The 144,179-nt window shown below is 45.0% G+C and overlaps 2 protein-coding genes across 2 annotated transcripts; both read left to right on the top strand.

Moving 5' to 3' along the window:
- Nucleotides 1–1,071: 1,071 nt before the first annotated feature.
- On the top strand, nt 1,072–25,825 carry LSG1 (large 60S subunit nuclear export GTPase 1). Its single transcript, XM_082839501.1, has 14 exons — nt 1,072–1,204; nt 2,877–3,003; nt 6,962–7,082; nt 7,262–7,348; nt 7,880–7,966; nt 12,933–12,993; nt 14,153–14,329; nt 17,628–18,023; nt 18,448–18,549; nt 18,699–18,842; nt 19,515–19,638; nt 22,026–22,105; nt 23,676–23,849; nt 25,358–25,825. Exons 1-14 carry the CDS (start codon nt 1,106–1,108, stop codon nt 25,538–25,540), a joined length of 1,962 nt encoding a protein of 653 aa, XP_082695627.1. The 5' UTR covers nt 1,072–1,105; the 3' UTR covers nt 25,541–25,825.
- A 12,100-nt stretch (nt 25,826–37,925) lies between these two features.
- Nucleotides 37,926–72,529, top strand: TMEM44 (transmembrane protein 44; the record flags this gene model as incomplete). Its single annotated transcript, XM_082839092.1, has 11 exons — nt 37,926–38,062; nt 40,925–41,051; nt 42,765–42,858; nt 43,957–44,123; nt 44,336–44,422; nt 49,069–49,239; nt 52,114–52,254; nt 53,846–53,950; nt 59,363–59,521; nt 69,564–69,596; nt 72,419–72,529. The coding sequence occupies 11 exons, from the start codon at nt 37,926–37,928 to the stop codon at nt 72,527–72,529; spliced, it is 1,332 nt and encodes a 443-aa protein (XP_082695218.1).
- Between the last annotated feature and the right edge of the window lie 71,650 nt (nt 72,530–144,179).

Raw genomic sequence — 144,179 nt, forward strand, 5'->3', positions numbered from 1 at the left:
AAGTACAGAGTGCCGGCCCCCCCCCAGACCTTATCAATCAGAATCTGCACGTTAACAAGATTCCCAGGGGGTTCACATGCACATCAAAGTTTGAGAACTGGATTCTGAAATACACACTAACAACCGTCATTCTCCCCTTGCCCCAGGAACGAATAAAATAGTGAGGAGACCTGGGTTTGATGCCTGACTCCGAATATAGTTCATCTCTGACTTGGGCAAGCTGCTTCCTCTCCGGAGCATCACAACATTGAGGTGTTTCTCCTGATTAAGGAGAATGGAGCTTAAACGCCCAACACCCACACAACTCTGACCCGACTTTTCTAACGATAAAGTGAGAAACAAAATCCAGGCCGAAAAGAGTGGAGCGGGGTCACTGTTTTTCACTTCATTTTAATTTATAGGAAAATTTAAATACAATTCTAGGTGGAACTTTTAAACTTTTTAAAAAAATTATTTGAAAACAAAAGCATTTAAGTCAGATCCATTTGGCTTTCCTTGCAACCTTGCCAAGCTCTTTCCATTCCCAACTACCATCAAGACTGGGACTCTTCTCACCAATTCACAGCTCCGGAAGAACAAGTATACAAAAAGCTGTTTAGTTGCCGGGCGTGACAGCAGCGAGGCCACACCTTAGAACACCGGCCGAAAACTAGCGCCAGGAACCAACGCCACCTAGCGCTGCAGGAACACCCTTCACCCGGGTCTCCGCCTCCTTCTGACGAAAGTAGCCGGGAGGCGGGGCTAGTATCTCTAATATGAACGGCCACGTTTTCCACGTCTCCTAGTTCTACACCGGACGCTAAAGACCGACGCACAAGTTTGGAAGGTACCATTCTTTTAATTTAATCAACTTATCAAAATTTGAGATATTCATAGGAAATATATTGAAAATTAAGTCCTCAGACCACTTTACATTTATTTCCCATCATAGTGGCAAATATGAGATATATAAGTGGTGATTTGAAACAATTATTGTGTTTCCCTTCAACTTCGGGCCTTAACTACTTGGGCTAGCTCATACGTCACTTCCGGAGATCTATCACCTAACTATCCAGAACACAGGAGCGGCTACGGCAAGGAAGATTCGTGTGCAGACGGGGCAGATATGGGTCGGAGGAGAGCGCCGGAGGCTGGGACCCTCGGTCGGGCTCTTATCCGCCAGCAAGTTCAGCGGAGCCGTAGCCATCGTCACACCGACTCCTGGGTAAGACCTTGTCATCTTTCCCAGTCTGTCTAGTTATGAGAGTCTGAAAGCTGCGAAGCTTGGGGTAAGAGGTCACAGGGAAATTTTCCAGAGGAAACGATGCCAAAATAGGGTTTCTAAGGATGAGTACAGTCGTCCCCCGTTAACCGCGGGGATCGGTTTGGGACCCCCCAACTCCCCGCGGATACCACAATGCGCAAATGTTCAAGTCCCTTAGAGCCTACCAGGCAGATAAACAGGCCCTCCTTCTAGCAAGGCACAGGGCCCAGAGGTGGAGGCTAATGTGGTGATGAGGTTGCAGTGAGATCTTGAATGCCAGGATAAAAGTTTGGTCTTTGCCCTGTAAGCCATGGAAGCGTTTGGAAGTTTCTGCACAGGAAAGACATAAAAACGACTTTTCGTATTCATTTGTTCAAAGAATTGACCCTCCAAGAGCCGCTGGTTGGTTCCAGAAGTACAAAATAACTCAGATTCCTGCTTCACCCTTTTTATTCCCTAGTGGTTTCACTCAAAGATGAACAACTCATCGCCAAAGTTTGGCGGGCCTAATAGTTCCCTGGGCCTGGGAACGATCATAATTTTTAGGATCCTTGAAAAGCGGATGAAGTAGTTTGACTTGTGTTTGTCATTTTGACATTCATTCCCTCATGTATTTGAGAACTCACGAAGTTCTCTGTAAGAATCTGTGCAAAGTCAAAGGTGTCTCTAATTATCCACGTGCACTTCACACCATCTAACTTCCATCTGTGTAATCTGCAGAGTAAACAGCATACAGAGCTCATCAATATTCATCAGGTCAGAGTTACTCTGGACATTAGATTACCAGTAATTTTAACTGATTTTGAAGCAACCTGTTTTTAATGTACCCATTAGGAAGTAGTGGGAAGATTCGATTATGAATTCTAAAGAACTGGATTCTAATCCTTATGCTGATTTTTGCTGATTCTGTGGCCTTGGGCAAGCCACCTAGCCTTTTGACCTTTAATTTTTTCATTTACTTGCACCTGTACAGAGTGTAGAGCTTAGGACGGTGTTTATCTTATCAAACTGTGGGTTGTGTCTGGAAATCAGTTCAGTAACTCTCAACTAGCCAGGTTTTTCACCCTACAGAATAGAATTCAAGAAAATACCAGTCTGTGTGGCATGTAATAAAGTAACTTTGTTTCAGGATTCTTTTGTTTCCGTTTTACTATACTGAATGGTACACAGTTGTATCACTAAGTTTCTCACAGCATTTGGGTCACTATGTGAAATGTATTTCTTACTGTGGGTCTCTGTCAAAAAAATTTGACTAACAGTGGCTGCCAGGACCAGAGTATATGGTATATGGGTTCAGGTTCTTACCTCTACCACATATTAGCTTGCCACTATAGGCAAGTTGTTTTATCTAATTTAATCCTGTTTCCTCATCAGTAAAACAGAGACACAATAAAATTTATCTTAAAAGATTTTGAAAATAAAATGAGAAAATAAATGGAGAGTAACTATCCATCTGTAAGATGGATGAGAAAGTGAGGTAGGAAAGTGCTCATTTAAATGTTAACTGTTGTTAATATTGACTCTAAAGGGGCTGATACCACTCTCAAGACCATAGAATAGTTACTTGGGAGTTAGTTTGGATGTTAAGAACAGAAGAGAGCAGCTGTATTACCACCTTGTGTTTTATTCATAGTTGCACACAAGTGAACTCAATGATGGCTATGATTGGGGTCGTCTTAATCTTCAGTCCGTGACTGAACAGAGCTCCCTGGATGACTTCCTTGCCACTGCAGAACTTGCAGGAACAGAGTTTGTAGCTGGTAAGTTGTTGCTGAGTGCCTACAGCACATTTGTGTCTTTGCTGACTATATACAAATAAGTCTGCTCGGAAATGTTTTGCCAATCCTGCCAGACTCATAAAGGGGCTGTCTTTAATCCAAAGGCAGATATCCCAGAAGCAGTGTGGGAAGGCCGAGATGAACTCAACTGGGGGGTTCAGAATGTGCCACAGGTTTCAAATTCAGCTCTAAAAAACACTTCAGGTTATCCTTCATCATATCAAATTCAAGAACCTCAGTCTCTCATAAGGAAAGAGACCAGTCAACATGACAGTGGACAATACCAGCATTTTCCAGAAAATGTTTTCTGATACCATTGTTAGAAGCAAAATCCTGGGCCTGCTGCTGTAACGTAGGCAATTTGAATTGTATTTTAAAGCACTTGTTAACACGTTATAGTGAATTTTTCCATGCATGTAATTTGTTTTAGTCACTGCTTTCCCTTTTTTTGTTTTTGTTTTTTCTAAGCACTTAGAAAACTACCTGGCACAGAGACAGCATTATAAACTACCATTTCTATTGCTCTTCTCTTATTATAAGTGTTATGTTGTTGTTTAGCAAATTCATTCATTTGTTCAAAATGCTTTTCTTGAGCCCCAGCTACTCTCAGGTATTGTACTGGCTCCTGAAAGTATGGTGTTGACTAAGACAAATTTTGTTTCTGCAGAATTTTGTCTAAGGTGCTATAAAAGAATTCTGTAGCAGAGAATAGGGTCATAAAAGATGGAGTTCGTGTTCATTTCTATCTGAAGGAATACTAGGGCCAGTCAGGGCAAGCTTTACCCTGGGGCTGAGTCTTAAAAGATGAGTAGATGTTAGCAGGACAGGTGAGATGACAGGACATTATACACAGGCAGGCAGAGCACTTCAAGCTAAGATCTGAGCAGAGTCTACTTTGTTCAGAAAACGGACTGAGTGAACTGATGAGGATGATTATAATTTTTGTGACTTTCTGTTTGATTAAAAACAAAATCCCCCCCAAAAAAATAAACAAAACAAAACAAAAATAATAATGTGCAAATAAAATAAAATAATGTGCAAAAAGAAAAAAGAAAATGGTTAGGAGCTTCGCCCTGTTGGTGCTTAAAGTACATGGGGACAGGATGTGATGCACAAACACTAGGGAGGAGGGCCAGGGCCAGGAGAGAATAAGGGCTTGAAAGGAGTCTTTAGAGGGATGTAAGCAAGTAGGAAACATTTTTTGAAAGATCACTGATGGATTTTGAGGAAGAAAGAGTAGTTAGGAAACTATTGCTTTAGTACAGCAAAAGAATCAGGCTAGAACTGAAATAGTAGTAGTAGAAGAATGGAGAAAAGAATAGGAACAAGATTTTTAGTGAGCTAGAATAAACCAGACTTTATGGAGGGGGTGGAGTAAGTGAAGAGTGAGGAGTGTCTTTTTGCATTTTAATGAGGACCCCTAAATAGCTTCAGGATGGGGGTTGGTCTTGTGAGCAATGTAAGGATAATTAGAAGGTTGGAATTTTTAGCCCCACTGGGGAGAGGAGAGGAGCTGGAGATTAATCACTAATGACCAATGACTTGAGCAGTCATACCTACATAATGAAGTTTCCATAAGCCTTTCAAAAATCGGTAAGAATTCCTCATTGAAATTAATTTCATGCCTTTTTCCCTTTTCCTTAATAATGTAGAAGTGATAGAATTTTATCTCAACTCTCTATGGCCTTCAGACAGCACTTGTCTCCTGGACACACAGGGACAGGGATTTAACCTGGAGGCTACAAGTTTCAGCTGTGAGCCCCTCAGATTGCAGGCAAAATTGTACGTGTGTGTGTGTGTACATAGTGCGTTTTGAATCAAATTAGGTCCATGGTTTTTAAGCCGGTTCTCACATGGATCCCTGACCTTGCAAAGGAGAGCAAAACAATGAGAAATGCTAAGTGTTCACTGGGAACTCTTTACCTTTAAAAGATGGCACTGGCCGTACTCACTTCTTATGTTCAGCAAGTAAGAGGAAGATGTGATATTGTGATATAATAAGAAATACATTTATATTTGGTCTTCATCTCTGGTTCCTTGATACAAGAGCTTCTAAAACCCTTGTAATTTCTTGAGTGGTAGGGGTGAGAGGAGTGTCTTTTGTTGTTCATAATAAGCCCCTTGCAACCTTACTAGAGTTTATGCTAATGAGGTGACCGGTGGGCCCCTAGGTAACTTCTTTGTGGGGGTTGATTGCCACAGAAACCAACCCTGGGATTTGAGGGTTGGGACTTTCAGAAACTCCTCCCTCAACCACTGGGGAGCGGAGTCGTCCTGGAGATTGAGTTAATCACCAGTGGCCAATGATTTAATCTATGGGGCCTCCATAAAAATACATTCAGAGATTTGGCATCTGAAGTGGGGAAGTCACTTGATAATTAGTGTCAGAATAGAATTGAATTGTAGGACACCCAGTTGGTGTCTGGAGAGTTGGAGAACTGGTTGTTGGTGTGGGAAAACCCACACATTCGGTGTCAGAAGTTTTGGTAGTAAAAACAGTTCAGAGACGGGTGGCTGCATTATTGTGTGATTACCTCCAGCAGAACTCAGCATCGTTACTGAAATGAGAACGAGAATGGATAGTTGGCTCGGTGCAGTGGGCTAAGGAATTTGATGTTGGTCGGAGAGTGGTGGAGTGGATGGACCATATGGTTTTAGCCAAATAGGGAAAGAAGTGAAGCTACAAGCTGGGTGGTACACTGGGAGAAGAGGAAAGAATCAAGGGGCTGGAGACGTTTACAGAGGTTGGCCCAAGCAAAGTGGGAACACTGGGTGGGAGATCACCATTGGAAGGAGGAATTAATGTGAAAGAATTATCCAGTATGGGGCTAAAGGGATGTGTATTCTGACTGTTGGTTGAGGATGACATGAATGAGAATGGTGACTGAATTGGCTGTACTCTAGGTCAGGGGTCCCCAACCTAGGTACCAGTCCACGGCCTGTTAGGAACCGGGCCGCACAGCAGGAGGTGAATGGTGGGCCAGCGAGCTAAGCTTCATCTGCCGCTCCCCATGGCTCGCATTACCCATTACCGCCTGAAGCATCCCACCCCACCCCCACCCCCACCCCCCGCCAGTCCGTGGAAGAATCGTCTTCCATGAAACTGGTCCCTGGTGCCAGAAAGGCTGGGGACTGCTGCTCTAGGTGACTGGACCGTGCAGTATTGGTGGTCCAATGAGGGTAGCAGATTGCGGTCTTTGCTTAAAGGTTAAGAGGCACATTGCTGAAGATGTCCTGTTATCCTTGGATAGGACCTCCCCTTGGCATTTTGGTAAGAAGCTTAGCTGGCTTCTCAGGTGCTTATCTCAGTGGAGTCACCTGCCCAGGAGACCAGGTGGCCATGTGTGGTACAGTAGAGGGGCCTGGAGCAACTTGAGGGGGATAGAGCCCTAGAGCAGAGGTCTCTGGTTCATACACAGACTGGGTGTTTTTTTATTCCTTTGAATTCTTATATAGCTTAATTGTGGATGTTCATAAATATTTCATATAAATTATAGCTGTGTAGTAATTTACCAGTTCTAACTGGAGTGAGTCTCCTTGCTGAATCTTTGCTTCCCCCCTCACTCCCATTGGCTTACAATTATTCTCCACTTGTAAAATGAGGAGATTGGTTGTAATGAATGTTTACAATCCCTTCCCACTCTTATTGCTTCTGTTTCCATGAAATGCATTTAGCATGTGGAGTTTTATAAAATCAGTACTTGAAAAAGTGGTTGACCTTTTGAAAGTTTTAGTAAAGATCTGTTCTTGTATTCTTTTTTGTGGGGTGGCTAGAAAACTTCCTTTAGAAATTATAATTAATTCAAGGCTAGGGGAATCTATCTAAATCGAGAAAGCTTAAATTCTGTTTTAGGTTCTCCTATTTTTAGTTTTCTAAGTAATGACCAACATTCACTCTCTATACTTCCTCTTAAATAACAGTACTTTTGTTTTCCTACAGAGAAGCTTAATATTAAATTTGTGCCTCCTGAGGCTAGAACTGGACTACTGTCTTTTGAGGAGAACCAGAGAATTAAGAAACTCCATGAAGAAAACAAACAGTTCTTGTGTATCCCAAGGAGGTGAGTTGAATAAAGATATAGGACATTAAAAGGCGTAACAAGGCAACTAAATATAAAATTTTTTATTTGGTGTTCACGTTTTTCTGCTTTCTTTTCTCAGCTGCTATTATTAAATCCTAATCTCCTATATTATTTTGGTAACTCATGTAGAATTTTTTTTTCCTTTATGATTGTTGCAGACCAAAGTGGGACCAAAACACTAGTGCAGAAGAACTCAAACAGGCAGAGAAAGATAACTTTCTAGAATGGAGACGTCAACTTGTCCGGTGAGTGTTAGTCTACAGGAAGATTTGCCTTGAAATTCTGAGTTAGGTATTTTAGTGTGCTTGCATTGCTATTTGCATTTTGAAGGCTTTGTTCTTTTAAAAGGGAAATGGTAGATTTCATCTTATAAGTGCAAATTGGTGTGTGTGCAAACCGCATTGCTTTGTGCACGTGTGTCCTTGCACAAAGATGGTGAGTTGATTGCTCCATTCCTGGCGTTTTCTCCTTTTCATACCCTTCTCTAGCCATTAGTAACCCTGGAGTTGATCACTGCTCTCTGGAGCATTCTTCCAAGAAGAGGTGTCTGGGGGAAATGTCACTTTGTTTGTTAAATAAACTTTCAGGGCTTAAAAAGCTTAAGTATAAAATTTGCATTTGATTTGCATATTGACTCAGCAGAAAGTGTATAAAAATCATTTGACAGTTAATAGTTGTGTACTTATTTTTTTAATGCAGTGAATTTGGGTGTTTATACTACTTGAGCCCTACTATTGTAATCTGGCAGAGGTATAAACTTCTCATTCTAAAATCAGGTTGGAAGAGGAACAGAACCTGATACTGACTCCATTTGAAAGAAATTTGGATTTTTGGCGCCAGCTCTGGAGGGTGATTGAAAGAAGGTAGGTTACCGTTTTCTATTTGTGTAAGGAGTATGTGGTGGTGGCGGTATATTAGATTGGGAAGTTATATACGTTTGTAGCCCAGGGAGGGGCTGAGGGGACAGGATCAAATTAGGCACAGGGCTACTGAGAATTATTATAAAAACTGAAAGTAGGATACTATATTTCTTTTTAAATATAAGGGGTTTTTGTTATTAGATAAACACATTGATAAACTTGCAAGAGTGGTGACTATTTTCTGTAAGATGAGTTCTGAAGCACCTGTAGTTATTTCAGCAAATGTATATGAGTTCCTACCGGTAATACGGAAAATATGGCTGGGAAAGGGGTGTCTGCTTGCAAAGAGCAAATATGTTATGGGGGAGGCCAAGCAAAGGGCCAAGCACCAGGGGCACACAGATGGATGAAACGCGATCGCTGCACTAAGGTATTAGTAAAATACAAACTGGGGTGTGATTCCTGTTGTATTAAAGAGAGGGTAGCGGGCTGAGCCAGAGCAGAGGAAGGAGCAGTTAGTAGTATTGGGGGAAATTAAGGAGTGATTTGTTTTAATTGGGCTTTGAAAAGAAGAGAATGCCTTTGATAAGTTGAGACTGGGAGATTTTTAAAGTCTTTTCCATATCCTGATAGCTAAAAGGTTTTTATTTTTGTCAAAGAGTGGATGAATTATTTATAAGGATTCCATAAATAAACCTTTTTTCTTAACATCTTTATTGGAGTATAATTGCTTTACAGTGGTGTGTTAGTTTCTGCCTTATAACAAAGTGAATCAGTTATACATATACACATATCCCCATATCTTCTCCCTCTTGCTTCTCCCTCCCACCCTCCCTATCCCACCCCTCTAGGTGGTCACAAGGCACCGAGCTGATCTCCCTGTGCTATGCGGCTGCTTCCCACTAGCTATCTCTTTTACATTTGGTAGCGTATATATGTCCATGCCACTCTCTCACTTCGTCCCAGCTTACCCTTCCCCCTCCCTGTGTCCTCAAGTCCATTCTCTAGTAGGTCTGCATCTTTATTCCCATCCTGCCCCTAGGTTCTTCATGACCTTTTTTTTTTTTTTTTTTTAGATTCCATGTATATGTATTAGCATATGGTATTTGTTTTTCTCTTTCTGAATTCACTCTGTATGACAGACTCTAGGTCCATCCACCTCACTACAAATAACTCAATTTCGTTTCTTTTTATGGCTGAGTAATATTCCATTGTATATATATGCCACATCTTCTTTATCCATTCGTCTGTTGATGGACACTTAGGTAGCTTCCATGTCCTGGCTATTGTAAATAGAGCTGCAATGAACATTGTGGTACATGACTCTTTTTGAATTATGGTTTTCTCAGGGTATATGCCCAGTAGTGGGATTGCTGGGTCATATGGTAGTTCTATTTTTAGTTTTTTAAGGAACCTCCATACTGTTCTCCATAGTATCTGTATCAATTTACATTCTCACCAACAGTGCAAGAGGGTTCCCTTTTCTCCACACCCTCTCCAGCATTTATTGTTTGTAGATGTTTTGATGATGGCCATTCTGACCGGTGTGAGATGATATCTCATTGTAGTTTTGATTTGCATTTCTCTTAATGATTAATGATGTTGAGCATTCTTTCATGTGTTTGTTGGCAATCTGTATATCTTCTTTGGAGAAATGTCTTTTTAGGTCTTCTGCCCATTTTTGGATTGGGTTGTTTGTTTTTTTGATATTGAGCTGCATGAGCAGCTTGTAAATTTTGGAGATCATAAATGAACCTTATATTTGAAATGATGCTTTTAACAAGGAGCCCTTAGGATGTGGGTTTGTTTGTTTAGTCCATAGAATATACCCAATAAGAACATTAGGAAACAGGGTGCTTTAACTGGGATTCTCAGGAAAGAATATTAGCACATTTAGCACCGTTACTAAGAAAAAGGACTTGGATTAAATTTGTAGAAGTTATTTACATTTCTTTTTAGAGTGATGAAAATGATCTGGAATTAGATAGTGGTGATGGTTGCACCACTTTGTGAATATACGAAAAACCACTGAGCTGTACATTTTTTAAAAGATGGAACTTATGATATGTGAATTATCAATTATCGCTCTCTCTCTTTTTTTTAAGTCACTTATATACTCCCCCCCCCCCTTCTTGCTCCCTCAGGGCCAGAGAGGGCTGTTGGCCTGGGATGTGAGGAGGCCAGAGTAGCAAGGCAGATCTCTAAGCCTGAAGAAGGGGGAAGCTTGCTCCTGATCGCGGGCTCCATGCAGGCTTGAATGGGGCTTGGGAAGACCCAGTATGGTTCTCCCAGGGAACAGAGTGAGCTAATTTCTCCATCAGGGCCTCATTAGCATTTGGGATGTATACTGCTGAAAATGTCTGTTTTCTTATTTCCAAAGATAAATGGTAACAATGTGAAATATTGAAACCTCACCCTTGAGGGAATGCCCCATTTTGCACGCTTATAGTTTACTATTTAATTCTAGATTTTCTCCTACTTCCTTTATTGTCTGTCTTCCCTCTGCATTCTTTTTTTTTTTCCTACTTATTCTGGTTTCTGACTTTTATGTAAGAGGCCTTCCTCCAATGTCAAGTGATGTTTGTTGTCTGTTCATATTTAAGAACAAAGCATTACAAAGCTGATTGACAGGACTTTTGTTTGGGTGGAGTTTGCCCACTGGTGAACTTCACTGTACAGTAACTGAGCAGGGATCAATTTTATTTTACAGTATCTATGGGTGTTTTCCCTAGGATCGGTCAGTTTCTGAAAGAGGAGGACTATCTCCTGCCAGGAGCGGGGCTAAAGGTGGTGGTGTAATACAAGAGAGCTGGGCATTTCCATCATTTAGGGTGTAGACTTACGTTTAATCCTCCTTTCTTCAGTATAGCACCTCTTTCCCACCTTCTCCTGTGCTTGAGGTCCCAGTTCAGGAGCCTCTCAGGTTCATTTTCTCCACAGGGGCTGTGGGGTGACGTGTGGCTGCCTGGCTGAATGGAACAGGGGCGTGGACCTAATTGCTCCCTGCTGAGAATGATTTCAGTCCTATACCTCACTCTTGCCATGAGAGCTAGACGTGATGCTTCTAATCCTGAGCTTTCTCGGAGCTCTGGGGCATGAACAGGCTCACTTCTCATCGGGCTGACATTTCTTAGTTGCTGTTCTTTCTTTCTCTTTGTTCTGATGAGTTCCAGTCTTTGCTTTCATGTTTTGCAGGCTTTGAGAGGGAACAGAGGTAGCCATATGTGTTCTTCCAGGTTCAGCAACAGCAAGGCCCTTCCCTTGCTTTTCATGCCCCTAAATAAGCAATTTGTTTCCCCAGAGTGAGCCTGTACTATTGAAACTTCTAGCTTCTATTGCATTACAGCATTACTTGCTCTTTTTCTTTTTTGTGATATTTCTCTGTGTTTTTACAAGAGAGAACATGTTCCTGACTCAGGGAATATAGTTTATATCACACAGAAGTGGATCTGAGTCACATAGAAACATCAATAAAGTGACTACTGCTGTGTCTTTTAATAGGAAATATTTATTGATATGTTCTGTACAGCAGATGTCTCCTGTTTGGTAACAGGCTAGCTAAGCCATCTGCCTCTTTAATTTCAAGAGTAGTTATCAGAAAAGATTTGATGTATAATATGTCATTGAAATGGCGGAAACTGCCGAGGCACGGAGGGCAGAACGCCGTATTCCAGGAAGACAAGGCGCTTCCATTGTGTTGCATCAGCCTTCCCAGTACATAGCTGGCACTTTTCTAGGCATCCTAATTCAGCACACGAAGCAAGCTGCCTTAAACTTTTCTTCTTTTCTTACTGGTGGTGTCTAAGCTGGTTATTCTTTCTACCTGTTTGGTAGGTAGACATAATGTGTGTGGGCCTTGTAATTTTAGTTCATTAGGCTTTGTCCATTTTTTGCAGTCATTTTTGCATTTACTGTTAAATCCTCACAGTTGGAAAGTGGTAGATATTACCTTAAAGAAGGAAATACTAGGACCCACTTAACTAGAGAACTTAAAAGCAATTTGTCATAAATTAGCAGGTCTGTGAGTTTCTTTGACTCACAAGATCATGCTGGAAATTTAACTCTTCTGAAGGAAAATGCACTTTGTCAGAAGCTCTGCCCTAAATGGTAACCTTGATTTAATACATTTCCTTCAGTTGCATAGGAGTTACCCGAGGAAAAGCTGACCAGATACGGATTTGTTTCCCTCCAGTGGCAGTCACAGCTGGCCCTTAAAGCAGCTTTCCTAGCCACAGGGTCTGAAGGGAGGGAGGATTCTGCCGGAGAAGTGCAGTATTTATTCTTACAGTGCTCAGCTGCTGTCGTCCCCACTACATTTGTGAGGGATTCGAGGGGCTTGCTGTCAGCCGCGGAAAGTTTTCATATTGCTACATCATCTTACATGTGATGGAAGGCGTTGGACTCATCATTCCTGCTTCATTATGGCAACTTAAGTCGATATTTTGCTGTTTTGTATTTTTGCCATTTAAACACATTCTTGGAACTGGTGGGTGATGATTTGCTACATGTACACATGTCAGCCCTAGGTTTAAATAAGATATAGGCTTTGATGGTGGCAGCTGTGAGCAGGTGATATATTAGGGGGTTTTGAGGCCTTACTTAACACAAGTGTAAACTAGGCACTGAATATACAGTAGACCTCACCTTGGATTGAAGTCTTCGGAATACTCTTTGATCTCTCCAGGAGAGTTTACTAGAAGATACAGGTAAAAGTTTTAACAATGAAACATCATCAGAGACTACAAGCTCTGGTCCAGAGTGCTTGCGTTCTCATTCCAGCTCCCTCACTTAGTAGCTGGTGACCTTGAACAAGCCACTTAGCTGTTCTAAACTTCAGTCTCTTCGTATATAAACTGGGGATAATTGCACCTTAAAAAGTTAAATATATCAGTGCTTAATATGTCGAAAGTGTTTGCTACTATTTCCTTTCACTTCACAGTGATTGGTGTATCTCACATTTGTTTTTCAGTGATATCGTGGTCCAGATAGTAGATGCTCGAAATCCACTCCTATTTAGGTGTGAGGATTTGGTAAGTAAAATGTGACATGATTCGAACTTTAAGTCCTTGGGCAGCAGTGGGAGGACAGCATCACCGATAGCAGTGAGCCTAGGCAGGCCTTTGCACCCTCCTCTAGCTTTGTTTAATCTGGCCTCCTGCTCCTCCCAAGGTCAGGAGTTTGCATTTTGGGACTGTTTAGATAGGTGTTTTCTTCAAACAGTTGTTTCCATCTGCAGGAAGGCACAAACACTTGAACTTCCTACTTTTAGTTTCGAAGCCACTTTGTTAATAGGCATTTGCCAGTGTTTCTCATTTTTTAAGAGACTCTAGTTGAAATAGCATTTTGCTTACTTTAGCATATGCCTAGTCCCTTCACTTACCCATCCCACTAAGCTTTCTCTTCTCACACTGTACTTATTACCTCCTGTGGTATTTTACAAATAAACTAAGTTTCATTTGGGGTAATTTCTTTTCACAGGGGGTAATCATTAAGGTGTGAGGATCACAAGAAATAATGTGATACAGGCTTTCAATTAATAAGACACTGAACACACATGAAGTATTCCTATTTTTGTTTGAGGACCAGAGTAGGAATAGTACTGATTATTTTAAAAGCCACTGGTGAATAACAGTCTTAATGGGGAAACTCTTATTAATTCAGCTTTCATACTTCTGGTCTGTTTCCTAATGGAGAGCTATGCTTGGGAATTAATTTAATCACTGGGTCTTGTTTTCCTTTTAGCCTTCAAAAATATTTTTTTATATTAATAGGTAAGATTATTATTAGCTATCGTCACTTGGCTTGAAGATAGTCCCTGCTGGCCGACAAATCTAGTTATACAGTTCTTTAACTTTGCTTAAAAGAAAGAATTCAAGATTATTAAAGAGAGGAACTATATAATTTAAAGAAATAAGAACCTGTTTTACTTAAACTGGGCAGGAAAGCATTTGTTTTACCCCTTCCAGTTTCTAATGTGAAGAGTATTTTTTCTAAGTATAGATGACCTAACTTCTTTTCAGAGCCTGCTGAAAGGATCCATAGAATGTATCACGATTAAAAATCTTTAAATTAGGAATGATTTAAAACTGGGGGCGGTAAAAACTTCTAGTCATAGCTGGGGATCTTCAGTATAATTAGCCTAATTTTCCCCCTTTTGGAGAAATACCTAAATATCTTTATCTTGCATAGGAATGTTATGTGAAAACAGTTGATGACAACAAGGAGAATGTTATTCTGATAAATAAGGCTGACTTGATGACTGCCGAGCAGCGGAGTGCCTGGGCCGAGTTCTTCGAAAAGGAAAATGTGAAGGTCATTTTCTGGTCGGCTTTGTCTGAAGCCATTCAACTGATTGATGACTCTAAGGTAACCTGGGGGACTTTTTCAGGTTGGGTTTCAAGGAGGAGGATTTTGGCTTCTGTTAAGTGTGCTCTGTTTTTGTTTGTTTGTTTGTTTATTGTTGATGTGTGGGGTTTTATTTGTTTCTTTTTTCCCTAAGTGCTGAGATAGTCGGGTGATCTGTAGAAAAGTAAGCCACAAGGTTGCTTTCTCTGGTTTTTAAATAGTCTGCTATCCCAGGGGTCTATGATGCACACTGATAGTAGCTATAACTTTTAATTTTTAAAAATTTTAGGCAGAAAATTGTATAGGAAGTTTCATACTGCCCTTGTATGTAATTGCTTTTAAGAGAAGTCGGAACAAAAATCAGATACAACTGAATGTAGTAACTTCTCTGGACTTGATTAGACTCTCTTTTGACTTTGTTTTGAAAACAAAGAAATGAAGTAGTCCTAAATTAAGATATACCATGTTATTTTCTGTATCTTTTAATCCACTTTTTACAGAAACAGTTTAAGAGTTATTTTCTAGTAAAAATTAATGGTAACCAACTATGAAAAGAAATTAGTAATAGAATCTTAGAGCTGGAAGAGACTTAAAGTCATATCTTTTCCTATCCACCTCCTTTCCTCTCGCCTCTATTTATCAACTACTTGCTGACTGGTTAGGGTGCTATGAATACAACACCCTCCCTTGGTGAGCTCACAAGTTAGTGAGCTCTAGCTCTGTGAAGGAGTTCTTCCCTTCACCTCCCTGGCAGTCACATGCTGTCTCTGTGACTCCTTTAAATGGCAGACACCAGGTGTCTCATTCCTTTTTATCTCCAAGGTTAGAAAGTTGTTTAGTCCAGTGAAGCTAAGTCAGCTTCCCTACCTTTGATCTGAGGCCTCTTCCTCTCTCCCCGTGTTCCCTCTTCTGCAGAAGAGACGTTGTCTGCTTTCCTGCTCCTTATATTGACATGACCTCCAGAGCACTCCGCACCCTGAGCGCCTGTCTGCCTGTGTCAGACGCCTAAAATGGGTGGCAGCTGGTTGAGTACAGTATTCCAGGTGTGGTTTGCCCAGGACATGTACTCTTGTTTCTTGTGATCAGGATACTCCCAGTAATTCAGAGTTTTTGTTAATTCACCCCCTTTCAAAGGAGCTTATGCTCTTGGCTCATTGAACCTGTGAACAGTCACATCCCTCACATGTTTAAAAGACAAGACTTACTAAGCAGATCTCATCCAGTCTTTACACGCGGGAAAAGGTTTTCATTTTGGTTTTAGCTCAGCTTAGGATCATGCTGTTCCTCTTAAATATTAGTGATTTGGGAACAAGGTAGAATTCATTTTGCAAGTGTCATTTGCTTTTCTCTTCTTCCAGCTTTGAGTCATCTGCAGCTTTTGTATTGGCCCTTCTATATATTCTTTCTGGTCATTGATAACGCTGTTGAGTAGACCGGAGCCAAGGATAGAGCTCTGTGAACTTTTGTGGACTTAATAAGCGCTCAGTACCAAGCATTTTAGTGTGATGCATACAGATGTATTTGAAAGGCTATAACAATAGTTATTCTGTTATTACTGTTAATAAAAACTAGCCCATAGAAAACTTATTCTTAGCCAGGCACTGCTATTCTGAGTACTTTATGTGTTTCATTTCATCTTTTGCATCTGTGGTATTCCCTGACCTATCAACCAAGGAGTAGATTGCAAAGGGAAGTGGGATTTGTTTGCACCATCTGTTCTCAGGGAACCGTTGTTGCCTCCCATTACTGTCAGGGGAGGAATTGTTTGGAGGAATTTCCTAACTTGAGGAATTGCTTCCCTGTCAGACTCTGGATTAACAGTGCATAATTTATGGAAGATATTCTTTCTTCCTTTTTAAAAGTTGAACCCTATTTATTCCTTCCAGGTCTTCTGAAATCTGTTATTCATGATTTTCCAAGTCAAGTAGCCAGCTACCATTGTGATACATCTAATCACATCTGTCATTTGAGTGTCAAACATGAACTTACTAAAAATAGATACTCACTGTTTTCTCACCTATCTGAAGTTTGGTTCTTTCTCTATGGTTGCTTAACCTTCCTTATTTTAAAAAAATAGGACTTTTTTTGAATTGAGTACTTTGGTTTTCTCTTGGCCATCTCTTAAATTGCACTGTGTTCCCCCAAAAGACTGACTTTTCCCTTCTTTCTTTCTATTTTTGATGTAACTACTGCAAAGTCCTTTTGTTGCCTTTATCATTTTTCCCGAACCAAAACTGCTCCTAGCCTTAGTTTTCCTAATACACATTCATGCTCAGTTTACATTCTTGTGTCTGCAGAAGAGCACACAGTGTCTTCTTTACATTTATTGCTCATTTATCATAGAAATTGCTTCCAATTCCATATTTCTTTTTGAGTTGCCAGGACTGACAATGAAATCATACCTTTTTTCCCTGACGTTTTTTTTAATATCTCTTTCCTAAAATGTAGGATGCCTGTTTAACTGAGTTCATCATGCCCTCTCCTGCGGTGGCTACTCATTGTAATGCTAGACTATTTGGAAATGATAGGTTTCCATCACTTCTGAATCTGAATCAGTTCTCCCTTGTTGATACTGCTTGGTAATACTATAAATCTGCCATATTTCTGCTTTGCTATCCATAGGAATTCAGAAGGATCAACACACCCGTGAATCGTAAATGACTTTTACCTTTCTCTTTCCAGAGGAAATCGTTGGTTGGTGAATAATTTCCATGCGCAGCGTTGAGTTTTGTTGCTCTCATACCTCACACACAGGGACCTATGCTCCATGGTGCTATGATTTATTAAAGGCAGTTATAAAAGAATAGCAGTTTCCTTAACTATGCAAACCACTGTCTTTGAAAATGCAAATATACAGTGAAGCTCAGATTACAAATTATACCCTTCTTGCTTTGTGCAGAGAAGAGAATGTTAAATGTTTTATCGTTCATGAGAAATGCTTTGTTTTATTCTACAGACCATTGCAAAAAAAAGTGTACTGCCAAGGAGTTCAGCTTGATACAGGTTTTTCTAAACCCTTGCTTTCTTTTAATAGGTAAAAGAGTTATCTACTAGAAAAGTAATACATGTTATTTGTACAGAGTTCAAATCATACAAAACTGTGTAAAGTGAAGGTCTACCACTCCAGAGGACACCGCTGTTGATAGTTTGGTTATATCCTCATGCTATCTTCTCCCCCTATTCACCTTTCTCTTTCTCCTTCGTAACTTTCCTTGTCCTGTGTTCATCTTAGGTAACCAACTCTGAATGTTGTTCACCAGAGTGAAGAGTGCAGTTGTTACACACTTCTGAACTTTTGTGGTTTCTGTTATTTCATCAGGAAGAAGTAAATGGAGACAGTGCAGAAGTCATCACAGCTGAGTTTGAAAACTCCAGTTGTGACGAAGCTGAAACTCTACACAAAGAGACTGAACATCTTTCAGTTAATGAAGTTGCCAGGAGTGATGAAGATGACAGTGAGTATGAGGACTGCTGGCAGGAGGAGGAGGACTGGCAGACGTGTTCGGAAGAGGGCAGTGGCCCCGACGAGCAGGCCTGCGGCCAGGATTGGAAGGAGCGCTGTACTGTGCGTTCTGAGGCGCAAGGAAGGAAGACCCCCCAGCAGAGGCAGATACACAATTTTAGCCACCTGGTATCAAAGCAGGAATTACTGGAGATCTTTAAACAGCTACACTCTGGAAAGAAGGTGAAGAATGGACAACTTACTGTTGGACTGGTAAGATGAAATATATCATAAAATTGTTCCGTGAGGGTCTGTATTCCCCATCCTTTGGTAGCTACACTGGAACTCTAGAGATCAGGCCCTGGCGTCATAGGGAACATTGATGCCCTCTTGTTGCCCACGGGCGTCCTGGGAGCAGACTGGGTGACAGGCAAAGCCCAACTCAAAGAATGAACTTTCTCAAGGCTTATATTGGTTACACCACTGTTCATGTTAATTATCTTCTACAGTCTCCCAGTTCATCCCTACCTGTCACGTCACTTACAAGAGATACTAGAATGAGAGCTTTCAGGGTTGTCTTCAGACTTCCAGTCCAATGTTCTTAGCTTTAGATAGGCTTTTTACATAGGGTAGGCTTTCGGCATCCTGTGATCCTTGCCAACTTATACTGTAAACATTCCTTCTGACACCCTTCTAGGTGGGCTACCCAAATGTTGGTAAGAGTTCAACAATCAACACCATCATGGGCAACAAGAAGGTGTCTGTGTCTGCCACGCCCGGTCACACCAAGCATTTTCAGGTATTTCTACAGCATCGGCCTCTGTATTTCCTTCTCCGCCAGTTCCTCCCTCTGGGTGTTTTCTGAAGTTCTTTGCCACTCGTGTGCTGCTGCTCTCCTTTGCCTTCCTGTGCTGTATGCCCAGCATAAACCTCTTACGTGTCTTTCAGACTCTCTATGTGGAACCTGGCCTCTGCTTATGTGACTGCCCAGGCCTGGTGATGCCGTCCTTTGTCTCTACCAAAGCTGAGATGATTTGCAGTGGAATCCTCCCGATTGACCAGATGAGAGATCACCTCCCACCTATATCACTAATATCCTCTATGCTGTGCCAAAATTTTGGTTGTTATGTGTATATTAGGGCTTAAGAAAAATCTGGGCAATAGACAGGGGAGGAAAAAATAATCACTCCTTACATAGTTGTAAGGATTAGAAACAAAGACTCGGTGCTTTATGTCTGAATTAGGGTCATCTCACAAATCTATAGTGTATTTACATAAAAATGTGTCATCTTTGAGGTCTGTTTTCAGAGATAATATTTTTAAAGGATACATTTGGAAGTGATCATTGTGCATAAGGCTTTGTTTAAAAGAGGGGAGAGGGGATTCCCTGGTGGCGCAGTGGTTGAGAGTCCGCCTGCCGACGCAGGGGACACGGGTTCGTGCCCCGGTCCGGGAAGATCCCACATGCCGCTGAGCGGCTGGGCCCGTTAGCCATGGCCACTGAGCCTGCACGTCCGGAGCCTGTGCTCCGCAACGGGAGAGGCCACAACAGTGAGAGGCCCGCGTACCGCAAAAAAAAAATAATAATAATACAAAATAAAAGAGGGAAGAAAAGTCTTTTAAATTAACGAATAATCGTACTTCTTCTTTGGAGAGGTGAAAAGTTTTTTTGTCACAGAGGTGCTGAAATACCATGTTCTTAGAAGACACCATGGGGAGGAGGGAGGGGTCAGTTCAAAGAAACGGATTCCTTGACAATCTTACATTTGCCAGAATATTCCAAGACATGTTTTAGAAGCTACGTATGGCATTGACATCATAAAACCTAGAGAAGATGAAGATCCGCAGCGACCTCCAACGTCAGAAGAGCTGTTGACGGCTTATGGATGTGAGTTGTGATTTATTTTAAAACATGAACAAAAAATAATAGTATAGCTACTAAGTGGAATACTCTGCAAAGGTACAAGTTCAGAAGTTTTCCTTAGCATTTGTCATGTCACTTTTCAGGCTTGATATTTTTGTTGTCCTGTTGGTCTTGCCACCAGGTGGCCTCCAGGTAGCTGACTTGGTCCAGCAGTAAAGGAGGGAGAGCCGGCCACTGCCTGAGTGGTATTTTACTTCAGTGTTAAGTGCTTTTTAGAGTTAGAGAAGGAGCTGCTCTGTATCCTTTGCCTCTTCCCCAGGTCTTCATCATAGAAATCAAGTGCCTGGGAGACACATCTTCCCAGGCTCTCTCAGGCCCTTTCCTATGGGAGGCCTAGGACCCAAGTGTAGACGCAGGGTTCTGATCTAAGGCTATGTTGGCTTTTTCCTTTTCTGCATGGGAATTACCTTTGTCTGTCATTTCTCCAATTCATTGTGATTTATTTACCTTAAACACAAGCTTTAAAGGTAACCTGGAAAGACGCGTATCTACCTAAAGAAAAAGCGGTGTTAAAAAAATTTCCATGCATGTGTGGCTTGCCTTGTAAGGAATTGCCCCCAGCCGGGAAGGAGTTAAGGTTATTTGAGTATTTACTGGCAGAGAAAGGTGATTTGATATAAACCACACTTATATGGTTAAAATCAGACCTTGAATTTACTTTAGTTGAGCGACTTTAAAGAGGATGAATACTAAGCACTTGTTGCAAGACTGCCATAGTCACAACATCATAGGACAAGAAGGGGCCTTAAAGATTCCCCCACCTCTCATCCCCCTTTTCTTAAGTAATCTGAAATCAGATTTTCTTAAGTAATCTGAAATCAGAGCATGAAATGACTTGCCCAAGGTGGTGTCTGGTCAGTGGCATAGCCTCAGTGAGAACCCAGATTTCCTAATCTAGACCTCTCCAGTGTGCTAACCTGAAAGATGGGGAAAGGTAGACTTTGCACTAAACTTTGCATCTGGTTTGATTTCCAGATAAAACTGAAAGAAATGTGAGTCTTTTAAGATTTTTCATCTGATTCTCTCTGATGAAATCAAAGAGAGTGAGGACAAAACCAGTTTGTAAAAACAGATGACTGAACATTCTTAAAATATTAGTGAAATTCAACATCTGTCCATATATTTGTTAGCCATTTTGTCTTCTGAGAATCACTTTTTTCTATGCATCATTTGTTTTTGTCGTAATGATTTGTAGGAGTTCTTTGCTACCTGTGCTGCAAATGTTTTTCCCAGTGTCTATTTATGGTTTTTTTAGCCCTGTAGAAGTTAACGGCTTTAATAAACAATGTGGGGTTTTTTTGTTTTTTGGGGGCGTGTTTTTGGCTGCATTGGGTCTTTGCTGCTGCGCGCAGGCTTTTCTGTGGTTGAGGCGAGCGGGGGCTACTCTTCTTTGCAGTGCGCGGGCTTCTCGTTGCGGTGGCTTCTCTTGTGGAACACGGGCTCTAGGTGCATGGTCTTCAGTAGTTGCAGCGCGCGGGCTCAGTAGTTGTGGCTCGTGGGCTCTAGAGCGCAGGCTCAGTAGTTGTGGCGCACGGGCATAGTTGTTCTGCGGCATGTGGGATCTTCTGGGACCAGGGCTCAAACGCATGTACCCCGCATTGGCAGGTGGATTCTTAACCACTGTGCCACCAGGGAAGCCCAACAATGTTTTTCCTTCTTAGTTTTGTTGGGTTCGGTGTTTTACTTGGGAAAAACCTATTTTACTGTAATCCTTTTTTTTTTTTAATCTTTAGATTTTTTTTTTCCTTTTCCTAAATGTTTTTTTGTGTACGGTTCTAAGTATTGATACTTTCTTCTAAACTGAAGGAGCCAACATACAGCTAGTATGGGAGGGAACTGAGTTTTGAACCTGTCAGCCAAAGCTGTGTTCTCACCTGCTGTGCTCTGCTACTCCCTTCTAATTGAGTTAGTATTAAAGGGATCTTCGTTGCATGTTCAGGAAACTGAGAAAGGTGTAGACATATCATTAAATAAGAAAACTTGCTCTGTTGCTTTGGGGGTTGCTAATAATATTGACAACATAGCATTGTACAAGTAGCCTCCTTGAATTAATAATTAAAATCAGAGAGATAGAAATGACTGGAGTAGAGAGAGATTGAATGTGTCACAGCATGTTGCTAGGTGGTTGTCAGAAGATCAGATGTAACAATATAGCCTGTTCTCCTGGATTATCAGATGTTTTTGTAATGCTAACCAAAATATTTTCTACATTATTACTTGATTTGGTTTTTTTTAAGGTTAAGTAAGAATGCACAGTGTAATAACAGAAAAGGCTAGATTTCCATCACCTCAGTTGTCTTTGTTGTGATGTTTTCTAACTTAGGTTTTGCAAAATTCATTTCTCCTCACAGGTATGCGAGGATTCATGACAGCACATGGACAGCCAGACCAACCTCGATCTGCACGCTACATCCTGAAGGATTATGTCAATGTAAGTGAACCCTGCTTCTCGTTCCTCTGGAATAACTAGGTCTTCTTTCTCCACAGCGTATGTTTAGGGTAATGGCAACCAGCTGGGTTATAAAGGAGATATCTTCTCATTGATATTGTGCCATAACTGGAATTATATTCTTGATCCAGGAGAGCTAGCATCATATAAATCATAGAAGTGACTGACATAATATGAAAGAGACGAAGATCTCTGAATACCTATTTGCAGTGAAGGTGATAAATTTATGTCTCCAGTTTTTCCATCTCCTCCAGCCCTTGGGTGTTTCTACTGCAGCTATATCACAGTATTCCTTGTAGTGTAGCTGTTTATATACCTGTCTTCCAACACTTGTCCAGTAAAAATAATAATCATAGCTAACATTTATTCAAAGCTAGCCCTGCTAGGAATAGTTCTAAATGTTTTACGTTTGTCATCTCATTAAAAATATGTAAGGGGCTTCCCTGGTGGCACAGTGGTTGAGAGTCCGCCTGCCGATGCAGGGGACACAGGTTCGTGCCCCGGTCTGGGAAGATCCCACATGCCACAGAGCGGCTGGGCCCGTGAGCCCAGAGCCTGTGCTGTGCAACGGGAGAGGCCACAACAGCGAGAGGCCCGCGTACTGCCAAAAAAAAAAAAAAAAAAAAAAGTAAGTCTGTGAGGTATTATTCTCCAATTACAAGTGAGGACATGCTAAGTTTTGGGTTTTCTTCATCAGTAAAATAGGAATTAATAGTACCTATCCCATGAGATTATTATGGGAAATAAATGAGAACAGTGTATGTGTGTGGAGACATACACACACACACACACACACACACACACACACACACACACACACACACACATATCACTAAGCTCAGTGCCTGGCACTTAATTAGCCCCAATAGTTTTTATTTATTAAGCTACTTCTTTCCACAAAAAAGCATTCCAGGGGCTTAATTGGTTGTGAGGATTTCACTTTATTCCCTCCTCTTCTCAATACACCATCAGCGGAGCTTGGAGCATAGAAATAAAAGAGGGCAGCCATATTCTCTTTTTTTTAATTCGGTAGGAAAACAGTTAATAGAATATTTGTATAGATGAATTATTCATTCATTTACCATTTGTAAAACTATGGAGGATGGGGGAGATGAGTTAAAGACAACCACAGTTTTTAGAGTGTTTATGGTGGAAAGAGAAAACTTGGCACCCAGTGGACAACAGCAGCAGGCCCAGTGTCCCCATCAGTACAGCCACACTGTCCAACTACGTCCTGGCTTTTGTTTTGGAAAATATTCTCTTAAGTATAATCATATACATGTACTGAAGAGTACGGTAAACAAGGTGAAAGGGGGCACAGGGAAGATTTCGTTCTTGTGTCGGAGCTGTGGGAAGAGGTAGGCCTCTAGAACACTAAGGATCATCATCAGGGTGTAAGTTGGGACTCTCCAGTTGCAGGGACCAAAACTCAGCTCAGCTGTCAAATGGCCGAAAGTTCCATCAGAGTGTGCACCGTGGAGAGGCCTCCTCTGTGGACTCTCACACAGATGGCCCTGAGGATGTGCTGTTACCATGCATGTTGTCTTTGCAGGGTAAACTCCTGTACTGTCATCCTCCTCCTGGAAGAGATCCTCTGACCTTTCAGTATCAACACCAGCGACTCCTAGAGAAAAAAGCGAATGGTGGGGAAATAAAAATGCAGCCACGCAGAAATAAAAAAGCAAATCAGATTGAAAATGTAGTGGACAAAACTTTTTTCCATAAGGTAAGTTTTAAAGTTTTTTTTTAACTTCTGATCCAGTACATTTTGTATAACAGCTTTATTGAAATAACATTCACATACCGTAAAATTCACACTTCTAAAATATACGGTTCAGTAGGTTATAGGATATTTGCAGAGTTACGTAACCATCACCACTCACTCCGAAAAGAAACCCTGTACCCATTAGCATTCACTCTCCACTCCCCTCTTCCCCCCAGCCCCTGCCAACCGCTAAGCTACTTTCTCTATATAAAGATTTGTCTATTCTGGACGTTTCATGTAAATGGAATCATATGCTCTGTGGTCCTTTGTGACTGGCTTCTTTAGCCTAATGGCTTCAAGGTTCACCCATGTATCAGTACTGTATTCCTTTTTACTGCCAAATAATATTCCATTGAATGGATAGACCACATTTTATTTATGCATTTATCAGTTGTTGGACATTTGGGTTGTTTCCACTTTTTGTCTATTATGAATAACGCTGCTATGAACATTCATGTGCAAGTGTTTGTGTGGACATATATTTCATTTCTCTTGGGTATATACATTAGGAGTGGGATTGCTGGGCCATGTGGAAACTCTAAGTTTAACAGTTGAGGTACTGCCGAACTTCCCAAAAGTGGCTGCACCATTTTACATCCCCAGCAGCAATGTATGAGGTTTCTAATTTCTCCACATCCTTGCTAAACTACAGAAAAGAAGTGATATTTAAGCTGGACTTTGAGGAACAAATAAAAATGTGTCAGTTGGAAGAAGCGGTGAGGGCCAGATTTCCAGGCAGAAGGAGTAGCATGAACAAAGGCAAAAAGATGTGAGAGTGTGGATTGTTTCAGTAAAGAGCCCATGTTGTAGGTGGCCTTGTGTACCATGTGAGGGAATATGAACTTGATTCCCCAGGCCACAGGCGGCCATCAGAGATCTGTGAGGACAGGACTAGAGAGATACAGAATAGAGCACTCTGATAGAAATGCGCACACTGGATTTGAGGAGTCTTGCAGTGAAAGTGAAAGTTCAGTGAAAGCTGATGAACACCTGGGTTAGAGCAGTGGGGATGGAGAAGAGGGGGAAAGGTGAACAGAGTTCTTGAGAGTGGAAGCCACAGAGCTTAGTGCCTGGCTGTGTGTGATAGAAAAGGAAGACAGAGTGTGCGCCATCTTCAGGGCTGGGCAGATTCTTGTACCACTGGCCGAAATGAAGAATGGAGAGTCAGCTTCTAACTAACTCTGGGTTGCGGCCGGTTGAAGTTTGGTGTCAAGATAGAGATTTCCAGAAAATAGCTGGTATTGAGCCTAGTTATAGATGTTGTTTGAAGCCGTGGACTAAACAAAGTTGAAGACAAAGAGAATGGAGTGAAGACAAAACACTGAGAAACTTATTTAAGGAATGGGGAGAGAAAGAGGACCAGTGAGCGATGGAAGTCCACTCTCTTGGAGTTCTCCATAAGCAATCCTGTGCATATCGTGTAAAGGAGACTGCTGACATCGCCAATAATATTTTCTCTTATTTCCTAGGAAAATTTGAGAGCTTTGACCAAAGGAGTCCAGGCTGTGATGGGCTACAAGCCTGGGAGTGGCCTGGTGACGGCAGCTACTGTGAGCAGGTCTGAGACGGGGGCTGGGAAGCCCTGGAAAAAACATGGCAACAGAAATAAAAAAGAGAAAAGTCGTAGACTCTATAAGCACCTGGATACGTGAACTTGGGCTGCAACAGAAGTAGCGTCTGCACTGTGCATCTGTGGTGCTATAGGGTGGACCCTGCCCTTGTGATTCACACCCAACAGCTGATATCAAGACCGAGGGGCTCCTCAGAGCACCAACTCCAATTAACAGGGTCGTCTTGGAGCCCCAGAAACCTGTTCCTGTAGGAGGCTGAATCTGAGATGGGGGAATGAATGATGTATGTTTATTTGTGTAAACATATATACAGATGCATAGTAATTTGTAATCTGGGAATTTTTTGAAGAGATATTAAAATTAAATTGCCACGTGGATTTTTTATTTGTTCGTGTAGCTACACTGCAATTTGGACATTTCACATTATTTAAACTATTTTAATCTGCTAAAACATGCTGGGATTTTAGATGGATTTTTGAGTACATTATGAGATTTGTGATTCTCCGTCTCACACACATACCCAACACACACCCCTAATATGGCAGAAGGCATATCACGTCTTGGAATAGGGGCTAGCACAGGTGATTTTTAAAAGCCCTTGAAGAGCATAATCCTCTGTTGAAAGTCGCCGTGAGTCTCTTCCCCAGAGGGGAGTGTGGGTTTTTCTATAGCCAGACCCACAGCGAGTGAGGAAAGTGGCAGCTAAGCAGCTGGTTCTTGTTTTAGGTGTAGGGATCCTTGACGTCCTTAGCACTTAGGACCATCAGGAGTAGTTGACCAACAAGGGCAGTTGACCTTTTACAATCACCTTTGTAATACACTATGTCTGCTTCAGCCTCTCACTTCTTTACTTTTGTCTCTCTTTTTCTCTGAGCCTCATTATTCCCTTAATTCAGATCCTTACCTTGTTCTGTGTCATAGATATTTTTGGAAATCTAATGGAAGTTATAAATGCTTTCTCCAGAAAAATGCACATTCCCACCTACACAATTTTGCAAAATGTATCAGAACATTCACAGGTCCCCAAAGTTCATGAATTCACTGTTAAGAAGCCTTGCCTTGGGAATTCCCTGGTGGTCCAGTGGTTAGGACTCTGCTTTCACTGCCAAGGGCCTGGGTTCTATCCCTGGTGGGGGAACTAAGATCCCGCAAGCCATGAGGTGTGGCCAAAAAAAAAGTGTTAAAAAACTTTTTTTTGATTTAAAAAAAATTTTTTTTAAAAGAAACCTTGCCTTTAACTGACCATAATGTATTTGGTATATTTAAAAATTGTTATATGTGGGAAATTAAAAATTTTTGTTCATTAATAAGTATTCATTGACCAAATTTTAATTTTGATGAAGTCCAAATTTATCTTTTTTTGCTGTGGTTGGTTGCTTGTGCTTTTGGTATTATAATTAAGAAAGTATTGGCAAATAAAAGGTTACTAAGATTTACTCCTGTGTTTTTTCCCAAGAGTTTTAGGGTTTTAGGTCTTAAATTTAGATCTTTGGGCCAGAGTTGATTTTTGTATATGGTGTGAGGTAGGGGACAAGCCAACTTCATTCTTTTGCATGTGGATATCCAGTAGTCCCAACACCATTTGTTGAAAAGACTAGCCTTTCCCCATTGAATTATTTTGATACCCCTGTCAAAAGTCGAACGTAAATGTGAGGGCTTATTTCTTGATGTATGCCTTTGACATTTAACATTCATGGGTGTGTAACAGTTGTGAAGAGTATCTGACTCAATTTCCTAGCATGTACTGCTGGTAAGAGATGATGTCTGTGCAGGTGCCCCACCCACTCCACATCCCTTAGCCTAATTGGAGTTCGCCTGCAGCCCAATACACGGTTCCTGTGCAGGCTCACAGCTTTCCACAAGCCCTGTGTTTTCTGCTTTCCCACCTGAGGACTTTTCCTGCACCCCAGGAGGTTGCTCAGCCTGCACACAGGGCAGTCTAGAAGGGCTGGGGGCTCAACACTCCTGGGGTAACCCCCAACCAGTAAGGAATGGGGGCCAGTTGGTAAGCACCCCAGCTTCCCTTTCACCCAGTGTGTACATTCTACATGTTCTTCCTCAGTGGAACTGAGCCCCACTTGCCCACGGCTAAAACCGTCTCATGAACTCACCTTTCCTTTTCTCCCTTCCCGGTCTCACTCTCCTCTTCCTCATTTCTGCTTCACGGAAGTACCACCCAAATAAACTAACTGAACCTAAGTCTTTGCTTACAGTCTGAGGAACCCAAACTAGGACACCACGAAGAGGGAATTTCTATTTTCACCTTTGCTTCTGCCCAGAACATGTCTCGTTAAGCATCCTCGCAATTTTTATTTTTTAAGTATTCTCACCCTTGTTTTACAGGTTAGTACTTAAATTTACAAACTGCAGTCATTATCATACTATCAAATTTTTTGTTTCGAAATTTTTTTCCAATATTTAATTACAAGGACTATGCCACCCTTTTCAAGTAGAACCTGCTATACATCTGTCATCTGTTTACTTTTCAGGACATTAGTAGGAAGTGTGGTTTCTCTCAAGAAGCCAATAGCAGCATATGTTTTCTTGGTGGGGAACCAGGAAAAATTTGGCAGCAAGCCAGAAATCTACTTAACTCCCACCTTGTTTTACCAGCCTTTTCCCATCTTTGGTCTTTGTGGAGAAGTGAGGAAAATCGTTTTAAATTTCCACGCTTAACAACCATTTGTCGTCTGTTGTGTTCAACGTACTGTATACCAGGTGAAGGTGAGAGGCCCTACAGAAAGGAAAAATGGTGCTTTCAAAAGTTTCCAGTATAGGGACTTCCCTGGTGGTCCAGTGGTTAAGAATCCGCCTTCCAATGCAGGGGACACAGGTTCGATCCCTGTTCGGGGAACGAAGATCCCACATGCATGCCGCAGCTAAGCTTACGTGCTCTAGAGCCCATGTGCTGCAACGATGCGGCCAAATAAATAAATATTTTTTTTAAAAAGTCTCCAGTATAAATAGGAAACAACAACCATTTTGAGCAATTTAAAAACAAAAGGCATTATGTTAGCAAAAAGTAGACCCTCAATAAAATTTTCAAATGTTTTATTGAAGTGCAATAGGTATACAGAAAGTGCACAATAAGTGTACAGATAGCTGGATTTCCACAAGCAACACATTGATGCAGCCAGCACCCTGGTGCAGGCACAGAGCATGACCAGCACCCACCTAAGCGCTGTTCTAACCTTTCCGCCTCACTTTATATTATATAGAAACAGAATCAACGGTGTGTACCCTTACGTATCTCACTTTTTTAATCACGGTTTGTGAGATTCGTCCATATTCTCACGTGTAATCATAAATCGTTCATTCTCATTGCCAAATAGTATTCTATGGTGTGAATATATCACAGTTTATCTGTTTTATTATTGGTGGGCTTGTAGAGGTTTCTCAGGTTTGGGTTTTTTTTAATTTTTCAATTAATAAACTTTATTATTTAGACCAGTTTTAGGCTCACAGCAAAATTATGCAGAAAGTACAGAGAGTTCCCATTTATCCCCAGTCCCCCCACACACAGAGCCTCCCCTACTGTCAACACCCCATACCACAGTGGCTCGTTCGTTACAATGGATGAAGCTACAGTAACACACCCTTATCACCCAATGGGTTTTGGTTTTTTAAAATAGTGCTGCCATGGATGTTGTAATACAGTGCTCTTCAACAGAACTTTCTGGTATAATGGAAATGTTCTATAATCGGTGCTCTCCAGTACGTAACTACAGCCATATGTGACTATTAAGCACTTAAAATGTGGCTAGTGACATCTTCAGAAGTTAACTGCTAAAGGTAATGACTGCTAACTCCTGCCTGACCCAACGATCAAAGGTCAGTATGATTGAGATTTTTTTCAGAGTTGGGGGAGAATAGGGGTAAATTTCACATTTATAATTTATACATCTTGTCTACTTCTAAAGTAGGCAACACACAGTATTAAAACACTTATAATCTTTTGGATTATAAACGATTGAGTTTTTTTAAAAAGGATTTTTGAATCCATAGTAATATTCAAAAAAGGGAGAGGAAGGGAACCTTTTTTACAAAAGAACCCCAGGGAGAAAATGTAGAAGGAATGATAGGATCATCATTTTGTAACCATCAACGAAATCAAGGATTCAGGCAAGATCACCAACGGATGCTGAAAGCACTGAGTGAAAAGTCGTTGTGGAACTGGATAGTCGCACCCCTCTAAGTATCACCCACCCTTACTTATTAAATTCAAAGGGAAAGTGCTTTCTACAATGGAGCAACCTGGCAGCCACTACGTTAAACAAGTGATCAAACTCAGCATCACCCGTGGAATGCCAGCCTGGCATTCTGCACCCCCGATGCAGTGTATTAGGGAGTACACGACATCACCTTGTACTGCTTTTGCAAAAGCACTTAACCTCAATATAATCACGAGGAAACAACTAGATGAATCCCACATTTGGGACAATCTATAAAACAAGGGACCTGGGCTAAAGAGACACACAGCTAAATGAGTGAATCCTAAACTGAAAAAAAAAAAAAATCAACTACATTACTGGACATTATTGGAACAACTGAGCAAATTTTAATAGGGATTACATTTTTTTCTTCCAGTTTTATTGAGATATAATTGACATACAGCACTGTGTAAGTTTAAGGTGTACAGCATAATGATCTGTTTTACATGCATCATGAAGTGGTTCTCACAGTAAGTTTAGTGAACATCCATCACCTCATATGGGTATAAAATTAAAGAAATAGAAAAAATTGTTTTCCTTGTGATGAGAATTCTTATGATTTACTCTTAACAATTTTCATGTATAACATACAGCAGTGTTCATTATATTCATCATGTTGTACATCACACCCCTAGTACTTATGTATCTTATAACAGGAAGTTGGTACTTTGCGACCACCTTCATCCACTTCCCCTCCCCCACCCCCATCCCCGGATTGCCTATTAGATAAGATTATTGTATCAGTGCAATAGAAGTGTGGTTCTGAGGAGACTATCCTTGGAGAAACATGCTGATGCATATTAAGGGTAAAATGTCATGATACCTGCAATTTCAAATGGTTCCGAGTGGAGACAGAGAGACAAAACAAATGTGGCAAAATGTTAACAGTTGGTGAATCTAGGTAGGTATTCTTTCACCTTTCTGTAGTTTTGAAATTTTTCAAAATCAAAAATCGGGGAGTGAGGTGTTGTAAGAGTTGACAGTTAAATGCCATAAGGGCTCAGGAGCCATTCAGAAGCACAGACAAAATTGTACCAGAAGACTACAGAATCAAAGTTACCATGATTAACAGATCCACACAGAGCGTCTGTCTTTACTCTTTGCCTTTGCTGGCTTTTAGGCAGGGTGGTTATCCAGCTCCCATACTGGCATGTAGGAACTTAGCAGGATGCTGGTTGCTTTCTGAATTGCAAACGGCAGTGAGAACTTACATTTCTTTTAAATAATTATCTCAATGCAAATATTCAAGTGCTCAATTCGCTTTAAGAGGTGAGTTGCCGGACTTCCCTCGTGGCGCAGTGGTTAAGAAGCCACCTGCCAGTGCAGGGGACACGGGTTCGAGCCCTGGCCCGGGAAGATCCCACATGCCGCTGAGCAGCTAAGCCTGTGCGCCACAACTACTGAGCCCGCGACCCTAGAGCCCACATTCCGCAGAAAGAGAAGCCACTGCAGTGAGAAGCCAGCACACCGCAACAAAGTGTAGGCCCTGCTCGCTGCAACTAGAGAAAGCCCTTGCAACGAAGACCCAACGCAGCCAAAAATAAATACATTAATTAATTAATTTTTTAAAAAAAGGTGAGTTGCCTTGCTTTAACGTCCCTTTAAAAAAGGACTTTCCTTGATGTAACATCTCAACATCTGTCCGTTCCATTAGCCCTTGCCTAGCTTCTGAGTGACATGCAGGAAATGACTTTCAGCAATCAGATGTTACAAGGAGCTTGAGGGGAAAAAGGTGAAGAAACCCTCACAAGATCCTACAGTGTGTTGATGACAGAGTTTTAAATAGAACCCAGGACCCCAACAGTCCTACCACCTGCTTCAGTCACAACACTCCAACTTGTCCACAACGGGGCTGATTAAGATTTGGAAAGGCCAGGATAAACAACAAGGTCCTACTGGCTAGCACAGGGAACTAGATTCAATATCCTGTGAAACCACAATGGGAAAGAATATGAAAAAGAATATATATGTATAACTGAATCACTTTGCTGTACAGCAGAAATTAACACAACGTTGTAAATCAACTCTATTTCAATAAAAATTTTTTAAAAGATTTGGAAGGGTCAGTATTGCATTCTCTTAGAATTAACTTCTCTGTATTTATAGCAGGTAAAACAAACCGATGCAGAACTTTTTTTAAAATGTTGTTTGAGGAGTAGCCCCAAGCCCTGCTTCTCAATAATGCATTTTAAAGAACACTGGCAGGAGGCAACGTGTCCTCAGAAGAGAAAAGCTGTTGAGCGGCTAGCCTGTCCCACCCACCACCACAAGCGGCTGGGATTTACGGCCTGATTGGCCGCCCATTCCTCAGAAATGCTCAGCCCACTGCAGCCCTTCCTGCGTCAGGATAATGCCGATGGGCACAGTGCCTCTACCAACAGGACAAGTTTACGAGCTGTGAGGGAGGACGTGTGCTATGGTCCTCTTGTTAGTTTTTCTTTCTGACAAACTCTGGACCATGGCCAGATAAACACTCGCTTCTGGACCTTGGAGGAGCCTGGTAAAGGAACTGAGACACTTCCTGAGGGCGGATCAGGTGGAGAGCCCTATGGAAGGTACTGGAAGAATGTGGGAGGGGCCCTAATGGCAGGGAGGGAGTTGGTTAGAATGCATCATCCTAAGTGTTCCCTACGAGATGAAGTCCTGGCTCCTTCAGGACCGGACCATCTGCCCCTTTCGCCCATCTCCCCTCGCTGCAGAACCTCTGCTGTTTCCTGTGCCCACAGACAAGCTCTTACCACCTCCAGGAGCACATTTGCAGGACTGGTGCTATGGCCTTGCCACCAAAAGCAAACATTCTCCAGAGCCCAGCTCATGCGTTTCTTGAAAGCCTTCCCCAATGTACCCACACATGCAATGTTAGGTATCACCTAAGCATTTTCTTTCTTTTTTTTTTTTAACATCTTTATTGGAGTATAATTGCTTTACAATGGTGTGTTAGTTTCTGCTTTATAACAAAATGAATCAGTTATATATATATACATATGTTCCCATTATCTCATCCCTCTTGCGTCTCCCTCCCTCCCACCCTCCCACCCTCCCTATTCCACGCCTCTAGGTGGTCGCAATGCACCGAGCTGATCTCCCTGTGCTATGTGGCTGCTTCCCACTAGCTATCTATTTTACATTTGATAGAGTATATATGTCCATGCCACTCTCTCGCTTCATCCCAGCTTACCCTTCTCTCTCCCCGTGTCCTCAAGTCCATTCTCTACATCTGTGTCTTTATTCCTGTCCTGCCCCTAGGTTCATTAGAACCATTTTGGATTGGAAGAATCAACATTGTGAAAGTGACTATACTACCCAAAGCATTTTCAATATGTTCTTAAGTACATATCACATTTCTCTGGCCTGTTTAAAAATCAATATTTTCACTCCGTAAATATTTTTCTAACTATATTCCAGGCACTGAGCTGGGGAGACAGGTAGGAACTAACCAACCCCAGCTGCAAGGTGCTCACAGCCTGGTAGAAAGACAACACTCATCGTGCTTGAGAGGCACCCTAACAGAGGAGGAGAGCAGGCACCTACCCCCTCAGGACCAGGACGCCCAATCACCTTTGTAGGGAAGACCACCGGTGGAGCAGCCTTGGGAAGGAAAACCACCCAGTTTGGTTTTAGACGCGCTCAATTAAGACATGCAAGACATGTCACGCATAGGCAGTTGCATATGTGAGTCTAAAGTTTGGGAGCTCTGAGCTGCAGATAACTCACTTGGGAGGCACAGCACAGAAGACAGATGCTCCTGGAACGTGGTGGGGAAGGGAAGAACGGAGCTCTGTGTCTCCCTCCATTGTTGATCTTCCTTTTCACATATTCTTTATACCTCTTTTTTTTTTTTTTTTTTTTTTGACGGTACACGGGCCTCTCACTGTTGTGGCCTCTCCCGTTGCAGAGCACAGGCTCCGGACGCGCAGGCTCAGCAGCCATGGCTCACGGGCCCAGCCGCTCTGCGGCATGTGGGATCTTCCCGGACCGGGGCACGAACCCGCGTCCCCTGCATCGGCAGGCGGACTCTCAACCACTGAGCCACAAAGGAAGCCCTATACCTCTTTTTTTTAGTGGATCTGAGGTTCTTCCTAGGAAGGACAATAACAATAATAATTGCCACTGTTGACATGTGCCAGATGCTTTATCTGCAGGATGTCTAATAATCACAGTAACTCTATGATAGGTACTCCTATTCTCAGTTTACAGGTAAAAATACTCCTGTGCAGAGAGAATCAGTGCTTCACCCCAATCACACCTGCAAGGACGCAGAGTGAGAATTCCAGTCAGGATTCTCCAAAGCCCACGTCTTCCCACTGCATCATCCAATGAGCCAAGATATCCAGAGACTGGGAACAGCTCCCCGCAGCTTCTCCAGCCCCACTGAGGGCCATCTCATAACCTAGTGTGTCTCATAAGAATCTCCTAAGAAGAGACTTCCGTGGTGGCACAGTGGTTAAGAATCTGCCTGCTAATGTAGGGGACATGGGTTCGAGCCCTGGTCCGGGAAGATCCCACATGCCGTGGAGCAACTAAGCCCGTGCACCACAACTACTGAGCCTACGCCCTAGAGACCGCGAGCCACAACTCCTGAGCCCGCATGCCACAACTACTGGAGCCCGCGTGCCTAGAGCCTGTGCTCCGCAACAAGAGAAGCCACCGCAACAAGAAGCCCGCACGCTGCAATGAAGAGTAGCCCCCGCTCGCCACAACTAGAGAAAGCCCTCATGCAGCAATGAAGACCCAACGCAGCCAAAAATAAATAAATTAAAAAAAAAAAAAAAAGAAGCTTGTGCAAAGCAGTGTAGTTGACTAAATAATGGTCCCCAAAGATTTCAAGTCCTAATCCTTGGAACCTGTAAATGTTACCTTATGTGGAAAATGGGTCTTTGTACACGTGATTAAGTTAAAGAACTTGAGACAAGAAGATTATCGTGGATTACCTGAGTAGGCCACAAATGCAATCACAGTGTCTTTATAAGAGAAAGGCAGAGGGAGATTTAACACACAGAAGAGGAGAAGGCAATACAGCCACGGAGGCAGGAGGCAGAGACTGATCAGAGGAATGCAGCCGTAAGGCAAGGAACGCTGGCAACCACCAGAAGCTGGAAGAGGCAGGACAAGAAACAGCTTCTCCCCCAGAGCTGCCATGGAGAGGCAGCCCAGCCAACACCTTGATTTTGGTCCAGTGAAAACTGATTTCAGACTTTTGGCCTCCAGAACTGAGGGAATACATTTTTGTTTCTTTAAACCACTGCATTTGTGGTGATTTGTTTCAGCAACTCCAGGAAACTAATCCATGCAGATTCCAAGGACACATGCCCAGGGAGTTGCATTTAGTAGGTCTGCTTTTTGACAGGCAGCCAGAGTGACTCTGATACCGACAATCTGTGGGCCACACTGCCTCAACTGCTCAGGCAGGGTACCTGTAGGACTTAAACCCTTAAACTAGGGATTTTTAGTCTGGGTCTATTCTGCTATGGAATCCATAGTTGAATTTCAGGAGTTCCATAAATTCCTTAAGATTATACGAGAAACTGTGTGTGGGTGTGCACACAAGTTCGTATTTTTCAGGGATGAGGTTTTCTTCAGATTCTCAGAGGAGTCACAGAAAAGGTGGAGAATTAACTACTAATTTAAGAAAAAGACGTTAATGTGTGTAAATCTGGTCCAAGGTGGGTGAGGAGGATTGGCCAAGCAGGGTTCTTAGTTCCCCGACCAGGGATCGAACCGGGGCCACGGCAGTGAAGGTGCCGAGTTCTAACCACTGGACCACCAGGGAATTCCCTGAAGCAACTTTTATTTTTTATTTTTATTTTTTGGCCGCACCATGCAGCTTGTGGGATCTCAGTTCCCCGACCAGGGATCGAACCCGTGCCCCCAGCATTGGAAGCACGGGGCCTTAACCACTGGACAGCCAGGGAAGTCCCCGCAACTTTTAAATTAGGCCCACCTCCCCAGGGTCTATGCTGAGCCTGAGAGAGAAGGAAACCATAACAAAGATTGAATCAAATTAAATAGTGGTATCTTCAAGTCAAAACAAAACTGAGAGCATAAGGCAACCTTAGGGCCTGGTGAGAGAGTGACACAAAACTGTGGGCTGTGTCCTCACTTCAGTGAGATAATTAGTGGAATAGATTATCTTTGGATAGATCTGCCTTTGGGAGCAGTAAGTAGACAGCATCACTAGAGGAACCCAGGATCTAGGCAGTCACTGGTCAGCACCACAGGAGAGCAAGGTAGAGATGACCATTTGTAAGCACAGAGAACAAACACCGGAAGAGCCCGAAAAGAACAAGAAGGCAAAAACAGAGAAGAAAAAAAAAGATGAAGAAGAAAAAAAAAAAAGAATCAGAAGGCAGAGGTTTCAGACTAGGAGCATTTTTTGTTTATACACTATGAGAAACTTGGGTTACATATATTTTTAATTTAACCCTTTAATCTTGTCTTAGTTGGCATGAATTTTATATCAATTCATCTTAATCATGTTACTATTTGAATTTTGGCCCCTTTTGCTTAATAACATATTTTAATTTTATCTTTATTTGCTCGATTGCCTGTTTAATATCTCTCTCTTTTCTACTGGACTGTAAATTCCACTGAGGTAGAAAAACATCTGTTTTTCTCAACAATGTGTCCCCCGCTCCTAGCACAATGCCTGACAGATAGTGTTTTATTTCTCCCATGTGTGGTCATAACTTTTTTAAAATGAGTGAACCAATAAAATAGTGTAGCCACTTTGGAAAACAGTCCAGTAGTTCCTCGAAACTTGAAACACAGAGTTACCATGGGACCCAGCAATTCTACTCCTAGGTATGTGACCAAGAGGACTGAAAACCTATGTCCACACAAAAACTTGTAGACAAATGTTCACAGCGCATTATTCATAACAGCCAAAAAGTGGAAACAACCCAAATGTCCATCAACTGATGAAAAGATAAATAAATCTGGTACAACCATACAATGGATTATTTTTCAGCCATAAAAAGAAATAACATACGGATACATGCTACAACGTGGATGACGCTTAAAAACATTATGCTAAGTCAGTCACAAAAAGGTCACTATTGGATGATTCCATTTATAAGGAATGTCCAGCATAGGCAGCTCCATAGAGACAGAGGTAGATGTGTGGTTGCCTAGGGCTGGGAGTGCTTGAGAGGGGTGGAGAGTAACTGCTAGTAGGCACTAGGTTTTTTGGCAGGTAATGAAAATGTTCTAAAATTAGATAACGGTGGTGGTTGCACAGCTACTGTGGATATATTAAAAACCACTAAACTGTACACTTTAAATGGGTGAATTTTATGATATATGAATGGGATCTCAGTAAAGCTATTTTTAAAAATAAAAAAAAGAAATGATATAGTCATGTCCTTTAAGAAAAGTTATTAAAATTAACAATGAAAATTTTAAATCATAATAATAGTTTGTTTTCAAGAACAATAGCCCTGTGTACTTGAACTGACGGCAGTGTGGCTGGATGGGAGGGGACAGACTGCAAAAATCACAGGGCTCCCTAGCTGCGGGGGTCGCGGGGTAAGAGGACTTCGCCTCCAGAGCCCCGCTTGGGCAACGGAACAGGGACACAGGGTGCAGCTCCAGCCTCAGAAAAGAGTGAGGGAGGATGCAGAGGGGCGCGTTTGATTCCTCCTTCTTGGCCTCCCACAGCACCCTTTGTATTGTGCCATTTTAACGATCTGGACCAAGCCCCACTCATCGCGGGATCCCCAGCGCCCAAGCAAGCTCCCCAAGCGCCAAGTATGTATTGTTTGACTCAGGAAACATGGTGGGTTAATGAACGGACGAGGTGCCTCACAGTGCGCCGGCAGGTCACTGTATTCCGCTCTGGCCGCCGGGTTTGGGGGTGCGTGGCAGCGAAGGGGTCCGCGGGAGCCGTGCTGCCGCTGTCTGGGGGGCGTGGGGCGCAGCCTTTGTGCAGAGGCTGCTCCCGGCTTCCGCCACTGGGGGGCGGCCTCCCGCCCGCCGACCCCCGACAATAGCGCGAGGGGTGGGGAGCCGCGCGTTCCCGGAAACTTTTCCCTCGAGTCTTGACCGCCGCCGCCCGCCCCCTGAAGCGCGGATCTGGGCGCGCCCATCTCCGGCCTGCGGTCGGCGCGCTCGGCTGGGGCCGCCGCGAAGGAACAGAACCGGAGAAGGAGACGCGCGGGGAGGCAGCGCCCGGTGCGGCGGGCAGCGGGGGGAGGCTGCGCGCGGGTCCCCGGCCAGGCGGAGGCGCGGGCACCGGGCCAGGCGGAGCCGAGACAGCCATGGGGGAGGCGCCCAGCCCCGCGCCCGCGCTCTGGGACTGGGACTACCTGGACCACTGCTTCGCCCGCCACCGTGTCTGCATCTCCTTCGGCCTGTGGATCTGCGCCTTCTCCTGCTGGATCGCCGTCCACGCGCTGTAATGGGGTCTGGGGCCGGGCGGCGCCAGGGCGGGGACCGGGGCGGCAGCGGGGGGGAAATGGGGCGCTGCCCCCTGCCAACTCGCGCTTGGAAACCTAGAGGGAAGGGGGCAGAAAGGGAGGATGCAGGAGGCAGCACAATTGCAGGATCGAGAGGAACATTTTGCTGTAGACTGAAATCAGATACTTCTTTCCGGATTCCACTCACAGGAGGCTGGGCTGGGAGCCAGCAGGAGGAGGCTGGGTGGTGCAGTGGACGGGGCCGTGGACTGGAAGCAGCCAGTCCTGGGTTTTAGTGTCAGCCTTTCCCCGTTTACTGGCCGTGTGAGCTGGGCGAGCTATAAGATCCCTGGGGCCCGTTTTACTCACGTAAATGGGCATGATAGCACATAGGACGGCTGGGAGGATCAAATAGTACTGGTAAAGCTCTTACTAAATGCTCATTAAACAGCATTATTATTGCTCCAACACTGCCATGAACCCTTGGCGGAGGGCAAGGGCCTTGGACAAGTCTCTCAATGTTTCTGGCCTCAATTTATTGGCCCTCTTAGCTGAGAAGAGGGGAGGCTAGTATCCGACTCTGGCCACAGACTGCCCTGGTCTGTCGACACCTGGAGTGTTTTGGCCAAGTGGTCCCCATAACCTGGGTTCTAAGGGTGAAGTCTGGCTAAAGATGGTCTCCAGATCTTCTGCCACCCTGTCCCAAGCTCTGGAGGATGGTGCCACCCACGTATTCCCTGGCAGGGGAGAAGGACCACCCCTGAGGGAGGCTGACACCGGCTCTCCTTTGACAGGCAGTCACGTTCCCCTCAGGCATTTGACGCTGGTGGAGAGATTCTGCAGCTCCACTGCCCAGTCCCTGGAATATGAATAAGAAGACACTTAGAACAGTTACTGAGGGCCTAGTGCTGCGTTAACTCACTGATCCCTGCCACAGCCCCATGGGGTAGGGACTGTCATTGACCCCGCTTAGATGAGAAGCCTGAGCTGCTGAGAGGTTAACTAACTTGCCTGAGTAAATAGGGAGAACCGAAATCCCAGAACCTACTAGAAAGGGGCAGGCTTGTGAGGTAAACTACCCAGATCAGAGGGTGGGAACTAACAAGGCACTTTATGTGCATTATCTCACTTTCCCTCACCGCCACCCTCTAAAGGTGGTATTATTAGACGTCTTACCCTCCAGGAACTAAGGCTTGGAGAGGTTAAGGAGCTCCCTCGAGAATGCCCAGTGGCCAGGCTGAGAGCACAGCCTCTGCCTTTTCACCGTGCCTCAGCTGTGTGGGGCCTGGGTCAGAGTCAGCCCGGGATCCCTGACCCCTAAGAGCTGGGGATGTGGCCGGAGAGCCGCAGGGCACACGCAGAGCCGCCACACGTGAAGCAGAGGCCTGCCGTTAACTCACCTTTCACCATAGGCCTCAGTGTTCTCCTTTCTCAAATGGGAGGGTTGAAATGAATTATTTCTTTTTTTAAATCAATTTATTTATTTATTTGTTTGTTTTATTTTCTTGGCTGTGTTGGGTCTTGGTTGCCGCGCACGGGCTTTCTCTGGTTGTGGTGAGCGGGGGCTACTCTTCGTTGTTGTGGTGCGCGGGCTTCTCATGGCGGTGGCTTCTCTTGTTGCAGAGCACGGACACCAGGCGCGCAGGCCTCAGTAGTTGTGGCACACGGGCTCAGTAGTTGTGACTCGTGGGCTCTAGAGCGCTGGCTCAGTAGTTGTGGCGCACGGGCTTAGTGGCTCCGCGGCACGTGGGATCTTCCCAGACCAGGGCTCGAGCCCGTGTCCCCTGCATTGGCAGGCGGATTCTTAACCATTGCGCCACCAGGGAAGCCCTAAATGAATTATTTCTAATTTGGGTCCAACTCAGAGAGTCTCTAATGTAGGAGTCTTCACTCCTGGGCCTTGAAACAGTTTCAGGACCCAAGTTAACAGTTGGTATTCCCACTGTGAGCTTTGGGCTTCGGCTGGCTGGTCGGAGAATGTTTGGGAGCCCAATGGCCTTCTGTCCTCATTCATTAGTGCCAAGGGCTGAGCCCAGAACCAGCCATATGGTCCTAATGATGTAGAGTGAGTACCACCCTGTGGTTAAATGAAGTGAAACCAGAGCTGCAATCGTGCCTCAGTTTCTCCATAGAAATGGAGCAGGGAAACATCTAGAATAAAGTATTTCCAAGCTCCGATCAATGATGCTGACAGAGAGACATCTGGCCCCTTCCAGTCTGTCCTGCCTTCCTGCGCTTGTTCCTGGGGGTGTAAAGCGGGCAGTAAGGGAGAGAAGCCAGCAGTGGGGCCCCTAGGGGGAGGTCAGCCCAACGTGCCATCGCAGCTTAGCGGCGTCTCCCCCGGTGTGTGAGGAACATGCACCCAAAATGAAATCAGTTTGGGTGCAGCTGGCAGAAGCCAGGCCATTTCACTGCACAGATGGATTAGAAGGATTGCATTTTAATTTCAAAGAAGCCAGTTGCCTTTTTAATCCAGGCAATTAACTCTGCTCTGCAGTTAAACTGCAATGATTGGGTTACTTTTATAACCCTCCTGTTGCCTTTCAAAACATAAAAGCTGACAGCTCATTTGTCAGCACTGAGTGGTGGGTCACGAACTTGAGGCAGCCAGATTCGTAGGAGGAATTTCTTTCATCCTTTCACGAGGTCTGCCTCCTGCCATGGGCTTGTTGGTCAGAGGCTCGGAGGCTTTCCATCCTTTCTTTAATCACCTGTAAACTAAGGTCAAAACCACCTGCTGAATATCGGGAAGAAAGTGATTCTGAGGGACCTAAAGTCACAATTGCCCTTTTCAGACACCTGCTTTGGGAACCCAAACTCACGTCTCTGTGTTCTGCCCACACGCCTGTCTGTCCCCGCAGGCTTCTCTATCTGAGATGTGGGAAGAAATCCGGACGGGACCAGTCGGCGCTGTGTGCTGCCTGCTGCCTCCTGACCAGCCTGTGTGACACCATCGGGGCGATTCTGGCCAAACAGCTCACCATCCAGGTGTGTTGGGCCCACAGGTGACAGTGGTTTCTGTCTCGTTCCTTCCCCATGCGAGGCAGTTTCACCTCAGGGCTTGTGCCGCTGCTGGCCTTCCTGCTCCTCCAATACCCATGTGGCTCACTGCTCACCTCCTTTAAGTCTTTGCTCAGATATCTCCTTCTCAATAAGGCCTCCCTGATCACCCGTTTAAAAGTGTGCCCTGCCTCTACCACAGGTGCTCCAGACAACCTCATCTTGCTCTAGTTTTCCCTAATATACCATCGACTTTACTTATTCATTATGTTTATGGCTTATTGTATGTTAACCCCTACTAGAATGTCAGCTCCATAAGGGCAAAAATTTTTATTCGCTACCATATCCCCATCACTTAAAACACCAGCTGACGCATAGTAGATATCCAGTAAAAAGGGATTGTTGCTGTTACTGGTTTTAGAGCCCAGGGCCCAGCCGCAGCTCAGGCAGGGGTGTCTGAATCCTTTCCCAGGTGGTGATGTGGGCTTTGGAGCAAGTCAGAAGCAGTTTCAAGTTTTTCCAAAGTCTAGACCCTCAAACAAATCTGTGTAGAAGGGGCTTATCCCAAAACGCATATCCCAAGGAGGACCTATGGGTCCCACTTCAGGGGGCTGGTCCTGGCCTTTTGCCATCCAGGTAGATGTGAAGGAGGGGAGCCTAGTGGTTGGACACAGATTTGGAGAGTTCTAGACCCTGCTGTGAGCAGTATTCTATCAGAAACAAATCACCTTTCCTTCTGGGAGCCCGTTGTCATTAGCGGATAGACTATAATGAGGCCTAGCTCAAGTCCAATAATAATAGCTGATATTTATTAAATACTTAACTATGTACTTGACATTAAGGGCTTTTCATGTATTAACTCATTTAATCCTCAAGTCGACCTATGACGTGGGTGCTCTCATTATCCCTGTTTTATACATGTGGAAACTGAGGCATAGCGAGGTTAAATAACCTTGCTAAAGTCACCCTCTAGTGAGTACAGAGTCAGGAGTCAAACCCCAGAACGCATGCTCTTAAGCACTAAGTACAGTGGACCCTTGAACAACATGGCTTTGAACTGTATGTGTCCACTTATACATGGATTTTTTTCAATAAATACACACTACGGCACTACAGGATCCGCAGCTGGTTGAACCATGGATGCAGAACCTCGGATACAAAGGGCTGACTGTAAAGTTATACTTGGAATTTCCACTGCAGAGGAGTCGGTGCCCCAACCCCTGAGTTGTTCAGGTGTCAACTATACCGTCAGTAGCTAGTGCATGTATGGGTGGGTGCATTTTACGTTCGTCCAGTCGCTGGCCTAAGCAACTTCCCATGTATCGGCCCATACAATCTACTTAACAATGAGGGAGGCACTGTTATCATCCCTGCTTTCTAGATGAGGAAACTGAGGCCCAGGGAAGTTCAGTGGCTGGGCCAAAGTTGCACAGCAGAGACCATGCTGTCCAGTGGAAAGTGGGGCGGGCTGAGTTCTTATCCCATCTCTCTGATGGGCGTCTGCATAATGGGATTGGTTACTTAAGCACCCCATCTCCTCGTTAGTCAAATGGAGGTGATAACCAACCTTTCCTGGGGTTGGAGTTGTCCCTGGAAGCCCTACATCAGTGGAGCACACGTGGTAGAGGAGAGCCAGAATGAGCGGTGCTACAGTTGCTGAAAGGTGTTTGAACACCAAGACCCTCTTTCCTTTGCTCCCAGGTCTTCACTGGTGTCTACCTAGCAGCTGTTGACCTGGTGAGCTTTGTGTCCATTCTCTTCCCAGTCTGCAGCTCCAAAGTCAAGTCCAGTTCAGGTAAGTGTGCTGCCATCTGTTCCTGTCTTCACCCATGCACTCAGTTCATCCATCAGTGTGCTGAGTGCCTCTCCCTGTCACCCCCGAGCCTGGACCCTGCCAAGCACAGACGAATGGGCGAGCTCCCTGGTTTCACCCAGAGCGGGGAGTCAGGGGACTAAAAGTTAGTTAGCACTGCTAGTAAGGGGGTGTGGGCTCACAATGGGCAACCAGAGGAGGGGAGGGGCTGCAGGTGTCAGAGAAGGATGTGACGTCGGAACTGGGACCGCAAGGAAGGGCATTCCAGGTGAAAGGGCAGCATGGGCAGAGGTCAGGAAGGGGAGGGGGCAGGGCTTTGGGGGTGGACAGTGATACTCAGTGTGCAAGTCCAGGGGCTCCAAGCGAACCACCTGGGCTGCCTCAGGCCGAGCGGGCGCTGGAAGTGACTGAGATGGGATGAGTAGCCTTAAGTATGTGGGACTGGGACTTTCCTGAGAAGGGGCAGCAGTGTGCTCGGACCCTTGTCCCAAAGGGAAATGCTTGCATCAGGGGTGATGTAAGATGCGCTCAGCTGCTCGAGGCTGCCCAGAGGAGGAATGTTCTTTTTGGAATTGTTCAGAGGCGGATCTGTCTTCTATTTCAAGGAGACTTTCAAAGACGATGCTTATCCTACTCACAGCTTTGGTGCCTTGGCACCAGTGTGCCCACTTATAATACATTCACCAAGCTTGTGCCGGTTCCACTCCGTGCCGGGCTCTGTGCAGATTCTAGAACTGGCCGGGCACAGTGCCTGCCTTCAGTGGTCTCCAGTCTAGGACGGGCGACTCTGTGTGCGTGCAGGTGCATATGAAAAAGGATCACGTTGCCCTGCCTTGAAACATAAAACACTAGGAGAGGCTGAGGAAGGGGAAGAGTGCCAGTCATGGGGAGGTGGGGGGATAAGGGGAAGGGGGGAAAACCCAACCACAGGCCCTTGAAGGGGGGTGAGGGGCTGGCCTGTGGAACAGTGTGGGAGCCCATCCTGGCCTCGGGTCTGGGGTCGACACCAGTTCTTCCCACGCAGCTGTCTGTCGAGTTCCAGATCCCGGGAGCCCTGTGGGACCTTGGTGTCTGTTGCAGGTCGGGGCTCCCGGGAGAGAAAGAGGAGGCGGCAGCTCAGGGCCAGCATATTTGCCCTGGTCCTGCCGCTGAGCCTGGGCCCAGGGTGGGCTCTGTGGGCCGCTGTCCCGAAGGCTTCAGGCCCCATCCGAGGGCCGCAGCGGAGGCTGCTGGGAAGCCTAGTACAGGTGAGGTCGAGCCTGCTCAGGGGGACCTGATGGCGGGGGGGGGGGGCAGGGGGCAATGCGGGCCCCTCCCCTTCTCCTAGTTCCAACAAATGCCCTGGGGGTGGGCGTCAGGGTTAGGCCTTGTTGGGAAGAACCTCCTAAAAGCAGAAAAGAACGGGCCTGGGGTGCATGGGCATATCCTCAGGGTGCTGAGTGTATCACTGTTCCCGCAGGACAATACTGAAATCCTTGGCTACCTGCTGGGTGGCATCGCAGCCTTGGGCGCCTGGGCTTCCCGGATCCCCCCACTCTCCAGAATCGTGAGTCTGGGGCCGGGACTGTGGGTCACCCTGGCAGGGCTTAGGGCATCTGGGAGCATCCTCCCAGCTCCAGGTCACCGGGGTGGAGAGGTGGTGTCTCCGTTCACATGTGCGCGTGTGGGTGTGTACGTGGGGGTGTGTGTGTGTATACACATGTGTGTGGGCAGCGAACAGCTGCCCCCAGGCCTCGGAGGGTCCTGAGACTCACAGGGAGAGGGCACCGTGTTCTCTCCATTTCTCGTAGCAAATGAAAATCAGGCTCTCCGGAAGGAGCCCCTGAGTTTGGATGGATAAGCACCCCATTAAGGAGCGAGAAGATCTGAGCTTTTAGAGAACAAGGTCATGCAGCTCCTGGGGTCTGTGTATTCGAGAGTGTCTTGTTGGCAGTATTTTTCAGGCATCCGGGGTTAGGGAACAGACGTGCCTTGAGATGCCCTGCTTGCCCTTGGGGAGCTCACAGTCTCCCCAAGGAAGACACAGAAATGGAAAGCAGGATGTTTGAATGCTCTAAGAAAGAATCAAATGTTTGGGGTTCTGGAAGAAAGAGAGAAGCCTCCTGCATTATTCAAATGAGCGAGGGTGAAAACTGTTCACACTGCCAGGCACTGGGTGCTGGCGCGGCCCCAGGTTGGCAGCGAAGGCCAGGTGGGGTCTAAGGAGGCAGAGGCGAAGGGAAGGCACTCAGGGCAGAGCAGAGTGTGCGGGAAAGGCCACCGAGGCAGGAGAGCGCCTGCCGAAGGGCCCCATATTACGGACGCGTGAAAATGGCGGGACCTGACGCCAGAAATGTGACGGCCCATCATTTAGTCTTGCCCAAGAGCACTGTGGTTTAACAGCAATCCCAGGAGAACAGGATTTGAGGAGGCGGGTGCTTTGTTGACCGCTCGTGGGAGCTGCAGCCTGAAACCTCCCGGGGCACAGGGCCTCATCAGCAAAGATGCTGTCTCCCGGGCAAGGGAGGGGAGCGTGGGGAACACTGCTCAGTTCAGCCACCGCTGGGATGGGTCTCCAGGGTGTGGTCAGGGCTGGGAAGCCGTGTCACATGCAGACCTTTGAAGGGACAGCTGCAGTGCCCTGACCACCTGTATTAGTTTCCTGCTGCTGCCATAACAAAGTATCCCAGGCTCTGAACAACAGAAACATACTGTCTCTAAGTCCTGGAGGCCAGAGATCTGATACCAAAGTGTCAGCAGGGCCACGCTCTTTCTGAAGGCCCTAGAGAGGGATCCGTTCCAGGCCTTTCTCTAAGCCTCTGGTAGTTCCTTGGCTGGTGGCAGCACAACCCCAGGATTTGTGTGGAGTTCTCCCTGTGTGTGTGTGTGTGTGTGTGTGTGTGTGGTCGCATGGCTTCCCTCCGTATGTTTCTGTGTCTGACTTTCCTCTTTTCACAAGGACACAGTCCTCTTGGATTAGAGCCCACCGTAATAACCTCAGCTTACCTTGATCATCTGCAAAAACTCTATTTCCAGATAAGGCCACATTCACTACCTCTGGTGGTTGGGACTCCAACATCTTTTTGGGGGGACACAATTCAACCCATAACACCATCCCGCCTAAAATAGCCCCAGGCCAGCCCCACCGCTGTGTCCCTCCCTCTGCTTAATTTTCTTCATCGCATTTATCACAGCCTGAATGAGCTCCTTTAGTTACGTACCAGGTTGCTGCCTGGTCCCCTAGCAGAGCATCAGCAGTGTGAGAGCAGTGCCCTTGTCCGTTTCATTTCTCACGGTGTTCCAGGTGCTTGGGGTCTGCCCAGGGTAGCTTCCAGCAGACACTTCTTAATGAGTCACTGCATTTGGCCTAGAGAAAAGGAAGCTCACGGATACAGGAAACAGAGGGCTATCCTGGGGCAGAAAGAGCAGCCTTGTTCTTTGCAGTCTCGGAGAACAGGACCAAGACCAGAATCAATAACCAAGAGGTTACTGGGAGGACCGCTTCTCATTCGGTTAAAGGAAGAATTCCATGGGTTAGACACTTTCCCCAGTGCCTGGCATGTTGAGAACAGCTGGTGTTGTTATTCCTGCTTTAGGAGGTAGTGGGCTTCTCATCACTAGAGGCATTCAAACCTGATGGCCCCTTGGCAAGAAGATAGAGGGAGATTGCAAGGGGACTGAGCTGGGCAATCTCGGAGGGGCTGCCAGCCCTGAGTGTCTCTGGTCCCATGAATAACCCAGAGCTAGGGTTCCCTCGTTAGGGAGAAAGCCAGCAGGGTTGCAGTGCTATGGGAAGCCAAGCCAGCCCGGACTTGGACCCTGGATCCCCCAGAAGCTGCTTCTAATTTACCCCTGCAGGGGGCGCTGAGGAGCAGCCTGGCTGGGTGGCTTTGGTGGGAAAAGTTCCCATTTTTCCAGGAGCAAGTCGTTGAACAGGACAAAGGGTGCGAAACACGCACTGATCAGTAAAGCATTGTGCCGACAACCCCGGGAATCATTGCTGCTGTAAGAGTGTCTGAGGCACAGCCCGCTTCCAATCCCCAGCGCGGATTTGCCGGGAAGCCACCAGGCAGGTCGTCCTCCCAGCCGTCTGTCCTGACCTGCTAGACAGGCCTGTGTGTGCTGGAGAAATTCATACCACATCTCGAGTCACCAAGCCAGTTCCAGTCTTCAAGCAGTGATGCTTGAAGCACAGCTGTGTGTTCAGCGCCGCAGGCGGAGCCCTCTAGACCCTAGTACCGACCCTGAGAAGAGCTTGAGTTCTGAGTCAGTGGGCGCTGGGCGTGGGTTGGCACGGGAGTGAGAGCAGAGGGCTCCCCCAGCTTGGCCTCATCCAGCTCTGGGCCTAGCCCGGCTCTGCAAGTCACCTTCCCCTCTGCCCATCAATGTCCTCTGTAGAATGGGGGTGGGTGGGCTGGAGGACCCCAAAGTCTTCCCGCCATAGCAGTGCTGCTGGGCCGTGTGAGGTGGGACGGGCTGATGGGAAGGGGTGACGCTCCACCCGCAACCTCTGGGGCCAGTGGGCCAGGGGCCACCGTCCCCGGCTGTGTGCCGTCTGCTCAGGGGGTGGCAGGCCAGAAACAGGGAGGCCTGGGAACAAAACCGGAAGAGATGCAGAGGTAGATGTAACACTCCTGAGGAATCTATTTCTTTTTCTTCCCCTTTCCTTGGCCATGCTGTGTGGCTTGTGGGATCCTAGTTCCCCAACCAGGGATTGAACCCAAGCCCTTGGCAGTGAAAGCGTGGAGACCCAACCACTGGACCGCCGGGGAATTCCCAGGAATCTTTTTTTATTTTATTTTATTTTATTTATTTATTTTTGGCTGTGTTGGGTCTTTGTTGCTGCGCGCGGACTTTCTCTAGTTGCGGTGAGCAGGGGCTACTCTTCGTTGCAGTGCGCGGGCTTCTCATTGTGGTGGCGGAGCACGGGCTCTAGGCGCGTGGGCTTCAGTAGTTGTGGCATGTGGGCTCAGTAGTTGTGGCTCGTGGGCTCTAGAGTGCAGGCTCAGTAGCTGTGGCACACGGGCTTAGTTGCTCCATGGCATGTGGGATCTTCCCAGACCAGGGCTCAAACCCATGTCCCCTGCACTGGCAGGCAGATTCTTATCCACTGCACCACCAGGCAAGTCCCAGGAATCTTTTTGAGGGTTAAATTAAAATGGAGAAAATCGGCTAAAACATGCTTTTTCTCTTGAATATTTTCCGTTCCTTAACCAAGGTCTGTATGTCTCTAAATACAGTCATCTAATAAGCAAACTAAGTTTTATATATATATATATATATATATATAAATAATATAATTTATATTTATGTATTAATTTAAATACCTATGTAATTGTATATAATTGGAAATACATAATATTTGTATATATACTTAATGTGTATATAAAGTGACGTTATACCTATAAAGGATACTTACATATAAATATTGCATGTTTCCTTTTTTAAAAACCAATATTTCCATTGCTCATTCTCCAGAAATATCCCCTTGGCTTCAAAATTTCCAGAATGTTATCTCTAATTTTCCTGACTTTCCCATCCTGCCTGGTTCAGAGTTGGTGGCCCCGAGACGAGACGAGTGGGCCCTTGGTTCTCCATAATTCAGTCTCCGTCCTGCTCTCCCCACTGACATTCACGAGCCCCTGCCCAGTGCTGGGTTCTAGGGCACCGAGATGGTGAGGACCTCAGCCCTGCTCTCAGGAGCCCTCTGTCTGTTGGACAGACAGATGTGTAAGGAGCTAAGTCATGATCAGGGTGAAAGGCACTCCAATAGAGGGATATGTCAGAGGTGTGAGGGACCCTGAAGAGGAAATAACTTGCTCCCCTTAGGGTGGAGGTGTTAAGGGATGGTTTCCCAGAGTTGGGTTTAAGCCAGGTTCTGAGGGATGAATAGGAGTTCACCAGACAAAGAAAACAGCTTTCTTTTTTTTTGGCCACGCCGCGCGGCTTGCAGGATCTTAGTTCGCCAACCAGGGATCGAACCCATGCCCTCTGCAGTGGAAGCAAGGAGCCCTAACCACTGGACTGCCAGGGAATTCCTGGAAGCAGCTTGAAGCCCAACAGAAGTGGTACCTCTGGGGACTGGCCATGGGCAGAGGGCTTGCCCTCCAACCTCTTACATCACCAGGGGCCTGGGTTTTAGAATCAGCTTTAAGGGAGCTGAGGGAGGTGGCAGTGTTCCTCCCAGCCCAGCCCCCTTCTCTCTCTGCCCAGTGCTGGGGTAGGACATTTCCCTCCATCTACCTGTGGACCCGGCTCCTGTCGGCCCTGGCTGGCCTCCTCTACGCCTCGGCCATCGTGGCCCATGACCGGCGGCCTGAATACCTGCTACGGGCCACACCCTGGTTCCTGACCTCCCTTGGCCGTGCAGCGCTGGACCTCACCGTATCCACCCCAGGCCCGGGGACTTGGCTGCTGTGTCTCATCTGCCCTGCTACCCTCTTGCTAGAAAGAATTCTTTCCCAGTAGCCAGGGTGGTGGTTTGAATCCTGGGGGAGGCAGACACAATTGCAATGTGCAGTTTTTGTGCTTTGTGTCCTTTTAAAATGTTATTTATTTATTCATTTATTTGGTTGCACCGGGTCTTAGTTGTGGCAGGCTGGCTCCTTAGTTGCAGCTCGCTGGCTTCTTAGTTGCGGCATGCGTGTGGGATCTAGTTCCCTGACAAGGGATCGAACCTGGGCGGCCTGCATTGGGAGTGCAAAGTCTTACCCACTGCGCCACCAGGGAAGTCCCTCCTCCTTTTTATTTTTTTTTTTAATAAGAAGAAATATCTCTTGACTGGAGCTTTGTGAAACAGCAGAGGGGAGTATGAAGGTTCCTGGCCTTGGGATCACAGAAGAGCCAGGCTCCTGTCTCGGTGCTGCTCCCCACCTGGATTGGTCCCTGTCCTCTGTGAACCTGTTTTCCTCACCTTTGCCTTGTCTTCTCACAGGCTGGGAAGGGCTTTGCAAGCTGTCCTGCCCTACACGGGTGATCATCTGCTTTCTGTCCTCTTCGGTGCTGGAGCCTGGGGTGGGGAAGCAGAGAGAAAAGCTGTCAGTGATCGCTGAGCCCGTTTCTGATCCCCAAGCAGGTGTTGCCTGATGTGCTGACACCCCAGTGACCTTGGTGTGAGGGCCTCAAGGGCAAGCTAAGCTCAGACAGTGGCGAGTGGAGATGCTGGGTGGGGTTGGGGGAGGGGTGGAAAACCTGTGGATTTAGCATAAATAGTTTAGAAATGGATTTTCTCACATACTATTTGAGTCTGCGAGGGCTGCCGTAACACATAACCACAAACGTGATGGCTTAAACCACAGGAATTTATTCTCTCAGCTTTGGAAGCCAGAAGTCCGAAATCCAGGTGGAGTCTCACTCTCTCCAGAGGTTGTTGGGGAGAGTCTTTCCCTGACTGTTCCAGCTTCTGGTGGCTCCTGGGGTTCCCTGGCTTCTGGCAGCATAATTTTTTTTTATTTTTTAACATCTTTATTGGAGTATAATTGCTTTACAATGGTGTGTTAGTTTCTGCCTTATAACAAAGTGAATCAGCTATACATATACATATATCCCCATATGCCCTCCCACTTGCGTCTCCCTCCCACCCTCCCTATCCCACCCCTCTAGGTGGTCACAGAGCACCGAGCTGATCTCCCTGTGCTATGCGGCTGCTTCCCACATGCTATCCATTTTACATTTGGTAGTGTATATATGTCCATGCCACTCTCTCACTTCGTCCCAGCTTACCCTTCCCCCTCCCCGTGTCCTCAAGTCCATTCTCTACGTCTGCGTCTTTATTCCTGTCCTGCCCCTAGGTTCGTCAGAACAATTTCTTTTGTTTTTTAGATTCCATATACATGTGTTAGCATATGGTATTTGCTTTTCTCTTTCTGACTTACTTCACTCTGTATGACAGTCTCTAGGTCTATCCACCTCACTACAAATAACTCAATTTTGTTTCTTTTTATGGCTGAGTAATATTCCATTGTATATATGTGCCACATCTTTATCCATTCATCTGTCGATGGACGTTTAGGTTGCTTCCATGTCCTGGCTATTGTAAATAGAGCTGCAATGAACATTGTGGTACATGACTCTTTTTTTTTTTTTTTTTAGATTGGAGTCACCTTTATTATTTTTTTTTACATCTTTATTGGAGTATAATTGCTTTACAATGGTGTGTTAGTTTCTGCTTTATAACAAAGTGAATCAGTTATACATATACATATGTTCCCATATCTCTTCCCTCTTGCGTCTCCCTCCCTCCTACCCTCCCTATCCCACCCCTCCAGGCAGTCACAAAGCACCGAGCTGATCTCCCTGTGCTATGCGGCTGCTTCCCACTGGCTGCTTCCCACTAGCTATCTACCTTACGTTTGGTAGTGTATATATGTCCATGCCTCTCTCTCGCTTTGTCACAGCTTACCCTTCCCACTCCCCATATCCTCAAGTCCATACTCTAGTAGGTCTGTGTCTTTATTCCTGTCTTACCCCTAGGTTCTTCGTGACGTTTTTTTTTTCTTAAATTCCATATATATGTGTTAGCATACAGTATTTGTCTTTCTCTTTCTGACTTACTTCACTCTGTATGACAGACTCTAGGTCTATCCACCTCATTACAAATAGCTCAATTTCATTTCTTTTTATGGCTGAGTAATACTCTATTGTATATATGTGCCACATCTTCTTTATCCATTCATCCGATGATGGACACTTAGGTTGTTTCCATCTCCGGGCGAGCTGCCAGCATAATTTTAATTTCTGCCTCCATCTTCACCTGGCCTTTTTCCCTTTGTGTATCTCTGCATTCCTTCTCTTCTTCCTGTGAGGTTCCTGCCACAGGACTTACCTTATCCACCCTAATCCACTACCACCTCATCTTAACTAATTATATCAGCAAAGACCCTGTTTCCAAATAAGATCACATTGTGAGGTTCCGAGTGGATATGAATTTTGGGAGGACACTATTCAACCCACTACGTGTACTGTCCTTGTAAGCCAGGGAAAATGGTTTTCAAAATCTTTTTGTGTAACAAGTATCTATTAAGTGCTTGTTAGAGGCAGCGTCTGGCTGGGTACTGGGCCCTCAGGGGGACAGGAGCTAGGGAGTGTTGGACCTGGCTCTGTCCTCAGATGAGCTGTGTCTGTTCTGGGGCCGACCCGACAGGATGATCCCGAGGAGGTAAGGAACCAGCCCAGGATGGAGCCCTCAGGGTGCAGAGGTGAAGGCAGCAGCGGTGGCTGAAGTTCTCCGCCTCCGTGGACCTTAACTTCACTTCTCAGATCATTTTCCTTTCCTGGGTGATGAAGAGCAAGCTGAGACATGCTTTGGGATTTGCCTCTGAAGCCAGAGAGAATGCCGACACCCAAGCCCTTTTGACCTGTGCAGAGAAGGAGGAAGAAAACCAGGAGGCAAGGACCGAGGCAAGGTCTCACAGCTGGACGGGGCCCCCCGGTGTTTGTGCACAGCATGGGCAGAGGCAGCGAGCCTCACCGGGGCCGGGCCTGGGAATCCTGGGGGTCCCCACGAGCTTGGCCAGTTGGTCACTTTAAAAAACTACTGTTACGCGCAATGCTGAGTGCCCTGAATAAGTAGGATCCTCTGTTTTCCCAAGTACAAAATATTTTTTAAGTTTGCTATTATGCTATTTGGTAATTTACATATATATGTAAGTTCACATACTATATAAATTAATACGTTAGTTTAGAAGTAATGTGCTTTTTGCCCTCATTTCGTAAAAACTTAAGTTCCCACTTTCGCATGCATCTGACATCCACATACTAACACGGCTTTTTTTTTAAGTTGGTCTCACTAAAAAGCTGATTTTTAAAAGTGCGGCTTACAAATAACTTCCACCCTTTACAATGATGTCATACCAGTGAATGTGTCTGTCTCTGCCTTTTGCTGATTTAATCAGGTGACCCCTCTAAGTAAGCAGAACTGTGCTAACTGAGGCAATTTTTCTTTGTCGAAAGTCCTTGTTGCAAATAGTTGAGAAAGTGCCTCATAATAATAAGAGAGCTGGTAAAGAGTTGAACGTACAGCAGCTCCCCCTTTTCTAAGATCATTTTTTGAGGAAAAAAAGTCTCACCTACTACCTGGACTCCTCACTACCTTCATTTCTTTCAGAGTAGAAATGAGGCTCCGTGTGAGTGAACCGGGTCCCCTCCTCTGAATTTTCTAGGTTTCACAGTGTAATCTGACTGAGTTAATGAAGTAGAAGATAGTGTGGGGATGACCAAGGTAAAAGGGGAGATACAGGTGCTTAGACCAAAGATCCAAGTTCCCAAGAAGGCTCTAGTGGGAAGTTATTTTCATTCCATTCTAGAAACTGTTACAAAATTATATCCCAATGGGGAGCTAAGGTATTTCAAGAGAGCCCTGTGTGTTTAGTATTTTGAAGACAGGAAGTGGAGCCTCTGTAATCTCTTCAGCAGTCTTTCCATCAGTGGTTCTCAAAGTGTGGTCCCCGGACCAGCACTGCCTGGAAACTTGTTAGAAATGCAGATCTTAGGGCTCCACCCAGCTCTACCAAATCCAAAACTCGGGGTGTTTTTATAAGTCCTCTGGGTGCTTCTGGTACGCAGTAAAGTTCAAGAACCACACTGCTTTACAAAAACACTCATTTAGCACCCATTTCAGTGATTCCCAAACTTTGCGATACTTCAGAATTATCTGGGGGGCTTTTAAACTCTGCAAGTCACATCCATACCAATTAAATCAGAATGTCTGGTGTGGGGCGGGGTGGGGGGTGAGAGCTAAGCTTCAGTTGTTTGGTTTTTTAAGAAGCCCAGGTGATTCCACGGTGCAGCCAAGTTTGGGACCCACCCACCTACTGTGACCTCAAAGAGACAGATGAGATACATCTCACAGGAAGCAGAAAGTGAGATGTGCCATAAAAGAACAGAAAAAAATACTGTAGGGGTTCTTTTGAAGAAACTGGGATCCTGTTTTGAGAAAAGGTCTCCTGACTTTAAGAATCTCCCTTTCTGTCTCCCCATCCCCGCTTGAAAGAATTCGGACTGGGTGCCTCTCACCACGCTTCCTTACTGCAAGCCCCTCAAGAGGATGGCAGCTGTCAGCCGCTACCTGGAGCTGACCATCGAGCCTGTGCAGCAGGTGAGTGGCTGTGGGCCACAGCCGGGTGTCCAGAAGGGTGGGAGGTAGTCCTGGAAGGCTTCCTGGAGGAAGTGACGCTTTAGCTGCAGGTGGGGCGGAATGAGGCAGGAAAGCCTGTAAAAAGAGGAAGGAACTCTCAGAGGCCTTGGTGGGGGGCGGGCGGTGGCGGTCAGATGAAGGGGAGCTCGGAGATGAAAGGGTGGAGGCGGGGTAAGTGTGAGATCGCAGAGGGTGACGGGAGTTCAGGAGGCTTCAGGACTAGAGACTCAGGGTCAGACGTGCATTTTAGAGCCGTCACTCGGGCAGTGTTGGGGGGCAGACTAGGGAGTGGAGACTAGAAGCAAGGGGGTCAGTGAGGGACAGTTGTAAGTCCAGGAAAGACATGGTGTGGCCTGAACCAAGGCTGCAGCCAATGGAGAAGCAGAGCTGCAGTGGAGTCGGCAGGTAGAGCAGTGGGGGCAGTGAGGATGTGGCGGTGAAGAGGACCGCATGCTTCAGATGACTCCCAGGGTTCTGCTCGGGGGGCCTTCAGGAGGAAGAGGGTTGGAGGGAAAGAGGTGACAAGAAGCCCACTCCATGTCCCACACCCCACTAAGTCGTTCCTGTCGAGGCTACAGCGACCTCCCAGTTGCTAAATGCCGGGGTCATTTCTTTCCAGTTGAGGTTCAACTCGTTTGGCCGCCTGCTTCTTCTGATTTCTGGGCCCCTCCCTGTCCTGGTTTTTCTGCCGCCCTCACCTCTGCGGGCTCCTCCTGGTGAGCGGACTTCAAGGTTGCAGTACCGCAGCTCCGCCTCAGGAGGGCTCCCTTCTCTGGGTACACTCTTCAGTCCCATAGCCCTACCTGCCAGCTCTGGCTGATTTCCCTGGCCTGTGTCTCCATCCTTTTCCTCTCCTTCAGTTCCAGTCTCGGCTGCCCCACTACCTCTTCATCCTCCCTCTTCATCGTCCCCATGTGGCATCTCACACGTGCCGTGTCCAATACAGAATTCTGGATTTCCATGTCCAGACCGGCTCCTCTCCCCATCTTCCTCATGTCAGTAAGCGACACCACTGTCCGTGCAGTGGGTCAAACTCAGATTCCTCTCTTTCCCTCACGATACGCCCGTGCCCATATCACCCATCTGTGAGTCTCGCAAATACTTCTTTTAAAGTAGATCCAACCTAGAGATTATCATACTGAGGGAAGTAAGTGAGACAGAGAAAGACAAATATCATATGATATCACTTATATGTGGAATCTAAAAAATATTACCCCCCCCCAAATTACAAATGAACTTATTTACAAAACAGAAACAGACTCACAGACGTAGAAGACAAACTTACGGTTACCAAAGTGGAAGGGTAGGGGGAGGGATAAATTGGAAGTATGGGATTAACAGATGCACACAACCATATATAAAATAGGTAAGCGACAAGGTTTTACTGTATAGCACAGGGAACTATATTCAATATCTTGTAATAAGCTGTAATAGAAAAGAATTGGAAAAAAAGAATCTAGGTATATTCATATAAACATGTAGAAATGAATCAGTTTTCTGTACACCTGAAACTAACACAATATTGTAAATCAACTATACTTCAATAAAGAAAGAAAAAAACAAGTTAGATCCAGGAGCCTCCTAACTGGTTTTCCTCTCACTGCTATTCTTGTCCCACCCCCTCCATTTACAACCAGTAACCAGAAGGGTCTCTTACAAATGTAAATGACATCTTGTTCGTCTTTGGTTTAAAACACTCCTCTGGCTTCCCATTTCACGCAGAATAAAATCTAATCTCCTGACACAGCCCCGCGCTTTCCCCCTCCCTCACTGCCTGCTGTTCTCCCCTCTTCACCTCTCTCTGCACAGAATTTCTCTCCGTTCCTCTGCCTACATGCTCTTCCTCCTGATTTTTTGCATGGATGCTTCTTTCTTGTCTTTCTGATTTCAGTAAAAATGTCACCTTCTCCTTCCCCCACCACTCATTCTGTGGAAAAGTTGCTTCCACCCCTCTGCTGTTTATTTTATTACCTTTTAAAATGCTCTGCAAAGCACTTATCGTGATCTTTTACTTTTGTTTGTTTTCTGTTTCCTGCTGGGATATAAACTTTGTCTCCTTCTGTCTTGTTTGCCAAAACCCTGGTGCGTCATGTCACGGGTTCTCCGTACAGGTGTGTTTGGAACCCAGAGTGCAGTGATAGCCGCCCCGCTGGGCTGCCCCTGGGACGTGCTGACGCTCAGACTTTGTGCCTGAGAGAAAGGTTTTACTCTTTGCTGTTGTTCCTTGGAAAGTGGGTGTAAATAACCTGTATGTGACGTAAGTGAAGTTCTGGGAGGTTTGGAGCACGCTTTCACGATTAAGAGTCCACTTCGGCCATTAAACTCTTCTTCTGTCCAGAGGGTGGGTGGGTGATGGGAAGCCCTGGGGAAAGCACAGGGAGCCCTGGCAGCATCTGGCCAACGCTTTGCACTAGAAATTTTTAAATCGTGGAACTTGTGAAAAATAATAGTGCAAAAGTTGCATTCACTTGAACCCTTCCAGTACCTGAATCTGGAGTGGATGCCCACTGGAGAGCAGACTCCTTGAGAGAAGACTGTGTTCCTCTTCCGTTCTCCTCCACTGAGGCCGGCCAACACATTTTTGAGCAAATACTTCCATTCGGCCTCTTCCTTCTGTGTCCACCAGAGGGCGAGAGTTGCCTCCAAGACAGCTCCCAGCAGGGAGCCTGGGCAGAAGCCGCCTCCCTGGGCTCTAGGGTCATCATTTGCATGGTGGTCTGTTTACTGAGGGCTAACTACTTGCCAGGCTCTGAGTAAATAATAGCAGCCAACCCTTCCATGATGCTTATTGTACTGACTGGTCACAGTGCTTGGAGTACTGGTCTAAGTGCTTTACATAGATCAACTCATGTAATCCAACAGCCAACCCTTGAGGTATTATGCTCATTTTACAGAGAAGGAAAATGGGGCCCAGAGAGGTTAAGCAACTTGCTCAAGGTCACACGGTTTGTTGGTGGTAGAACCAGGGTTCAGACCTGTCTCTGCCGAGTCTGTGCCTTTGACCAAAATGCGATGCTGCTTCTTACTCGGCATGATGGCTGACACCGAGTAAGCGCTTGATAAATGTTTTTTACAATTATTAGCAACGCAGAGTCTTATAACAAGGTAGATACTAGTATTATTTCTATTGTCATTTATTATTTCTATTGTCATTTATTAATACTTAATCATTTTATTATTCTTTTTTTTTTTTTTTTTTTTTGCGGTATGCGGGCCTCTCACTGTTGTGACCTCTCCCGTTGCGGAGCACAGGCTCCGGACGCGCAGGCTCAGCGGCCATGGCTCACGGGCCCAGCCGCTCCGCGGCATGTGGGATCTTCCCGGACCGGGGCACGAACCCGTGTCCCCTGCATCGGCAGGCGGACTCTCAACCACTGTACCACCAGGGAAACCCTTCTTCTTCTTTTTTTTTTTCAATATTTATTTATTTATTTTTGGCTGTGTTGGGTCTTCGTTGCTGCCCACGGGCTTTCTTTACTTGCGGTGCACAGGATTCTCTTTGCGGTGGCTTCTCTGTTGCGGAGCACGGGCTCTAGGCGTGCAGGCTTCAGTAGTTGTGGCACTCAGGCTCAGTAGATGTGGCTCGCGGGCTTTAGAGCGCAGGCTCAGTAGTTGTGGCACATGGGCTTAGTTGCTCCACGGCATGTGGGATCTTCCCGGACCAGGGCTTGAACCCATGTCCCTTGCATTGGCAGGCGGATTCTTAACCACTGCTCCACCAGAAAAGCCCCCCTTATTATTCTTTTAAAATGAGGCACAGGGAGGATTAACTCACTTGCCCAAGATCCCATAGTTAGAAAATCACAGGAATAGGTTTCAGACTAATCCTGTCTGACTCTGGCACCTGAGCTTTTATACAGAGGACATGCTTTTTATGCCGCCGTTTCATGCCACCATTTCATGCCTGCTGCATTAGCAAATTATTTTCTTTTTTTCATGAGACTGTCCCGATGGGCATGTTGTGGTGATATCGGTACCCTGTTGCCATGTGCCTTGATACACGTCCTGTTTGAACTACCATCAGGAAGTGGGCAAAAGAGCCAGAGTGGTGCTCACTCTTGCCAGCATCACCTCCTGAGTGCTGGTCAAGGAGGGATTTTCCAAGAGATGCAGCTGGAGTCAGGCTGAGCCTAGGAGGCCGAGGGTGTGGGGTCCTAGGAGTCAACAGCTTGCAGCATTTGAAAACTCCATTTTCTCTGTTGACTCAGGTGTGGTCAGACCTGAGGAATTGATAGATTATTTCCTTTGTTGTGGCCTGGGAGGCCTCTGCTGCCCCGCCTCCCCCCCTCTCCCACCCAGAAAGCTGTCTTTGTCTCCTTTGTGGACTTTCCTCACTTCCAGCCGACTCTCACAGGGAACTGTGCCCTTGACCCCTCCAGGGCTGGAGCCCTGCGTGATTTGGGGACCCGTATGAGCAGCTGTTCTTCTCGTGTGTCCAGGACGTTTACTAAACCTGAACCCCGTGACACCAGTTCAAAGGAAGCAAGGCAGGGGTTACCAACCCCTTCTACAGATTAGGAAACTGAGACTCCGGAGGATAAGTTTTTTGCCGAGGTCATATGGTTAGTTGGTGGAAGATACGGTCCAGAAGGTGGGTTATTCCCCCTGTGCTGTGTCAGTGGGATGACCGCCTGGCTCCGAGCCCAGCCGGGAGCCTTGAGGATCTCTGGGGAAACCCCTGTGAGGCCTGTGGGAGGAAGCTGTCTTCTGAGATAGATGGACAGACAGACAGACAGGTGATCTCACAAGTTTCTTCCTCCCTTAACCCTTCCCAGCTCACTCTCATAGGCTGCTGGCGGGTGCGTTGGTTAAGCCTCTAGGGAGCACACTTTTGGCAAGAGCTATCCAAATTACAAGCGCTCATACCCTCTGATCCAGCAATTCCACTTCTAAGAATTTATCCTTTATATCCTGAAATTTTTAATGTACGGTATAATTTACTGCAGCCAGGGTTGATTGTAAAAGCAAGAGACTGGGGATATCCTAAACGTCCATTAGCAGGGGACTGGTTTAAATAGCTTGTGAACATCTGTACAATGCTACCAAAAAAAAAACTGCTATAAAACTACTTCTAAGGCATGTTGTTAAGTGAAATAAAGCAAGATGCATAAGAGAGTATAGAGTGTACTACCGTTAGTGGAAATGGGGGAAACGTGTACATGCATTTGTTCTCGTGTGCACAGACTATTGGGAAGGACACACAAAGGAGGGCCGGCTGCCTCTGAGGAGGAGCTGAGTGGCCGCAGGAGGAGGGTGGAGGCGGCTGCGTCCTTTCGTGCCTTTTGAATGCTGAAGCACGTGGATGCTCTGACAGTGCGAAAAACAAAGATGCCAACCAAGTCTCCTGCCTGCCCTTCCCCGCACACCTTGCAGGCGAGCTGCAGTGCCACCAGGCTGCCTGGAGATGGACAGACAAGCACGGGAGCCACATCCCTGCAGGAGCCCCCCTCGTACCCTCCGGTTCAGGTCATCCGGGCGTGCGTGTCCTCCAGTAGCTCCTCCCAGGTCTCCTCCATCAACTCTGACCTCGAGGTAGGTGCTGTGTCCGCCGGCAGGTGCACGGGGCCTCCTTCACGCGTGCTTGCTGGTGCCTCTGAGGTGCCTGCACTGCTCTGTTCTCCTCGGCCCACGCCAGCCTCATGCCCACTCAGTAGTGAATAAGCATCTGCGCGAGAACTTTCCCACGCTGTCCGTGCTGAGGAGGACTTTCCGCAGTCAAATGAGTCATGGAAACACTGCACGCTGAATCATGGGGCACATTCAAGTCTTGCAGAAATAAATGCTGACTAACAAACTTCTTTTTTTTTTTTGCGGTACGCGGGCCTCTCACTGTTGTGGCCTCTCCCGTTGCGGAGCACAGGCTCCGGACACGCAGGCTCAGCGGCCACGGCTCACGGGCCCAGCCACTCTGCGGCATGTGGGATCTTCCCAGACCGGGGCACGAACCCGCGTCCCCTGCATCGGCAGGCGGACCCTCAACCACTGCACCACCAGGGAAGCCCCTAACAAACTTTTTAAAGAGTCTTGGTGTTTCCCAAACCCATTTGACCATGGAAGGCTTTCTTCCCCTGCAAGGAGCGCCAGGCTGTCCCCTGTGGTGCTGTCAGGGTCATACACAGGGGCCCTCAATGGGCATTGTGCCTGGCACTTTCATAAGCTTTGCCTCATTTTGAATTTTTGGATCTTTGAACAAAACACATCACATTTTGGATACCGGAAATGGGTCAAACTCTCAGGTCTACGGTCCTGTCACTCTCAGCCCCACAGCTGTGGCTCCCAGCCCTGGTCAGGAGGAAGTTTCCCTTTGTCTGTGGCAAGTGAGAACAAGGACAGCATAGTGGACAGGTGGTACCAGCAGGGGGAGGGACCGTCCTTCATTCTGGGTTTGCTGGGGTCTCCCACTCTTTTGATATTTAAATGCCCTTTTATGAATTGACGGTAACAGGAAGTGCTAAGTTGGTGTTGAGGGTTTGGTGTTGGTCTTAATGGCCTTATTTGGCAAAGTAATCAATCATCTGTCCTGAGTCAGTCCCCCAGATTCGTTCAACTCGTAGTGGACCCTGAAATCCGAAAGACTTAGAGCCCCTGATCTGCGGGGTAGAGTCCAGATCCCTTAGTGTGGGGTTCAGGCCTTGCACACCTGCCCCAGCCTCGTGCCCCTCCCCTGCCCTCACCTACATGTCCTCCTTGGCCGTGGACTCTTCCCTCATCCCCAGGGCTCTGGGCCTTTCTTCTTGGGATTTCCTCTGGCCCAACTGCCGTGTGTCAGAATCCTACCCAGATGCCACCTGCTGTGTGAACTCCCCTCCCCTCCACGTACACACCAGAGATTAAAGCCTCCTTCCCTTGGGTGCTCAGAGCATACACCTCTCTTCCATCCCTGGTATTGTTTGCCCTGTAGCCTGAGGGCTGCAGGGACCTGTCTCCCCGGCCAGGCTGTGCACAGGCTTTTAGGTCTAGGGGCCTGGGCTGCCCTCATCTTTATCTCTTGATCCTGGAACACACACAGTTGGTCATTGAGAGGTGGGTTTTGAGGGAGAAATTCTGCTCCAGACCAAGGACCATTTGGGCTCCGTGTATCCCTGAGTCCTTCATTTGGTGCTGTTTATTTCTTGGATCTGGTCTCAGAATGTGTCAGACAACCCAAGGCGCATGTCTTGGCAGCCCGGAGCCAGCAGTCCGGGCAGAGTCTAAGGCTAAGGGGAGAGAGGGAGAGTGTGTTCAGTGAGGGGAAGGGACAGTTGAGTTGGTGAGATGGGGGGAGGGGGCTTGGGGAGGGTGGGAAGCAAGCTCACTCTGTGGGAACCCTCAACTGAGCTAAGGATTGGACAGTGACCTTGAACAATTCAGAAATTTGTCTCTGTGGCTGTTTCGGGCAGTTTCTGTGTTTTGCAGTCCTTTTTCTCCCTCTCCTCTATTCGCTCTTTCCTTTTAAATTCCAAGGGCACAGGGTCGCGCTCATACATGAGGCAAATGGAGATGAATGCTTTTGCCCTTGCTAAACAAGGGGTATATTTTTAGAAGCCCAGGTGCCCCCATCTACCCCACCCACCCCTCCAGAACCCCCAGCACAGCCTCCTACTTCATTCCCCAAAACACCCACGCGCTCCACATGACAAAGCGCCGAGTCCCGATCGGAAGTTACTTAGAATCTCACTAAACACAGGCACTGAGGAAATGCGAGCAGGGGACAGTGTAGCTTGTCAGGCTTGTGGCCCATCCGGCCTTCTGGTGATCTATACATTCTCTCTCTATATTCTCTCTCTAAGCTATATATTCTCTCTTAAAAGTAATACATGTTTATTGTAGAAATGTTGGAAGATGTAAAGAAGAAAATGAAAGTTAAGCCACAAGCCCATCAGCCAGCAGCTGCCTCAGGGCGGTGGGATTGATTGGGCGGGCTCCCCAGTTTTTCAGAGCAATATTCCTTAAAAGTTCTGGCTCCCTGATGGCTGAAGGGGAGGAAGAGGGTGTCTTTTAGCCGATGAGTGTGACACTGCATTTCATCCACCTGTTTGGGTCACTCATTTAGCAAACATGTTCTTGGGGGGGCATTTGAAAGAAAAATGCATGAGGGCAGGGGGGCTGGCCTGACCCACCACACGCAGTGGGAGGTACTTGGTAGGTTGGTCACAGTCTGATCATGACTTTGCTCCTCCAGACCACACCACACCCAAGGGACTGAAGCCGGGCCCCAGGTCATCACCTCTTCTGGTTTGCGACTTCTCTTGCTCCCAGGATGGATTGCACAGTTGAGATATTTCCTAACGCTGGGCTGAGACACCCAGGGCATCTGTTTGTACTCCCTGGCTACAGTCGTCTGTGTCTTGCCAGCCAGCTGGGCTCCTGCTTGACCCGCGGGTCCATAGGTGAACGCTTGCGCCCCCCACTCTGGAGGCCTGGGGGCACTCTTTGTCGCTATGGTGTTGTGTTTGTCACTCTGTGGTCCTTTCCGACTTTGTGACTTAACTCTCAGAGGGTGCTTTTGTGTGCATGTCCTTGGGGCACATACCCACAGGTTTGAAGACCTACCTCCTGCCGTGCTGGGGGAGGTGGAGAGAAGAGAGGTCCCTCAACACGACATACGCTGTATTCACAACACTCAGCTCACTACACATTTTTAAATTCATTGGTCACAGTGACTGCGTGTGTGTCCTGAGGCAGGCGTGGTATGTTCTATACTTTACAAGCACTGTTTGATAGAGTCCTCCTAACAGCCCTGAGGCAAGTACCTTTAAATATTCTTGTTTCCCAGAAGAGGACACTGGGATACATTGAGTTTTAGTAACCTGCCCAAGAAAACCTCATCATCATCGTCATCGTCATCATTATAATTGGCAGACCTGGGGATTTGAACACAGCTCTGTCTGGCTCTGAAACCCTGTTGTTACCTACTACGCCCCACTGCCTCAGCAGTAACTACCCAGGGCCGAGTTTCTTATCTATCATTCCCATTTTACAGATGAGAAAACTCTCTCCACAGGACTCTCTCCACTTACCTATGCGCTACCTGTGTTCTCAGGCAGGGTCCTGTCTAAGAGGCAGGATAAAACATTGGGATTTACAAGGAATTCCAGTGATGCAGAACACCCATGAAAAGAGGTGAAGTAGAGACAGATAAGGCACGGGAGCTTGCGTGGAGGGAGAACTGGGTCATTTTCACCTTTTCTCAAGTGTCCACTGGATGGGCTGGTCAGGGCACCAGACTAATGGCAGTGGAGCCTGAATGTGACTCATAACCCTGTAGACAGGCCATTTGTGTGGGCTGTGCGGATTTCTGGACGTCTCCACAAGTCAGGGCACACTCCACGGAGACTGTGCACCTACTCACTCAGCTACTCGACACCAGGCAGCCTGTCTCCTGACACAGCCGTCGGAGGGCGTTCTGAACACATGTGGAGGAAGGGTCACTGGCTCCTGGTCTGTGGGTGAGGGACCAGGGCCCGGAGGGAGCAGGGCTTTCCGGAGCAGCCCGCTCACTTGCCGGGGCAGCCAGCACCTGTTTTATGAGTGCAGGGTCGACATTCCCTCAGTGTTGAGACTGCTCCTGTGCCTTTTAAAGGTTTTTTTCCTCCTAGCCTCTGGGATGCAAGAAAAGATTGAGTCCAGCTTTGTGTTTAGTCATTTTTTTTCCTTCTGTGCTTCCTAGCAATGCCATTGAAGCTTTGTAGGAATTCTGCAAGGAGGCTGTTTCTGTCAACAGAAGAAAGTCTGCATGTTGAGAATGACTGTACCTGGAGCTGGCTCAGTGTGTGTGTGTGTGTGTGTGTGTGTGTGTGTGTGTGTGTGTGCGCGCATAGAGCCAAACACCACACACCAGATTGCTGTCTTGAAGAGGCTTGCGTCCCAGGCCCCCGTGTCCTGCTAATTCTGTGCCTAAGGCTCTTGACAGCCAGGACTGCTTGTTCCCTCTCCAGACGCTGCTTCCAGCACCAGCAGACCAGGACACAGTCCCTTGGATGTTTGTCATTCTTAAAGCCAAATCATTCTTTCAAGGAAAAAACAATTAATTAGTTAATAAAAAGAATACACACCCACACACTGACTCTAAAAGTGCTAATTTTAGAAGTAAATACATATAAGTATGAAGAAAGAGGCCAGAAATTTCTACTAGGTCTCAAAGACCAGAAATTAAGTTCAGGGCATGGTATCTGCCCTGCACAGATCTGTGTGCCCCTATGTGCTCGGCAGCAGTGAGAGATGGTGCGTCCGGAAATGTGTGGACAGTCAGCTAGTTCCCCTGGGGGTAAGGAAAAACGGTACCGGGCCCCCCCAGGGCAACGGGGCTGAGCAGGAGAGAGGGGGCTGACCAGGGGTCGGGTGGACACTGGCTTGTCCAGGCTCTCACTGACCTGCCAGGCGGCCTTGGTTCTGCCCTGGACTTCTTGGGTTTTAGTTTCTCCCTCTGTAAGTGGGAATCAGGAGTCCTGCCCTACTTACATTACGGAGTGATTCTGAGGATCACATGGGGGTGCTGCTGGGGCCCTGCAAGCCTGCCGATGGTGCTAGATGCAGTGCAGTGGACAACGGGCTGCAAGTGGGCTCAGACGCCTACGCTGGCCCTGGGAGCCTTTGAACCAGGTGACGCCGTTCATTTCTCTGGACTTGCTCAGTGAGTGGAGATAATGAACTCAGGGAGCCGGTGAGGCTCTGACAGAGCGCTGTTCGCGCGGATGATGAGCTTTGACCTGGGCCATCTTTCAGGTCCCATTTAGCAAGTGACCTCAAGTGAGCAAGTGTACTGGGGGAGTTAGGCGGAGGTTAATTACACTCAGTCAGTTCTTAGAAGTGGAAAGGCTCCCATCAGGAAAACAGCGGGGCCAACCACCAGCAAAATGGGCTGCTGTGTCTGCCTGGGTGCCACTCAGAAATCCTCTTCTGGCCTCCGCAGTCTCTAGAAGCATTTCCATCACGCTGCCTGAAATCCAGGGAAGAGCTCCTGACTGAGCTCCTGCCTCCGTCCCTCCTCCTTTCAGTGCTGTCCTACCCAAGATCTTCCCAACACTCCATCAGCCCCATGGCCTTCCTGCTCTAAGGCCCTTACTGCTTACAGTTTATGTCCAGACCCCTTAGCCTGATCTCTAGGACATTTCGTTGTCTGGTTCAGGGCTAACTGTCCAGGTTTTCCTCTGCACATCCAGCCAGCTTTCCCTTCTCTGGGTTCCTTTGCTCATCTGTCTTCTGCCCTTCAAGGCCCTGGCTAAATCCTGCTTCCTCCGGGAAGCCTTCCCTGTGTTCCTGAGTAGGGTTGCTAGATTTAACAGGCAAAAAATACAAGAGGCCAGTGAATTTGAATTTCAGATAAACACACCTATACTAAACATTATTTGTTATCTGAAATTCACATTTCACGGTGTATCCTGTGTTTTATCTGCAGCAGCCCTGCTCCTGAATCCAACTTGATCATGGCCATTTCCCGCCCTTCCCTGGGCCACTTCTTCGGTTCTGAGCAGCATATGAATAGCAAAACTTCTTCCAAAAAAATCAGGAACATACAATGTTTTATGTCAATTATATCTCCTGTTTTAATGGGAAAAAATAATTTTAAAAAAATCAGGAACAGGAGGCAGGGTTGCCAAGGCCTTTCCCACTGGTGGTCTTGGAGTTTGGCCTAAATACAGTATTTGCATCTCCTTGTCAGTGGAGTGCGGAGGTCCTCGCTCCCAACCCTTGCTGCCCACCGTTGTAATACATAGGCCTTCATCTCGGCTTCCCCGTCATCCCAACCTTGGGATGTCCCTGCAGTGAAACTGTCATCTTTATAAGGGAAACCGGCCCAGTGTGGGTCAGAACTTCTCTCTTACTGATCCAGTTCACCATGGGCTTTGCATACAGCACTCCACGGCCTGTGATCCATTTTTCCTCACATCCCATTTTCCTCACGACAGCCGAGGAAGGAAGAGCTGAGTGGGGAGTTCGGGCTGGTAGAGAGGAGGAAAGAAAGTATGGGAGGTGAGACAGTGCTTGATCCGGAGTAAGTGCTATAGAACTGCTTAATTAACTAACTAAAGAAATTGAAAGGATGAGATTTTTGAAGCGTACGGTGTTAAGGTTTAAAAGCCTGTAAGGTACTAGGAAAATCAAAAAGGAAATCTACTTGATGAAATCTAAAACGGAACTGTAGCTGGCGTGTATCTGGCCAGTCTCAAAACTTTATGATCAGAAAAAACAAAAAACCTTTATAATGGGTCCTGAGTCCAACACCATCTCACCTCCCCCATCTTGGGGAAGTCGCTTCTCCCCAGATGTAAGAGGAGGGAGTTGAACAAATGGTCTCTGAGGGCCCATCCAGCTCCCAGTCCTAGAAAGTGACCCTGTTTCCTCAGTGGCTGAGACACACCTCAGAGTCTTCAGGGACAAAGGAGAGCTTACCACATGCCCTGTGGACAGCGCCTATAGGTTGCTTCTTGGTTTCAGAAGCATGAAAAAGTGTTCTTTTAGAAATGAGGTGAATTGAAACCCTACATGCTGTGGTTCACGGAGATGATGGAATTGTGATCCTAAAGACAATTCAAGGATATGTGGAAATGCTCACTATATTTTAAGAGAGAAAAGCCATTTGCATAATTTGGGGTGTGTGTGTGTGTGTGTGTGTGTTTGTATTTCAGAGGGCTATTCAATAACTGTTCATAGAGGCCCTCTTTTAGGGATAGAATTCTGGGCAATCTTTTTTTTTTTTTTTTGCGATACGCGGGCCTCTCACTGTTGTGGCCTCTCCCGTTGCGGAGCACAGGCTCCGGACGCGCAGGCTCAGTGGCCAGGGCTCACGGGCCCAGCCGCTCCGCGGCATGTGGGATCTTCCCGGACCAGGGCACGAACCCGCGTCCCCTGCATTGACAGGCGGACTCTCAACCACTGCACCACCAGGGAAGCCCTGGGCAATCTTTATTTTGGGTTTTGAAAAAATTTCTATACAAAAATGAACAAATTTTGCTCTTGAAACAGGGAAGACTACACAAATGTTTATTTATTTTTACTTCTTTGTGGGGGGTGGAGAGAGACCTCAGTTACAAAGATTTGAGTTAATTGTATTCCCTAGGCACATTATCATTAGTTTAGAAAGTGACTTAAAAAAGAAATCCTGGCTACTACTCCCACTAGAGGGTACTCTTCTGAAATTTTAGATTGCTTGTGATGCTAAAGTTTTTGAAAAGGAGGTTTCAAGGTTTCATTTCAAATTCAGTTGGAGGACTCTTAAACTTTTTTATTTGTTTGCTTGTCTTTAAATACATTTTTTCTTTTGGAGTAATTTTAGACTTACAGAAAAGTTGCAAAGGTAGGACAGAGAGTTCCTGTATACCTTCACCCAATTCCCTCTAATGTTAACATCTTGCACCACCATGCTGCATTTGTCAACACAGAGAAATTTACATTAGTACATTACTATTAACTAAAGTACAGACTTTATTTGGGTTTCACCAGTTTTTCTATTAATGTTCTTATTCTTAGCATATTTTCTTTCACCTCTCTTTTTATTTCTATTACATTTGCAGAAGTTATGTAACTTTTTCCACCTGTGTTGTCATCAACATTTCTGTCTTTTGCAGTGTGTGTGGAAACATCATTTTTCGTAATTTTGTGTGTTCTCCATTTAATCTTTTTTTTAGTTTATGTTTTCCCCAGCAGGATGTCATTAAAAGATGAATGCTGTGGAATTATCACGGTTTTGTTAGGTATTAATGGCATTGTGCTTAGGAGTTTTTTTTTTTTTTGCGGGCCTCTCACTGTTGTGGCCCCACCCCCACCCCCGCCGCGGAGCACAGGCTCCGGATGCGTAGGCTCAGCGGCCATGGCTCACAGGCCCAGCCGCTCCATGGCATGTGGAATCTTCCTGGACCGGGGCACAAACCCGCTTCCCCTGCATCGGCAGGCGGCCTCTCAACCACTGCGCCACCAGGGAAGTCCTGTGCTTAGGAGTTTTTAAGTCCTTATCTATGAGATACATACTGAAGTATTTACAGATGAAATTATTTACTTTAAAATACTTCAGCAAGTAAAAAATTGGGGGAGCTAGAGCAAATGGAAGAGGATATGTCCACAGGTGTTCATTAGATTTTGCTTTTGTGTATGACTGAAAATCTTATAATTAAAAAGTTGTTCAAGAGAGAAAGGCGTGGTACAGCTGAAGTCAGTGGTGACTCAAGTTTTCTAGGTCTATTCTGCCCTCCCGTGGAATGGGGGGAAGTAGTTCATAGGTACCAGGCTGGAAGCATGTGACCTGGAAGGGGTGGGTGGGAGAGGGAGGGAAGAGGGAGAAACTGGGGAGACGACTCTCAAACTTCATTTCTGCCACCCACATCCCCATATCCTGCCCTCCCTCCTGCAGTGGCCACCTCATCCTACCCAGCAGGGGGTAGGGCATTCTTGTGGGGGGCACTGACCAAGGACCCAGCTCTGGTGCCCCTTCCCTGCCCTCCTCAGTTTCAAGGTGGAACCTCTGCCCTTCGCCTCCAGTCTGCCAGGTGCCCTGCCACTGAGCTTGGGGCACAGCTCTGCCAGCACAGCCTGGGTCAGACCTCTCTGCCTGACTCCACCCCTACCTCCAGCTCTGACCCAGAATGGGACTTGTGCAGGCCCCAGAGCAGGGCCCCATCTCTGGGCTAGCAGTTATCAGTGGACAAATAGAGCTGTTCAATAAAGTTTTTATAATCCTAACAGATACACAGCTGCACACACGCACGCACGTACAGATTCACGTAACAGACTGGGCTGAGTGCATTCCGCCAGCCCTGCCGGTCCTGAAGACTCAAAGTGGAGTCAAACTGCAGCCCTCAAGGAGCTCAGAGAAACCAAACAAAAGCAAACAAACAGAAGTTGTTCAAAATGGAAATTTTAAAAGAATTGAACAGTAGGGGCTTTGTTTCAATGTGACAATAAAGCCAAATCCTGTGTACTGTGCAGATTGGCAGCAGATCAGTATAACAGACATTTGCAGATTCATAGCTTATGAATACACACACACACACACACACACACACACACACACACACACACACACACACACACACACACACACACGTGTCCTGGGCACTACAGGAGGTGCTGGACGAATGAGAGCAGACGGCGACACTACCCTTCAAGAACCTGAGCCAGACATATTTGAGGCTTGGGGTGGAACCAACCGTGCGGTAAAGGCTGATTAAATATGAATCTTGGCTGGTAGCAAATACCCCATAGTTTCAAGATGAGGGTTTTATTTGCATCTCTCTTTCTTAGTTTTATGGGTTTGTGTTGACTCATCTCAGCCATGTGGTTAATAGATGGAATCTTTATGATTATGCCTAATAATAATTTCTAATAGTAATTTTTAAATCTGCATAGATGATAATTTTTTCAAGGACCTGTGGCCCTTCATAATTATCACAATTATCCTACTGACCATTTAACTAAGTTGTAGCCACTAGTAGCTGCTGCCTTTTTGCTTGCTGAAGTCGGTTGTTCCTTTGCCTCCGGACCAGCGGAGGGCCTTTCTCCTGGCTCACTGAGCAGACAGGGGCTGGCGCTGATCTCTGCTCTGTGATGGTGGCAAAATCTAGTCAACACTTTTTTTTTAATCTCTCTTTTTATTCTGCAGCAGAACTATTGGGAAGCCCTAAACTCGGAGCAGGTATGGACAATCGTGCTCTCTCTTTATTCTGCAAGGGACTTCCTGTGGCTTGATTTCAGTTCCTGCTTTTGTGAGCCCCCCTTGGATGGCTGGGCCCGTGCCAAATTCCTCTAGGAAAAAAAAGAATTTGAAAATGAGTGGAGAGTCTGAAAGTCGAGGGTTTTTTCCAGGCTCTCCATTTCAGAGTTCTTTCTGCTTTGTCCAAACCATCTAGTAGGGGCTCAGAGAAGATGCATAACCCAAGGAAGAAACTTGCTTGGAACAAAAGTTTTTGAACAAGAGGAAGCCCAGCAGGTCACTAATGGTAGCGGTGCCGGGAGTGGCTGCAGGAGTTGAGATCAACGTTCCCCTATGTTGTCATCGTGAGACGTTGGGCAGCTGGCTGCTGTCTCTATGCCCTCCTCGCCTCCAAGTGACAAATAAGCACATGATTCATGACAGCCACCTGTGCCTGTCACCTCCCAGGATTTTTTTTCTGATAAGAGAGTAGATTATCTTTTGCTCAAATTCTCTGAATGCCTGGATTCCAGTGATGTTTTTATTACTTAAAATGACATTTTAAAACACAATATTCCGGGAATTCAGAAGGAAGAGATTTAAATTGTTTTCGAAGGCTTAATCCACTTTAAAGAGTGCACCTGACCAGAGTGGTGGGCTGTTTCTGTTTGCCGGCAGTGGAATTGGTCAGGAGTAGCAAGGATAACTCTTAAGAAGACATTTTAGGAACTGGAGCTGTGGTTTTGACACATCAGGGCGGCTAAGAACCACCCTAAGAGCTTGTTCAAATGCCAAGCCTTAGGTCCCAACCCACAGATAGGGTCTAGGGTGGGTCCCCAGCATCAGTCTTTTTTTTTTTTTTTTTTGTGCTGTACGAGGGCCTCTCACTGTTGTGGCCTCTCCCGTTGCGGAGCACAGGCTCAGCGTCCATGGCTCATGGGCCCAGCCGCTCTGCGGCATGTGGGATCTTCCTGGACCGGGGCACGAACCCGTGTCCCCTGCATCGGCAGGCGGACTCTCAACCACTGCGCCACCAGGGAAGCCCAGCATCGCTCTTTTTAATGAGCACCCTGGGCGCTCCTGGTGAGACTGGTCCAGAACTGAGATCTAGAACGTGGGTCTCCACTTGAAAACAGAATTCATCAAAAAGCACACTGTCCATTCTCAGAGAATGGAACAGGCCCCCACTTCCACTACTAGGCAACTGGGTCTCAGAGGCTGAGGGGCCAGGGAGCTCTTTTACTTGGGATCTCTGATAACGTCTGGAAGGAATTTGCTTAGAGGTGTCCGCCCAAGTCTGCATCCACAGGTAGATGAGAAATTAGCATACGTGTGCCTGACACAGCCCCAGACACGTACAAGGGGCTGAGCTGCACCAAAGAAATCAGCTCAGTCCCTGGCCTGCAAGGTTACTGGGGATGAGGTGGTCTTTTTAACATGATACTGTTTTTCATGACCAAGTAGTAGAACTCAGTTCAGTTATGAGCAGTAAATCAGGAATTGAACGGGACTCTCTTTCTGTTGGAAACAAAGCTACAATTTGTGTTTCATAACTAATGGGGTGTGGGCATTATCTTTCAGTGGCTCAGGGAGCCTTGAGGACCTTGTCCTGACCCTCTGAGGACTGGACTGTTTGATTCTGCTCAGGTTTGAGTAGCTGGTGGAACACTTTTCTTGGAGTGCATGTCCGTGCCTGGCTCTATTTTCTTGCCCAGATAAGATTGTCTGGCCCGGGCTGACACATCCTATGTGGCCTTTGCTTGTTGTTTCCTGGGTCTTTTGCTACTGTCAAATGCAACCTTATGACTCAGAATCACCAGTCACAGAAACTCAGAAATGAGAGATCGTATTATCTAGTTGCTGATTCAGCCTCCCAATCTACACATGGAGAAATCAAGATCCAGAGAAGAGAAAGCAAGTTAGTGGCAGAAAGAGGACCGAGCCCGACCCCTACTTGCCTCTGTGGCTGCAATCACTAAAGATGAAGCCCTTGCTCTTGGCCCACATGAAAAGCTCTCTCTTTTATCTGTTGTTTTAGAACAATAGGAGGATTTTGCAAACAGCTTCATCAGTGCTTGTGTGCTCACCTATTTTTTTTTTCCTTTTAACCTTTTTTTTTTAAACCCCTGCACATTTCAATTTCCCATACTTGTCTGAGTCAGAGTGATGAAATATTCACAGGCAGTGACCACCACTCTGGATTAGGTTTTAAATGTTTGTTTTTGACAAGTCTGCTGACCTCAAGTTTAGAGGAAACACCATGTGGGGGGGCAAGGGCAGACCAGTACCCTGCTCCTAAGAAGCTCTGTCATCTACCTGAGAGGACAAGGTGGACACCCAGGGCAGGGCTGCCCACGCTTAGCTGCAAACCAGTGGTACAGGCAGTATAGAGAAGCTGGGGAGAGCTCAATGGGTGTCAGGATAGGCTTCTAAGAAGAGGAGGAACTTACCTGGGCCATAAAGAATGGGTTGAGTTTGCCTGGTCTTTTCCAGGAATGAGTTAGGCAGGGAGGTGGGAATTATCAGGATAAAGGGAGCATGACTGAGTCTCACTAGAGAAGGACTTGGTGAAGACGGGGGAACAGAGAGTAGGAGGGGGAAGTAGGGTTGGTCTGTTCAGGGTGGCTGTCCATTAATTCCTTGATTTAAAGTTATACTTGCCCTGTTAGGTTCTAGAAACACAGACCTGGTTAACTTGTCCTTACCTGTTTGTTCTTGTCTGTGCCTGGGCCATGAGAACCAAGATTGGAGCTGTCGTTGGGGAAATTGTAAGAGATGGGAAGGGCCTATTCCACCAAGGTACCTCTTGTGTCTTTTCTCCACAGTGGGATCCTGAAGACGTAAACCTTGGAGGGAACAAAGACAACATGGAGATATTCAGACCCCGGGTGCACAGGTGGTCTATGAAGCCAGTGGACTTGACCTCTGATAAGTAACACTTTCTGGAGCCAGCTCAGCAGCTCAGAGCCCAAGGTCAAGGTCTGGTCAGGAACTGAGCAGGGATCAACCCGCAGAGACAGCCATGGCAGGAATTGAAGCTTCTGCCAAGGCCACCCATGAAAGTGAGGAACCAGGAGCTGTCACGGAGCTTGGCTGGTCTGCACCATGGCTCAGAATGGAGCTAAGACCTTGGACCCTGTGGACAGACCTGGACACACCCAGAGTTTGTTCTGAAAATTCAAAGTTCACAAACCAATCTTGCTTTGAAATATAATCTAAAATACTTTGGCCTCTCTTTTCCCTTTCCCTTTGGATTCAACCCTACTCTGAATGTCTGCTACAAACGAGCTCATCTAACAAACAGCTAATATGTTTGGATCTTAGTAAAGCCCCACTCCGTAAGACCTGGCTAAGCCTAGAGGGGGGTGGGCCCGCGTTTGGGGGGTTTGGGACACAGTTACAGGCTCTGATGGGACCTGGCTCCTGCCCTCCAGTCACCCACTTGAGTTTTCTGCTGGAAGTTGAGAGAGGACTGTTTGATCAACCAAGTGTTTGCAAGGTCACTGGTATTGCAAGGGTGAGCAAAGCAAAGTGCTCTAGGTACCAGAACTTGCTGCAGCCTGGCCCAGTGTGTGCTGGGCTAGGGTCTGCAGGTGCAGGGAACTGTCTGCTTCAGGAGGTAACTGAAAGCATGCAAAGGGTAAGAGGCACGGTGGGAGGGGCTCGAAATCCCCTCTCAGGATTATTTTGGAGCTACGGTGGGAGGAACGCTAGAATGAATAAATCCTGATCGAGTGCACTGAAGCATCTCACCATGGAGCACAGAGATACGTCTGAATCCCAGCACAGCCACAGAAGTTGGCCACCAGGGGACCTGGGAGAAATGCCAAGAAACACAGCTCTGCTTCTGGCTGGCCCCTGGCAGCCTGTGTGACTCAGCTGCAGCTGTCCAGTTGCTCCTGAGGGGTAATACAAGTCCCAGCAGCATGAAAGAGGGGGTGCCTCAGGGAAGCAGGTTGTTCCACAGGTCTCTGCACAGATTCCAATCCCCTGCATGATCTCTGAACTAGAAGTGAACCTAAAGCCACCCTATTTATCCAACTGCTTTGGACCCTGGTTGTCTTTTAATGGAGTTTGCTAAAGTCAGTTTTGCTTTGTGATCTTAATCACTGAAGCTGTACTTTGAGGGAAGATGAAACTTTTAACTGGGGACAAGGGGAGGTTGGGAGAACATTCCAGCAGATGAAACCACACAGAGGATTGGAAGCAGGGAAGGGGGGAATCTAGCTAAGGAAAGAGGACTCTGATGTGGCCAGAATGGATGTAGGGGGTGGGTGAAGAGGCTGGAAAGGAACCTGGGAGTTGTTGCTTAATTCTGTGGCTGACTGGTAGCTATTGCAAGATACAGAGAGGAAGCTGACTGACATGCCTCAGGTGGGCCACAGCTGATTGGTGAGTTTTACATCCCTGCAGCCACAACTTTTCAAGAAGCAGAAATGTACAGTCATGGTTACAGCACCAACTTGGGGAACGTGTTTAATTTGATTAGTAACAGCAGGGCAGGAGGAGGGCTCATCTTTGGAAAGGCAGAAGGCCTGGGGACAGGATGACATCCCTGGAGTTTGTCTTTAACACATCGCCCCTCCCAACGGGAGGCTGGCTCATGTCCCTGGGGCACCAGAAATTGGTTGGATCCTAATGGAAATGGCCGTTCACTGAAGGATATCAAATGATCTTGCTGACTTTGCGCAGCACAAACTACTTGAGCTCCAGATGTTAACCATCTCCTTAGATCCCATCGTCCCTGCCTCTTCCTTCACAAACCAGTTATCATTGTCCAACCTGGTCTCAAAATGGAATCCCAGAGTGAACCTTTACACTGACAATTTTGGCAGCAAAGTTTGGCCTCATTGTTCAATGAGAACCTGCCTGTTGTGCAACGCTCTGGAACTCTGGAGCCTTTGGGAAGAGATGCCAACCCAAATGCCTTCCTCCTAGCAGGAGCGTTCCCACCCTGGGCCTCCGCTGCAGCTTCATGCCCTAGCCGTTAGTCAGACCAGGAGGATAACGGGAGTTACTTGCCCTGAAGACCCACTGAGCAGTGCAAGGGGGTTACCTACACTAGGGAGAAGCTAGGGAACCAACTGTGTAATCATCCTCTCCTGCCCACTCATCTGGAGGTGAGAGATGGTATAATAGTTGTAGTTGTACTGCCTATTATCTGCATGGCTTGGAGCTTGTTACCTAACCTTTGTGAACTCCTGGGGTAGACTGAGAATAATACCTATCTAGAAAGCTTGTTGTGAAGATTAAATAACGTATATGAAATGCATAACACTACGTGACTCAAAGTAGACATTGAAGAGGGATTAGTTTCCTTCCTCCCTATAATTCCTGGCCACATATGACCTGCAAGCCAGTTGGTAACCAAAGAATCAGACCCACAGATGGAAGGGACTTCAGAGGATTGAATTGCCTTGACAACAACCCCAATAAGTGATTAGAGTGATTACCCACCCCCTTCATAAGCTACTCAAAAAAAAAAAAAAAAGAAAAAGGATTTCACCCATTTTAATCTCCCAAGGAAAGAAGTCTGTGTGATTTAGGGAGAGCTCTATCCCTAAGGTTTTCTTAAAACCCTTTCTAGATCCTGAAGGACCAATCCCCTTATCTCCCCCAGTACTTCAGTATGATGAAGAGATTTATGAGCAGTCATCTGATGCCACACTCACATCTGATTGTTACAGTTGGGTATGAGCTCCTCCAGAGCGAGGAGGGGCACTGGGCCAAGGAGCCTGGCTGGGCTCCAGTTCCTATGTCTGATTCAGCGTGATCCTTGTTAAGTCATTTCCCTTTCTGGTCACAGTTTCATCATCTGTAAAATGAAAGGACAGATTTCTTTCCTTTTTTTTTTTTAACCTTTTATGAATATGCCAGTGAATTTTTTTTTTTTTTTTTTTTTTTTTTTGCGGTACGCGGGCCTCTCACTGCCGTGGCCTCTCGCGTTGCGGAGCACAGGCTCCGGACGCGCAGGCTCAGCAGCCATGGCTCACAGGCCGAGCCACTCCGTGGCATGTGGGATCTTCCCCCGTACTGGGGCACGAACCCGTGTCCCCTGCATCGGCAGGCGGACTCCCAACCACTGTGCCACCAGGGACGCCCGCCAGTGAATTTTTTTTTTCCTACAGAAGACTGACATCTTCATAAACTCTCAAGAAAGAGACAATATCAAGAGAAATTTCAGATATATTTTAAAAATAGGTTTCATTATATAATATACACTTCTCTCTGTTTGGATTTTACTATCCATTTAAGATAAAATTCCCCTTTTATGAAGAACCGAGGCTTTGCTGAAACAAGAAGAGATCACAGCATTTGATGTTTAAAATTTTTGCAGTTTCCTTCCAGTACTGAAAATTTTTAAATATGATATATAAATATTTTCCAGTGACAGAAAAAGAATTCTGTATCGATCATTAAGAAAAAGAAGAGGGCTTCCCTGGTGGCGCAGTGGTTGAGAGTCCGCCTGCCGATGCAGGGGACACGGGTTCGTGCCCCGGTCCAGGAAGCTCCCACATGCCGCGGAGTGGCTGGGCCCATGAGCTGTGGCCGCTGAGCCTGCACATCCGGAGCCTGTGCTCTGCAACGGGAGAGGCCACAACAGTGAGAGGCCTGCGTACCGCAAAAAAAAGAGCAGTGTCTTAGTGTTTCAAGGCTAATTTTGCAACATTTCCAAGATTCTCTCCACTTCTTTTGCTGTCCTTTCTTGATCATCCCCCTCCACAGTTTCCAACTATGAGGGCATTGCTCTACTCTCTTCCACTTTTCATTGTTTTTTTCTGACATTCAAGTCGATGTTTTGACAGAGGAGGCTCTTCTTTGAATGAACCCAAGATTTGGTGTAATGGTGACTAACATCTCTTCAAGAAGTTTACACGTGCCTGTCTAGTATTATTCTAAAGGTCATCATCACGTGAGAGAGACAGTCTTAGATCGGGGAATGGTGCTAAATCAAGTGACTTAGAGCACATCTGATTTGTTGTTTCCTTACCCAACTCTGAAAGCCAAACAAGGTACCAGGCATCCAGCACCGCTGCTTCTGGACTGGACACTTCATTGACAGTGTTAACTTCCGGTGTCTCAGTTCATCTGTCGCCTAGAGAACTCAGCATACCCTCCCAATTCCATTGGAAATTTTCCACGGGCAGTCGATATTGGCGGCAGAGGGCCAGGCTCTTCTCTTCCTGGTCCTCGGGGTCTTGCAGCTGTGATTGCAAGAGGGCTTAGTCTCTGTCGTAGGTCAGGAGCGCTCGCCCCCTCTTCACCGTCCACTGGGCTCCTCCACGACCGTCCTGGCGGGGCAGTAAGTGGTCTCCTCAAACTGCGACGGCGAAGGAGGCCACTGTTGGCACCGTCAGAAGTGAATCCCGACCTCCTACTGGCTACTTCTCCCTCAGAGAAGCGGCCTAACCCCGGCAGCCTGCTTCCCGTTCAAACCTCTGCCCTGGGTCTTCCGGGAGGAGAAGAAATGCCCGGCCCCGCGAGTGAGTGCGCACTAAGTAGCTGCCGCCTCACGCGAGTCCGGCGCATCCCACGCCGCCTCCGGCCCCAGACCGGCAGGGGGTCCTGTTTCGCTGCCTCCGGGGAGCTGCTGAGGGCGGCTCCTGGGGTGCATTTCACACCGCTGGTTTTGTAAGGGGATGATAACAAGATTACTGTTCCGAAATTATTGACAGCATTCAGCATCCTTTATGGTGTACTGGAAAACATCCTATTTGTTTTTAAATACATTTAAAATGTTTTCTGAAATATAGTGCAGGTACACAGTTTTTAAAAAGAGAATCAGATTGTAACAAAAGGCTTATGAAGGAAAACAGCAGTGCCCTGCTCCTCCAACCCCAAAGGTCCTGCTTCGCGCCCGTCCACTTTTTTTTTTTAACTTCTTTATTGGAGTATAATTGCTTTACAGTGGTGTGTTACTTTCTGCTGTATAACAAAGTGAATCAGCTATACGTATACTTATATCCCCATATCTCCTTCTTCTTGGTCTCCCTCCCACCCTCCCTATCCCACTCCTCTAAGTGGTCACAAAGCACCGAGCTGATCTCCCTGTGCTATGCGGCTGCTTCCCACTAGCTATCCATTTTACATTTGGTAGAGTATATATGTCCATGCCACTCTCTCACTTCATCCCAGCTTACCCTTCCCCCTCCCCGTGTCCTCAAGTCCATTCTCTACGTCGGCGTCTTTATTCCTGTCATGCCCCTAGGTTCATTAGAACCTTTTATTTATTTTTTTAGATTCCATATATATGTGTTAGCATACGGTATTTGTTTTTTCCTTTCTGACTTACTTCACTCTGTGTGACACCCTCTAGGTCCATCCACCTCACTACAAATAACTCAGTTTTGTTTCTTTTTATGGCTGAGTGATATTCCATTGTATATATGTGCCACATCTTCTTTATCCATTCATCTGTCGATGGACACTTAGGTTGCTTCCATGTCATGGGTATTGTAAATAAGGTTGCAATGGACATTGTGGTACATGACTCTTTTTGAATTATGGTTTTCTTAGTGTATATGCCCCGTAGTGGGATTGCTGGGTGGTATGGTAGTTCTATTTTTAGTGTTTTAAGGAACCTCCATACTGTTCTCCATAGTGGCTGTATCAATTTACATTCCCACCAACAGGCAAGAGGGTTCCCTTTTCTCCACACCGTCTTCAGCATTTATTGTTGGTAGACTTTTTGAGGATGACCATTCTGACCAGTGTGAGGTGATACCACATTGTAGTTTTGATTTGCATTTCTCTAATGATTAGTGATTTTGAGCATCCTTTCATGTGTTTGTTGGCAATCTGTATATCTTCTTTGGAGAAATGTCTATTTATGTCTTCTGCCCATTTTTGGATTGGGTTGTTTGTTTTTTTGGTATTGAGCTGCATGAGCTGCTTGTAAATTTGGGAGATTAATCCTTTGTCAGTTTCTTTGTTGGCAAATATTTTCTCCCATTCTGAGGCTTGTCTTTTTGTCTTGTTTATGGTTTCCATTGCTGTGCAAAAGATTTTAAGTTTCATTAGGTCCAATTTGTTTATTTTTGTTTTTATTTCCATTTCTCTAGGAGGTGGGTTAAAAAGGATCTTGCTGTGATTTATGTCATAGCGTGTTCTGCCTATGTTTTCTTCTAAGAGTTTGATAGTGTCTGGTCTTATATTTAGGTCTTTAATCCATTTTGAGTTTATTTTTGTGTGTGGTGTTAGGGAGTGTTCTAATTTCATTCTTTTACATGTAGCTGTCCAGTTTTCCAAGCACCACTTTTTGAAGAGGCTGTCTTTTCTCCATGGTGTATTCTTGACTCCTTTGTCAAAGATAAGTTGACCATATGTGCATGGGTTTATCTCTGGGCTCTCTATCCTGTTCCATTAATCTATATTTCTGTTTTTGTGCCAGTACCATACTGTCTTCATTACTGTAGCTTTGTAGCATAGTCTGAAGTTAGGGAGCCTGATTCTTCCAGCTCCATTTTTCTTTCTCAAGATTGCTTTGGCTATTCGGGGTCTTTTGTGTTTCCATACAAATTGTGAAATTTTTTGTTCTAGTTCTGTGAAAAATGCCGTTGGTAGTTTGGTAGGGATTGTATTGAATCTGTAGATTGCTTTGGGTAGTATAGTCATTTTCACAATGTTGATTCTTCCAACCTAAGAACATGGTATATCTCTCCATCTGTTTGTATCATCTTTAATTTCTTCCATCAGTGTCTTATAGTTTTCTGCATACAGGTCTTTTTTCTCCTTAGGTAGGTTTATTCCTAGGTAGCTTATTCTTTTTGTTGCAATGGTAAATGGGAGTGTTTCCTTAATTTCTCTTTTAGATTTTTCATCATTAGTGTATAGGACTGCAAGAGATTTCTGTGCATTAATTATGTATCCTGTTACTTTACCAAATTCATTGATTAGCTCTAGTAATTTTGTGGTAGCTTCTTTAGGATTCTCTATGTATAATATCTTGTCATTTGCAAGCAGTGACAGTTTTACTTCTTCTTTTCTGATTTGGATTCCTTTTATTTCTTTTTCTTCTCTGACTGCTGTGGCTAAAACTTCCAAAACTATGTTGAATAATAGTGGTGAGAGTGGACAACCTTGTCTTGTTCCTGATCTTAGAGGAAATGCTTTCAGTTTTTCACCATTGAGAGCGATGTTGGCTGTGGGTTTGTCATATATGGCCTTTATTGTGTTGAGGTAAGCTCCCTCTATGCCTACTTTTTGGAGGGTTTTTATCATAAACGGGTGCTGAATTTTGTCAAAAGCTTTTTGTGCATCTATTGAGATGATCGTATAGTTTTTATCCTTCAGTTTGTTAATATGGTTTATCACATTGATTGATTTGCATACATTGAAGAATCCTTTCATTCCTGGGATAAACCCCACTTGATCATGATGTATGATCCTTTTAATGTGCTGTTGGATTCCGTTTGCTAGTATTTTGTTGAGGATTTTTGCATCGATGTTCATCAGTGATATTGGCCTGCAGTTTTCTTTCTTTGTGACATCTTTGTCTGGTTTTGGTATCAGGGTGATGGTGGCCTCATAGAATGAGTTTGGAAGTGTTTCTCCCTCTGCTATATTTTGGAAGAGTTTGAGAAGGATAGATGTTAGTTCTTCTCTAAATGTTTGACAGAATTTGCCTGTGAAGCTATCTGGTCCTGGACTTCTGTTTGTTGGAATATTTTTAGTCACAGTTTCAATTTTAGTGCTTGTGTTTGGTCTGTTTATATTTTCTATTTCTTCCTGGTTCAGTCTTGGAGGGTTGTGCTTTTCTAAGAATTTGTCCATTTCTTCCAGGTTGTCCATTTTATTGGCATATAGTTGCATGTAGTAATCTCTCATGATCCTTTGTATTTCTGCAGTGTCTGTTGTAACTTCTCTTTTTTCATTTCTAATTTTATTGATTTGAGTCCTCTCCCCCTTTTCCTGATAAGTCTGGCTAATGATTTATCAATTTTATTTATCTTCTCAAAGAACCAGGATTTAGTTTTATTGATCTTTGCTATTGTTTTCTTTGTTTCTATGTAATTTATTTCTGCTCTGATCTTTATGATTTCTTTCCTTCTGCTAACTTTGGGTTTTGTTTGTTCTTCTTTCTCTAGTTCCTTTAGGTGTAATGTTAGATTGTTTATTTGAGATTTTTCTTGTTTCTTGCCGTAGGCTTGTATAGCTATAAACTTCCCTCTTAGAACTGCTTTTCCTGCATCCTATTTGTTTTGGATCATCGTGTTTTCATTGTCATTTGTCTCTAGGTATTTTTTGATTTCCTCTTTGACTTCTTCAGTGATCTGTAGGTTATTTAGTAATGTTTTGTTTAGCCTCCATGTGTTTATGTTTTTTATGGGTTTTTTTCCCTGTAATTGATTTCTAATCTCATAGCATTGTGGTCAGAAAAGATGCTTGATATGATTTCAATTTTCTTAAATTTACTGAGGCTTTATTTGTGACCCAAGACGTGATATATCCTAGAGAATGTTCTGTGTGCACTTGAGAAAAAAATGTATACTGCCACTTTGGGGTGGAATGTTCTATAAATACCAATTAAATCTATCTGGTCTATTGTGTCATTTAAAGCTTTTGTTTCCTTGTTTATTTTGTTTGGATGATCTGTCCATTGGTGCAAGTGGGGTGTTAAAGTCCCCTACTATGATTGTGTTACTGTGGATTTCCCCTTTTATGGCTGTTAGCATTTGCCTTATGTATTGAGGTGCTCCTATGTAGGGTGCATAAATATTTACAAATGTTATATCTCCTTCTTGGATTGGTCCCTTGATTCTTTTTTTTTTTCTTTTAAATGCCTCTCCCCTTACCAGGCTTCTTTTATTCATTTATTTATTTAATATTTTTGGCTGTGTTGGGTCTTCGTTCCTGTGCGAGGGCTTTCTCTAGTTGTGTCAAGCGGGGGCCACTCTTCATCGCGGTGCATGGGCCTTTCACTGTTGCGGCCTCTCTTGTTGCGGGGCAGAGGCTCCAGACGCCCAAGCTCAGTATTTGTGGCTCATGGGCCCAGTTGCTCCGCGGCATGTGGGATCTTCCCAGACCAGGGCTCGAACCCGTGTCCCCTGCATTGGCAGGCAGATTCTCAACCACTGCACCACCAGGGAAGCCCGATCCCTTGATTTATATGTAGTGTCCTTCTTTGTCTCTTGTAATAGTCTTTATTTTAAAGTCTAGTTTTTCTGATATGAGAATTGCTACTCCACTTCTCTTTCGATTTCCAGTTACATGGAATATCTTTTTCCATCCCCTTACTTTCAGTCTGTATGTGTACCTAGGTCTGAAGTGGGTCTGTTATAGACAGCATATATATGGGTCTTGTTTTTGTATCCATTCAGCCAGTCTATGTCTTTTGGTTGGAGCATTTAATCCATTTACATTTAAGGTAGTTATTGATATGTATGTTCCAATTACCATTTTCTTAATTGTTTTGGGTGTGTTATTGTAGGTCTTTTCCTCCTCTTGTGTGTCCTGCCTAGAGAAGTTCCTTTAGTATTTGTTGTAAAGCTGGTTTGGTGGTGTGAATTCTCTTAGCTTTTGCTTGTCTGTAAAGGTTTTAATTTCTCTGTTGAATCTGAGTGAGATCCTTGCTGGGCAGAGTAATCTTGGTTGTAGGTTTTTCCCTTTCATCACTTTAAATATGTCCTGCCACTCTCTTCTGGCTTGCAGAGTTTCTGCTGAAAGATCAGCTGTTAACCTTATGGGGATTCCCTTGTATGTTATTTGTTGCTTTTGCCTTGCTGCTTTTAATATTTTTTCTTTGTACTTAATTTTTGATTGTTTGATTAATACGTGTCTTGCTGTGTTTCTTCTTGGATTTATCCTGTATGGGACTCTGCACTTCCTGGACTTGATTGACTATCTCCTTTCCTATATTAGGGAAGTTTTCAACTATAATCTCTTCAAGTATTTTCTCAGTTCCTTTTTTTTTCTCTTCTTCTTCTCGGACCCCTATAATTCAAATGTTGGTGTGTTTAATGTTGTTCCAGAGGTCTCTGAGACTGTCCTCAATTCTTTTCTTTCTTTTTTCTTTATTCTGCTCTGCAGTAATTATTTCCACTATTTTATCCTGCAGGTCACTTATCTGTTCTTCTGCCTCAGTTATTCTGCTATCGATTACTTGTAGAGAATTTAGAATTTCATTTATTATGTTGTTCATCATTTTTTGTTTGCTCTTTAGCTTTTCTAGGTCCTTGTTAAATGCTGCTTGTATTTTCACCATTCTATTTCCAAGATTTTGAATCATCTTTACTCTCATTACTCTGAATTCTTTTTCAGGTAGACTGCCTATTTCCTCTTCATTTGTTTGGTCTGGTGGGCTTTTACCTTGCTCCTTCATCTGCTGCGTATTTCTCTGTCTTCTCATTTTGCTTAACTTACTGTGTTTGGGGTCTCCTTTTCGCAGGCTGCAGATTTGAAGTTCCCGTTTTTTTGGTGTCTTTCCCAGTGGCTAAGGCTGGTTCAGTGGTTTGGGTAGACTTCCCAGTGGAGGGGACTGGTGCCTGTGTTCTGGTCAATGAGGCTGGATCTTGTCTTTCTGGTGGGCAAGACCATGTCCGGTGGTGTGGTCTGGGGTGTCTGTGATGTTATTATGATTTTAGGCAGCCTCTCTTCTAATGGTTGTGTTCCTGTCTTTCTAGTTGTTTGGCATAGGGTGTCCAGCACTATAGCTTGCTGGTTGTTGAGTGGAGCTGGGTCTTAGTGTTGAGAGGGAGATCTCTGGGAGAGCTTTCACCGTTTGATATGACGTGGAGCCGGGAGGTCTCTGGTGGACCAGTGTCCTGAACTCGGCTCTCCGACCTCAGTGGCTCAGGCCTGACACCCAGCCGGAGCACCAAGACCCTGTCAGCCTTATGGCTCAGAAGAAAAGGGAGAAAAAGAAAGAAAGAAAGAAAAATAAAATAAAGTTGTTAAAATAAAAAAATTATTAAAAATTAAAAAGTAATGTAAAGAAATTTAAAAAGAAAGAAAGAAGAGAACAGCCAAACCAAAAAACAAACACACCAATGATAGCAAGTGCTAAAAACTATATTAACAAAACAAACAAAAATACAAACAAAAACAGACAGGCAGAACCCTAGGACAAATGGTAAAATCAAAGCTATACAGACAAAATCACAGAAAGAAATATACACATACACACTCACAAAAAGAGAAAAAGGAAAAAAATATATATATGTATATAAAAAAATGAAGAGAGCAAGCAAATCAGTAAACAAATTGACCAGTGATAATGAGCTCTAAATACTAAACTAAGATAAACTTAAAACCAGAAACAAATTAGATGCAGAAAGCAAACCCCAAGTCTACAGCTGCTCCCAAAGTCCAGTGCCTCCATTTTGGGATGGTTCGTTGTCTATTCATGTATTCCACAGACATCAAGTTGATTGTGGAGCTTTAATCCGCTGCTCCTGAGGCTGCTGGGAGAGATTTCCCATTCTCTTCTTTGTTCGCACAGCTCCCGGGGTTCAGCTTTGGATTTGGCCCTGCCTCTGCGTGTACGTCGCCTGAGGGCGTCTGTTCCTGCCCAGGCAGAAGGGGGTTAAAGGAGCAGCTGATTCGGGGGCTCTGGCTCACTCAGGCTCGGGGTGAGGGAGGGGTACGGAATGAGGGGCAAGCCTGCGGCGGCAGAGGCCGGCGTGACGTTGCACCAGCCTGAGGCGTGCCGTGTGTTCTCCCGGGGAAGTTGTCCCTGGATCACGGGACCCTGGCAGTGGCAGGCTGCACAGCCTCCCGGGATGGGAGGTGTGGACAGTGACCTGTGCTTGCACACAGGCTTCCTGGTGGCTGCAGCAGCAGCCTTAGCGTCTCATGCATGTTTCTGGGGTCTGCTCATAGGCACGGCTTGCGCCTGTCTCTGGAGCTCGTCTAGGCGGTGCTCTGAATCCCCTCTCCTCACGCACCCTTTTGGGGAGTCTGAGGTCTTCTGCCAGCGTTCAGTAGGTGTTCTGTAGGAATTGTTCCACGTGTAGGTGTCTTTCTGATGTATTTGTGGGGAGGAAGGTGATTTCCGTGTCTTATTCCTCCGCCATCTTGAAGGAACCTCTCTGGAGTTAATTCTTGAGAGGAATTTATTTCGTATATCTGCCTTCTGCCTCTGGCCTCTCGTTGCTGCTTGTCATTGGCTGAACCCAAGTGAAAGCCAGAGGGCAAAGCGATCCATTGATTTTGTTTATAGAGGCACCTCCTGTAAGCTGGGGTTTTTATGAATGTGACGTGACTCCTCCACTGTCTCTTTCCCTTTCTGCCAACTGAAGCAGAAGACTCTGAGGTTTTAGAACAGGGAAGTACTCCTCAACATTGTCGAGGTCATCAAAATTGAGGAAAGTATGAGAAATTGTCACAGCCAAGAGGAGCCTATGGAGACATGAAGACTAAATGTAACGCTGTATCAAGTCAGCAATGTTGAGGAAATTTTCTGAACTTTCCCAGAATGCTAGTCCACATTGCAGAGAGTTATTTAATAAGGCTAATTATTGGCGATGTTCTGAAAAGGTAACAACACCAATAAACTTTTCTAGGTTTGCCAAAAAAAAAGAAAAAATAGCTGGTTCTGCTGGCTGTCCAGTCTCCAGGGCTAATTGACGTGCCATCTGCTTGCAGCATAGAGTGGGAACCATGGTTCACGTGTCACACCCTAGGCCACCAGTTTTTTAATTGTTTTGTTTGTTCTAGCAGTTTTCTCCTTTAGGTTTGATATCAAACATGCTTTCCAGCTGTAAGGTTCTAAGATTATACTGTATTTTTTTGTTTGTTTGTTTTCAGGAGATTACCTCCAACTTCCATTAAGTTCAGGCTAATGAGACACTGCAGCTAGGACAGGACCACCAGTGTATTGAGAACGTTTGCCAAAGCTGTCTTCACATCCTGCAGGTTGCTGTGGAATCCTTCGTGCGAGGGCCCCTTCCCCACGCCGTTATTCCTGAGCTAGTTTCCAGCTTCTGAGTCCAGACTGCACCAACTCCAATGTGCTTTCAGAGCAACCTGTCAAGTCCCATGCCTCTGCTCTGAACTTGACCTTGACCTTCATCCTTTTGTCTTTCCTGCAGGTGTCCTAGTATTTGGGGCGTCTCCAGTGCAAGTGTGAGCAATTTTCTAAACCCACAGCTGGAACAAGGGCTCTCGTACTCTCCAGCCGCCACAGTCTCTCCCAAGGGCAGCCTGACCACGTGTGAGAAGGGCTATCCCATAGGCCTTTCCTCGGACCAGCAATTGCACTTTGGAATATGTAGGTCTTAAAGCTCTGATGTGTGTGATATCTGTTCAAATATAGGCTCTTAGTCTCCACCCCAGGGATTTCCTAGATCTGGGCAGGGTCTGGGAATCTTTAACAAGCTCCTCAGGTGTTTCTTTGAGAACACTGCCCTCAGGAAGTTACTTTTAAAGTGATCTATTTGTATGAGATGTTCTCATAAATCTATTTAGAATAGGGGGGAAAAAAACTGATAAAGCCCCAAAACTCCACTTGTTCGGAAAGATTAAACATTACAGTTTCATGAAGAAATGCTATTTCGGCATTAAACCTAAAAGATTACAGACCCGTAGACTGAGGAACAGACTTGAATTACCTTGAAATCATCTAGTTCAGTGCCTGAGCGGCCTGCCCATTCTCACAACATGAATTCCCAGTTCTAACATGGTAAGAAAAATCTGCAGAAGACAATGTCAGGTAATAAAGTAGAATCCAAGAGAGTATGTGCCACTATCAGCAATTATTTTCAAAACACTGTGTACTGACGATATCAGATGAGTCTTATTATGAGACTTTCCATAAGGGACTATGTGGATTCTTGTACTAGTGGTTTCTGACTGTGGAAGCAGTTGAATACATCCCCCAATTAAAAAATAGTTCCCCCTAAATTCCCTTTCCTTTCAAGTTTGCAGCATAAAACTTTGTTTCCAAAGGAAACCACTTGGCTCAAGAAGCTGTTGTAGTTCCAGTTCATTGCCAATCACATCCCCCAAGACCAAAGAATGGTAAAGGGAGACCAGATAGCATCGACTCCCAAACCAGGGAAAACAGGCAGGAGAGAGCCCCTGAGAAAATGTAACAAACTAGTTACTATTTAAAAGCAAGGCAGGACTTCCCTGGTGGTGCAGTTGTTAAGAGTCTGCCTGCCAATGTGGGGGACACGGGTTCGATCCCTGGTCCGGGAAGATCCCACATGCCACAGAGCAGCTAGGCCCGTGCATCACAACTGCTGAACCTGCAGTCTAGAGCCCGCAAGCTACAACTACTGAGCGTGAGTGCCACAACTACTGAAGCCGGTGTGCCTAGAGCCCGTGCTCTGCAACAAGAGAAGCCACCGATCACTGCAACTAGAGGAAGCCCACAAGCAGCAATGAAGACCCAATGTAGCCAAAAAAATAAATAAAATTAAAACAAAAACAAAATACAGTACTTATACTATTTCATTAAAAAAAATAAAAGCAAGACAGGAAAATTAGAAGGACAGAATTTTTTTGAACTCTTAGTGTGAATAAGAAAAGAGGCATATGACAAAGTATGTATTATATAAGTAACTTTGTCATGGATACATTTATGAATGTTATGCTTTTTAATACTTTTTGGTGCTTCATAAACTTTATAAAAACTTTTTATTGGAGTATAGTTGATTTACAATGCTGTGTTCATTTCAGATGTACAGCAAAGTGAATCAGATATATATAATGTATATTTATATATATATATATCTCCATCCATTCCTTTTCAGATTCTTTTCCCATGTAGGTTGTTACAGAATATTATAAACTTTTTCAATTAGTATATGTCTATTATATAATCAGACAAAATAAACTGAAGAAAGTTATAAATACATATATGGTCCCCCAAATAACATTCACAGAAACATTAGAAGAGGGGAAGTTTATAAGTAACTATACTGTGTATTGTGCATGTATTTTTATCTTGCTCTCTGTGTGTATGTAGAAATTATATTTCCATTATACTTTTCATTATTCTATACCTTTTCCATAATGAGTATTTCTTTTCTAGGTTAAAAACAATGTGATCCACCATAATAATATTTGACAGACAAGGACCTCAATAATTGCTAAAAACACGTGAAAGGTTATTGGGAGTAGGATACTCACAGGGTCTCAACGTACCACCTGTTGATGAAAATTCAATTAACAATCAAGCTAAGAAGAAAAAAAAGGGAATTTTATTTGAGCCATACTGAGGATTATAACCCAGGAAACAGACTCTGAGAAAGCTCTGAGAACTGTTCCGCCTGTTAGAAGTCAAAGGCACAGTCATATCATTCTCAAAACAAAGGATCATACATCAAATGATGTTTTACATAAGGTTCACCAAGGTTACTTAGTCCAGGGAAGCACGTACAAAGTGGGCTGCAAGTCAGCACAGCCCCCTACAGAGTTTGGAAAGAATGCTGTTCTTCAAAGAAGTTACATTACTAGTGTCAGAAGAAAGGGGGAAAAAGTTACCTTTTTTTTTTTTTAAACAGGATTTATGTATTTATTTGTTAAATCTTATTATTTATTTATATTTTGGCTGCATTGGGTCTTTGTTGCTGTGCGCGGGCTTTCTCTAGTTGTGGCGAGCGGGGTCTACTCTTCATTGCGGTGCGCGGGCTTCTCATTGCGGTGGCTTCTCTTGTTACAAAGCACGGGCTCTAGGCACACCGGCTTCAGTAGTTGCAGCACGTGGGCTCAGTAGTTGTGGCGCACGGGCTTAGTTGCTCCGTGGCATGTGGGATCTTCCCGGACCAGGGCTCGAACCCGTGTCCCCTGCCTTGGCGGGCGGCTTCTTAACCACTGTGCCACCAGGGAAGTCCCGAAAAAACGTTATCTTTATGGTGAAGGCACTGCCGTCTTTGAGAAGTTCCGGTTAACGTGTAATGCAGATGCACGCTGCACATTAGGGAGAGAAGGAGGAGGCACAAACGGACGCAGACAGAGGATTTTATGTTTAAATTTTCTTGATCTGCCTTAAAAGATAAATTTGGTTTCATCACACCCTGCAGAGTAGTTTATGAATTACAAATGGAAATGGGTTTGTTTACAATGGGGAAATCTGGATATCACCATGGGGGTGATATGAGGATATCACCTTAACCAAGTCATCAAGTTCACATTACCAAGACGGGACAAATTGACACCATGTGCCTCCTGTTGTAATATCCTGATCAGGACACAGCATCACCTGTGAAATATTCTTGCCAAATATTTTCATTGGAAATCCATTTTTGAGGAAATAATCCGACAAATCCAAATTGTGGGCCATTCTGTAAAGCAACTACCTTGGATTTTTTTTTAATGTCAATGTCCTAAAAAACAAAGAAAAAGACTAGAGAACTGTTCTAGTTTAAAGGCGCCTAAAGGCAGGGGATGGGAAGCTACATGGGATTATTGGGACAGTTGAGGACCTTGGACTATGTACAGTATATTAGCTCCCATTATTATTTCATTTTCTTGAGAATGATAATAGTATTATGTTTGTATAGGAGAACGCCCTGTTCTTCGGATAGACATGCCAACTATTTAGGAGAGAAGCATCATGATTTGGCATGTTTCAAATGTTCAGACCAAAAAAGTATACGCGTTTCAGGTATTTATGTATATGGAGAGAAAGAGGTAAACGAGACAGAATGGGATCAACCGATGAATCCAGGTGAATAATATAAGCACGTTCATTGTATTCTTGTTGCGACTTTTCTGTAGGTTTGAAGTTTTTCAGAGTAAAATTTGAGGGAGGAATTACAGGAGTGAAGACTCTCACAGTCAGCTTCACCACGAGGTCGCTCTCCATCACCCTTGCTGGTAGAGGAACCTGAAATCCTAGGGCTTTGTGGAGGAAGCAGCTGGATTACTGGTGACTGCAGCTTCTCCACACAGCTGACTTCTGAGCCCGCTAATTGTGGGATGATGTCAGGCCACAAAGGGTAGACAGATTCCAGTTTGTCTGGTACTGAGGAAAAAATAGTCCCTGTATCTTAGACAGCCCTGATAAGGCACCTCCGTGGATATGAGTAATGGTCAGACCCAGGGGATGAACTGGGGCTGAGAAAGCTGGACAATGGAAAGCCGGGAGCACCATGACAAGGAAATTCTTCCCTTGAATTGCCTTTTCCTATTGAGATAAGATAGTACGTAATAAAGCACCAGACTCAGAAGTGCTGTCACCAGCGGTAGCAGCTGGCGTGGGGCCTGAGTTGCAGCACGTGAGTGCCTAGTGTTGTCAAGCATCTAGGGGGTCTCTCGAGGGCTCGCTCTGGCCTGCCGCACAAGGGGCAAAGTCAGTGACCTCAGACCCAGAAGGCCGGGGGGCAAGTCCTGATCCCACTACTCACCAGCTCGGAGACTGATTCTTTTTTCTTGTTCACAAAATAAATGTCTGCTTCTCTCCTACCCGCCTTACTGATGGGTTGCAAAAACTGAAAACAAACAATGAAAGTGTTTTTCAACCCAAAGGCCATTGAGATGTCAGTATTATCATGACTTCCTAGGCATGAAGCAATTCATTTTGTAGCTTCCCCCTCCTCGGGCCCAACTCACCTGAAGTCTTTTAGGCTCTGAGTACGTTTTTAATATGAGGTTGTATGAGTAAAACCTTTCCAACTTCCGAGGAAGCAGGATGGAGATGCTTTGAGATGCTCTAGTTTCTCCTGAATAGGCAGAGTGTGGCAGCGAATGTTACCCCTTCGTTACACCTTAACTGGGAAGTAGACCCCCATAGACAAGCAGTGACTCACCCACACTGTCCCGAGTGAATCAGTGTCCCGGCTGAGCGAGCATGGGTGGCCCTGGGCCTGAGTACCACAAGGGAGGGGAATCTGGGACTCAACTCAGTCCAGGATGTGGGCCTTGGCATCTCAGGGGCAGTAGAGCAGAGGCGACAGAGTGAAAAGGGAGCAAGCCATAGGCTGGTCTTCAGGAGAGGACTGAGCTAGTGGGTATATGCTACAGAGAAGGAGTTTAACTCAGTGCAAGGGAGAACTTCCCTTTGGCCCTGTCCCAGCTGCAGTGGTGGCCAGGAGCTCCCCTCCTCTAAGATGTTTTGGGAAGGTGCACCACTGACCAGAGATGGAGCAGATGGTATTCCAGGGCTCTTCCAACCCTAAGAATCTGAGCCCCTTGTGTCCAGCAGTGAATTTGCATTTAACCCATCCTCTGCTTACTAGTCACGTGACCTTGGACATGTTTATTAGTTTTCTGATCCCTAGTTTTCTCAGATGTAAAATGAGATTATTAACATCTACCCTTCTTATTGGGTTGTTAGAAACATCAACACAGATGAGAAGTGATTCCTGGTGAAATCATAAACGTTCTCCCCACTCCCCCAGGCCTCTGCCCACAGTTTCTGGGTGACCAGGAGAGTGCCTGGACTGGCATGTCCCATGGGTCAGAGCACAGGTCACAAATGCTCAAGGGATCGGCACTAAATCCGATTTCACTAGCCATCCTCCGTCCCTGCTTCACACTTTGCCCTGTCTGGCTTCCCCATCCCTCTGTTTTCACCCTTCCCTTCTTCCTTCCCCTTATGCTCAGTCAGCTAGCACTTTCTGAGGGGGTACTATGTCTCAGACACCCTGCTGGGCTGGGGAGCATGTAAAAAATGCCAGTCCTGCGAGGGTGTCTTGCCTGGTTGCGGGGAGAACATGGAGAACAGATGAGGTGGGCAGTGCTCTGAGGGAGGGTTGCTCTGGGGCTCACAGGGGCAAGCCTTTGTAGGGGCGAGGCCGGTGGGCAGGCTGGACGGGAGAAGTATCCCCCAAGAATAAGACGTTTGAGCCCGTCTTTCAACAGATCTCTTTCCAAGTAGAGAAGGCAAGCGGAGGGCGTGAACGAAGAGCATGTGGACGTGAGTCTTGGGCCCCGCGGGCTTGGCTTCCCTGCTGGTCCTTAGCCAGTCCTTCCCACTGGTCAGCTTCCACAGGGAGCTTCCTTCTGTGCAGGAGGATTTGGAAGCTCGAAACGGTTCCTGGAAACACTGCTGCCTGGTCACTGGGGGCTGTGAAATGTTACTATGAAATAAAGGCAGTAATTCTCAACGTTGGCTGGACACCGGCATCACCTGTGGTTTGGTCTCGGTTTGTTTTAAATTCACATTTACTGGCCCCACCCTTCATGTACCCTCATTCAGTAACTCTGGGGCGGGACCTCTGAGACTGGTGTGATCTGCTTTCATAAAATTGGAGGTAGAAATATTGCCCCACTTTTGTTTTTCCAGTTCCTCACTAAGGACCGCACAGGTTTTATTGCGGGAAGTCCGGTATCCCCTAGTCAAGATTCCCAACTAGCTTTGGTTTTCTGAGAATCCTAAAGGCTTAGAAGTTCCAAAAAGCGGTGGAACTGTGGTGGGATTAGATGGGATTAGTCTGGCCTCCATTCCCGGAGGGGAGAGAACGATAGCGAGCAGTCCACTACTTCTATCTTCTCTGAGCCTCACTTTCCTCATCTGTGAAATGGGAATACGAACAGTTCCCACCTCATAGGATAGTGGTGAAGACTAAAAGAGCACAGAGAACATAATATATAGCACGTAGTAAGCGATCGGTCAACAATGGTTAACGTTATGGAGGCAACAAGACCTGCCTGGCAGTTAGAGGGGTGGGCTCTGGAGCCAGACCACCTGGTTCACAGTCTGCCAGCTACTCACCATATAACCTCCATGCCTCAATTTCCTTTTCTGTACAAAAGGGGTGATAATACCTCCCTCACAGAACTGTTATTAAATGAATGAATAAGTGCCAAGCACTTAAATCAGTGCTGGCAAACCACACCAAAGAAACCTCAGCAGGGAATCATGATTTCTGCTGTGACCTCTAGCTGCCTCGTGGTGTCACTGTTGGACACTGGTCCTACCCCCTCCTCAGCTGGTGTCCGCTGACGCTCCCAGCAGCCTTTCAGGCCCAGCTGTGGCCCTGCGAGAAGGAACCACTGCCTCCCCCTTGACTAACCGTGGCCAGGGGAGACATGATCTCCTAATACAGCAGTTCACCTACACAGCCTCCTCCCAGGACACCAGCCGGCCTCGCAACGCTGAGTCAGGCCCAGTTTCAGCCCCACCAGCTGGCAGAGCCAGAATCTCGTCTCCCACCTTCTTCCCCACAAAGATCTACCCCAGGGTCCAAGGTCTCTTCGACCGTCTTGGAGCATAAAGCATCTGAGTACATCCCTTTCCCCAGGGAGGTTACTCTTTTAAAGGAAGTTATTGGGGTAAGTCTTGGGTCCCCAAGCCCCTCTTTGTTCAGAAGGCTGTCTGTCCTCCTTGGCACCAAGCAATTGGCCCTCGTTAGGGAGATTCCCCAAGAGATTAGCAGGTGCCAACACATACCCTTCTGGTGGAAACTCTGCCAGGGTATCTAAAGTGCTTTTGTGGCATGTTAGAGAAGAGAGGAGAAACCCCACCTCTGTTTGGAAATCATATTATATGTAATTTTTAAAAAAAACACCATGCATGATTCTATTGATAACATGCTGCCAGGGTAAGAATCACTAAAGTAAGAAGACGAGACCTAATGGTTATTAAAACTCACCTGTACCAATGGGAGGCTGTGGGCTTACACCCTGGAGGCTGCCGTCCTCACAACATTTTGATCCGAGAATACAGGAGCTAAATCTGTCCCTAGAGGGCGGCTGGCTCAATGATTCCCAAATACAGTGCAGCAGAATCACGGGGTCTGCCTATCGCACAGATTCTCAAGTCTTGCTGATTCAGGAGGTCTGGGGGTGGAGGAGTGGGGAGGAGTCCCAAATCCCAGTGAGGTGCTACGGAAGAGCCCCGTGGGGAGGGGGGGAGGCAAAGCGGGTGGAGGGCTGCCCACAGAGTGCCGCCTAAGCAGGGGCTTATGAGAGGCAAGGGGGCTTCTGATGGAGGCTCAGACGGGAGGGAGTTGTCATCTGTGCAGTTCTCAAAGTTAAAGCTCAAATCTCTTGCTAAGTAATGTATCTCCTCTCTGGCTATCGGGACGTATTTTCAGATGGAAGAAAGTATATGTCCAAAGCAGGAATCCCAGTATCAGAACCCTCCGTGGGAGCGGAGGTGAACCCCTGGGAATGCAAGCCAGGAAGACAATTGCTGCCGCTGGCCAGTGAGGAAAGCCTTGGGCTCCGATGACCTCATGGCTCTTTTCTGTCGCCGGTGACGGGACACACCCTTCCCCTCTGCCCACCTCCACCCACAGGCATATCAGACAGATGACCGCATGAGCACAGGGGAAAAGTGTTCCCCGTCGATAACACACATTCTCACGTGCTGCTGCCGCCACTGGCCTCATCCTCCAAATGGCCCATGATGTCAGGCTGAGCAAACCTGGCTGAGGTCAGTGGGAGCTCTCTCTCCCTGGAGACGCAGGAATGTTTGAAAAGTTGTCTAAGGGCAAGCGTCTGATTGTGCCTTGAATTTTTTGTGTGAAAACTTTAGCTCTGACAGCTCAAGTCACATTTGCCTCCTGGCTCACTGTGCCTGATTTTGTTTTTCTGAGCAGTGCTCATTGTGAGACGTAAAAGAATATTTCCCTATCTCTCCAGAGGAGTCGGCAAGGCAGCCTGTCCAGCCATGAGGTAGGCGATTGCCGAATCAAACTGGGCTCAAGTGCTTAGAGCCTCCAGAATCCATCCCTCAGAAGGAGTCTCTCCCCTTCTCCCTGCATTCCGGCAGAGACCCAGAGGTGTCCCCTTACCCCCAAAGAGCTCAACTAGTGATAAAGAAGGGGCCAGAGCCTCCTGGGTATCACCATTTCCATCAAAATGCCAGAGGATCACCAAAAAAAGTCCTTTCCCCACATGATCAAGCTCTCAAACCTCTGACAGCTCCCCAACAATCATCCCCGGCCTCCTGCTTGGCTAAATATTTGGGAGCTGAAACAATAGCCTTACTGAAGCAGTGATGGGCAATTACTGGAAAGTCATGTGATTGTCCGAATTCAACCAATTTGTCAGACCATTTTCCTTTCGCTCATCACCTCCCCCACGATAAGATAGGGTCACCAGAGCACAATAATCCTTTCCTGAGATACAATGTAGAGGCTCCTGAGAAAAGAAACAAAAGTGGGGCTAATTTTGGCTTTTCTGGGACTAAAGAAAAGCAGGCAGGCAGGCAGGCGGGCAGGCGGGCAGGCGGGCGGGCGGGCGGGCGGGAGGGCGGGGAGGCGGGCGGGCGGGGAGGCGGGCGGGCTCCGTCCAACTCAAGGAAGCCAGGGTGGGCCTTGTTGCATTGCTCCAGGGTGTCTGCTTAGATCACCAGGGGATTTGGAGAACAATGCAAGGGGGGAGGGGGAGGGGGAGGGGAACAGAGTTCTGGCTCTGGCCACGGTGACCAAGCTTTGTCCAGGCTCTGGAGAGGTCTCTGAAACGGCAGCCCGTGGCTTCAGACTTGAATTTTTTTTTCAACTATAAACGACTTGCCACTCCTCCCCAACTTAATGAGTTAAGATTTGGGAATTCCTTCCAGAGCCAGCAGTGGTCTTTGTGCTCTTTAGGGCTCTGTGAAGGCCCTAAAGTTGTAGGTGAATGTTGGTAATCATGGGCACTTTTTCCTGGGGCAAGGGTCCGTGGCTTTCCTCTGATTCTCAGAGGGATCTGCCATCCAAAAAAGACATGCCCCTCGAGGCAAAGTGTCCCCCCACCTATCACCCCAGCCCCAGGGAGAACTCCTGTTCTTTGTGGCAATGCTGGTCAAATTTCCATGTGCATTAGAATCAGCTGGGTATCAAGTTAAAATGTAAATTCTAATTCCTTCCGTCTTGAAGGCAAGCAGTGAATCTCCCTCCCCCGGCCTGGATCATGGTCACAGCCTCCTACCTGATCTCTAGTCCACCCTCCCTCTAGCCACAGGAGTGACCTTGATGCACATTTTTTAAAAAAAATTTTATTGGAGTAGAGTTGATTTATAACGTTATGTTAGTTTCAGGGTTACAGCAAAGTGAATAAGTTATACGTATACATATATCTACTCTTTCGATGCACATTTCTTTTTTTTTTCTATTTTTTTAAAATTTTATTTAATTTTTTTGGGCTGTGTTGGGTCTTTGTTGCTGCACGCGGGCTTTTCTCTAGTTGTGTCGAGTGGGGGCTACTCTTCGTTGCGGTGCTCGGGCTTCTCATTGCAGTGGCTTCTCTTGTTGCGGAGCACGGGCTCTAGGCGTGTGGGCTTCAGTAGTTGTGGCTCACGGGCTCTAGAGCACAGGCTCAGTAGTTGTGGTGCATGGGCTTAGCTGCTCCGTGGCGTGTGGGATCTTCCTGGACCAGGGCTCGAACCCGTGTGCCCTGCGTTGGCAGGCGGATTCTTAACCACTGCGCCACCAGGGAAGTCCCTCAATGCATGTTTCTAGTTTGTTCCTCCCCTTCCTTAAAACTTGTGTGCCCTTCCATCTCTATGTTAAATAAAGCACCTCAGAATCCACAAACAAGATGTTCCATGATTTGTCTTCATCCTATCTTTTCTCCCATCGTATCTCTCCATGAGCAGCTAATTCCATCCATGCTGGACTACATAAGAGCAAGGACTTGGGAGGTGAGGTGGTCAGACCAATGTCTGAATACTATTCCTGCCATCGACCATCTGGACTCGTTTCTTCATGTGTAGAATGGGAATAAAAATACCTACCTTGGGCTTCCCTGGTGGTGCGGTGGTTAAAAATCTGCCTGCCAATGCAGCAGACATGGGTTCGAGCCCTGGTCCGGGAAGATCCCACACGCCGCAGAGCAGCTAAGCCCACGCACCACAATTACTGAGCCTGCGCCCTAGAGCCCGTGAGCCGCAACTCCTGAGCCCGCGTGCTGCAACTACTGAAGCCCGTGCACCTAGAGCCTGTGCTCCGCAACAAGAGGAGCCACCGCCATGAGAAGCCCGCGCGCCGCAACGAAGAGTAGCCCCTGCTCGCTGCAACTAGAGAAAGCCCGGGTGCAGAAAAAAGACCCAACGCAGCCAAAAATAAATAAATAATAATTTAAAAAAATACCTACCTCGTAGAGTTATCATGAGGAACAAATAAGATAGTCTATATAAAACACTTAGCACAGTGCCCACACAGCAAATGCAGTAGCTTTTGTGACTTAATCATAATATGCCCAGAGTTTCATTTGTCACATGATGCCCTGCTTGGATTATTCTCCCAGTCCCCCTTCTTTGCCCACATCAAAAGCCACCTCTTCCTTAAATCCTTCCTGACACCCCTCAATCACCATTCAATCCTTCACCTCAGTTATAACACTATGGGTGATTTCTTTCTGCCTATAGCAATGCCCAGCCCAGTTTGGGGCCCATATTAATAACAGTCACTAGTAAAGTTTTATGAAACTGAATTGTGTTCTTATTTCTTTTTGTTGTTATGTATAATACATACCTGTAATACTTCCTCTTTAGCTAGATAAATATATGCAGTATGTATTATCCTATAATTGGAGAGTTTGTTTGGTTATTTCTTTTCTTCCCCCAATTAATTTAATCATCAGTAATATCTGTTACTTTTGCCCTGACAAGTTGCAGATCACAGAAGAGTATGGGATTAGCATGGGCATTACCTTATATTGGAATCAATTCACTCAACCAATATTTACTGACATCTGCCATGTACCAGCACAGTAAATGATTGTAGTGACGATCATTGCAACAACACAGGTGCATGTAGCCTTCCTTATAGAGGTGTTGGCTCTGGGACAGTTTCTGCCACCCAGGAGAGGACAGGGTGTACGTTGACACTTCCCTCTGTAAGCCCCATCATATGCCCTCAGGGAGCCCATAAATGCCAGGGACACTCCTCTGTAGACACCTTAGCAAGGATCCCTCAAAAAAAAAAAAAAAAGGATCCCTTGAAGCTATTTCCCAACTCCAAAGATTTGGGCTAATTCTCTGAAAAATCAATCCTTTTGAGTACTTGTATGCCCATCCAAGTCTCAGTTCTCTAATTATAAAGGTCCTCATTCAAACAGTCTTTACAGTTTACAAAGGTCTTTCACATAACACTAATGAGATTGATTTTTTTGTCACAACTCTGAGAGGTAAGCAGGGCAGGTTTCTAGATTTTCGTTCTGAAGTTGAGGTGCTGAAAGCTCAGAGGAATTAAGGGATTGACCCAAGGTCTTGTAACAAGTAAATGAAACACTCAATACCCACAACCACACCTGCTGACTAAAGGTCCAGAAATTCCTTCTATTGTCACAGGATCCTGGGTCTCATAGCTAGGAAAAGATGAAGCAGGATAGCAAAACAACCTCTCTGCTGCTTACTCTCAGTGCATTTCCTGAAAGGGAGGAGGGGACCAGATGAGGTCTTACGGCTGTGGGAGCATGAGACGTGGGGCTAGAGGGAGGGTAGCCCTTCCTAGTGTCAGGGAAGTGGTATTTTTTACAAGGTCCCCCAGGTGACCTATTACATAGTGACAGTGAAGAAACACGATGGGTTAATTTCTGACCTGCTGGGCAGAGCTGGGCAAGAACCCGAGATCTTGTGTCCATCTGGTCGACATTCCACAATGTACCATGGGGCCACTCCAGCCTTTAGACTCAAGGATATGAAAGACCAGAGCAGACAGTATATACAGAGACCCCCTGGGGGGCCATGTGTTCCAGGTACACAGCAAGGCAGAGCCATCAGGTGTTCAGGCATCCAGCCCTCAATCCAGTGGCCTTGTCTTACTGCCACACAGTGCTGGAAGAATCCAGGGGAATTAATGGAGAGAAAGGCTTCTGCCCCCCAGAAGCCTTTCCCCTAATGGTGTTTTGGAGTTTGGTGAATATTTCCTCATTCCTTCTGCACTTGATAACTAAGTGGCCCAAGCCCCAGAGAAGCAGGTTGTTATTATCCACAGAGGACAAAATTACAGGTGGAAAGGTTGAGACTTGCCCTGGTCACACAGCACACTAACGGCAGAGGCCGTGTATTGGAAACAGAAGCCTTTGTTGTCCTGGAGGAAACACAGTGACTTAGCTGTTCAGAAGCAGCCGGTCTCGGCTGGGTAGCTCCATGGAGAACACGGACGTACCTGCCGGAGGTGCCCCCGCCCTCTCGAGTCCCAGCAGGAAGTGACAGCACACCCCAGGCAACACTTCTCCAGCAGGACAGCTCTGCGGCTGTGTTTTGGCACCTCAATATCTCTCACATGTTTATCAAGCCCTTTCACATCTTGTCCACCGGTTTTCCCCGCCCTTGTGTTCAGGCACGAGCTCTCTCGGCTGTCCCCAGAGGTCTCCTCGGCATCATTCCATCCGGAAAGGCAAAATGACAGGAAAGCTCCCACCAGGGGCTGGAGAGGTGATAAGAAGGAAAAACCTTAGGCTTTCAATTGTCCTGTGGTCAGTAGAAGAGCCGCTGAGGTGCTCTTGTGTGAAACCACACTGTGCCAAAGTGGAAACTCCACCGGCTCCTACAGAGTGCCGCCCATCACCACACATACAGAGTTTTGGTATTCTGCTGACCAAGAGTGAGAAGTCTGTTGTCATCAAAACCCAGTATGCCATGTAGATTTCTTTTTAGCTTTGCTCAGTGGAGAATCATTTCTGAAGCCCTGCTGTTGTTTCCCTACCCCTTCCCACTCGGCTTTAAATTCATTAGCAGCCATAGAAAATGTGTATCAGGAAACTGGGCAACCCAGACACACAGCCAACAAAGGGTTTGTGCAGTCAAGCAAAGCGCCTTTGTATGCCTTGGCTTCGATGGTCCCAGCTGATGCTTCCCTTTCGGGAAGCTAGTAACTCTTCACCTTTGGGAGGTTATTCGGGCTGATGGGAAATCTGATAGACCAAGAACACCATCCACAGACCCTTGGGCTAGAATAGCCAAGACAGTGAAGCACCTCTCTCAGTCACCTGGCCTTTAGCTTTCTGTCAGCACTGCTCCCATCTGGCTTTACCTGACTTCTGCCATGCCAGGTGTGGCAGCCAGCCACCCATGTGACTCCTCATCTCTCGGTATTCACAGCTGTGTTGTCCCCTCACACGATGAAGAGGGCTGATCCAGGTGACCAATAGAATATTGCAGGCCTGATGGTGTGGGGCTTCCTGATGGTGTGGGGCTTCCCATTAACAAAAATTTCAGCTTCCACGGTGGGCCCTTGACCTGCTCCCTTGGGGAAGCCAACCACCATGTTGTGAGGACATTCAAGCACCTGCGGAGAGACCATGTTGGAAGGAACCAGCCTCCAGCATAAACTTGCCAGGCACTTGAATGAGCTACATCTGGAAGCAGATTCTCTAGTCCCAGTTAAGCCTTCAGATGATTCTAGCTCCTCAGCATTTGAATCTTCAGCAAAGACCCAATACATCAGGGAGCAGAGATAAGATGTCCCTGCTGTGTCTGGTCTGAATTCCTGACTCACAAAAATAATGGGATGATAAGTCATTATTGTTGTTTTTTTGCCAGTAAGGTGTGCGAGTGATTTGTAATGCAGCCAAAGTTGCCTCCAGCCTAGCTGTGTATGGATAGGAGCTGTCATAAAATTCTCTCTGCAAAGCCCATCCTACTTTATAAAGCAATCATTAAAAGCTGAATTCTTCTACCCCTGCCTTCTAAATTGCATTCATGTGGTCTTGAGTATTCATAATTGAGGTGGGTCCTCCACCTACCAGTACCAAGGAAGGTGCAAATGCACCTTGTGGATGGAGGGGACCATACAAAGTCCACTAAAGGAGCCATGGCTTGAATAAGCAGTTAACTTTCCGCTCCTCCCACCAAACCTCTCTTAAGAGAGGGAATCTGACTTTGGTCTCTGCCACTCCTTGGGAATCATCTTCTCCTCTATCATCAGGGGCCACCCCATCTCTAACTCCAGGAGCCTAAATTCTAATTCCCCTGTACCTTCTTGGTCTTCCCCTCCTTTGATTTCCTTGATACCTACCTCCCTTTGTTCCTCTTTGGTCCACCTACTGCTTCCCCTATTTTAATGGCAAATCTTCTTCCCAATCCTTTTTCATCCTGGACTTCTGATGAACTCTTAATGACCCGGACTAAAGGGAAATGGGCCGCCTTGGGAGGCAGTGAGCTTCCTGGTGTTGGTAGATGCAGGGTGACTTTCTAACAGGGGTGGCGTAACAGGGGTTCCAACAGTGGTCTCTGAGACACTACTCAACAACGTAAGTCTGTAAGTATTGAGAGACTTGAATATCAAGATAACTTAAAGAATATTCAGAACTGGGACTGTTGTTATTTCAGAATTCAGACTCATCATAGAGAGTCAAAGCTGGACCCGATCTTTGAAATCGTCTATATGGTCTTATCCACTCTAAAATTTGAACTCTCCCTGTAGAGATGACTTCCATTGTTTTCTCATGACTAGCCCTATTTTTCAAGAGCTAGTCCCGAGTTTCCTCCAGGAACCTATACATCTGCCCTGGATGTATTGTGTGCCACGCAGACTCAGGCCAGCTAAATCAGGTGCACCTTCTTCTTCTCCAAACCTACTCATCCTCCTGACTTACTTATCTCAGTTAAGCACACTCTCCTCTGGTTGGGTCTCCAAGGTAAAATCTTGGAATCATTCTTGTGTTTTTCCCCATCCTTCAAATCTCTGTTTTATCGGTTACCAAGACATCCATCTTTCTCCTTCATGTCTCTCTCATCCTTCTCTGTATTAGTCAGGGTTCTCCAGAGAAACAGAACCAATAAGAGATAGATGGGTAGGGGCTTCCCTGGTGGCGCAGTGGTTAAGAACCTACCTGCCAATGCAGGGGACACGGGTTCGAGCCCTGGTCTGGGAAGATCCCACATGCCGCGGAGCAACTAAGCCCGTGCACCACAACTATTGAGCCTGCACTCTAGAGCCCACGAGCCACAACTACTGAAGCCCGTGTGCCTAGAGCCCATGCTCCGGAACAAGAGAAGCTACTGCAATGAGAAGCCTGTGCACCTCAACGAAGAGTAGCCCCTGCTTGCCACAACTAGAGAAAGCCGTGTGCAGCAACAAAGACCCAACACAGCCAAAAATAAATAAATAAAATTAATTAATTAAAAAAAATTTTAATAAAAAATAAATTAATTTAAAAAAGAGATAGATAGATTTATATAAGCCGAATCCTCATTATATATAACACTATTATGGAGCTGAGGCTGGCAGTTCCTACAATCTGTGAGCTGGAGACCCAATGGTTTAGTTCCAGTCAGAACCAGGAGAGCCAGTGGTAAAGTTTTCTTTCAAAGGCTGGCAGGCTCAGTGCCCAGGAAGAGCCAGTGTTTCAGTGTGAGTCTAAGGGCAGGAAAAAAGCTAATGCCTCAGTCTGAAGGCAGTCAGGTAGGTAGAATTATTTCTTACTTGGGGGAGGGTCAGCATCTTGTTCTATTCAGGTCTTCAACTGATTGGATGAGACCCTCCCACATTAGAGAGGACAATCTGCTTAGCTCAGTCTACGGATTTAAATGTTAATCTCAGCCAAAACTGTCCTCACAGAAACACCCAGAATAATGTGCACCCCATGGCTCAGTCAAGTTGACACATAAAGTTTTTTTTTTTTGGCTGTGTTGGGTCTTGATGGCTGTGCACCAGCTTTCTCTAGTTGTGGTGAGCAGGGGCTACTCTTCATTGTGGTGCACGGGCTTCTCACTGCAGTGGCTTCTCTTGTTGTGGAGCACGGGCTCTTGGCATATGGGCTTCAGTAGTTGTGGCGCGTGGGTTCAGTAGTTGTGGCTTACGGGCTCTAGAGCACATACTCAGGTGTTGTGGTGCACGGGCTTAGTTGCTCTGCGGCATGTGGGATCTTCCCGGATCAGGGACCGAACCCGTGTCCCCTGCATTAACCACTGCACCACCAGGGAAGTCCCGACACATAACATTAACCATCATATCTTCCTACCCATCCCCACCACCTATGCCTTAGTTTGGGCCTGTATTAATTTGCTTTCTCTGCCAACACTCTAAACCTCTCGGCCTATAACTAGACTCAAGTCCCAGCAGGCCCCAAGTGAGGTACCAAGTGTGACCCATGAGGAGATCTACTACACTCAAAAACAAAACAAAAACTGCATGGGGAACTCCCTGGCGGTCCAGTGGTTAGGACTCGGTGCTTTCACTGCCGGGGCCCGGATTTGATCCCCTGTTTGAGGAACTTAGATCCTGTAAGCCACGTGGTGCAGAAAAAAATAAACAACTGCATGAGTTTTCCAATTTATGCATATAGAAATCTGGGGAACACAGTGTAGAATAGATCTTAAAGGTACAGGATTATGGTGGAAAGACGATAAAGTTGGATCAGACAGAATTTATTGATATGAGCCCACTCAGCAGAGATTCTGAATTCAATGCTTTAGATTGAGGGGAACCTCAGCATCCTTGAAGAGTTCTGTGGCCACTTTTCTCAACATTACAGTAGGAACTACAACCACCACACCGGGATCCCTAAGGCAATGAGGATGAGATCCCCAGGGAGGCCCATACCAAGTGACAGCACTTAATCACAAAATATTGGTGTGGTTACCATAATGGACAACAGAGCCAAAGCAGTCATCACAATAGACTGACTCACAGAGACCTATGGCGTTTGGCTAGCAGATCATGGTCCCTTTGGGGAAGACTTAGAGAAAGATTAACAGTACTATATAAAAATTTGGCAGTGTTGGCAGAACCTTTCCTCAAGGGACCTGGCCTCCACTTCATTCAAGAGCTCCTTGGCCTATAAATTGACTCAAGTCTGGGAATTGACTGAAGGACCATCATGACTCTGTTTTGGTGATCTAAGATATACTACTGTTCACTCAACCTAGAATTCTTACGCTTATACAGATGCAAGAGTCTATGCTGATTCATGGGCTGTGGGCAATGGTTTGGCTGAGTGGGCAGGGACTTGAAAGGAACATTATTGGAAAGGTAGTGACACGGAGGTCCCAGGAAGAGGTCAGTGTATAGACCATCTCTGAATGGGAGAAAGCTGTGAAGATATTTGTATTCCATGTGAATGCACACCAAAGGTAACCTCAGCAGAGGGGGCAGTTTAATAATCAAGTGGATGGGATGACCCATTCTTTGGATATCAGTCAACTTCTTTCTTCAGTCATTGCCCATTGGGTTCATGAACAAAGTGGGAATGGTAGCAGGGATGGAGGTTATGCATGGGCTCAACTTCTACTCACCAGTGCTAACCTGGCTATGACCACTGCTGAGTGCCCTAATTGCCACAGCAGAGACCAACACTGAGATCCCTTTATGACTCTGGGGTGATCAGCAAGCTACTTGTTGGCAAATTGATTACATTGGACCGTTTCCATCATGGATGAGCCAGGACTTTGTTCTTATTGAAATATCCACTTATCTAGATATGGATTTGCCTTCCCTGCACACAATGATTCTGTCAAAACTACCATACGAGGATGTACAGAATACTTTATCCACCACCACACTATCCCACATAGCACTGCTTCTGATCAGGAAGCTCGCTTTATAACCATGAAGTACAGCAATGGGCCTATGCTCATGGAATTCACTAGCCTTACCATGTTCCCCATGATCCTGCATCAGTTGGCTTGAGAGAACGTGGAATGGCCTTTTGAAGACTCATTCATAGCACCAGCTATGTGGCAATATCTCATGAGGCTGGGACAATGTCCTCTAGGATGCTGTGTATTCTCTAAATCGATATCCAATATATGGTGCTATTTCTCCCATAGCCAAGATTCCTGGGTTCAGGAATCCAGGGGTGGAAATGCGAGTGGCTCCAGTCAATGTGAATTCTCGTGATCCACTAGCAAAATTTCTGTTGTCTTTCCTTGTGACCTTAGGTTCTGCTGGTCTAGGGGTTCTAGTTCCAAAGGAAGGAATGTTTCAACCAGGAAACACAACGATGATTCCATTGAACTGCAAGTTAAGGCTGCCACCCAGCCTTAACTCTGTATACCTCTTTATTAACAGGCAAAAGAGGGGTTAGTCTCCTGAGCAAAGGATTTGAACATTTCTAAGGAAACATTACCTAAAGGCATGTTTTCTATCAGTTCTTCTTATAAGAAATAGAAAAAAGAAATAAGCATATTTCATTTTTCTTGGAACTTCCAAAGTTCCAAATAGGTATTTGAGGGACATGATGGTCTTCTTTATGTGTCAACTTGGCTAGACCACAGTCCTCAATTAGTCAGTCAAACATTGATCTAGATGTTGCTGTGAAGGTATTTTGTAGATATGATTAAAGTCCTTAATCAGTTGACTTTAAGTAAGGGAGATTAACCTAGATAATCAACTGGTTCAATCAGTTGAAAGGTCATAAGAACTTCTTCCTTGGAGAATCCACCTGAGAGTTCTAGCCTACCTTTCTGGATGGTCTGCCATATGGAGTTCAGGCTTGCCTAGCCAGCCCCTACAATTACATAAGCCAATTCCTTGCAATGAATCTCTTAATATATTAATATGTATTTCCTTCTTGTCCTTCTCTAGTTGAATCCTGATAGAGACATTAAAAATCCTCTCTCCAACGGACTTGAGGGTATGGGGAGGGGGAAGGGTGAGCTGTGACAAAGCGAGAGAGAGGCATGGACATATATACACTAACAAACTTAAGGTAGGTAGCTAGTGGGAAGCAGCTGCATAGCACAGGGATATCAGCTCGGTGCTTTGTGACCGCCTGGAGGGGTGGGATAGGGAAGGTGGGAGGGAGGGAGATGCAAGAGAGAAGAGATATGGGAACATATGTATATGTATAACTGATTCACTTTGTTATAGAGCAGAAATTAACACACCATTGTAAAGCAATTACACCCCAATAAAGATGTTAAAAAAAAAAAAAAACCCTCTCTCCAAAGCCCCTCCCATTTCCCACCTTCCCATTCAATGGAGAACCTAAGAGTTAGGCAGGATCATGTGGGCTCATTTTCTCAAGTTAAAGGAGAAGCACATTATAATGAAAACATAAATTTATGTTAACAAAAGGAATGTGAATTACTTATGCAGACCCACTGAAGCTTAACTAATCCTTTTGTTTCTGTTTTTTTTAATTGAGACATAATTGACATATAACATTGTATAAGTTTAAGTTGTACAGGTGTTGATTTCATGCATTTATATATTGCAGTATTATGACTACCACCATAGTGTTCGCTAACACTTCTATAAGGTCACATAATTATTATTTCTTTTTTGTAGTGAGAACAATGAAGATCTAATCTCTCAGAAACTCTGAAGTTTATAATACAGTATTGTTGACTATAATCACTATGCTATGCATTAGCTCTCCAGGACATATTTATCTACTAGTTGCAAGTTTGTAATCCTTGAGTTGCAAGGTGCATCTGATTTTTCTTTTTTTCTAACATATTTGGAGGAAAGCAAACTTCACTCTGAAATGGGAGTCACCTCTGTTCTGGGCGTCCTTTGTTTCCATCGTTGGGTCTCAGAACCACCTCTTCTCCATACCTGGCAGCAGAAAGTGGAGAGAAGAGAGAGAGATGCTAGAGGCTGTAGAATTTAATTTTTTTTTTTTCGGCGCCAAGCGTGGCATGAGGGATCTTAGTTCCCTAACAAGGGACTGAACCCGTGCCCTCTGCAGTGGAAGCTCGGAGTCTTAACCACTGGACTGCCAGGGAAGTCCTGGAGGCTGTACAACTTAGATACAAGAGGGGACATGGATGCAGAGATTTCTGATTAAGAGTGTTGGTAATTCAAGAAAATGGGGTAGGAGATGCAGGGACTCCATGGGGTTTAAAAAAGAAAGAGGGAATAATGAGAAGGGAGAGAAGGGCTGATGTTAGGAAAGGAGGTTATCCATGTGACTGTAGGTCAGGGCAGTGAGGCTCCAGACTTTTGTTCAGGGCAAAAGGACAAAGTTTGAGAAAAGAACCTCAGTGCCTGACTTTCCACACTCCCAACTCTATATGGTTCACATCCATCACTGGAGCTTTTAGTAAAGAACTGCTTACCCTTGTTCGGACCTTGAGGTCTAAAATAAGGAAGAGAGCCCCTTCCTCCAAGATCAGTGTCCGGAATTAGAAACACCTTCATTGAAGCTGACAACAGGGCAGTGGAGGGGACAAAAGTGTAGTGCCTTTTGCATTGCCTTTTACAAAGTAACCCAGAGCACAGAACATTGGGTGGAAGATACAGGGTGACAGATTTCAGTCCTGCCAAGAAATACCTTTGAAGTGTTCTTCCTGACTAAAGGGAAATGAGCTGCCTTGAGAGGCAGTGGGCTTCTTGCCCTATAGGTGTGAGTAGATACAGGGGACCACCTAACAGGGGCGGTGTGGGAGAGGACTCTGTTGAATTGTATTCAACAACATAATTCTACAGTTATTGAAAGATGTAGATACTGAGATAACTTTCAGAATACTTGGGACCAAGACCATGAGATATTCTTTTATAATCTCAGAGTTAAACCTCATCACAGAGAGTCAGAGGCAGACAGGATCTTCAAAATCATCTTGTCTAACCTCCCTCCTCTCCCCCTTTTATATAAATGAAAAAACATAAGGCCCAGAGAGAAGTGACTAACTCAAGGTCACACAGCTAAAAAGTGGAAGATCTGGGCTAGAACTTGTAGGCATGTTTCGTCTCTCAACATCTTTGCTGGTCTCATTATCAAATCTGCCCAGCAATATCTGGAAACTTACCAGGAAAGAAAATAATGGAAACAATTAAACCTAGACAAATGACAGCTTCTTCAGATATCATTTAAACACAAAGAAATATAAGGAACTCAACTGCTGAAACTCCTTGATAACATCAAGGAAAAGGAGGCATTTCACATAAATCTCAGAGATGATGTCATCTAAACACACAAGCCGTTAGTGGAAGTTCCAACTCATTATGAAGGAAATGATTCTTATAAATAGTTTCGATCTGGAGATACCGTTTGGCCTCTTCAAATCATAGATTCTTGAAGTAGGAAGACCTATCATAGAGGTCATCTGATCCAGGGCACGCTGACCCTGCAAATATTGGGCCAGGGTTCACGCCACTCTCAACTCTGTGTCTCATGCTACCTTGTACCAGCCACTACTCCAGCATTTTGCATATTAAAGTACACCAAACTGAATGGAAATTTTTTCTTCCAATCTGAAAATAGATTTTTCCCCTAATAAAATAAACATGCTCATTGCAAAATGTCAAATAATACAGAGAAGTATAAAAAGGCTTACCAGAAACCTCACCACTCAGAGATAACCATTGTTAGCATTTTGATATCGTTTAAGTATTTCTCCATGCACATACGTTTCCACTTGCACATCCATATTTTTGTAAAATTGGGACCAAGTATAAGTGCAGTATTGTCACGTTCTGCTTTTCACTTATCTGTCTGTATAGATCTACATCTTCATTTTAATGGCTGCGTGATAAACCTTAACATGGTGAGCCAGGCCCTGACTGATGGACTAGTTGTTCCCAGTTTTTTTTTTTTTTTTTACTAACATGGGGTGTTATTTCCTGCTTCAGCGAGAGAGGTCACCTTGGTCACCCGCGGGAGGGTGTATCATCTCTGGAAACTAAAAGTAGCTTGCTCCTTCAAAGGGGTGATGGGGTGATTGTAGAGCTAAGGCTCCCTGGAAAGTGAGTGGGTGGGTAAGAGGCAGTATTGTCTCCTCTGGGAGTTTAAAGGAGCCTTTGGTTTGCCGGAGAAGCTGCCATAATCCATGGGGAGACCCCAAGGTATGGTCAGTGACTGGAACCCATCTGACCTTGGCTGACTTCCAGATCAGCTTGGAAACCTGCCCCTGCAGTACTCATAGCAACAGCCAGAATTGAGGACTGAATAAACCTCTGGTCCAGAGCTCAGCGCACGCAGGCCAGCTGCTGCTCTGTGACCAGGACGGCTCTCCGGGAGCAAGAGACATGGCTGCCTAATTCCTTGGTCGCTAGGTGAGGCCAAAGCTTCATTCACTTCCGGGCTTTGGGTATAGATTACTTAACCAGCTGCTGCTCCGCTGTCACCAACCCTTCCCCTCACAATTACAATAAGAGACACCACTACCAGTTAGTTCCCATGGGTGCTATATGAAGTGGGGAATGGGGGGGTCTAGGACCCATCCACACTCTGGGGGACAGCATGGGGTACAAAGTACCACCATCACCACCTCCAGCTGAGGGAGAGAGAAGATGACAATGCAATAATAAGCATTTTTCTACATACATTTCTCATATTTATCCAATTAGCTCCTTAATATAAACTCCTCTAAGTGGAGTTGCTGGGTTTGTGGGAAAATGCTAAACAAATCTTACAGTGATGCTGGGAGGTACCTGGGAAGGACCAGCTGGCCAGCTGCTGAGAACCTTCACAGGGTAGCAATATATTATAGAAATAGCCGCTCCAGGGTCTGGCCTTGAAGGTTCAGAAACTTGATCCCATCAGGGTCCCAAAGTTAATTGGTCGGAGGAGACTGGAGGGGATAAAGCAGAATCCCGAGTGATTAATTTATAATGAGATATCTAAATGCCAGATGAAGTGGCCTTTTGGGTCAACCTGACCGGCCTGTTCTTTCTCACTGTGGGCAGCCAGTGTGGGAAGGCAAATCACAATCAAAGGCTAGCGGTGGCCCTAGAATAGAGGAAGGAGAGTTAGTAATGATGTCACCTGAATGGTGGCCTGATGGCAGCCACTTCTCCACCAGAGCAAGGATAATATACACCCGTGAGGTGACAGTGGCTCCAAAGGGAAGTCAGGTGAGTTCTAAGTACTGAAACTGCTCTGTGGCTAAGGTGGACCCCAAGCCACTCTCCTTACAGACCCCCTTCTGTCCAGCAGTCTCTAGGGGCCTCGAGACTCACAGCTTTTCTTGTAGACAGAGAGGGTGCAGGTGGTCAAATGATGCCATAAGACCTGCTTTTTTTAATAGCCTAGCCATATCTCACTTTTCTATTTATCTCTTCCTTTATTTGCACATTCAGCAAATGATGGTTGGGCACCAGTCAGGTCCTGCAGAGACAGCAGTGGGTAAAATAGACCAAATTCCTGCTCTTGTGGAGCTCACATGCTAGGGGAGGAGAAAGACAACAGACAGATAATCAAATCAATAGACAACAATTTTTTTTAAAAAAAATCACCACATAGGGCTTCCCTGGTGGCACAGTGGTTGAGAGTCCGCCTGCTGGTGTGGGGGACATGGGTTCGTGCCCTGGTCCGGGAGGGTTCCGCGTGCCGCGGGGCAGCTGGGCCCGTGAGCCATGGCTGCTGGGGCTGCGCATCCGGAGCCTGTGCTCCGCGGCAGGAGAGGCCACGGCAGTGAGAGGCCCGCGTACAGCAAAAAAAATAAAAAATCACCAAATAAATAAGAAAGTTGCTAACTGCAAAAACCTATATGCTAGATATTAGATGGCAATATTTGCTATAAACAAAAATTAAGCAGGGTAAGGGGTTAAAGAGTAACAGAGGAAAGTGGGGAACATTTTTAGAGGGTGATCAGGGAAGGTCTTTCTGATAACGTGACATCTGAACAAAGACCAAACTGTACAGATATCTGGAGGGCGAGTATTCCAGGTGGAGGGAACAGTACATGCAAAGGCTTTGAGGCTAGAGGATGGCTGGAATAGCAAAGAGATCCATGTGGCTGGAATATATATAAGCAAGAGGAAGAAGGGGTAGGGGAGGAATCAGATCATGTAGGGCTTTGTAGTGCCACACTGTAAAAACTGGATTTTATTCTGAATGATATGGGAAGCCACCAAAAAGTCAAACTCACCTTTTATAAGGAGTCTGGCTGTTGTGTAGTGAATAAACTGATTATTCTAATGTGTCAAAAATGGAGCCGTTGAATATTAAGAAAGGGACTTTTGGAGATCAAGGCTCCTGCTACAGGGCTTCCCTGGTGGCGCAGTGGTTGAGAATCTGCCTGCCAATGCAGAGGACACGAGTTCGAGCCCTGCTCTGGGAAGATCCCACATGCCGCGGAGCAACTAGGTCCGTGAGCCACAATTACTGAGCCTGCGCGTCTGGAGCCTGTGCTCCGCAGCAAGAGAGGCCGCGATAGTGAGAGGCCAGCGCACCGCGATGAAGAGTGGCCCCCGCTCGCCACAACTAGAGAAAGCCCTCGCCACAACTAGAGAAAGCCCTCGCACAGAAACGAAGACCCAACACCGCCATAAATAAATAAATAATTAATTTAAAAAAAGACTCCTGCTACACAAAGTGTGGCCTATGGACCAGAAGAATTGGCATCACCTGGAGTTTGTTAGACATGAAGAAATCTTAGACCCCCACCCCAGACCTCCTGAATCAGAATCTGCATTTAACAAGGTCCCCTGATGATCTATGTTTACACAGAGGTGTGGGAGGCCCTGGTCTAGTCTAAGCCCCTCATTTTACAGGTGATGAAACCAAGCGTCAGTCTGCAGAAGTGACTTGCTTACAATCACATGGTTGGGTTCATAAGCGGGCCAGGGCTAGTGCCCAGGTCTCCTGACTCTGGCGAGCCCACTTTCCATGGCCTCGCGTGGTCATGAGATTATAAAATCCACTCATTCAGTCAATAATTCACTTACTCACTCAATCGTCACTAAGGCATCATCCCATAATCATACACAATCATCTCACTAAAGATTTTTACCTTTTAAGAACTCACGAGTAAGTCAAGAGAAACTGATAACAGACTAGGCTAATCTAACTCAACTGACCACCTACACTGATTTTAAAACAGAACAAAACCTAACCATGAGTGCTAGCAGCTTTAGCTGCAATACTTTTCCCAACCCATCTCGTCAACTGCTGAGATTTGCTGGAAATGCCCAGCATGTTTAGGTGTGGTGTCCCCTGAAATGTTTCTTCCTCCAGGACGGTGGGAAAAAGCACAGATTTCATTGTCTTCTCAGCAGAAAAATCCCCTATGGCCTGAAGCAATTTTTTAAAAAAAGCTCAATGTGGGTACCACCCCAGGATCTTGGAGATTAGACATAGAAACCCAGGTCATGTCCCAAAAGGGAAGAGTCAAGATAGGAAGGACTCTATTTTAAGGGATTGATAGGGTGAATGGCTGGAAGTTTCTACAATGGGAAAAAAAGGCGAGTTATCATCTCTGTCATTGCTATTATTGTTGTTATTATCAAAAACTTGTAAATAGTGTTCTTAAATTATTGTCCCTTTAAAACAATAAAGGAGATAATGGAGATTTCTATGGGCATTTGCTATTCACCAGCAGCTTTGCTTTCAGAAAAGTGGCCCAGTAATGACTGTTGGGATCTAGACAGTTCCAGGGGCAAGCCTGGGTGTGTTGTATGAGGACTGAAGAGGGTCAGAGCCCTTAGAGAAATGGTTCTGGCAGACTGCAAAGGGCATTTCCAAGGGGAGAAGACCCACTCTCTAGGAGGCTATTGAAGCCAATCAGGGGATAGATGGCAGGAGAGAGGGTGAAGGAAGGAGGGAAGGGGTAAATGGGAGACGCTGCGGAATTAGATGCCTGGGACAGGGCAGAAAGGAGGGCTCCAAGATGTCTCTGAAAGGTCAAGCCTGAAAGATTGGAGGGATTGGTGGTTTCCCCGGAAAGTTCCTCAGTTTCTATATTAACCAGGGTGGTTAGCACTAGCTGCTGCCCACCCTCCTCCACCCCTCATCCCTGTGACGACAAAGGCTCATTTATGTCTGACTCCTACAGTCTGTCGTGAGGGGCTGGGAGGGCGGCACTCCCACACAGCTGTCTTCCAGGGACCGAGGCATCCTGGCTGGGCCCATCTTGGAACCCTTTGCTTTCAGCCAGATGGGCAGAAGAGAAAGTAAAGCTTTTTCTTCACCACCATGAATGGGAGGTGACCCATAACTTTCACTTGCTTCTGTTGGTGAAGATTAGTCATGGGACCCCACCTTACTTCCAGGAGCCGGGCAACCTATTTTAGCCGTGGGCCCAGGAAGCGAGCCTGGCTGGGGAACACAGCCAACTCTCTGCAGTGGGACTGACACGCCCACACCCCGTGTGGCTCTCAGGAGGCTGGCCCACGGGCAGGGGGCTGGCCTGTCCGGAGTGATGAGCTGTTGGTAACCGTACTAGAAGGGAGCTTCCTTTGGCGCCTCCTCACTCCAAATCTCATCCTGCTGCCCTGTCTGGACGGTTCCTGGTTTGGGTAAGGTTTGGAGGCCACCAAGGCAATCCCGCCTTGTAAATGGCAAGGCCCTTTATTTTGTTTTTTATTGTGGCTGCACAACCTTTAATGCTCCTCCCAATACTGGGATCTGATGAATATTCAGAAGCTTTGGAGTCTCACCCTGCCTCTCCAGTACCTTATCCTCCGATCTCAGGGGAGTCCCTTTTTCCTGCAGTTAGAGCCTTAGCTTCCCTAACTGCAGAGGGAGTGCGTTGGCCCAGAGGACCGTTCATTTTCTTTCTAGGCCTCACAGTCTTACTTCCCTTGAGGACTAGCTTGAACTAGCTCACTTCCACCTCTCCTGAGTCCTTGGAAAGGAATGAGGCCTGAAAAACCTGGAGTTACTGCTGTGACCTTTGGCTCTATTTGATCCTGCCCAAAATTGCGTAACAAACTCAGTGACTACTTCAGCTGAGCAGCTGCTGGCATTCAGCAGCTGGCAACTATCCCAAAAAAGCAGGACCTGAATGGGTAGAGGGAGAGACCGAAGGGCATGTGCCAGGGCCAGAGGCCAGATTTCAAGGCAGCAAAGAGTTCTGCCTGCCGGGACCTCTGTGAGATCTAGGGCATGAGCAAAGCCTAGAGCATCCGTAGATGTGAGACCAAGTACATGAGTCAGGGTCCCAGCAGGCAACAGGTGCATGCTCAAAAGTGCTTAGTGGCCGAAGGGGAGAGAAGAAGACCTTAATGAAGGGACTGTTTACAAACATGTGGCCAGAGTTAAGGTACCACACAGAACAGTGAAGCATCCTGGGACTAAGCATCCCGGGACTAGGACCAGGCCTGAAGGACAAGGGGAGGGGATGTTGCGGCTGGAGGCCGCAAGAGCTAGAGTCCTGGGTGAGGGGATTCCCCACAGGAGCCAGAGCTGCAGACGTACGTGACCGCTGCCAGAAGTGCAGTAAAGCAGGGAGGAGGGCAGTGGCATGGAGTGGGGGATAAATATGTCAACCTGGAATCTCCTGCTAGTGCTTCCCATTGGCCCAACATAACAAGAAGCCAAAGGAACAGGGAGCCTGGTGATGCAGTTGCAGAGAATCCAGAGGGACCAGAGCAGGGCCAGCCGGGAATGGATGGCGGAGGCACGAGGAAAGCAACCAGGACATGAGTCTCGGGTCTTCTCTGGTCTTCCTCCCATCCTCTGTGAGATTTTGAATATTCTGGACCTGGTGGTACACTCTCAATAAAGTCCCCAGCCACGTGCGTGACAACAGCAATAATAATGAAGTTGATGACATTATCTTGTTGATATTACATACTCTCCTGCAATAATATCTGGTTACCTGGAGCAAGTTTCACTGCATCTGAAGGAGCCAGGTTGAATTTTTGGCATCTTACCTTGAGATTGCTTTTAGATACAGATTTGGACCCTGTTCCACCTTTCATCTGCGGTGGTAACACTAGCTGCTCTGTCAGTCCTGTGAGAGCTGGAAGACTGGGGTAAATTTAGACCAGAGAGTTATTGTGCCAGAGCCAGTATTTTAAATACTTGATGTTTAACATGACCTTGACCTCTGTGCCTTGCATAACCACATATTTCTTGTCCTGGGCTTGGCCAGCTTTTCAGTCTCTCACCCCCATGCTCACATGTATCTCCCCGCCCCCGGCAGCTCTGAAAGGTCGGTGTGTACAATGAGCCAGGGTGCTGGGCTGTACTCAGTTCCCCCTCCATCAGATACCATCACTGTCAAAACAAAGTCAGCGATGTGAAAACCCTCACCATTCCCCCTGCCTCCTTTCGGAATGCACTGTTCCAACTGCAAGTACAAAGCAGCAATTTATAAGCATGAATTGGTACAGAAAACAAGACACAAAACCAAGAAAATGAATATGACATGGCATAGCATGAAACCCAGAGCTGTAAACAGGGAGATAGGGATGGAAACAGGAACAAGATGACATTTAGACATCAATATACATGACATAAGAGAGCCAAGAAACCAGACCTCAGGTATTTCTTTTATTGCTTTGTGTAGCCACACTCACTATGGAATGACCATTAGTGGATGATTTTCTTCTGGTACTTTTAAAACTCTTTAAACAATTGTGGCCATACCTTTTATTACTATTTAAAAAGGAAAAAGATAAAGATATATGTGTATTTTTTACCCTATAGTATAGTGTACTGTTTTCAAACTGTGGGTCACAACCTTTTAATAGGTCATGAAATTAATGTAACAGGTATGGCCAGCATTTTTCAAAAAAATGAAATAGGGTGAGAATCATCATAAGCATCAGAGTGTATCACACAGAGCAAAGTTAAGTGTTGGATGATACACAGAGACACGTGTGTTGGGTGCGAACATAGGCTGCACTCTTTGCCGTGGACCGCGGTGTGTACAGTTGGCTGGGTATCGGGGCACTTGGGCACTTGTTTCAGCACAGCTTTTAATCTTCCAAGTGGCCTCCTCTAGACAGTTGTCCTCTCTGGTGTTGGTATCCTTATGTGTAAAGTGATACATTTGGACAGAATGAACCCTAAGGGCCTTTCCATCCCCCAGTTTAACACGTATCTATTGAATACCTACTAAGTGCCAAGCACTGGGTGTTTAGCAGCAAAAACCTTGCGCTCACTGAGTTTATATTTTGGTGGGGGGTTGCCCAGTAATAAATGAACAGATAAAACCCTAGTGAGTGGTGATAAGTGCAATAAAGAAAAACAAAGCAAGATAAGGGAGCTTATAGAACAATGAAGGGAGGGGATGCCATGTGGGCAGGTGAGGCCTCTCTGATAAGGTGATATTTCAGTTGAGACATTAAGAAAGAAAGTGAAAGAATCAAGTCACACAGATATATGGGAGAAGAGTCGATCCTGCCAAGACTGAAAAGTGCTTTTGCCTTGTTGGAGGAAGAGGCCAGAGTGGCTGGAGCAGAGCGAGCCAGGGGTCAGGGCAGCGGAGCATCACAGGGAGGGGGACCGGACCAGTGGAAACGAAGCCTGGAGAGGGTTGACCTGATCGGACTCATATTGTAAAAGGTTCCCTGTAAATTGTAAGAGGCTTCTAGAATACTCCAGAAGCAAGATAATAATGTTTTGCTCTAGGGTGGTAGAGAGAAGAGGTGAGAGGGATTCTGAATATATTTTGGAGGTAAAGTGAGTAAGATTTGCTGATGGTTTACATATGATGTGAGGGATAAAGAGGAATACAGGACGAATTCAAGGTTTGAGGCCTGAGCAGCTGGAGTTTTTACAGAGATAAGGACGAGCATGAGAGAAGAGGCTTTGGGGAAGGGAGGGTGAGGCGGGAGGTGCTTATGGGATGTTGGAAATCTAAATCTGGAGAGAGGCATTCATCAGCACATGATGATACAGAAAGCCACAGGTGACCCCTGGGAGGACGGACACAGAGATTAAAAGAGGGCCAATCCCTGGCCCCTCCCACATAGAGACCCAGTGGATGAGAAAGAACCAGCAAACAGGATTTGACTCTGTGACTCTTTCCAGAAGAGGCTGCTGAATGAGAAAAGGAAAACTTGGAAAATGTAGGTTTGGTTTTGAAATAATGAGCATGACTTTCCTATCAATCATTGCTAAACCCATCATTCCTGACCGCAAGGATCACATCTTGCACCAAACTAAGTAGAGGTTTGCTGGCAGGGTAAATGGAAAAACATATATTGATTGACTCAGGGTTTCCTCCGGCTTGCGGGTGTTGTGAAAAAATGGGGTGAATTAGAGCTTATTTACTTTCAGCAGATGAGTCCAACTGAAAGAAATTGATTTCCAGGGTTTCCCCAGAAGCCCCTGAGCTCCAAAGGGAGGCTGCAGAGTGGGTCTCTCCAAATTTGCCCCCGTCAACGCCATCTCCATGTCAAAATATAATTGCAGTGCCAAGTCCTGAGCTCTCCGGGGAATTTTTCTCTCTCAGCAAAGGCAAGAGAGACCAGCCTTGTGAGGAAGTCCTCAGCACATGCTTTTCTGGTGCTTTCTCAGGCTTCAGGACTAACTCTCCCACAGGAGCAGAAAAAACTTGAAGTTGCAGGGAATTCAATGCACGCTTCACCTCATTAAGACATGTCCTCTTGAAAAAGGATTCCAAACTGCCGTGTTCATCAAACTGTGTGGAGCTGCCGGGTGCGTCTTTCTGTTAGTGCTGGATTTCGACGGCCATTTGGATGCAGCCACAGTTGGAAGGTCGTGGTGGCCACACTGAGATTAGAGGGGAGAGCAGAGGACTGCTATATTAGGAGCAGCCGCAAAAGGAACTAGCAATTTTTGCCCCCCAGGAAAACTTCCGAAACTGCCCCTCCTACCCACCCCACCATTGTCCTCTGCCTCTTGGTCCTCCTTCCCTCCCCTAGCAACAAATTCTCTGATTCTATTGTGACTTCTCTGGACACCCAAGCCGTGCATCCCAGAAACTGTACCCTGGGCCTTCACCCTCTCTCTCTTCACCCTCTTTGCCCTTAGAGCCCTGAACTCCTAAAATAACTATGTCTGGCCTGCGAGACAGGTTGACAGATTTGGAGGCTCAGCATGGTTAAATACTGCCTGAATCAAAAGTGAAGGCCCGCTGAACGTTCTCCAACCTTCTGGGAGTGTACTTGTCAGGCTGAGGGAATGGACTGGCAGCTCTGCCCCCTGATCAGCAGCAGGGACAGAGAACAATGTTGGGACCAATCTATAGCCCAACAGAGAGTCTGTTTTTGGTCTTGGCTGTACTTCTCTGCCCAGGCTGCGCATTATTTTTTAAAGCCCTTCCCTAGTTTCCTGTTGCCTGTTGTACAGAGGCTAACCTTAGTGGACTCTCATTCAAAAGAGAGTTTAGGCTTCCCATTAGGCTTCCCACAATAGTAAACCATATCCTCTTAAATACCCTCCCCAAGCACACGCGCGCACACACACGCTCACACACACTCTCTAACATTCTATTCATGACAGACACAAGGTCTTTACCCACAATGTCTTTCCACATTTCTGGGCCTTGGTCCAAGTCTTTTCCTTGTGCCTTGGCTCTCAAATCCACCTTCTCAGACCCTAAATTACCCTGTTCGTGGTTAGGGCACTTTATACTATGGCTTGCGGCAGTCTGCATGGCACTCAAGCTAGCTGTGTGGGCTCCCGGCCACACTTGCCCCCTCCCCAATGTCCAAGCACACAGGAGACTCTGAGCTCTAATTGAGGGCAAATTAGCAGTGGCGACAGTCACATGTCAGGGGCTATAGCACTTTCACAGAATCAAAGTAAAGAAGACTTTGCTAATTCAAAATGGTACCAGGCGAACAGCTCCCATTTAATTTCTGTTAATTTCCTGTTTAAAGACTCCAAAAAAAAAAGAAACTTGACATCTTCAAAAACAAAGAAAACCTGGCACATGACTTGGGACTTGGGCACATTAAACGCCCTCCAACTGTGGTTCCAAATAGATTGTGGTCAGACACTTGATCAAGGCAGCTACCTGAGCACAGGCTTAGAAAGGTAGCCGCTCCTCCCCGCTTTGACTCAGCAGTTCTCTTGCTAGGAATTTATCCTAAGGAATAATTATGTATGTCGATAAAGACTTAACCACAAGGGAAAATCGAAACAAATTGCATGCCTAACAGAAAGGATAGGCTCAAAAATCGGGGTATATCTGTGTGAAAGTGTACTGTACATCCAATAAAAATTATGTTCTAAAGATATGTTTACTGACATGGAAAATTGTCCATGATTTATTGTTGGTGAAAAAAATGCAGGTTACAAAACAGAATATATCATTCAATTTTTATAATAAAAACCTACCATAGGTATATGCAGAGGATAAAGCCTGGAAGAATATACTTCAGAATGTGGACAGTTGTAATCTCTGGGTAATGGAATTATGGCTAATGTTTACTTGCTTCTTTTATATAGCCTGTTTATTTTGGCAATGGATAAGTGTTTCTCCATTAATATATAGAGAGTATTCAGACAAAACCATAATTCAAAAAGACACATGCACCCCAATGTTCACTGCAGCACTATTTACAATAGCCAGGTCATGGAAGCAAACTAAATGCCCATCGACAGATGAATGGATAAAGAAGATGTGGTACATATGCTCAGTGGAATATTACTCAGCCATAAAAAGGAACGAATTTGGGTCATTTATAGAGACGTGGATGGACATACAGACTGTCACACAGAGTGAAGTAAGTCAGGAAGAGAAAAACAAATATCATATATTAATGCATATATGTGGAATCTAGAAAAATGGTACAAATGAACTGGTTTGCAAGGCAGAAATAGAGACACAGGCATAGAGAACAAACGTATGGACACCAAGGAGGGAAAGTGGGTGGGATGAATTGGGAGATGGGATTGACATATATACATTAATATGTATAAAATAGATAACTAATTAGAACCTGCTGTATAGCACAGGGAACTCTACTTCACTTTGCTGTACAGTAGAAACTAACACAACATTGTAAAACAAGTATACCCCGATTAAAATATATATATATTTAGAGAGAGGGTATTAATAACAAATAGAGAAGCAACAGAGAGCCATGGATCAGAGCATAAGTTCATCAGCAGACAACCTGAGTTGGATTTCATCTGCCAATAACTTGCTGTTGGATCCTGGAGAAAGTTCCTTAACTTTTCTTCTTCTGTAAAGTGTGCATAAAAATAATGTGTAAGGCGATTCTACGGAGAAAAGAGAGACTTTTAAACACAGGGCGTTGGAACCACTGGACACCCACAAACAAAAATATGAACCTAGACAGAGACCTTACAACCTTCACAAAAATTAACTCAAAATGGATCACAGACCTAAATGTAAAATGCAAAACTATAACTCCTAGAAGATAACATAAGAGAAAATCTAGATTAGCTTAGGTGTGGCCATAACTTTTCAGATACAACACCAAAGGCCCAATCCATGAAAGAAAGAATTGATAAGCTATATTTCATTAAAATTAAAAACTCCTGCTCTGTGAAAGACACTGTCAACAGAATAAGACAAGCCACAGAGTAGAAGAAAATATTTGCAAAAGACACATCTGATAAAGGACTATTAACCAAAATAAATAAAGAACTCCCAAAACTCAACAATAAGAAAACAACCTGATTAAGAAATAAACACCTCACTGAAAAAGATAGGCACATATGGAGGAGGCTGCGAGCGTGTGGGTCAAGGAGGTTAAGGGTACTCTCTTCATTTTCCTCTCATCGTTGTTGTGACCCCCAAACTGCTCTAAAAAAATAAAGTCTATTAAAAAAAATAGTTTCTATCTCATTGAGGTTATCGTGAGAGTTAAATACGTCACTCCTGCAGAGCTGTTAGAATAGCTCTTTGGCAAAGAGTAAGCACTCAATACATTTTAGCTAAAATTAAGTAAAATCAACACACACACATACGCAAGAAGAGATTTTTTTAATGCAAATGAGAAAAACATTTCCTATCTGACTGGAAAAGTCCAGGGACTTCATACCCCAAACTCACAGAACCTGGCATATTCTAGATGCTCGATAAATGCTTGTGAACAGGTAAGTAAGGGACTAATCTCTGATTTAAACCCAAGAATAAATGAGATTGCTTAGGGTGAGATGAGCATGGGCCCAGGATTAGGTCTTATGTCCTCTAAATTTAATGATCAGCTAGAGTGGAAGAAACAGGTAAAGGAAACTAAGAAATGGCCAGATAGGAATCAGGAGCGTTTGGTGTCTGAAAACCAAGAAAACTGAGCATTTCAGGATAGAGGAAGTGCCCGGCTGGGCTGGGTGCTCTGCCGAGAGGCCAAGACCAAGGAAGTATGAGCATGTCGCTCAGGTAACAAAGGTCCTGGTGATGGTGGTAAATGCAGCTGTACTGGAAGGGGGTGGGGGGGGAGCTAGACAGGAGAGAGGCTGAAGAATGACTGACAAGTAAGGAAACAAGACAGGGAGTGGAGACACCTTTCAGGAACCTTGAGAAGGGAGCAAAGAAAGACATTAGCAACCAGAGGGGAATTTGGGACAGAAGAGAGTTTATATTTGTTTGTTCTGCTTTTAGGCTGGAATGACTGGAGCAGGTTTAATAAAATACTGATGAGAAAGGATGCTTCCTCCATGTCCATGAGGGATGACGGGAAAAGCATGATGCAGATGCAGTGGTGGGAAGGTGAAACAGTCCCCATCAGAGATTTCTCTTTTCTTTGTGCAGTAGGGAGCCAGGTCATTTGCAAAGAGTGAGGAGAATCGGAAGATATGGGTAGATCTGAGCAGAGAGGAAGGTCTGACACGGTCTCTGTGGGGAGCAGCGCAGCCATAGATGGCAAACTCTGGAGGGATTGTGGGATCCTTATCCATGCCCTGTTCCTTCTGCAAGTTCTTCCCACCTCTAATTCCATAGCCACAGATACCAAGACCCAGAGGGAGGAAGCCATTTGCTCAAAGTCACGTAGCACGTTAGGGGCAAAGCTTTGATTGGAGTCAGGTGTTTGGGCCTCCAGTTGAGGGCACATCCATCCCATGGCAGCAGTCACCTTCTCATGGGTCTGTTCTTCATCATGTGCCGTTGTGTCAGGCTCTGCAAAAGACAGGCTCCTTGGTCTTACGAGATGTTGTGTCGCCCCTTCCCCCTCACGCAAAGCCTTGCACATAGAGGGGACGGAAGGAATATTTTCTCACCTAATGAATGATTAGAAATCAGGCTGCCCTTCTGTCTCACTCCTCTTTTTTAAAAAATTAAATTAAATTTTATTTATTTATTTTTTTAGCCACGTCTCTTGGCTTGCGGGATCTTAGTTCCCCAACCAGGGATCCACCCGGGGCCCCTGGCAGTGAGAGCATGAAGTCCTAACCACTGGACTACCAGGGAATTCCCTGTTTCACTTTTCTTAAAGGGAAGCCCTCCCTTATGTATAATAATTCCCTTCTTGCTCACTCACCCCCATTTCAGAAAAAGCCAAGGGGAGCATTTCAGAAAAAGCCAAGGGGAGCATTTCAGAAAAAGCCAAGAACGAGCATCTCTTTGTCATTTAGGGTAACGGACACCAAAACAGACACCAATGTCTGCTTTCCTACACTGGGACATGGATAACGTATTTACTTATGTACACTTCACCTTGTTCTGGAAAAGATTTAATGCTCCTAGGGTGTATCAGTTGCTAAAAAAATAATAAGTCCTTCTTTTTATTGTGGATGTCCCAATGCTCCACATAACTGGATTTGGCTATTAACAGATTCTACTAATTAATTCATGGTATTTCCCTGGGGGCTTAGGAACTCATTTATGTAAATGAATGCAAAAGAGATGACACATTAGAATTCCCACCCCAAAATACTTGTCACGTTATAAAGATAGAATCAGGAAGGAGTAATTACTATTTACCCACTCAACAGGCTAGTTGAGCTTTTTTTTTTTTTTTTTTTCAGTTACGTAGCGGTAACCCTATACAAATGCCAATAGAAGACTCATACCCTGGCTCTGGTGGGTGGCAGGCGCTGACCGTGGAACACTCAGATGATGGAATCAGAGGTTCAGAGAGAGTAATAGAGAGAACGGTAAGCACGCAGCCGTTAGGAGACCTCTGCTCTAGGCTTGGGCCTCCGTTTCTTGATGGACCAGATAAAGTGAAGCATTATTGCTGCCCTGACACAGTGAGAACTTTTGGAATGTAAACTATTTCTGGCTGTGGTCCAGGCCTCACAGGGCTTTGATGTCCCCTCAGGCACAGGAACCAGCCGCTTGTCTCCATGCAGTCCGTATTAGTGAATAGGAGCTTGGTCCCAGTGGTTAAATAGCTCCCCTGCAACTTGCAGGGGCTCTGGGTCTGGTACTGGCTACGTGTTCCAGGGCCTGAAGCCCTGCAGCGTTGTAATGCAGGGTAAACTGATAAGTGTATTTAGCTCAGTGGCGGTAAATATTCCCTATCACTTTTTTTTTATTGGAGTATAATTGCTTTACAATGGTGTGTTAGTTTCTGCTTTATAACAAAGTGAATCAGTTATACATATACATATGTTCCCATATCTCTTCCCTCTTGCGTCTCCCTCTCTCCCACCCTCCCTATCCCACCCCTCCAGGCGGTCACAAAGCACCGAGCTGATCTCCCTGTGCTATGCGGCTGCTTCCCACTAGCTATCTACCTTATGTTTGGTAGTGTATATATGTCCATGCCTCTCTCTCGCTTTGTCACAGCTTACCCTTCCCCCTCCCCATATCCTCAAGTCCGTTCCCTAGTAGGTCTGTGTCTTTATTCCTGTCTTACTCTTAGGTTCTTCATGACATTTTTTTTTCTTAAATTCCATATATATGTGTTAGCATAAGAGAAAGACAAATCCCTGTCACTTTTTAACAGCTGAGCAGGAATGACTGAACAATGTTTCTAAGAAACTTCACGTTTGGACCTCTTTATAGGTTCGGCTAGGGGATTATATATGTGAAGATATAGCAAATATCAAAAAGTAACCTGACTGGGAAAAAAAGTCTTGTCTGTGCATCTGTTTGCATTTCCTGAGCCCCTGAGCCTTTACCATGAGCAAGGGACTATACCAGGGCTGGGAAGGCAGGCCCAGGCCAGGGTGGATGAGAGCGCGAGGAACTTGCAGAAAGGTGGGTGATTTCTATCCTCAGCTGAGGGGCCCCCAGTCTCCAGGCTAACCCACAGGGTCAGGCTACCAGATCCAGGGAAGGGAGCTATTCTTCCAGAGTAGGAATGAGTATTCTATCTGGAACACAGGAGTATCTAGGTTGTTAGTGCTGACTGAAAAAAAAAAAGCACAACCTAAAAGTTGAGAGTTACGTTTTATTAGGCGCACATCCTTAGGACTTCAAGCCGGGAGACAGCCTCTCAGATAAACGCTGAGAAAACTGTTCCATAGAGGAAGGCGGGGAAGCCAGGAGATATAGGAGTTTTTGCAACACCACCAGGTAGTCAGAACAAAAGGCTACTGTTAATAAAAGAAAACCAAATATCTCAAGTTAAGGAATTTAGCGCTTTCCTATATATGGGAAGATGCAAGAGTCTGGGCTCACTGAAATCCTTCTTTTGATATGCACCTCAGCTATCTGGGGCCAGCATCCTGTGTTTTCTCATCCTGAGTTTCCTCAGGCTGCACCGTTGCAGGTAGCTGCAGTCTGATGGCTGCTAGATGGCAGGCATTCCTTTTTTCCATCCTGAACTCCCTTAGGGCTCACCGTTGGGACATCCTTTGTTTGCTGATACGTCAGGCGATTTTTTATTTCTCACCAGGAAAGTCTATCAATTCTGTTGTTGAAGGCAGGACTCTGCCAGGCACAGGGAATTTAGAGGTGGATGAAACATGATCCATGTCCACAAGGAGCTCACAGGTGTCTGGTCCTTAACAGAAGCTCTCTCTAAGCCTGGGAAGCCCCAAGAGAGCATCCAAAATCACGCTTCTGGATATGCAAAACTGAGGACCAGATCCTTAACACACTTGGCCCCAGCTAGATGCTGTTGTGCCAGAAAGGCCTGGGAAGCCAGCTGGGTTTTGCCCCTTCTCTGCGCAGTCAGTGGATTTTACTGCAAGAACCACTTTCCTCTCTAACCAGGCACAGATATATTAGAACGTTAGAAATGTATTGTTTCCTTTTGTATTTAACTTGCTATTGACGATGACTCTGTACATATTCACTCATTGTCTCTGGTTTCCAATGAAGGAAGGAAACAATGTCCTTTAGGCACCTCCCCTGCCACCTCCCCTGCCCTTTAAAATTATGAAATGTTCCACATTCACAGAGGAGTGTATGTACAGTTTAAAGATAAATAATAAAAGAAACACCTCTTACCCAGCTGGGCCTGAATCCCAGCTGTGTGGCTCTGTCCAGTCCCTGCTTCCCCTGACTGCTCCCACCGCCCTACGTAACCAATGTACTGACTTTTATGTTAATCATTCCAGTTTTCTTTACAGTTTTACTCCCCATATTACATGTTCCTAAGAAATCTACTGCTTGGATTTGAATAACACAAATTAAAAAACAAACAAACAAAAAGCTGTGTAAAGAAAGAACACTATTGCCATTATCAGACGGGATTTCCCAGAAAAACAAGCTGACTTGTTTTCAAGGGGTACAGTATGGTTTCAGCTTTCCCGAGTTTTCAAAAGCCTCTTCTGGGGAAGTCAGAGGGCAAAACCGTAAGTAGAGGCACATCTAGGATTTGTGGGGCCTGAAGATTATATAATTTGGGAGACTCTTTAAGAAGAGTGTGAGTTCAAAATTACAAATGTTGAGTTAGCTGCAGGGCTTTGCGAGGGACAAGTATGAGTAAGAGGCTTAAGTTTCATTGGCTTCAGGTAAATAAGTCTCTAGCCATGAGGGCTCACCTGCATCCAGGCATCTGGTAGATCTGCAGTATGGGTGAGGCACTGAACACCCTGTAAAAATAGGGTCAGAGGGAAAGGGCTGCTTTGTATTTTCTGCTTCTAAGCTCATCATAGCCTATCTCCGTCTCTCAAGAACAGGTCAAAGAAGAACATTTCAGAAATGGAGATGTTTTGTGACATGAAGGTTCTCAGCTGATTCTAGAAGCGGGGCATAGAGAGATGAGCAGGAAATTCCTTAATAGATGAGGAAGCCATGACAGACACAGATAAACCTGTCCTCAAAATTAAATGAGGGTATAATGTCAGTGGGGATTTTGGTGATGACAGTTTTCATCATATCTGTTTCTCTTTTTTTTTTTGCCTCACCATGTGGCTTATGGGATCTTAGTTCCCAGAACAGGGATTGAACCTGTGCCCTCGGCAGTGAAAGTGCGGAGTCCTAACCACTGGACGGCCGAGGAATTCCCTCATATCTGTTTCTTGAGTCCCACTTTTCCAAGTGGAGCTGGTTAATCTCTACATCTGGTACACGGCTATTATTATGGGATTTCCCTTCACCATCCTCCTAGGGAATCTTTGTCTCTCTCCTGTTTTAGATCCTCCTCCTTGATTTACTCTATCTTTGAGTGAGGTATATTCTTCAGTAGCTTTCTAAAGATGCATGATACTTGCATACTTGAAAAAAAATTTTATTCCACTTTCATACTCAGTTGGTAATATGGCTGGGTATAGAATTCTAGATTGGAAATGACAATCTTCAGAATTTTAAAGGCTTCATGGTATTTTAGCTTCTAGTGTTGCTGATGGGAAGTCAGAAGCCCTTCTGATCCCTAAACTTTGTATTTGACTCACTTTATTTTTCCTTAATGGAAGCAGTAAAATCTCCTGGTCCCTCAAATCGTACCAGCCACTTATTGGCTCTTCAATCTGGCAGTTCATTCTGTTCTTGAATTACACCGTTGATTGTTCCTCCCCTTTTTTTCTCTTGCTCTCTTTCTGGAAACACTGCTATTCAGATGTAAGGCCTCCTGAACTTGTACTCTAATTTCTTACTTCTTCTCTCTTATTTTCTATCGCTTTGCCTTTTTGCTCTATTTGCTGGGGAATTGACCCAATGTTATATTCCAACTACTGTGTAGAATTTTTTATTTTTACGTAGGCAGGTAATTTTCCTTTCATACATTCTTATCATATTTCCTAACTACAAAGTATTATATGCACATCATTTAACAATTATTACAAAAATACTTTACATAGAAAATAAAAGGTTGCTATGGTTCCATCTAGTAGATCATGAAACAGAATAGAGTCCAGAAGTAGACTCATGCATAATAACCTAAACCTTTGTAGATGAACCACATTTTATATTTATTTTCAACAAAGATGCTGTATAGTAAGAAATGTGGCCTCCAAAGAGAGGTCTGGGTTTGTGTCAGTACCTGGGAAGCAACCTCTAAACCTTAGGAATTTCCTGAGCAATAGGAATGTCTTTCTTTTTTCTGGTGGGCCCCTGGGACTACACCTGGTATTATATGCTGATGAGATGACTTAGGCTGGGGGCTGGTCATGTAAGAAAGACCAAGCACGAGATTAGAGGTTTGGGGCTTTGGGTCAGATGGTATCAGTCCAACTTCCAGGGAGGAGAGGGCTAGAGATTGAATTCAACCATGTGGGCAGTGTTTCAATCAATCATGCCTATGTAATGAAATCTCAGTAAAATCTCTGGACGCTAAAGCTCAGGTGAGTTTCCCTGGTTGGCAACACTCTGTGCATATTACCACACATCAATGTCAGTAGGGTAACACATCACTGATGATGAGAGAAGCATTGTATTTAAACACTCCCAGACTTTGCCCATACATTTTTTTCCTTTGGCTGGTTTTAATTTGTATGCTTTTGTTATAATAAAACTGTAATTGTAAGTATAGGGCTTTCCTGAGTTCTGTGAGTCATTCTAGCAAAGTATCGAATCTGAAGGTGGTTTTGGGAAAACCCCAAACTTGCAGCTGTTGTCTGAAGTAAGGGCAGTCTTATAGGGATTGTTCCCTCTGAGTGTTTGAAAAACCCCTTAGAGATGCCAAGGCAATTCAGTGAGAAAATGGAACTCTTTCCACAAGTGGTACTGTAATCATTGATATCCATATGTAAACAAGTGAACCTCAATACTTACCTCAGGGAATTCCCTGGCAGTCCAGTGGTTAGGACTCTGTACTCTCACTACTGAGTGCCCAGGTTCAATCCCTGGTTGGAAAACTAATATCCCGCAAGCTGTGCAGCGTGGCCAAAAAAAGAAAAAAAAAAGGTAAAAAGAAAGAGGTTGAAATAAATTAAAACAAAATTTTTACTTCATACTATATACAAAAATTAACTTGGAATGGATCATAGGTATAAATGTAAGAACTAGAAATATAACGTTTTTAAAATAAAAAATAAGTGAAAATCTTTGTGACTTTGGGTTGGAATATATTAATATATTAAATAGACAACAAAAAGCAGGAAAAAATGATGAACTGGACTTCATCAAAATTAAAACATTTTGCTCTTCAAAAGACACTGTTAAGAAGATGAAAATGCAAACCACAAGCTGGGATAAAATACAGCTGACCCTTGAGCAATATGGAGGTTAGGGACACCAATCCTTGTGCAGTTGGAAATCCACATAAAACTTAGTATTTGTATCCAAACTTAACTGCTAATAGCCTAGTGTTGACTGGAAACCTTAATAATAACATAAACAATTGATTAACACCTATTTTGTATGTATTGTATTCTTACATTAAAGTAAGTTAGAGAAAAGAAAATGTTGTTAAGAAAATCATAAAGAAGAGAAAGTACATTTACAGTATTGTACTGTATTTATTGATACCATAAGTTTACATTGTCTGTTTACAAGATGAATCGTCTGTCTGTCAGTACCTACATCAGTATCGTCTTATGTGATGCAAAACACTGTAGATGTTACACATATTACTAACACTCGACATAAAAAATGAAAGACAATGTGAAAAAGGATTTCATATTTATTTACAGGTGTAACAACTGATGCATTGATAATGAAGAAACAGCAATATAATTGCTTCATGGTAGCCTAGCCTACACACTAACAAATGAATCGTTATAAAATTTTTTTTAATTTATTTAATTTTTGGCTGCATTGGGTCTCCATTGCTGTGGCTTTCTCTAGTTGCAGCCAGTGGGGGCTACTCTTCATTGTGGTGAGCGGGGGCTACTCTTTGTTGTGGTGTGTGCACTTCTCATTGTGGTGGCTTCTCCTGTTGCAGAGCACGGGCTCTAGAGTGCAGGCTCAGTAGTTATGGCTCATGGGCTTAGTTGCTCTGAGGCATGTGGGATCTTCCCGGACCAGGACTCAAACCCATGTCCTCTGCATTGGCAGGCAGAATCTTAAACACTGTGACACCAGGGAAGTCCCTCATTATAAAATTTTTATGGCATACAGTATTACTGTCATATTCATAATACAGTATTGGAACTTTGTTACATTTTGTGAAAAAAAATACTTTCCTGTGATGATAGGCTGAAGCACAGTTTCTCCAAGTAGGGGAGAGAGAGAGAGGCGTACTTTACAGTAATGTAATTCATTGAAAGCAAAGCTATAAAATAGTAAGAAGCGAACACATTCTTAATTTCATATTAAGTATCACTCACCTTATGCCAACGTAAGGATAGGCTTCCACTTCAATACAAGTCTTGTACATGGTGTTCTACATGATGAATACTTAGGTAACGGTGATGATGCTGACACAAAAATGTCTCATACAGTTTTTGCCATGCACTTATTAGATTTTCAATATTTACTATTCACTAGGTAAAGTAGATCGTCATAAAGGTCTTCACCCTCATCGTCTTCACATCGAGTCGGCTGAGGAGGAGGAAGAGGAGGGGTGGGTCTTGCTCCCTCAGGGGTGGCAGAGGCAGAAGAGGCGGAGGTGGAAGGAGAGGCAGGCACACTCAGTCTAATTTTACAGAAATACCTTGTAAATTCTGACTTTTTTGTGTTTTCATTTCTCTAAAAAGGCTTCTATGTGGTACCAATCCTTCTTCTACCTTTTGCTTTAGTTTCAGTGCCTGAATGATAGAAGTGTCTATGTTGTAAAAGTCAACAGCAGTCTTGAATAAGCAGAACCCGTCTGCCAGATTGTCTAATGTCCGCTTGTTTCCTAGCACTCTTCTTCTACATCGTCTTCCTCATCATCTGGCACTGGTTTAGAAGCACTCCTCTCTGTCAAGTCCTCTTCAGTTAATTACTCTGGTGTGGTGTCTATTAGCTCTTGAATTTCTCCAAGATCCATATCTTTTATATGTGTGTGTGTGTGTGTGTGTGTATATATATATATATATATACACACACACACACACACACATATATTATTTATTTATTTATTTATTTGGTTGTCCAGCTCCTTAGTGTGGCACATGGGCTCCAGGATTGAACCCGGGCCCCCTGCATTGGAGTGTGAAGTCTCAAGATCCATATCTTGAAACCCTTCACCACCACCACCCACCTTTTTTTCATATCCACAATCTCTTTCATGATTTCCTTGATTGGCTCTGTCATAAATCCTGTGAAGTCATGCACAACATCTGGATAGTTTTCTCCTGCAGGAATTTATTGTTTTGGGCTTGATGGCTTTCACAGCTTTTTCTATAACAATGATGGCATCTTCAATGGTGTAATCTTTCCAGACTTTCACGATGTTCTGTCTGTCGGGGTTCTCTTCCATCACACTGACAGTCTTTTCCAGAGAGTACCACGTGTAATGAGCCCTAAAGATCCTTATGACCTCCTGGTGTAGAGGCTAAATTAGAGACGTTGTGTATGGGGGCAAGTAGACCACTTTGCCAGCTTCAGTGTTGAACTCATGGGGTTCTGCGGGGGCCAGAGGAATTGTCCAATATTAAAAGAACTTTAAAAGGCAGTCGCTTACTGGCAGGGTACTTCCTGACTTCAGGGACAAAGCATTGATGGAACCAATCCAAAAAGAGGGTTTTGTTGTCCGGACCTTCTCGTTGTACAACCAAAAGACTGGCAGCTGGTGTTTATCTTTTCCCTTCAAAGCTCGGGTGTTAGCAGCTTTGTAGATAAGGGCAATCCAGATCATAGACCTGACTGCATTTACACAAAACAGAAGAGTTAGACTATCCTTTCTTGCCTTAAATCCCAGTACTCATTTCTCTTCCATACTAATAAATGTCCTTCATGGCATTTTTTTCCCCCCAGAATAAGACACTTTCATCTGCATTAAAAACCTGTTCAGGCAGGTATCCTTTCCCCTCAGTGATTTTCTTAATGGCACCTGGTAACTCATCTGCTGCCTCTGGGTCAGCAGAAGCTGCTTCTTCTATTATCTTGATATTTTTTAAGTCAAATCTTTTTCTAAAATGATCAAACCATCCTTTACTGACATTGATTTCTCCAGCTTCATGTCCTTCACCTTCATTTTGCTTTAAGCTGTCATATAATGACTTTGTTTTCTCTTAAATCATATTGAAGTCTATAGGTATGCCTTCCCTATAGCAATTCTGCACCCACATAAAAGCTGCATTTTCAATACAAGATAAAAAAAGTTATTTCACAAAAAGTGCAATGTTTTCACACCTGCTGGTGTAGCTGCAGTTAAGCTTTCATGAAATTCTTTTTCTTTTTTCATAGTGGGCCTTACATTGGGACAACACAATAAATGAAATTACAAATGCTCTAGAAGGAATCAAGAGCAGAATAACTGAAGCAGAAAAACAGATAAGTGACCTGGAAGATAAAATAGTGGAAATAACTACCACAGAGCAAAATAAAGAAAAAAGAATGAAAAGAAATGAGGACAGTCTCAGAGACCTCTGGGACAACATAAAACACACCAACATTCGAATTAAAGGGGTCCCAGAAGAAGAAGAGAAAAAGAAAGGGACTGAGAAAATATTTGGAGAGATTATAGTTGAAAACTTCCTTAACATGGGAAAGGAAATAGTCAACCAAGTCCAGGAAGCACTGAGAGGCCCATACAGGATAAATCCAAGGAGAAACGTGCCAAGACACATATTAATCAAACTATCAAAAATTAAATACAAAGAAAAAATATTAAAAGCAGCAAGACAAAAGCAAAAAATAACATACAAGGGAATCCCCATAAGGTTAACAGCTGATCTTTCAGCAAAAACTCTACAAGCCAGGAGGGAGTGGCAGGACATTTAAAGTGATGAAAGGAAAAAACCTGCAAATAAGATTACTCTACCCAGCAAGGATCTCATTCAGATTCGATGGAGAAACTAAAACCTTTACAAACAAGCAAAAGCGAAGAGAATTCAGCACCACCAAACCAGCTCTACAACAACTGCTAAAGGAACTTCTCTAGGCAGAATACACAAGAGAAGGAAAAGACTTACACAAGCAAACCCAAAACAATTAAGAAAATGGTAACAGGAACATACGTATCGATAATTACCTTAAATGTAAATGGATTAAATGTTTCAACCAAAAGGCATAGGCTGGCTGAATGGATACAAAAACAAGACCAATATATTGCTGTCTACAAGAGATCCACTTCAGACCTAGGGACACATACAGAAAAAGTGAGGGGAATGGAAAAAGGTATTCAATGCAAATGGAAATCAAAAGAAAGGTGGAGTAGCAATTCTCATATCAGACGAAATATACTTTAAAATAAAGACTATTACAAGAGACAAAGAAGGACACTACATAAGAATCAAGGGATCAATCCAAGAAGAAGATATAACAATTGTAAATATGTATGAACCCAACATAGGAGCACCTCAGTATATAAGGTAAATGCTAACAGCCATAAAAGGGGAAATCAACAGTAACACAATCATACTAGAGTACTTTAACACCCCACTTTCACCAATGATAGATCATCCAAAATGAAAATAAATAAGGAAACACAAGCTTTAAATGACATACTAAACAAGATGGACTTAATTGTTATTTATAGGACAATCCATCCAAAAAGAACAGAATACACTTTCTTCTCAAGTGCTCATGGAATATTCTCCAGGATAGGTCATATCTTGGGTCACAAATCAAGACATGGTAATTTAAGAAAATTGAAATCAAGTATCTTTTCTGACAACAACACTATGAGCCTAGATACCAATTACAGGAACAATACTGTAAAAAATACAAATACATGGAGGCTACATAATACACTACTAAGTAACCAAGAAATCACTGAAGAAATCAAAGAGGAAATTTAAAAATACCTAGAAACAAATGACAATGGAAACACAATGATCCAAAACCTATGGGATGCAGCAAAAGCAATTCTAAGCAGGAATTTTACAGCAATACAATCCTACCTCAAGAAACAAGAAAAATCTCAAATAAACAACCTAAACTTACACCTAAAGCAATTAAAGAAAGAAGAACCAAAAAACCCCAAAGTTAGCAAAAGGAAAGAAATCATAAAGATCAGATCAGAAATAAATGAAAAAGAAGTGAAGGAAATGATAGCAAAGATCAATAAAACTAAAAGCTGGTTCTTTGAGAAGATAAAAAAAATTGATAAACCAGTAGCTAGACTTATCAAGAAAAAAAGGGAGAAGACTCAAATCAACAGAATTAGAAATGAAAAAGGAGAAGTAACAACTGACACTGAAGAAATATAAAAGATCATGAGAGATTACTACAAGCAACTCTATGCCAATAAAATGGACAACCTGGAAGAAATGGACAAATTCTTAGAAAAGCACAACCTTCCGAGACTGAACCAGGAAGAAACAGAAAATATAAACAGACCAATCACAAGCGCTGAAATTGAAACTGTGATTAAAAATCTTCCAACAAACAAAAGCCCAGAACCAGATGCCTTCACAGAAGAATTCTATCAAACATTTAGAGAAGAGCTAACACCTATCCTTCTCAAACTCTTCCAAAATATAGCAGAGGGAGAAACACTCCCATACTCATTCTACGAGGCCACCATCACCCTGATACCAAAACCAGACAAATGTGTCACAAAAAAAGAAAGCTACAGGCCAATATCACTGATGAACATAGATGCAAAAATCCTCAACAAAATACTAGCAAACAGAATCCAACAGCACATTAAAAGGATAATGCACCATGATCAAGTGGGGTTTATCCCAGGAATGCAAGGATTCTTCAATATATGCAAATCAATCAATGTGACAAGCCATATTAACAAATTGAAGGATAAAAACCATATGATAGTCTCAATAGATGCAGAAAAAGCTTTCAACAAAATTCAACACCCATTAATGACAAAAACTTTCCAGAAAGTAGGCATAGAGGAAACTCACCTCAACATAATAAACGGCATATATGACAAACCCACAGCCAGCATCGTTCTCAATGGTGAAAAACTGAAACCATTTCCACTAAGATCAGGAAGAAGACAAGGTTGCCCACTCTCACCACTATTATTCAACACAGTTTTGGAAGTTTTAGCCACAGCAATCAGAGAAGGAAAAAAAATAAAAGGAACCCAAATTGGAAAAGAAGAAGTAAAACTGTCATTGTTTGCAGATGACAGGATACTATACATAGAGAATCCTAAAGATGCTACCAGAAAACTGCTAGAGCTAATCAATGAATTTGGTAAAGGAGCAGGATACAGAATTAATGCACAGAAATCACTTGCATTCCTATACACTGATGATGAAAAATCTGAAAGAGAAATTAAGGAAACACTCTCATTTACCATTGCAACAAAAAGAATAAAATACCTAGGAATAAACCTACCTAAAGAAAAAAAAGACCTGTATGCAGAAATCTATAAGACACTGATGAAAGAGATTGAAGACGATACAAATAGATGGAGAGATAGACCATGTTCTTGGATTGGAAGAATTAACATTGTGAAAATGACTATACCCAAAGCAATCTACAGGTTCAATGCCATCCTTACCAAACTACCAATGGCATTTTTCACAGAACTAGAACAATAAATTTCACAACTTGTATGGAAACACAAAAGACTCCAAATAGCCAAAGCAATCTTGAGAAAGAAATACGGAGGTGGAGGAATCAGACTTCCTGACTTCAGACTATACTACAAAGCTACAGTAATGAAGACAGTATAGTCCTGGCACAAAAACAGAAATATAGATCAATGGAACAGGATAGAATGCCCAGAGATAAACTCACATACATATGGGCACCTAATTTATGACAAAGGAGGCAATACAGTGGAGAAAAGACAGTGGTGCTGTCAATAAGTGGTGCTTGGAAACCTGGACAGCTACATGTGAAAGAATGAAATTAGAACACTCCCTAACACCATACACAAAAATAAACTCAAAATGGATTAAAGACCTAAATGTAAGGCCAGACACTGTAAAACTCTTAGAGGAAAACATAGGCAGAACACTCTATGACATAAATCACAGCAAGATCATTTTTGACCCACCTCCTCGAGAAATGGAGATAAAAACAAAAATGAACAAATGGGACCTAATGAAACTTAAAAGCTTTTGCACAGTAAAGGAAACCATAAACAAGACGAAAAGACAACCCTCAGAATGGGAGAAAATATTTGCAAATGAAGCAGCTGACAAAGGATTAATCTCCAAAATATACAAGCAGCTCATGCAGCTCAATATCTGAAAAACAAACAACCCAATCCAAAAATGGGCAGAAGACATAAATAGACATTTATCCAAAAAAGGCATACAGATTGCCAACAAACACATGAAGGATGTTCAACATCATTAATCATTAGAGAAATGCAAATCAAAACTACAATGAGGTGTCATCTCACACCGGTCAGAATAGCCATCATCAAAAAATCTACAAACAATAAATGCCGGCGAGGGTGTGGAGAAAAGGGAACCCTCTTGCACTGTTGGTGGGAATGTAAATTGATACAGCCACTATGGAGAACAGTATGGAGGGTCCTTAAAAAGCTAAATATAGAACTACCATATGCCCCAGCAATCCCACTTCTGGGCATATACCCTGAGAAAACCATAATTCAAAAAGAGTCCTGTACCACAATGTTCATTGCAGCACTATTTATGATAGCCAGGACATGGAAGCAACCTAAGTGTTCATCGACAGATGAACAGATAAAGAAGATGTGGCACATATATACAATGGAATATTACTCAGCCATAAAAAGAAACGAAATTGAGTTATTTGTAGTGAAGTGGATGGACCTAGAGTCTGTCATACAGAGTGAAGTAAGTCAGAAAGAGAAAAACAAATACTGTATGCTAACACATATATATGGAATCTAAAAAAAAAAAATGGTTCTGATGAACCTAGGGGCAGGACAGGAATAAAGACGCAGGTGTAGAGAATGGACTTGAGGACACAGGGAGGGGAAAGGGTAAGCTGGGACGAGGTGAGAGAGTAGCATTGACATATATACACTACCAAATGTAAAATGGATAGCTAGTGGGAAGCAGCTGCATAGCACAGGGAGATCAGCTCGGTGCTTTGTGACCACCTAGAGGGGTAGGATAGGGAGGTTGGGAGGGAGACGCAAGAGGGAGGAGATATGGGGATATATGTATATGTATAGCTGACTCACTTTGTTATACAGAAGAAACTAACACAACATTGTAAAACATTTATAGTCCAATAAAGGTGTTAAAAAAATAAAGGAACAAAACCAAGACTCCACTGGCAAATGAACTAAAGCTGAATTAAAAAAAGAAAAGTCCAATTAGAAAATGGGCAAAGGACATGAGCAGACGTTCTGAAGAGGATATACAAATGGTAAATAAGCACATGAAAAGAAGTTCACTATCTGCGGCCATGAGGGAAATATAAATTAAAGCAAATGAGCTATCACTACACACCTAGCAAATTGCTACAATAAAAAAATGGCAACGCCCAATGCTCGCTAGAGTGCAGAGAAACTGGATCACTTACAAACTGCTGGTGAGAACGTAAAGTGGAACAGCCACTGTGGAAACCAATTTGTCTGTTTCTTAAAAAACTAAACATGTAGCTACCATACAACTCAGCAATTGCTCTGCTGGGCATTTATCCCAGAGAAAAGAAAACGCATGCTCCTGCTAAAGAACTGTAGAGAAATGTTCAAAGAAACTTTATTCAAAATAGCCAAAAACTGAAGACAAAACAGATGTCTTTCCACCAGTGAATGGTTAAGCAAACTGTGTACATCCACACCGTGGAACACTACTCAGCAATAAAAAGGAGCAAACTGTTGATATATTCAATGACTTAGATGAATCTCCAGGGAAGTATGTTTCATGAAAAAGTCAATTCCCCCCAAATTACATATTGTATGATTCCATTATAATATATCCTTTAAATGGCAAAACTATGGATACAGAGAAGAAATTAGTGGTTGCCAGGGTCTGGAGAGGGGAAAACAGAGGTGAATGGGGCTATAAGAGGGCAGCATAAGAGGCCCCTTTGATGATAAGACTCTTCTGTATCTTGACCATATCATTGTCAATACCCTGGTTGTGATATTGTATTATAGTTCTATAAAATATTACCATTAGAGGAAATTGGATAGAAGGATCTCTGTGTTATTTCTAACAACTGCATGTCAATCTACAACTATCTCAAAATAAAGAGTTTAATTAAATGAAACTGCACATGAATGTTTATAGTGTATTTATTCATAATCATCAAAAACTGGAAACAAACTAAATGTCCATCAATTGTTAAATAGTAAATAAATTGTGGTACCACCTTACAATGGAATATTAATCGCATAAGAAAGAATGTTCTATTGATAGGCAGCAATATGAATGAATGTCAAAAGCATTATGCTAAGTGGAAGGAGCCAGACTTAGGAGTATATACTTTACAATTCCATTTATATGAAATTCTAGAAAAGTAAGAAACAATAATGATAAAGAGCAGATCAGTGGTTGCCAGGGCCCAGAGGGTGAAGATACAGAATGACTGAATATGGTTTCCAGCTAACTTTTGGGGGTGATGGAGTTGTTCTATCAATATAATGATTGCAGTAGTGGTTTTATGACATTATATATTTGTTAAAACTCATCTAATTGTGCACTTAATATTGATGAATTTTATTGTATTTAAATTATACCTTCATAAAGCCGACCCCCAAAATGGGGCTATTACATTTAGATGAATTTACAAATTTTTCACTTACCTGTGTATTATGGACTCTAGCTTCAGGGCATATAACCTTACCTTCTTTCCACAACAGTTGCATAGTATTCCAGTGTATGGAGCCCCATAATACCAGAGTTAATTTAGTTAATTTAATTGTCCCCTTTTGATGAGCATTTGGGATGTTTCCAATATTTTACTTTACAAATAAAGTTGTAATAGTCAACTTTATCATATATCTTTGCATACTTGAGTGTTTTTATTGAATGGATTCCTAAAAGTGATTTCTTGGTCAAAGGTTATATACAATTAAAAGTTTAGTAGTAAGTATCAGATTGCCCTACAGAATAGGGTGGTGTCAAGTTGCATTCTTGTCAGTGGTGAGTAAGAGTCCTGTGGTTGTTTCTAAGGGATTTTTTTTTTTAACTCATGCTTTCAGAGTTTATTTCATCTATTTACTTTCCATCTAAGGGATTCTTTTTAAGCTCATTTACTTGTTCCTTTTCCCACAGCTTTTTCATGCAGTTAATATTTTCCTTTTCACAGCTCCCATAGGATTTCTCTAGCTCTGAGTTTTGACTGTTTTTTTTGTTTGTTTGTTTGTTTTTGTATAAATTTATTTATTTTTGGCATGTTGGTTCTTTGTTGCTATGCACAGGCTTTCTCTAGTTACAGCGAGCAGGGGCTACTCTTCGTTGTGGTGTGCGGGCTCCTCATTGCGGTGGCTTCTCTGTGTTGTGGAGCACAGGCTCTAGGCGTGCAGGCTTCAGTAGTTGTGGCACGGGGGCTCAGTAGCTCTGGCGCATGGGCTTAGTTGTTCTGCAGCATGTGGTATCTTCCTGGACCAGGGCTCGAACCTGTGTCCCCTGCATTGGTAGGCAGATTCTTAACCACTGCACCACCAGGGAAGTCCTCTGAGTTTTGACTGTTGATGCTTTGCTAGGGCTTGTAGAATGACCTAGTCATTTGTTGACCAATCAACAAGGAGCTCATATGATAGTGGGGAGATAGACACAAAAAGCAATACTATATAGCATGTTAAATAACATGAAACATGATACTTGTGTATGTGTCATACACTGATAATAATGATGAGAGAGAAGATGATGATAATGGTAATAATAATAGTTAAAAATTATTGAGCCCTTACTATGTACCAGGAAGTAATCTAAGATCTATATATATATACTTATTAAATCCTCCCAACAGTGCTCTGAGGTAGAAACTATTTCTACTGTTCCCATTTTATAGACTCCTTTGCTGGGCGTTGAATGATGAATTAACTAGGTTAACTAGGTGAAGAAAGGTTGTGGATTAAATGGAATCAGTCAGAATGAAAAGTGTGTATAAAGGTACCGGGAAAGAAAGAAAAGTCAATTCAGCAGTCCTGTGAGTAATTTCAGGTGGCTGGCACCCAAAGGGCACAGGAAAAGAAGAAGCTGGAGAGAGTTCACGAGAGGGTGGATGGAAATGTTTCTCATTTCCTCTTGCTAAACACACACACACACCCTACATTTGGCTGCCCCCACCTTATTAACCTATGGCTTCTAGTGGAGGCTGAGGGAAGACTTCTCATTAGCAAGTAATGCCTGGGGACTTCTCTGGTGGTCCAGTGGTTGAGAATCCGCCTTCCAATGCAGGGGATGCAGGTTCAATCCCTGGTTGGGAAACTGAGATCCCACATGCCGGGAGGCAACTAAGCCCATGCACCGCAACTAGAGAGAAGGCTTTGTGCCGTAGCAAAGAGCCTGCACGCTGCAAAGAAAGATCCTGTGTGCCACAAGGAAAGACCCGACACAGCCAAAAATTAATTAATTAATTAATTTTAAAAGGAAGCAATGCCTGGAATTAGACCTAAAGGTTGAGTAAGAGTCAACCAAACAAAGAAGAGGAACTGAGTGTTCAGGCAGAGAATGTGACACAAGGTATCATGACTGGAACACTTAAGAAACTGACTGGAACTGGAGATGGCTAGTTATGAAGTGTTAAGGGAGAAGAGCCATTAGCGAGGCCAAAGAGGGTGGCAGAGCCCAACTCATGCAGAGGCTGTAGGTTGCATTAAGGAGTTCTCAAAACTCATGGTGACTCCAAAATCAATCAATGAAAAAGAAATGATCCAATATCTACTCTAGGTAGGCCCTGTCCTGGGGGCCAAGGGAGATGCAATGATGTGGACTGCCTTTAAGAAGCTCCCAGACTAGCTAAGAAGGTAAGACATGAGCAAATATAAGGGAGCCAATCAAAGATAAAGAGCCACATATAACAAGGAATAAATGTGAAATGTTGGGATTTATGGGAGGGAAAGACGATTGGCTGGGGAGGTGGGATAGTGAGGCGTCAGGGGACGGAATGGAGTCTTGAAGGGTGGGTGCCATTTGGAAGGTGATAGGGAGTTAGCCTTCTGTATAGGACATTCCAAGAATAAACAAATGGAATATATCCTATATATATATATATATTTGGAAGAGACTGAGTAAGCCTGCTGGGCCAAAGGGTGGGTGTGTGCAGGCAACATGAGAGAACCTTAGAAAAGGTGCATAAGGTCAAATTAGGAAGGGCCCTACATGCAAGGCTAAGGAATTTGAATTTAAATCTTTGTGGACAAAAAAGGGCCATTCTGTCTTTTTCAGTGTTGAGCAACTTAAATAAGGTGATTTTGTTTGATGGTTAGTCTGGAACAAAAGAGATAACCAAGTCAGGGAGACAACTTAGGAGGTTAGGTCACAGTTCTGTACAAGGTTCGCCAAAATAAAGCAGAAACGAGAAACCAGAGGGAAGAATGTGCCTCGTTATTTATGCCTCTTTGCAGGAAAGTTATTTTCTTCCTTACCATGACATACATTCTCTTTTCATGGTAATCTGCCTTCAGAACCTTGAAGATGGATATATTTAGACTTCTAGAAGCCAAGTCGATGGCATAGTATGATGTCTTTTAGGAATATGTACTCAAGTTTCTTCATTGGCGTCTATCACTATGTTTCATGCTCACTCTCCTGTCTGCTGGGTCTCCTTTTTCCACAGGAGGTTCATTATTGAAGCATTCTTGATACAATAATAAAATACATTAAAATTATTTTAAAAGATGTTTCCTTCTCTTGGGGTGTTTTTACTCACAACACTTCTGTGGGTTTTCCCATGCCAACAACCAGTTCTCCAACTCTCCAGACACCAGCTGGGTGTCCTACAATTCAATTCTATTCTGACACTAACTACCCTGAGTTAGCACAGGCTCCACAGTTTTAAGGGTTCAGTCCCACAAGACTGTCCCACTTCAGATGCCAGCTGAAAGTATTGGGTCCCCCAGGTACCCACGCTTTTGTCCAATTTGGCTGCAGAGTCAGAGTTCCCAAACTCCCCCACCAACTTCACGTTCCATCATTTGCTAGAATGGCTCACAGAATTAAGGAAAACACTTTACTTTCTACCATTGGTTTATTATAGAGGATACAAATGAACAGCTAGATGAAGAGGTATATAGGGTGAGGTCCAGAAGGGTCCTGAGCACAGAGCTTCTGTCCCTGTCGAGTTAAGTTGTGCCACCTTCCCAGAGCAGAGCTGTGTTTGCCAACATGGAAGCTCTTCCAGCCCTAGGTTTTTATGGAAGTTTCACTACACATGTGTGATTGAGTAAATCACTGGCCAGCAGTGATTAACTCAATCTTCAGCACCTCTCCTCTCCCCAGAGTTGGGAGTTCTGAAATTCCAAACCTCAAATCACAGGGTTGGTTCCCATTGCAACCAGCCCCCACGAAGTTACCTAGGGGCCCACCAACCACCTCATTAGCATAAACTCAGGTAAGGTTGAAAGGGGCTTATTATGAATAACAGAAGACACTTCTATCATTCAGGAAATTTCAGGGGTTTTAGAAGCTCTTATACCAAGGAACCACAGATGAAGACCAAATATAAATGTATTTATTATATCATAATATCACACCTTCCTCTTATTTGCTGAACAGAAGTGAATATGGCCTGTGCCATCTTTTAAAAATAGAGCGTTTTCAGGGGCTTCCCTGGTGGCTCAGTGGTTGAGAGTCCGCCTGCCGATGCAGGGGACACGGGTTCGTGCCCCAGTCTGGGAAGATCCCACATGCCGCGGAGCGGCTGGGCCCGTGAACCATGGCCGCTAAGCCTGCGCGTCTGGAGCCTGTGCTTCGCAATGGGAGAGGCCACAGCAGTGAGAAGCCCGCGTACCACAAAAAAACAAACAAACAAACAAAAATAGAGAGTTTTCAGTGAACACTTAGCATTTTTCATTATTTTGCTCTCCATTGTAAAGTCAGGGACCCATATGAGAACCCGCTTAAAAACCAGGGGGCATCACCCCACCCAAAAATGCACTATGTACACACACACACACACACACACACACACACACACACACACATGCACACGTGTAAAATTTTGCCTGCAATCTGAGGGGTTCACTGACAGCTGAAACTTGTAGCCTCCAGGTTAAGAATCCCTGTCCCTCTGTATCCAGGAGACAAGTGCTGTCTGAAGGCCACAGAGAATTGAGACAAAATTCTATTACCTCTACAGTATTAAGGAAAAGGGAGAGAAGGTATGGAATGCATTCCAATGAGGAATTTTATTGGATTCTTGAAAGGTTTAAATGGTAAGATTAATAATAACAACTAAAAAGCTTTGTATATATACACCATAAAATGCTATACCTGTATAAATTTAAGGGATTCAGTCTCCATTTGTGTATACAATATGGTAGAGAGCTTAAAGTGGAGGAGAAACGTAAGCTCTCCTCATTCCCCCCTCCACCCCCGCATATAACTGGCCCTTGTTGGACTTGTTTTCAAAGCAGTAAGCAGTTTTCGAGGGCCCTGCAATGTGCCAGAGGCTGTGCTCAGCACCTAGGAGGGAAAAGAATTTTGCCTGGAGGTGAATTTGAAAGCTCTGCAGAATGGGAAGGATGTTCAGGTGAAGTTTTGTTTTGTTTTTTTCCCTTTTAGCACAGGAAGAGAGAATTCCAGGGTCCCTCTACCCTGGACTTATCACCTGGACTCTGTGTACCAGCTACTCCAAAAAGAGAAATGGCCAAGGGCATTCACCCTGCTCTTCAGTAATGAATGAAGTAGCTAATGTGTGCCAGGAACGCTGCCCGGCATTCTCCAGCTGTTATCTCTAATTCTGATAACAACAAAATGGTGGAGTGTTAGCCCCGTTTTCCTGAGGAAACTGGGTTCTGAGCTAGGACTCATCATGGTCGCACCGCTAGAAAGTGGCTGAGCCAGGTCTGGAGCTGACTCTAACTTCAAAATCACTCTCTTTCTTCTATGCTACATGGTTGCTTTGGGCCTGTGTGTTAAGGCCTTGTGATGCTGTGGTGTACTCAAGCACACACATAGCAGACATTTGATACTTGTGTGGTCAATACATGGATAAATGAAGAAAAGAACGAAGGACTAAACTTCCCAGTAGGGGCAGCTCCTAGGAAGCCTGTTCCTGCATCCTGCAGAATGAAGTTGTCTTCCTTGCTATTGCAATATCATCAGTCAGACCCTGTTGTGCAGAGGGACTCCCCTCAGCAGGGTGTGCTGACCTCTGCTGCAGGCACTGTCTGGGGAGGTGTAGATTTGCCCAGCCAGAAGCCATGCTTGTGCCTGAAAAGTCATAGCACCACTTCTTATCCACTCTGTCAGATTTTGCCACCATCTGCCCTGGATTGTAACCACATGTGCAGAGACCTTGCTTTGCCTGCGAGGCTGAGAGTCCCATCTGCCTCACCGTTAGCAAAATGAACTCGGGTTTGCTGGTCTGATATGCAGCAAAGCCAGTCTCCTGACACCAGGTGGTGGTGAAGGAAAGTGCAGCTTTTATTGCAAGGCACCAAGCAAGGAGAATGGACAGCTCATGCGTAAAAGACCCGAAATCCCCAATGGCTTTCAGGGAAGTGTCTTTAAAGGTAACCTTTAGGGGTGAGGGTCACAGGGTGTGTGATCAGCTCGTGGACATTCTTCTGATTGGTTGGTGGTGAGGTAACAGGGTGGTATTTTGGGATCTTAATCATCAACCTTCTGGTTCTAATCAGTCTGGGGTCTGTATGCTTGCAGTCAGCATGTAATCACCATCCTAGTGGTGGTGACCCTGGGGGGGGGGAGTGGTCAGTTTCTGCAGAACAATACAAAATTATGCATCTGATTGTAATCTGTATCCCTTCAGGAAGAGCTAGGAGTTTTGTGACTCTATCATTCTAATCATAAACTGCTTGAGTTTGTTCTTTGGAAACTTGGGGAAGGCCAAACAAGAAGTAGGGGACACAGAGGAGCTTTTGTACCCCAGAGGCTCTCTTTTTCTTTAAGACTCCTCAATCCTGAGGGGGAAAAGGGGCAGGACAAGATAAGGAATACAGTTTTGGATAGAGAGGTTAATTATCAACTTAGCAGGGGAACTCAGTTTTAGGGAGACTTGGTTTCATCACCACCCTGCTCCCCGTGGTCCCTGGGACTGACACGCAACAGCTGGGGAAACCAGAGCAGCTCTGAAATGGGAACCACCGTCCACCAATTTTGTAAAGATTACAGAGGCATAGTTGTCACTTGAAGCCCTTTAAATTATACTGTCAAATACAATTTTTGTTATTATTAGAGGTAGCACTTGACAAAAGTTTAGCAAATGATTAGACAAATGATGATGTGAAAAAAAGTATGATGGGAAAAAGTGTTCTAGGAATTCAGATTACTGTAGGGTGGGGGGGGTGCACTGAGGAAGGGAGACTGGAGGAAGGGGAGATTTGGCTACTTTGCAAAATGGAAATGACAGTGGCCGTGGGGAAAATAACTAGAAGGGGAAAACTGCACCAGCATTCAGTTCAGCAACAAGCACTATTTATTTGCAGCAACATTCTGGTCCGAGGAGTCCTCTAAGGAAGTTGTATGTAAAGGTGACTCAGCAATAGCTAGCATTGATCAAGAGTCACTTCGTGTTGGGCACTCAGCTAAGTGCTTTACATGGGTGACCTCCTTTAATCCTCACAACAGCCCAATGAGGTGATTACTGTTATAATCATCCTCAACTAATAGATCAGGACTTTGAGATGCAGAGAAGTTAATTAACTTACCTGAAGTCTAGTGAAAGCCAAACCATGCAGTGATTTGAATGCCAAACTAGGACTTTGAACTCCCACAGTGGCAGAGGAGAGTTGCTGAAGCAGTAAAATGGGTGCTTCGGGAAAAAAGCAGTATGGTGCAATACTTAGGAGTTGGGACTTTGGCACCAAACTACCTGTTTTTCTAAAATCCCAGCTCTGCCACTTGCTAGCTGTGCCATCTTAGATGTATTATTTAACTGCTCTGTGCCTCAGTTTCCTCATCTATAAAATGGGGGTAACAAAAGCATCCCGCTTTTAGGGTTTTATGAGGAGT

This window comes from Leucopleurus acutus, assembly GCF_964270905.1.
Source record: "Leucopleurus acutus genome assembly, chromosome: 5".
Classification (NCBI taxonomy): Eukaryota; Metazoa; Chordata; class Mammalia; order Artiodactyla; family Delphinidae; genus Leucopleurus; species Leucopleurus acutus.

Excerpts from the sequence above, each read along its gene's own strand:
- LSG1 (XM_082839501.1), top strand. The coding sequence starts at position 1,106 with ATGGGTCGGAGGAGAGCGCCGGAGGCTGGGACCCTCGGTCGGGCTCTT. Across the intron at positions 18,843-19,514 it reads ACCTCCCACCTATATCACTA|ATTTGCCAGAATATTCCAAG; the intron begins ATATCCTCTATG and ends TGACAATCTTAC. Across the intron at positions 23,850-25,357 it reads ACAAAACTTTTTTCCATAAG|GAAAATTTGAGAGCTTTGAC; the intron begins GTAAGTTTTAAA and ends CTTATTTCCTAG.